The sequence below is a fragment of the Dendropsophus ebraccatus genome, chromosome 2, assembly GCF_027789765.1.
Source record: "Dendropsophus ebraccatus isolate aDenEbr1 chromosome 2, aDenEbr1.pat, whole genome shotgun sequence".
NCBI lineage: Eukaryota > Metazoa > Chordata > Amphibia > Anura > Hylidae > Dendropsophus > Dendropsophus ebraccatus.
Window position 1 is genome coordinate 128,827,097 of NC_091455.1, and position 144,179 is coordinate 128,971,275.

The 144,179-nt window shown below is 43.1% G+C and overlaps 2 protein-coding genes across 8 annotated transcripts in view; one reads left to right on the plus strand and one right to left on the minus strand.

The window, feature by feature from the left end:
• Nucleotides 1-6,503: 6,503 nt before the first annotated feature.
• On the plus strand, nt 6,504-90,380 carry NOD1 (nucleotide binding oligomerization domain containing 1). Of its 6 annotated transcripts, none has more exons than XM_069960281.1 (13): nt 6,504-6,590; nt 8,036-8,101; nt 64,604-64,811; nt 65,922-66,096; nt 68,838-70,626; nt 72,829-72,912; nt 76,274-76,357; nt 79,071-79,154; nt 82,151-82,234; nt 85,923-86,006; nt 86,490-86,573; nt 87,040-87,123; nt 89,835-90,380. In XM_069960281.1, exons 3-13 carry the CDS (start codon nt 64,641-64,643, stop codon nt 89,902-89,904), a joined length of 2,793 nt encoding a protein of 930 aa, XP_069816382.1. In that variant the 5' UTR covers nt 6,504-6,590; nt 8,036-8,101; nt 64,604-64,640; the 3' UTR covers nt 89,905-90,380. The 6 variants fall into 6 exon arrangements, with proteins under 6 accessions (XP_069816382.1, XP_069816381.1, XP_069816383.1 ...); XM_069960280.1 differs by having other exon boundaries at nt 8,036-8,077; XM_069960284.1 differs by having other exon boundaries at nt 6,535-6,590; nt 8,039-8,101.
• Nucleotides 90,381-106,199: 15,819 nt separating this feature from the next.
• Nucleotides 106,200-144,179, minus strand: part of ZNRF2 (zinc and ring finger 2) — a 116,956-nt gene continuing 78,976 nt past the window's right edge. Inside the window, exons 2-5 of one of the 2 annotated variants that reach the window (XM_069958313.1) lie at nt 143,783-143,878; nt 115,750-115,855; nt 114,014-114,094; nt 106,200-111,536 (exon numbers count right to left, since the gene is read on the minus strand). In XM_069958313.1, the coding sequence (XP_069814414.1) occupies nt 114,037-114,094; nt 115,750-115,855; nt 143,783-143,878 (260 nt within the window). In that variant the 3' untranslated portion in view covers nt 106,200-111,536; nt 114,014-114,036. Of the gene's footprint in view, nt 111,540-114,013; nt 114,095-115,749; nt 115,856-143,782; nt 143,879-144,179 lie in introns of both variants that reach the window. The other variant, XM_069958312.1, reaches the window with a different exon arrangement.

Consider the following 144,179-nt stretch of genomic DNA (forward strand, 5'->3'; position numbering starts at 1 on the left):
AAAGTAACACACGGTATATATATATATATATATATATATATATATATATATATAAATATATATATATATACACTACTGTTCAAAAGTTTGGGGTCACATTGAAATGTCCTTATTTTTTAAGGAAAAGCACTGTACTTTTCAATGAAGATAACTTTAAAGGGAACCTGTCACCCCCCGTGTCGGGGTGACAGGCTCCCGACCCCCGTTAGAGCCCCATATACTCACCTAATCCCGCCGGGTCCCGCTTCTGGAGGTGGTCGGGTGATGAAGATCTCAGCCGCTGCAGCCCGACGCGCGCGCTGAGAGATGAGTCCAACACCCATAGAGAATGAGAGGAGAGTCCAGCGCGCCGTCATTCTCTATGAGCGTTGGACTCATCTCTCAGCGCGCGCACCGGGCTGCAGCGGCTGAGATCTCCGTCACCCGACCACCTCCAGAAGCGGGACCCGGCGGGATTAGGTAAGTATAGGGGGCTCTAACGGGGGGTCGGGAGCCTGTCACTCCAGCACGGGGGGTGACAGGTTCCCTTTAAACTAGTCCTAACTTTAAACAAATACACTCTATACATTGATAATGTGGAAAATGACTATTCTAGCTGCAAATGTCTGGTTGTTGGTGCAATATCTACATAGGTGTATAGAGGCATTTCCAGCAACTATCACTCCAGTGTTCTAATGGTACAATGTGTTTGCTCATTGGCTCAGAAGGCTAATTGATGATTAGAAAACCCTTGTGCAATCATGTTCACACATCTGAAAACAGTCTAGCTCGTTACAGAAGCTACAAAACTGACCTTCCTGAGCATCACATTTGTGGGGTCAATTAAACGCTCAAAATGGCCAGAAAAAGTGAACTTTCATCTGAAACTCGACAGTCTATTCTTGTTCTTGGAAATGAAGGGTATTCCATGCAAGAAATTGCTAAGAAATTGAAGATTTCCTCCAACGGTGTGTACTACTCCCTTCAGAGGACAGCACAAACAGGCTCTAACCAGAGTAGAAAAAGAAATGGGAGGCCGCATTGCACAACTAACCAAGAAGATAAGCACATTAGAGTCTCTAGTTTGAGAAACAGACGCCTCACAGGTCCCCAACTGGCATCTTCATTAAATAGTACCCGCAAAACACCAGTGTCAACATCTACAGTGAAAAGGCGGCTGCGGGATTTTGGGCTTCAGGGCAAAGTGGCAAAGAAAAGGCCATATCTGAGACTGGCCAATAAAAGACAAAGATTAAGATGGGCAAAAGAACACAGACATTGGACAGAGGAAGACTGGAAAAAAGTGTTGTGGACGGATGAATCCAAGTTTGAGGTGTTTGGATCACAAAGAAGAACGTTTGTGAGATGCAGAACAAATGAAAAGATGCTGGAAGAATGCCTGACGCCATCTGTTAAGCATAGTGGAGGTAATGTGATGGTCTGGGGTTGCTTTGGTGCTGGTAAGGTGGGAGATTTGTACAGGGTAAAAGGGGTCTGGGGTTGCTTTGGTGCTGGTAAGGTGGGAGATTTGTACAGGGTAAAATGAGATGGTCATGTGTTTTTAGCAGCCAATGAGACCTCTACACTGCAGCAATGATGTTTCTGACACTTCAATGTGCTCTGCACAGATTGTCTGGCAGAAAGGCACTAGAACGCTAACTGAAACTCGAACACTGACTCGAACGAACAGCAAAGAGTTTGGTTCAGTTCGAGTTCAAGAAAATCGAGATGTTTGACTCGAACTTAACTTTTCTCGAACAGTTTGATCAACACTATTCTCTACCTGTAACATCACACAGCACAATGTATTCTTTACCTGTAACACCACATAGCATGCTGTATTCTCTACCTGTAACACCACACAGCACGCTGTATTCTCTACCTGTAACACCACACAGCACGCTGTATTCTCTACCTGTAACACCACACAGCACACTGTATTCTCTGCCTGTAACACCACACTATTCTCTACCTGTAACACCACACTGTATTCTCTACCTGTAACACCTACACACAACACTGTATTCTCTACCTGTAACACCACACACCACGCTGTATTTTCTACCTGTAACACCACACAGCACACTGTATTCTCTACCTGTAACACCACACAGCACACTGTATTCTCTACCTGTAACATCACACAGCACACTGTATTCTCTACCTGTAACATTACACAGCACACTGTATTCTCTACCTGTAACACCACACAGCACGCTGTATTCTCTTCCTGTAACACCACACAGCACACTGTATTCTCTACCTGTAACATCACACAGCACACTGTATTCTCTACCTGTAACATTACACAGCACACTGCTCCCTCTCCCTGCAGTTTTTAATGGAGAAATTTTGAAATAAGGAAGAGTTGTCATACCGGGGTAAGTGCCTATTTCTTTATTTTTCATAGATTGAGTTAGACTTGGATGTTTGACAATAGAGCACCCCCCAACAGTATGGCTCAGACGTGTCTATTAAAACAGTGATTGCATACATACGGGAGCAGTAGTGCCGAGTTCTCCTCTTTACTTGGTAATTTGTGACACTATATTCTCTACCTATAACACCACACAGCACACTGTATTCTCTACCTGTAACACCACACAGCACACTGTATTCTCTACCTGTCACACCACACAGCATGCTTTATTCTCTACCTGTAACACTACACAGCACGCTATATTCTCTACCTGTAACACCACACAGTACACTGTATTCTCTACCTGTCACACCACACAGCATGCTTTATTCTCTACCTGTAACACCACACAGCGTGATGTATTCTCTACCTGTCACACCACACAGCACGCTGTATTCTCTACCTGTCACACCACACAGCACGCTGTATTCTCTACCTGTCACACCAAACAGCACGCTTTATTCTCTACCTGTAACACCACACAGCACGCTGTATTCTCTACCTGTAACACCACACAGCACACTGTATTCTCTACCTGTAACACCACACAGCACGCTGTATTCTCTACCTATAACACCACACAGCGCGCTGTATTCTCTACCTGTAACACCACACAGCACACTGTACTCTCTACCTGTAACACCACACAGCACACTGTATTCTCTACATGTAACACCACACAGCACGCTGTATTCTCTACCTGTAACACCACACAGCACACTGTATTATCTACCTGTCACACCACACAGCACACTGTATTCTCTACCTGTAACACCACACAGCACACTGTATTCTCTACCTGTCACACACCACACAGCACGCTGTATTCTCTACCTGTAACATTACACAGCACGCTGTATTCTCTACCTGTAACACCACACAGCATGCTGTATTCTCTACCTGTAACACCACACAGCACTGTATTCTCTACCTGTAACACCACACAGCACACTGTATTCTCTACCTGTAACACCACACAGCACGCTGTATTCTCTACCTGTAACACCACACAGCACACTGTATTCTCTACCTGTAACACCACACAGCACACTGTATTCTCTACCTGTAACATTACACAGCACACTGCTCCCTCTCCCTGCTGTTTTTAATGGAGAAATTTTGAAATAAGGAAGAGTTGTCATACCGGGGTAAGTGCCTATTTCTTTATTTTTCATAGATTGAGTTGAACTTGGATGTTTGACAATAGAGCACCCCCAACAGTATGGCTCAGACGTGTCTATTAAAACAGTGATTGCATACATACGGGAGCAGTAGTGCCGAGTTCTCCTCTTTACTTAGTAATTTGTGACACTATATTCTCAACCTATAACACCACACAGCACGCTGTATTCTCTACCTGTCACACCACACAGTACACTGTATTCTCTACCTGTCACACCACACAGCATGCTTTATTCTCTACCTGTAACACTACACAGCGTGATGTATTCTCTACCTGTAACACCACACAGCACGCTGTATTCTCTACCTGTAACACCACACAGCATGCTGTATTCTCTACCTGTAACACAGCACACTGTATTCTCTACCTGTAACACCACACAGCACACAGTATTCTCTACCTGTAGCACCACACAGCACACTGTATTCTCTACCTGTAACACCACACAGCACACTGTATTCTCTACCTGTAACACCACACAGCACACTGTATTCTCTACCTGTAACATCACACAGCACACTGTATTCTCTCCCTGTAACATCACACAGCACACTGTATTCTCTACCTTTAACACCACACAGCACACTGTATTCTCTACCTGTAACACCACACAGCATGCTGTATTCTATACCTGTAACACCACACAGCACACTGTATTCTCTACCTGTAACAACACACAGTACACTGTATTCTCTACCTGTAACACCACACAGCACACTGTATTCTCTACCTGTAACACCACACAGTACACTGTATTCTCTACCTGTAACACCACACATTACAATGTATTCTCTACCTGTAACACCACACAGCACACTGTATTCTCTACCTGTAACACCACACAGCACACTGTATTCTCTACCTGTAACACCACACAGCACGTTGTATTCTCTACCTGTAACACCATACAGCACACTGTATTCTCTACCTGTAACACCATACAGCACACTGTATTCTCTACCTGTAACACCACACAGTGCGCTGTATTCTCTACCTGTAACACCACATAGCACGCTGTATTCTCTACCTATAACACCACACAGCACACTGTATTCTCTACCTGTAACACCACACAGTGCGCTGTATTCTCTACCTGTAACACCACATAGCATGCTGTATTCTCTACCTGTAACACAACACAGCACATTGTTACTACCTGTAACACCACACAGTATGCTGTATTCTCTACCTGTAACACCACACAGCACACTGTATTCTCTACCTGTAACACCACACTGTATTCTCTACCTGTAACACCACACAGCACACTGTATTCTCTACCTGTAACACCACACTGTATTCTCTACCTGTAACATCACACTGTATTCTCTACCTGTAACACCACACAGCACACTATATTCTCTATCTGTAACACCACACAGCACTCTGTATTCTCTACCTGTAACACCACATAGTACACTGTATTCTCTACCTATAACACCACATAGCACACTGTACTCTCTACCTGTGTCACCATTGGAATAAAGTCAAGCATGTTTTGAATTTAATTTGTGCCATTTTTTTCTTCACATACGTATTATGATCAAGCATCATCAAGTTTTTTTCTTTAAAGTTGAGCAACGCAATAAGGACTTTATCTGATTTTTTTCTTTTACTGGATATACTGCTTATGTCTAATTTTTTGTGCAAGAGTGATTAGCAGTGCCAGCTCTGATCCTCTGTGTTGTTTAGCATTATTTAATTACCTTACTGTATAAATTCCAAAATGTAGTAAACATGGGGGTAGCGATAGCAGTCGCACATGTTAGTTTACAGTACTGTCACTTGACGGGAGCAAGGGATTATCCATAATCTCTTGCAGCCATCCAATCACCTGCAAGCCCCACTGTGATGTCAGAACCTCTCCCTCCCCCCCCCCTATATAGGGTGAGCTACTTTCTGGAGATGGGCAGTTGGCTGTGTGTGTAGAGGAGTGATGGATCACAGCAGGCATTTATGCAACAAGAGGGAGAGAAATCGAAAGACATAGGGCTAATCAAGCCGACAGCCTTTCAGCGCTGCTCCGCTCCCTACCGCAAAGTGCTGAACCTGATCAATTACTGCAGCGGGAGGGAGGCGGCAGGGGCCGATACAGGATGGTAGATAAGGAGCACTCATATCACTAAGGAGGCACCTTGCTGGATGGGGCGGGAGAGAGGTGGCAGGGACCATCATAGAAGGGAGCTAAGGAGAGCTCACCGGGCTGGACGGGAGGGGGCTGGTGTGATCGGGCAGCCACCAGGGGGGGGGGGGGGGATTGTTTGTACTATATACTCTGGCTGTATCAAGGGGAGGGCCCATGATTAATTACCTATTTGTTATTATTTTTCAATATATCACTTTTATTTTTTTTTATTTTTTTAGAGAAATTGAATCTACTAAATTGGGGGAAACAGCACTATATGTGCATTTCCCATAATTAGCGTACATTGGGAATTTGAATAACTTTGCTTATGAAATAACATTTAAAAAAAAAGATTTTGGCCTTTAAGTATATGGTGTTATTAGGCATGAAAAACTGTAATCTATGTAGATCCTTTTAAATGGTGCAAGGTGGGGGTGGGGGGAAAGTTTCCTATGGGGCCAGCCATTTCTAGTTACACCTCTGGGCGGTTTTACTTTTTAGCTACAGACCATACTGTTTTGGTTGTTGGTTGTAGTGTTACATTATGGTGATATTGTTTATTGTATAGTGGTTTTCATTGCTTTATTTACTTACAGTGTGGCAGTATTATTTTCTCTATTCACTTCTGTATGATGGCTATTAGTTTACTCTTATTTAGATAAACTTCCCACGTTATTTAGCTGAATTTCCCCCGCTATTTCACCACATCCAGTCACAAGCTGCTGCGTTTCTCCCGATAACACGGAGTTCCCAGCAGACATGCGCAGTTGCAGTGGGAGGGTATAGTATGTTGGCACTGTGACAGCCGGTAGTTCTCGGAGAAGTAGAGTCGAGCAGTGAGTGGGCTGTATGATCGCGGTGACCGGGCGCAGTCCTGACTCACGGTAAGTGCCGCTGCTGATCCGTGAGCCTCAGGTTTGCTGTGTCCTACTTGTACAGCCTGTCAGCCTTGGACGGGTACAGTGCCGGGACATGTGACGCCAGGAAGGGCTGGTAGCAGTGTGTGGGGAAGTCTCCGTCCGTGACTCGCAGTGGTGCCAGCCTTCTCCTCAGAGCTGGCCACATGGAGCCCTGGTGCCAGGACGTGGCCTGTCGTGTTGCTACATTGCTAGATGTCTGGTCACTGTTGGTGACACAATCCAGCCCAGCTTGGCATACTGGTATTACTTTCAGCTAGAAATTGGATTAGATTGGGTCAGTCTGGTCAGTCACTGGAAATCTCCTGTTACTAAAGGATCCCAATAATAGTGTTTGTGTCATTGTCATGTTGTACTAGCACCCCTGCCCTTCTCTAGAAGCTGCTGCTGAGCGCTGCTCTCCCCCTCACTGCAGGACTACACTATACAAGGCGGCTTCTGGCAGATTTTTAGTCACACAGAATTCTGCAACAAACCTACCTTAAAGGGCTTTTTGCATGTTGTAAGTTTCTCGATAGAATGCGATACAGATGCAGTGGGATACGCATGCACACCGCCATTCTATTTATTATGGGGGTACAGCGTGCAACTGTTTCCATTGTTCTATAGAGAATGAATGCAGCGGGGGGTGCATGCGTGCTCTACTCAGAGGCGTAGCTAGCCTTTCCTGCACCTGGGGCAAACATTCAGATTTTTTTGTTGTTGTGACAGTGCCCATTTAACTTAACACAGCATGATCCCCTGCATAGCGAGACAGCAATTTATAGTCCCATATCTCCTATTATAGCCCAAACCACTGTGTAACCCAAGGGTGTAGTAGTTTAGGGGGGAATGAGAGAAGACTCTAGGTGAGAAGGGCAGAGGAGGAGGATGGACACACTGGAAATGTAGGGCACAGGTGAGAAGCATTTTCTGTATGTTTAGGGGGGAAGAATTCTTCTCTGTACTTCCCCTCACACAGTCCACCCTCTACATTATAATGTTCAGCATTCAGCTCCCAGATAGTAATCACTGTCACAGCTGCTGCAGCTCCTCTTCATTCTCATCCGTACTTCCCAGACTCCCATTTGCTTCTCAGGCTTCCATATTCCATAAAATACCCATTGAATCATCCTGAAGACTACCAATTCCTTCCATGCTTATTATTTTCTTTTCAGTCTCCTTCTGTCATTTCTGAGCCTCCTGCTTTGTGCAGAAGACTTAGAAAACTGTGTGTGAGCTGTTCTCTCTGTCTTCCCAACCTTTCGTCTCTCTTCAGAGATGGCTCATATAAACAAGTCCCTGGCCGTCTTTCTATGCACTTCCTAATTCCTAAATCGCTGATGGCTTCACTGTGATTAATTCTCCCCGTATTACAGGTTGCCAATACAGCTGGCGAGAAAGCTAATTACATATGTTTTCTGTGTCTTTAGTAGAAAGCTGCAGACTCAGAACTGGGATAAGGAGACTAAAAGGTAATGACAAGAATGGAAGAAATTGTAAGTCTCCAGGAGGGGAAATAATTCAACAATGTTTTACGTGAGTGGAATATGCCTTTAAGCTAGGGTTAAAGGGAACCTGTCATCAGAAACAGCCCCCTTTAAGCTGAAGTTAAAGGGATCCTGTCTACTTCGCTCTTTATGGCGGCTCTATTAATTCCTATGGCGTTGCCAGAAAGAGCAGAGTAAGCCGAAAAGTGCTTACTTGGCTCTTTACAGCCGCTCTATAGGAATGAAACAGCCCCTCACCCTCATTGTTACAAAAATACTCTTCATGTCTGCAGCCTTTTTATACTCACAAATGGTTGACCCAATCTCAGAGAATTTTTAGTCTCTTTTGAAATGTTGCAAGCATTTCAAAGTGAACCACAGACCGCTGCAATAAGGGAGTCTTTCCCGGTTTTATGCTGCCTGTAGTTTGTACAGCATGAAATTAATGACAGGCTTCATGCAACTTCTGCGACAGATGAATGAAGACATAGAGCTCTTTAAAATTAGTGTGTGTGTGTTCTGGGGGGTTTTATATTGAAATTCCAGCTCATAGGTACTTTTTGTAATATGCCAGGTAACAGTACTCTATTACTATAAAAAGACTGTTTTCTGATTCATGTAGCCCTGTACTTTGAAAAGGTTGTCTGGGCAAAATTAACTTGTCCCCTATTCACAGGATAGGGGCAAGTAAGATATCGCGGAGGGTCCGACCTTCGTACCCCACAAAAACAAACAAAACACAAGAGAAACAAAATATGCTATGTAGACAATATGGCTTCTTGTTATGAATACTGCCGTGGGTACGGTATGGGACCTGCGGTTCTATTCATTCCTGTGGATCCACGGGAAAGAGCCGAGTAAGTTAGTAAGTGGCTCTTTCCAGTGGCTCCATTAGAATGAATAGAACCATAGGTCACATGCTGTAACTGTGTCTGTATTCATAACAAAAAAGCCGGGGGCCCCATACAGAGATTGGCGAGGGAGTGGGGGATACTGAGGTCGGACCTCTTGTGGCCTGTTACTTGTCCCCTATCCTATGGATCAGGGACAAGTTAAAGGGGTAGTGCGGTGTTCAACATTTATTCACTAAATAACACACATTACAAAGTTATATAACTTTGTAATGCGTGTTATTTAAGTGAATGTCCCCCTTCCTCGTGTTACCCCCACCCCGGAAGTGTGATGCCGTATACTCACTGAATCACTGTTGACCCTGGCCGCCATCTTGTGTCAAACATGTCATCTTCAGGAGGCAGGCCGGACCACTCCAGCTCAGCCAATCGCGGCTGAGCAGCTGATGACGCCCTGGAGGGGGACGGCATGAAAGGGCTGGAGCGGTCCGTCCGGCCTCCTGAAGATGACATGTTCAACCCAAGATGGCGGCTGGGGTCAACAGTGATTCGGTGAGTATATGGCATCACACTTCCGGTGTGGGGGGAACACAGGAAAGGGCCATTCCCTTAACACACATTACAAAGTTGTATAACTTTGTAATGTGTGTTATTTAGTGACTAAATGCTGAACACCGTACTACTCCTTTATTTTTGCTTGGGCCACCTCTCTGTATTGGCACAGGTTGGTGTCTCCACACCAGCTCACACTCGCGTATTTATGACAAATTCAGCAAATCTTCACTTTAACCACTATTTCATTTGTACTGTGGACATTCCATATACATAATTGTATACAAAAAGAAAATGAAAAAGCTTCAGTTAATTGTTTTAAAACCACTCTTTTATTCCAAACCCAGTAAATTTACCCACTGGGCACAACTGAGGCAGAAAGATGATCAACTATATATTATTACAAACCACAGACCGCAATGCAGATAATGCCCCACATAGCAAAATAATGCAGACTCTAAACATGATGAACATTATTACCTTTTCCCTATGAAGAGCTAGAACCCCAGGTGTATTGCCAAATGCTGCAGCTTCCTCAGGGGACGTGATGTGTGGAAGCTGCAGAGAATCATGTGCAAATCCTTCTAGTCTGAAAATGGAAACTAGGCACTTCCTTCTTCCCTCCAATACCTCATATGTGATGAGTGGTGTTGTGAGTTTCTTGTTCTAGCCCTCTATACACAGAGTTTTACATTCTGGACTCTGTGACACTCCATGGCCTGCAGCTACAGTACAACAGTCATTTTTTATAATGATGAAGGTGGGTATTGCTTACATAACTAAAAAAAAAAGCTCCCACCCAAGCTTGTATTTTGTGGCCTGTTAGTCAGATACATTGGAGAGCAGTTGATTTTTTTTTACTGGGGCCATTATTGGCCAGTTATTGACCAGCAACCGATCTGCATTGGGCAACATGACCGGCGCTCAGACACGTTAAAACTTAAGAGCTGTTAGCCATCCAAGTCCAGATTATTAGAATCCTATTACTTATCCCAGTGCTTTGGGGTTTCTTACAAATGTTCCCTTCCTGTTGACCCTTCCATAAAATGTCAACAATATACCTGCATTTATTTGGTGTCCTGATCTCAACATTATGCACCTACATTTATTTGGTGACCTAAATAGTACGTAGGAATACTACATATCATTTTCTACACTACTTGATATTTTTGTTTTCTTTGTATGAACCTTTATATGCAAAGGCTGTAAGATGAGACTTACAGACAAGGCAAATATAATAGAAACAGGTCATTTTGAAAGCAGCCATATTTCTGTGGAATGCAGTTAGTCCAGCCTGAGCTTGTAAGGAGTACCTTGCATGGCAAACAGGCTTGTGCAATATGGTGATTTCTCGTCTTGTTATAGAAGTGTTTTCCAATGCATGTTGAATTTGTGGCCTTATCAGCATGTCATGAAAAAGTGCCAATAATACCAATATGAGACAAGTCTTCAACTGGATTTAAAGAGTCACTGTTGTGTTTTTTTTTTTTTTGCAGAAATCAATAGTCCAGGCGATTTTAGGAAACTTTGTAATTGGGTTTATTAGGCAAATATGCCATTATCTGCATTTAAAAAGCCTTTTCCCAGGTCCCCCGCCCCTTCCTCCTCTTTTCCATTCACTGCAAAATATCAGGATATTGTGACTTGCTGCATCAGACACAACCCTGTCTGTTCTATAGAGAGGGGAGGGGGAGGAGGGACATGAGTCGGCAGCAGAGAGCAGAGAACAAAGTATTACAGGCACAGAGCTGGGTGACCGCTGTATAGAGAGGTCAGTGCTGACTGTCAGAGGAGATAGCCGGGTCATGTAGTTGTAAATTAACTCTTTGTTGTCCTGTTTTGGTGTCTCATTTGCCCCTATCCATAGGAGAACAATGAAGACAGGGGGGAGAGCTTCAAACTGCTTTTTCATAATAAAAATTCATTTTTCCGCTAATAAACCCAATTACAACGTTTTGTAAAATCGCCTGTACTATTGATTTCTGCAAAAAAAATATTTAATGACAGTGACACTTTAACCCCTTAAGGACAGAGCCTGAAATGGCCTTAAGGACAGAGACAAATTTTATGAATATGACCAGTGTCACTTTATTCATGAAAAACTTCGGGATGCTTTTACCTATCCAGCCGATTCTGAGATTGTTTTCTCGTGACATATGGTACTTTACATTTGTGGTAAAATGGAGTCGATACTCATAACGAATCTTTATGAAAAACACCAAAATAATGTGAAAAATTGTGAAATAATGCATTTTTCCAACTTTGAAACCTTTCTGCTTATACAGAAAATGGTTATGCGACATAAATATATATTAAATAGCATTAGCAACATGTCTACTTTATTTTGGCGGCTTTTAATAAACTATATTTCATTTTTTTTGGACAATAGAAAGCTTAAAACATTAGCAGCAATTTTCCAAATTTTCAGTAAATTTCAAAATCAGATATTTTTAGGGACCTGTTCAGGTTTAAAGTGTATTTGAGGGGACTGTCTGTTAGAAAGCCCCACAAAGCACCCCATTTCAGAAACTGCACCCCCCAAACTCAGCAAAAGCACATCCAGAAAGTTTTTTAACCCTTTAGGAGAGTCACAGAAATAAAAGCGTGTGTAAGAAGTGTGTAAGAAATTTGAAAATTTTTATTTTCTGTGCAGAGATTTTATTGTAATCCAATATCTTTCATAATGATAAACCTATTACCAGAGAAATGCACCCCAATATTGATTGCCCCGTTTCTGCAGTTTATAGAAATACCCCATATGTGGCCCTATTGCGCTATTTGACACAACCACAAGCCTCAGATACAAAGGAGCGCCTAGTGAATTTCAACGCCTCTGTTATATTTTGTCATTTTTGACAGTACCACTTCAGCTAGGCAGAGGCTCTGGGGTGCCAAAACCTAAAAAAACACCCCTAAAGGGACACCATTTAGAAAACTACACCCCTCAAGGAATGTAACAAGGGGTGCGGTGAGCATCTGGACCCCACAGGTGCTTCACAGATTTTCAGAACAATGTGGTGTAAAAAAGGAAAAATTCTATTTGTTGTTCTAGCCTTCATTTTTCATTTTTACAAGGGGATAAAAGAAAAAAAAACCCACAAACGTGTAGCGCAGTTTCTCCCGAGTACAGAAATACCCCACATGTGGACATAAAGTGGCAAGCGGGCGCAAGACGAGCCTCCAAAGGGAAGGAGCGCGCCAATTGGCCTTTGCAAGCTGGATTTTACTGAAATGGATTTCAAGGGTCATGTCGCATTTACAGAGCCCTCGTGCTGCCAAAACACTGGAAACCCCCCACAAGTGACCCCATTCTTGAAACTACACCCCTCAAGGAATCTAACAAGGGGTGCAGTAAGCATATGGACCCCACTGGTGACGGGCACAAATGTGGAACAATGTGACGTGTAAGTGAAAATTTTCATTTTTTCACTTTCACGGCACAAATGTGCCCGTCATCAAGGGGTCCATATCCTCACTGCACCCCTTGTTAGATTCCTTGAGGGGTGTAGTTTCCAGAATGGGGTCACTTGTGGGGGGTTTCCAGTGTTTTGGCAGAACGAGGGCTCTGTAAATGCGACATGGCGTTCATCATCCACTCTGGCCAAATCCAACCTCCAAAATCCAAATGGCGCTCCTTCCCTTCGGAGGCTTGCCCTGCGCCCACATGGCGCTTTATGTCCACATGTGGGGTATTTACAGACTCGGGGGAAATTGCTCTACACATTATGTGTGTTTTTTTTCTCTTTTAACCTCTTGTAAAAATGATAAATTCAAGGTTAAACCAACATTATAGTGTAAAAAATTTAATATTTCATTTTCACGCCATATTGTTCCACATTTGTGCCCGTCACCAGTGGGGTTCATATGCTCACTACACCCCTTGTTACATTCCCTGAGGGGTGTAGTTTCTATAATGGGGTCACTTGTTGGGGGGTTCAACTGTCTTGGCAACACAGGGGCCTTTTAAATGCAACATGGCCCCTCGAAATCCATTCCAGCCAAATCCAGCCTCCAAAAGCCAAATGGCGCTCCTTCCTTTTGGAGGCTTACCCTGCACCCGCATGGCGCTTTATGTCCACATGTGGGGTATTTCCATACTCAGGGGAAATTGCTCTACACATTTAGTGTTTTTTTATCTTTTAACCCCTTGTGAAAATGAAAAAATCAAGACAAGATCAATAATTTAGTGTAAAAATTAAAAATTTTTTACACTATATGTTAGTCTAGCCTTGATTTTTTCCTTTTCCACAAGGGGTTAAAAAAGAAAGTGAACACAAAACGTGTACCCCACATGTGGACATAATGTGCCAAATGGGCACATGGCAAGCAACCAAAGGGAAAGAGCGCCATTTAGAGGCTGGAATGGAGGATGGAGGCCATATCGCAATTAAAAAGCTCCTGTGCTGCCAGGACAGTAGAAACCCCCCACAAGTGACCCCATTCTGGAAACTATACCCCATAAGGAATCCAACAAGGGGGTACAGTGAGCATATGGACCCCACTGGTGGCGGGCACATATGTGGAACATGTGCCGTGAAAATAAAAAATACAATTTTTTCATTTTCACGCCACAAATGTGCTCGTCACCAGGGGGCCATATCCCTGCTGCCCCCCTCGTTAGATTCCTTATGGGGTGTAGTTTCCAGAATGGGGTCACTACTGTGGGGGGTTTCTACTGTCCTGGCCGCACAGAGGCTTTGTAATTGCATCATGGTATCCTTTAATGGGAATGGCGGCCATATCTATTTAGCTGGGGAAAAGGGACAATTCTAATTTATTTGGGGTATTAGGCCAATTATTAGTTTATAAGGTTGAAAATGACAGGTGTCCATCAAATTTACTGGCCGGCCTATCACGGCGATCGTGGGGGTGGCATCGGCGCCATCTTTCTTGGGGACACTTATGGCGATTGGTGCTTTCTCGGACAGCACCAATCGCCATTGCCTTCCGGGTCACCGGGTCCTCGATGACCCGGAAAGCTGAATTTAGCTGCTATATGCTGATCTGTATTGATCAGCATATAGCAGCGATCGTCGGCACAGGAGGGGTTAATCACCCCCCGTGCCGACGAGCAGAGATGGCCTGCTATACATTATAGCAGGCCATCTTCCCCGACCGCTGTGTGTGAACACACAGCGATCGGGGAAACATCGGGCGTAAGTATACGCCCGTTTGCGTTAAAGCCCACCCTGCGGGGGCGTATTCTTACGCCCGATGTCGTTAAGGGGTTAAAGACTGTCAGGTGTTTGTTGCATTGTTATTCTCAGAGAATAATAAAAAGTATTTTCAGAAAAGACCTTCCATGTGTTTGTGATGATGCTTTATACTCCTCTTTGTATGTGATAATGTTATTTTGTATAATTATTATTCCTTTATTTATATAATGCCAGCTTAGCTTCTAATGCAAAAATCAGTCTTTGTCTCTATAAGGCCCTGTTCATACTACAGAATCGGCGTCAAGATTTTTTATGGAAACCCCCTGCGCAGACTCGGGGAAGAATCTGATTGCAAAATTATCATTTTGTTAACGCCTTCACGTCTACAATCTGTATATATACAATCCCACTGCCTATGCCCTGTGTAGTAGGAGTCATATATATGTTCAAGACTGTACGCAGTGACGCTTCAGTGTGAGCGGCCCACACATGAAGGTCTCGAGAGTCAGGGATAATGACAGGCAGCCGTGATCACACACCTGCCTGCCATTAACCCCTTTAAGGGAGCATTTAACGGAGTCAGTGACAAGAGAAGGACCTGTCAATGACTGATAGGGACCCCAACATTGTGAATGCAGAGACCTTAATCACTTTCCCTGACAAAGTATAGATGAAAAGACAATCAGCTCAGCGTGTGCATTGCAAATAAAATGGTTGTCGGTCTTTATTAGACAGAAGCAGGTGGTGAATAGCAATCCGGGCGTACCCCGGTGATGAAGTGCACACTGTTACACACTGTTGTGTGTGTTTTTTTAATGTACCTGTAATGGATTTTAAGAGGCATCTTTAATAAAGAAACAACAATTTTATTGGAGATTTGGATATCAAGTTATTTGTACTTTCCCTGACAGGCGGGGTATAATACTTACCTCCTTCCTGTCAGATTAGAGAAAAAGAGAACAAAGACAGCGCTCCATGTGCAGGACCAGTTGCAATGGGATGGACAGAATTCCAGTACCGGAGTAAAACCGGGTCCCCTCTCACCTGGCTAAGTTGTGCAAGATCGAGGCACAACTCTCCATGCGTATACTCAAGAAGGGAACCAGTGTGCAGCCTTCCTGCAAACCCACGCCAGGGCCGTAACAAGATGCAGACCTCCTCTCCAAATTCCAGCAGGATGAATAGGCGCAGCTACTCCCAACAGATGATGTAAAAAAAACTACTTTATTAAAATAATAAAAAAACATGTATAAAAGGCTCAGCATTACGCGTTTCTAGACCGGACTGGTCTCTTCATCAGATGCTTAGTTAATACAGTCGGAAGTAGCCATATTTAAATCCAACAAGAGGAAGTGACATCACAAGTAGGAGGATACAGAGTATATATAAACCCATAAGTATACACACATATATACAAAAATACACACATATACATACATACAGACATATACATATACATGGACCCAAAGCCAGAATTCATATACATAGCAAAAAAGGATGACAAATTATTTGATGCTATCAATGCACTCGTTTAACCCATTCGGTACCAGAGATGACAGGCAAAAAATCCAATAGGTCTCCCTGTTGATCAGGGAAAAATCCAACAGGGAGACCTATTGGATTTTTCCCCTGTCATCTCTGGTACCGAATGGGTTAAACGAGTGCATTGATAGCATCAAATAATTTGTCATCCTTTTTTGCTATGTATATGAATTCTGGCTTTGGGTCCATGTATATGTATATGTCTGTATGTATGTATATGTGTGTATTTTTGTATATATGTGTGTATACTTATGGGTTTATATATACTCTGTATCCTCCTACTTGTGATGTCACTTCCTCTTGTTGGATTTAAATATGGCTACTTCCGACTGTATTAACTAAGCATCTGATGAAGAGACCAGTCCGGTCTAGAAACGCGTAATGCTGAGCCTTTTATACATGTTTTTATTATTTTAATAAAGTAGTTTTTTTTACATCATCTGTTGGGAGTAGCTGCGCCTATTCATCCTGCTGGAATTTGGAGAGGAGGTCTGCATCTTGTTCCTGTCAGATTGGCAATCTTCTAATAGAATCTGCCTCAGGCAGACTCATTGGGAAGATCGCCAATAATACCGATCATTTCTATGAAATGGCATAGCATTGATTAGTACAGTGGTGCCTTGGATTACAAGCATAATTTGTTCCGGGACGATTCCAATCTTAAACCAAAGCAAATTTTTCCATAAAAAATCACTGATATGCAGACAATTGGTTCCACACCCCAAAAATAATGATTCTTTATTCTAAATAACATTACCTATGAAAAAACAATGCTGGACAGTATTCTACATATATCAAAAAAATACTTTATTGATTACAAACAACAGAAATTAATTCTTTTGTTTAAAAACATATGTTTAAAAAGGGAGCCGAAAAACCATACAATACATGCATCAGATGGTATACAGGGCAGAGAGAAAGATAAAGATAATAAATACTATATTTCACTTATATATTAAACCATTGATGGTATATCACTTGGCCCACAGAGGTAGAAGGAGAAAAGAAATGAATAGTAAATGCAAATAATCAAGAAACAGTAAAGTAAATCTACACAACTAAGACTGCAAGTGCAGTTTAAAGTGCAAAGTGCAATGTAAAGTACAAACTATACAAGTGTATAGTACAACCTCTGGGTATGTAGTATATATACCTGCCCTGTACCACCACTCACCCAACGCTGCGTTTCGCTATGCAAGCTTTATCAAGGGTAATGAGAGTCAGGTCACTTGTCTTTTTATGTATCCAAATACCAATCACATCACTTCTATACAGCTGGCCAACCCATCCCTATTCATTCCAACCTCCAATCCGAATGCTATCCCTATAGATTCACCCACCCCTTAACAGGTGTATTAAGCTCACCAACATGATTCGTATCAGCCAACTCGGCGCCATCACCGGAAAAAAACGGAAGCACCTGCGGTCACATGACCGCCCCTACGTCACCTGCCCAACACGTCCCACCGGAAATGACGGAGGGGATCCACGTCATCAGCTAACCAAATATCTAGGTTTAAGATGGCGATCCCGGTCACATGACCGGTGCCATGGTGACGTGAATGCGATCCCGGTCATGTGACCAAGATCACATCACATGCATTCAGAGTCCGGACTTCGCGCATGCGCAGTGAGGTACAGATATCTAGGTTTAAGATGGCGATCCCGGTCACATGACCGGTGCCATGATGACGTGAATGCGATCCCGGTCATGTGACCAAGATCACATCACATGCATTCAGAGTCCGGACTTCGCGCATGCGCAGTGAGGTACAAACGGGACTTAGACATGGAGCACATAATCACACAGACAAAACATGACAAAAGGGGAATAACCAGTGACAAATGAAAATATGTGAAGTAATAAATAGATATAGTGTGCCCAAAAATACAAGTGTAAGGTGCCACACGTGAAAAAAACACACACTAAACATAGAACAAAAACATGAACATGAATGACACATAATATATAGTATATAGTATACCCACCTATAAATTTACCCACTGATGGATCTATAAGTGAAAAAATCACTAGACATACATAAATCATAAATGAAGTGAAAAAGATGAAAAAATATATAATAAGAAAAATTAAAATAAATATAAAAATAAAAATAAATAAAAATATAAAAAAATAAATAAATAAAAAAATAAGAAAATAAATAAAATATACATATATGTGCTAGTGCTAAAAATTAGCATGTATATGTACACGTATGCATGCCCAAAATGAGAGCATGCACACATATACACACACACGTACCACCGGATATAATACCCACAACCCGGATCATATGTTTAACTCCATGACGGTGTCCCCCTAAATCGTATATTGGGTCAAAATCATAAATATGTGATGTAATACTAACAAAAGACTACACATTCATCCCATAGATACAAAAAATACTAAATACATACTATAACCTAAGTACTAATAAATAAATAATAAATAAAACATAATATATATATGATAAATTAATAAATGGTAATAGTGTGTTAGAAAATATATATTTTAATATACATATAAAACAAATACACCCATTGGATATCCCTAATGAGACCCCTATTATAAAAGTGTATAATCTACTATAAGATATAAGTGTGTCCAGGTGAAAAGAAAAAACAAAATTATCTATATAAAAGAATAATAAATAGCCAACCCCTAATTCATAAATATACCTAAAGTGCGTTAGTAGAAACAGTGAATCAGGGGGGGAGGGGGGGGGGGGAAAGGGCGCATCACCCATACATATAAAATGGTATATAGACAAAGATATAAATTAGTGTATAAAAAAATATATATATATCCCCATGGATGACACTAAACTAATTAGTGATACATGATCGTGAGCTATATAATCACTAATACATGATCATACTGTGCTATGGTGAAAAACAATGGATCAACCAATCCACTGTATAAACAATCCCCCACATAAATAAAAAAGAATATAAGGACCATTATACTCAAAAGGAATAAGCTACCTATAAAACAAGCCATGTGGACAAAGTAATATACCATCAACATAAAATGGCATTCAGATAAGCAGATACATAAAGTGCAAAGAAAATAGAATAGAACCATAGGGGTTCCCAAGGGATACAAATCTAGAAAGGATAACATAAGCGATTCGACCAAACACAGAAAAAACATAATAATAACATCCCGTCTCCTTGGGCAGATGACTCCAAGATATAGGCTGCTGTCAGGAACTTAATTAGTGTTAGGCCTAAAGGGTAAGGAAGAGGAAAAAGAAGAAGCATAAGAAAACAATAATAATAATAATAATACCACAGGAAAAGAGAGGGAACATGATAGGCCAACATACAACCAATTAAAAAAACATACAACCCACATTAAAAACAATTAAAAAGGAATGAATCTAAAAACAAGACAAACCTGAGAAAGCAAGTCTTTCTTATCCGGAGTACTATAGGAACGTTCAAAGATATATATATATATGTGTAAGGGTTTGTTCACAAGAATGGTGCAAAGCTATTATATTCGTTGAGGCCATACGGTGCCAGAGTGTTCAGTCTATAAATCCACCTGGTCTCTCTTTGAGCAAGTTGTTTTTTAATGTCCCCACCTCTTTCACTACGGTATAGGACATCAATCCCCCGAACTTTAAATAGGGAGTCATCACAATTGTGGACGGACTTGAAGTGGCGAGGAATGGTCTTCAGTTCTTCCATCTCTGTTGTATCCCTCGCTGCTCGAATATCCAGCACATGTTCGCGTACTCTTCTTCTCAATTGCCGCGAGGTCATTCCAATATAGATTAGATTGCAAGGACATGTAGCGAAGTATATCACAGTTTTGGTTTCACATGATATAGAATGACAGATCTTAAATTCTCTGGTTCCATCAGATGTAAAGAAGACCGTCGCCTTCTCCATGTTGGGGCAAGCTACACAACCTTTACATGGACCCGAACCCCATCTTGGACCCTTAGAGCCGAAAATCCCAGTCTCTTTTCTTGGGCTGTAGTGACTCCGAACTAGATGGTCTCGGAGATTACGAGATCTCCTGTATGTGACTGACACTGTGGGATCAAGAATATTCTTTAGTATTGGGTCCGTCATTAGGATAGGCCAATGTTTCTTCAATGCTTCAACCATCTCCCTACTATGTGAGCTGAATTCCGCTATAAATCTCACCTTTGCATCAGAGGGATCCGGTTTGCTCTTGGGTCTTAGTAGCTCCCGACGATCAGCATTTTTGGCTCGAATATAAGCTCTCTTAATACAGCGGTTACTGTACCCTCTTTCACGAAATCGCTGGGTCAGATCTACTGCCTGTCGTTCAAAGGCGGCATCGTTAGAGCATATCCGCCTTGCTCGTAGAAATTGACCAACTGGGATGTTTCTTACCAGATGATTTGGATGGGATGATTGTGCATGTAACACAGTATTCGCTGATGTCCTTTTCCTATATAGGTCCGTTTGTACAAATCCTGCCGTGTCCACCTGTAGGGAAACATCAAGAAAATCAATCACTTCTCGACTTATTTTGTGGGTCAGTTTGATATTGTATGGATTCTGGTTCAAACGTAGCATAAATGCTTCCAGGTTCACAATAGAACCATGCCAAATCATCACAATATCGTCAATATATCGACCCCACATCTGGACGTTTTCTATTCCTATCACTGGATCTGTTTGAAAAATTTCCCTCTCCCAGAGCCCCAGAAATAGGTTGGCATAAGAGGGGGCACATGCAGCCCCCATGGCCGTCCCCTGGAGCTGTAGGAAGAGGGACCCCTTAAATAGGAAGAAGTTATGAGTGAGAACAAAAGATAGAGCTCTCACCGTGAAGTCGCAGAGGTCAGGAGACATTGTACTCGATCGAAGAAAGAATTCCACTGACGGCCTAAAGGCAGTGGAATTCTTTCTTCGATCGAGTACAATGTCTCCTGACCTCTGCGACTTCACGGTGAGAGCTCTATCTTTTGTTCTCACTCATAACTTCTTCCTATTTAAGGGGTCCCTCTTCCTACAGCTCCAGGGGACGGCCATGGGGGCTGCATGTGCCCCCTCTTATGCCAACCTATTTCTGGGGCTCTGGGAGAGGGAAATTTTTCAAACAGATCCAGTGATAGGTATAGAAAACGTCCAGATGTGGGGTAGATATATTGACGATATTGTGATGATTTGGCATGGTTCTATTGTGAACCTGGAAGCATTTATGCTACGTTTGAACCAGAATCCATACAATATCAAACTGACCCACAAAATAAGTCGAGAAGTGATTGATTTTCTTGATGTTTCCCTACAGGTGGACACGGCAGGATTTGTACAAACGGACCTATATAGGAAAAGGACATCAGCGAATACTGTGTTACATGCACAATCATCCCATCCAAATCATCTGGTAAGAAACATCCCAGTTGGTCAATTTCTACGAGCAAGGCGGATATGCTCTAACGATGCCGCCTTTGAACGACAGGCAGTAGATCTGACCCAGCGATTTCGTGAAAGAGGGTACAGTAACCGCTGTATTAAGAGAGCTTATATTCGAGCCAAAAATGCTGATCGTCGGGAGCTACTAAGACCCAAGAGCAAACCGGATCCCTCTGATGCAAAGGTGAGATTTATAGCGGAATTCAGCTCACATAGTAGGGAGATGGTTGAAGCATTGAAGAAACATTGGCCTATCCTAATGACGGACCCAATACTAAAGAATATTCTTGATCCCACAGTGTCAGTCACATACAGGAGATCTCGTAATCTCCGAGACCATCTAGTTCGGAGTCACTACAGCCCAAGAAAAGAGACTGGGATTTTCGGCTCTAAGGGTCCAAGATGGGGTTCGGGTCCATGTAAAGGTTGTGTAGCTTGCCCCAACATGGAGAAGGCGACGGTCTTCTTTACATCTGATGGAACCAGAGAATTTAAGATCTGTCATTCTATATCATGTGAAACCAAAACTGTGATATACTTCGCTACATGTCCTTGCAATCTAATCTATATTGGAATGACCTCGCGGCAATTGAGAAGAAGAGTACGCGAACATGTGCTGGATATTCGAGCAGCGAGGGATACAACAGAGATGGAAGAACTGAAGACCATTCCTCGCCACTTCAAGTCCGTCCACAATTGTGATGACTCCCTATTTAAAGTTCGGGGGATTGATGTCCTATACCGTAGTGAAAGAGGTGGGGACATTAAAAAACAACTTGCTCAAAGAGAGACCAGGTGGATTTATAGACTGAACACTCTGGCACCGTATGGCCTCAACGAATATAATAGCTTTGCACCATTCTTGTGAACAAACCCTTACACATATATATATATATCTTTGAACGTTCCTATAGTACTCCGGATAAGAAAGACTTGCTTTCTCAGGTTTGTCTTGTTTTTAGATTCATTCCTTTTTAATTGTTTTTAATGTGGGTTGTATGTTTTTTTAATTGGTTGTATGTTGGCCTATCATGTTCCCTCTCTTTTCCTGTGGTATTATTATTATTATTATTGTTTTCTTATGCTTCTTCTTTTTCCTCTTCCTTACCCTTTAGGCCTAACACTAATTAAGTTCCTGACAGCAGCCTATATCTTGGAGTCATCTGCCCAAGGAGACGGGATGTTATTATTATGTTTTTTCTGTGTTTGGTCGAATCGCTTATGTTATCCTTTCTAGATTTGTATCCCTTGGGAACCCCTATGGTTCTATTCTATTTTCTTTGCACTTTATGTATCTGCTTATCTGAATGCCATTTTATGTTGATGGTATATTACTTTGTCCACATGGCTTGTTTTATAGGTAGCTTATTCCTTTTGAGTATAATGGTCCTTATATTCTTTTTTATTTATGTGGGGGATTGTTTATACAGTGGATTGGTTGATCCATTGTTTTTCACCATAGCACAGTATGATCATGTATTAGTGATTATATAGCTCACGATCATGTATCACTAATTAGTTTAGTGTCATCCATGGGGATATATATATATTTTTTTATACACTAATTTATATCTTTGTCTATATACCATTTTATATGTATGGGTGATGCGCCCTTTCCCCCCCCCCCCCTCCCCCCCTGATTCACTGTTTCTACTAACGCACTTTAGGTATATTTATGAATTAGGGGTTGGCTATTTATTATTCTTTTATATAGATAATTTTGTTTTTTCTTTTCACCTGGACACACTTATATCTTATAGTAGATTATACACTTTTATAATAGGGGTCTCATTAGGGATATCCAATGGGTGTATTTGTTTTATATGTATATTAAAATATATATTTTCTAACACACTATTACCATTTATTAATTTATCATATATATATTATGTTTTATTTATTATTTATTTATTACTACTTAGGTTATAGTATGTATTTAGTATTTTTTGTATCTATGGGATGAATGTGTAGTCTTTTGTTAGTATTACATCACATATTTATGATTTTGACCCAATATACGATTTAGGGGGACACCGTCATGGAGTTAAACATATGATCCGGGTTGTGGGTATTATATCCGGTGGTACGTGTGTGTGTATATGTGTGCATGCTCTCATTTTGGGCATGCATACGTGTACATATACATGCTAATTTTTAGCACTAGCACATATATGTATATTTTATTTATTTTCTTATTTTTTTATTTATTTATTTTTTTATATTTTTATTTATTTTTATTTTTATATTTATTTTAATTTTTCTTATTATATATTTTTTCATCTTTTTCACTTCATTTATGATTTATGTATGTCTAGTGATTTTTTCACTTATAGATCCATCAGTGGGTAAATTTATAGGTGGGTATACTATATACTATATATTATGTGTCATTCATGTTCATGTTTTTGTTCTATGTTTAGTGTGTGTTTTTTTCACGTGTGGCACCTTACACTTGTATTTTTGGGCACACTATATCTATTTATTACTTCACATATTTTCATTTGTCACTGGTTATTCCCCTTTTGTCATGTTTTGTCTGTGTGATTATGTGCTCCATGTCTAAGTCCCGTTTGTACCTCACTGCGCATGCGCGAAGTCCGGACTCTGAATGCATGTGATGTGATCTTGGTCACATGACCGGGATCGCATTCACGTCATCATGGCACCGGTCATGTGACCGGGATCGCCATCTTAAACCTAGATATCTGTACCTCACTGCGCATGCGCGAAGTCCGGACTCTGAATGCATTTGATGTGATCTTGGTCACATGACCGGGATCGCATTCACGTCACCATGGCACCGGTCATGTGACCGGGATCGCCATCTTAAACCTAGATATTTGGTTAGCTGATGACGTGGATCCCCTCCGTCATTTCCGGTGGGACGTGTTGGGCAGGTGACGTAGGGGCGGTCATGTGACCGCAGGTGCTTCCGTTTTTTTCCGGTGATGGCGCCGAGTTGGCTGATACGAATCATGTTGGTGAGCTTAATACACCTGTTAAGGGGTGGGTGAATCTATAGGGATAGCATTCGGATTGGAGGTTGGAATGAATAGGGATGGGTTGGCCAGCTGTATAGAAGTGATGTGATTGGTATTTGGATACATAAAAAGACAAGTGACCTGACTCTCATTACCCTTGATAAAGCTTGCATAGCGAAACGCAGCGTTGGGTGAGTGGTGGTACAGGGCAGGTATATATACTACATACCCAGAGGTTGTACTATACACTTGTATAGTTTGTACTTTACATTGCACTTTGCACTTTAAACTGCACTTGCAGTCTTAGTTGTGTAGATTTACTTTACTGTTTCTTGATTATTTGCATTTACTATTCATTTCTTTTCTCCTTCTACCTCTGTGGGCCAAGTGATATACCATCAATGGTTTAATATATAAGTGAAATATAGTATTTATTATCTTTATCTTTCTCTCTGCCCTGTATACCATCTGATGCATGTATTGTATGGTTTTTCGGCTCCCTTTTTAAACATATGTTTTTAAACAAAAGAATTAATTTCTGTTGTTTGTAATCAATAAAGTATTTTTTTGATATATGTAGAATACTGTCCAGCATTGTTTTTTCATAGGTAGTGTGTATTATTCCTGATGCTTATGGACATAGGACCATTGGTGGTTCAAATTTGTTGGTTAATTTATTCTAAATAACATGTAGAACATATGAAACAAACAATGAGAAACAGCTGAATATGTGATATTATAAGTTACTATACAGTATAGCAATCAGCATGTGGAGTACAATGTATAGCAGCGCTTCTCAAACTTTTTCTACTGGAGCCTCACCCAACTGACCAAGGCAATGCCTGGGCCTCACCAGACTGGCCAAGAGGGTGCCTGGGCCTCACTATCTGTGGTAAAAGTCCATTTAAAAGCTGAAATAATGCTAGGGCTTCCTTTCACTTGTCTCTCAAACTCTATATACTAATAAAGCAAGTACAAAATGTTGCTAAAATAGAGATTTTTGCTAACAGCAAAAGGACTGTGCAGATCATAGTTACTTTTTGAAAACGGGCTCCTCAGCTCGGCCTCACCAACAACTAGGGGGTGCCTCACTGGTGAGGCCCACGTCACAGTTTGAGGCTGCTGTCAGAGGTCTGTGTGGTCACATGACTGCAGTGGAGAAGGGGTGTGTGTTCACCAAAGACAATTTAGGAAGTAAGAATCACAGAGCTGTGCAGGAGGACAGAGACAAAAACGTTATATACAGCAGTTTGAATGGCTGAGTGTAAGTGCAGGCAGATTATAGTAGCAGTAGAGAGTATAGTAGAGAGGATAAGTGCTGACAGAGACTGCAGGGAGCATGAAGGAATGAGCAGGGCAGATGTGGGCACATACATGCAGCGCTCTCTGTCCGGGGAGAGAGGGGTTACAGCTATGGGGAGATTACCTCCACAGTCCTGTCCCCTGATGTAAGCCCCAGCCTGAAGTGGATCTGTTATGATTTGGAAGGTGAGGGAGACTTCCTGGATCAGAGTACAGAGCTGTAGACCTGGCTATGCAGACCATGCCCCTCCCCCACTCCCGCTCCCACCCAGTACAGGGAGCTCTTAAAACAAAGCAATGCTCTTAAAACCAAGTTACAATTTTGAAAAACTGATGGATAAGGCTGGGTTCACACTACATTTTTGCAATCAGTGTTTTTCATCCGTTTTCCAAAAGACAAATGGAAAAACAGATGCATTTGAATGCATCTGTTTTTCCATTGACTTTCATCATAAAAAAAAAGCATCAAAAAGTATCAGTTTTTTAAATGTACACAAAAATGTAGCTGATCTTATTTTTGTGTATGTTAAAAAAAGGATGCGTTTTGATCCTCTTTGTTTTTTTTTTAAATAAAAAGTCAATGTAAAAACGGATCAGAATGAATGCACACCCCTGCATCACTTTTCCATTTGTTTTTCCATCCATTTTTTTGCAAAAACGGATTGCCACTCAGCCAATGACCGCGGCATAACCCCTTTCTGCCATAAAAGCTAGACAGCTCCAAAACTGGGATCAGATAATCTATAGCTGCACCAAAGAATCACACAGCCTGAAGCACAGTAATAAATTTGCTTCATCTCTAGACTGTTTAGTTTCAATTAGGGCTGGACGATATGGCCAAAAAATTTTATCTCGATTTTATTATTTATTATTATTATTATTATTATTATGCTTAGTATGTTGGGTGTAGTAGTAGTGGTATAGTGGCTGAGGGGTGTAGTAACAGTAGAGGTATAGAAGATGAGGGGTGTAGTTGTAGATAAGGGGAGTAGCAATAGTGGGAGTAGTAGTATCAGGAGTGGGGGTAGTAGTAGCAATGGTAGTAGAAGTAGTATTAGGAGTAGTAGTAACAGGGGTGGGGGTAGTAGCAATAGTAGTGGGAGTAGTATTGGGAGTACTAGTATCAAGAGTGGGGGTAGTAGTAGCAATAATAGTGGGTGCAGTAGTATTCGGTACCTGGTAGGTGTAATCGCTTTGGGTCTCTCCTGCCCCACAGGCTGCTCAGTGCCTGGCTGCTGCTCTTGGTTCTGATGCGAGCGGGTGGGCGGTGGAAATCTTGTAAGGGGTGACGGTTGTGTTCTCGTGGGTGCGGGCAGGCATCTTGTGGGTACGGGCAGGCATCTTGTGGGTACAGGCAAGCATCTTGCGGGTACGGGTGTGTATGGGGGCGGGGAGCAGCTGCGATCTTCCGAGTGTGGACATGCGGTCGCGCTCTGACCTGCAGTATGAGCAGCTTGCCTGGAGCACCAATGCTCCCCCTGCAGGTCCAAGTGCACTTTTTCTTAATTGGAAAATCGATTCTCAAAATCCTCCCTGGCCAGATCGAAAAAAAAGCCCCCTCCCCGCCAAAGTACCCCTTAAATGAAAAAATACAATATAAAAACAGTCTGAAATATGTATAATTTTAAAAGCTAAAGCATTTCCTTTAAGATTTAGTAATAAAGCTCTGGCCTATTTAACCTCTTAAGGACCCATGACGTACCGGCACGTCATGGATCACTGTCACTTAAGGACCCATGACGTACCGGTACGTCCGCCCTTTAAACGGGCGCCGCGGCCGGCCGGGTCCCGATCGGGGGAGATAGCCTGCTATAATACATAGCAGGCCATTTCTCCCTGTCGGCATGGAGGGTTGTTAACCCCCCCCATGCCGACGATCGCCGCTATTGGCTGATAAGCCCATAGCGGCGATCGGAACCTTTCCGGGTCATCGGTGGCCCGATGACCCGGAAAAAAATGGCGGTCGGTGCTGTCCGAGGACGGCACCGACCGCCATTACTGTAAAAAGTAATGGTGGTCACGGTACCACCGTCCCGATCGCCGTGAACGGCCGGCCAGCCGGCCGGCCGTTCACGGCGATCAAAGTCCCCACAAGTAATAAATACCTGCTCCGGACCCCTCAGCTAGGTAGCTGAGGGGTCCAGAGCAGGTATTTGTACATTACTCACCTGTCCCGGGGTCCTGATCGGCGTCTTCCGGGTTCCCGGCGTCCTCTTCATCTTGTCGGGACTTTGGCTTCTTCCGTGAGTCCCGATCGGCTTGTTCCGGCTCCAGCGTCATCTTTTTTCGTATTTTTCCGGCTCCAGCGTCGTCTATTTTCGGATCTTGCGCTCTGCTGCCCCCTAGCGGCTGATAAGTGTAATACACGTATCAGCCACTACAGGGATGTTCAGAATGCAGTAAAAAAAAATTTTTTTTTCCCAATTTTTTTTTTTTCTATTTTCCGCACCCTATCGCCGCTGAGTGTTGATCAGCATCGCACGAAAGTGCGCTGCTAATCAGCAACTCCTCCTTTTTGGCGTAGGGTGTTTTTTTTCTATATTCTACTGCCACGGTCTGCTGATAAGTGCCGAACATAAGTGCGGCATTTATCAGCAACACCATTTTTGGCGTAGGTTTTTTTTGTATACTTACTGTAAAAAACACGTAAAAAAAACACTACATTACACCACACTACATTGAATAAAGTTTTACACTACACCACTACATACCCTATATACCAATCCCCATATAAAGATGGCCCCCAGGGTGTTTTCGGTATCGGACGCATACGTTATTATTGCCTCCGACACCGAAACAGCCAGTGAGGATGAATGGGGGGTCCTTTGTTCCTCCATTCACCCTCATCCTCCTCATCATCCAGTGACGTGTCTGGGGGTAGCGTAGCGTACGCTGCCCCCCAGACACGTCTTTTCTGCCAGTACCGTCCCAATAAGAGATCACGGTATGGTGTGAAATTCTACAAACTGTGTGAGCGTACCTCAGGGTACACTTACAGATTTAGGGTACGTGCACACTGCGGAATGGCGAAGGATAACCCTTCGTGCATTCCGCAGCTGGCACCCGCCGGCGGACTGATGCAGGGGCGCGTCTCCGCCCGTGTCATAGACTCTATCCTATGCATGGGCGGATTCCATCATCCGTCATTCCATCAACACGTTGGACGCAGAGCGGAATCCGCCCGTGCATAGAATGGAGTCTACGACACGGACGGAGACGTGCGCCTGCATCAGTCCGCCGGCGGGTGCCAACTGCGGAATGCACAAAGGGTTATCCTTCGCCATTCCGCAGTGTGCACGTACCCTTAGAGTGTATGATGGAAGGGACACCCAAATCCAGCCCCCAGATGCCCACTCCCCCCCCCCATCCTCGGAGTTAGTGGGGAGATCGTCCGGGAACTGATCTTCCCACTGCTGGATAAAGGTCACCACCTGTACGGGGATAACTTTTATACCAGCACCCCCTCTTCCGGTCCCTCGCTGCCCTGTAGCTTGCGGCACGATCCGAACATACCAGAAGTAGTAATAGAGCCCTAATATTTAGCAGCCATGGAGCAGACCCAGCGCTTCTGGATATGAAGGACCCCGTATCGCACCAGGACAACATTCTCCAGGTGATGTCCCCCACACTGGAGAAAGGGAGACCCCAGAAGAAGTGCAGAGTGTGGGGTAACAGGGGGATCAGGAAGGACACCATTTTCCAATGTGACACCTGTCCTGATCCCCCCGGCCTCTGCATACTGGATCGCTCCAAGGCGTACCACACGTCACTGGGGTTCTACATTATCTAAATTCTGTCCCTTATTCCTATTTCAGGGGTCACGTTGATCCGGGGATTATTCTGATCGCCATTATGAAGTCGGGAAGGAATTTTTCCCCTGTGATGAGGCTACTGTTGTCTGCCTCACGAGGGGTTTTTGCCTTCCTCTGGATCAACACAGGTTGAATTTGATGGACACCTGTCATTTTCAACCTTATAAACTAGTAATTGGCCTAATACCCCCAAATAAATTAGAATTGTCCCTTTTCCCCAGCTAAATAGGTATGGCCGCCATTCCCATTAGAGGATGCCATGATGCAATTACAAAGCCTCTGTGCGGCCAGGACAGTAGAAACCCCCCACAAGTGACCCCATTCTGGAAACTACACCCCATAAGGAATCTAAGAAGGGGGGCAGCGGGGATATGGCCCCCTGGTGACGGCCACATTTGGGACGTGAAAATGAAAAAAATTTTATTTTTTATTTTCACGGCACATGTTCTACACATGTGCCCATCACTAGTGGGGTCCATATGCTCACTGCACCCCTTGTTAGATTCCTTATGGGGTGTAGTTCCCAGAATTGGGTCACTTGTGGGGGGTTTCTACTGACCTGGCAGCACAGGAGCTTTGTAATTGCGACATGGCCTCCATCCCCCATTCCAGCCTCTAAATGGCGCTCTGTCCTTTTGGTGACTTGCCCTGTGCCCATATGGCATATTATGTCCACATGTGGGGTATTTTCGTACTCAGGGGAAACTACCCTACACGTTTTGTGTTCATTTTCTTTTTTAACCTCTTGTGGAAATGGAAAAAAATCAAGGCTAGACCAACATTTAGTGTAATTTTTTTTTAATTTTTACTCTAAATCATTGATCTTGTCTTGATTTTTTCATTTTCACAAGGGGTTAAAAGATAAAAAAAAACACAATGTGTAGAGCAATTTCCCCTGAGTACGGAAATACCCCACATGTGGACATAAAGCGCCATGCGGGTGCAGGGTAAGCCTCCAAAGGGAAGGTGCGCCATTTGGTTTTTGAAGGCTGGATTTGGATGGAATGGATTTCGAGGGGCCATGTTGCATTCAAAAGGCCCCTGTGTTGCCAAGACAGTTAAACCCCCCACAAGTGACCCTATTATGGAAACTACACCCCTCAGGGAATGTAACAAGGGGTGTAGTCAGCATATGGACCCCACTGGTGACGGGCACAAATGTGGAACAATGTGGCGTGAAAATGAAATATTAAATTTTTTACACTATAATGTTGGTCTAGCCTTGAATTTATCATTTTCACAAGGGGTTAAAAGAGAAAAAAAAACACAAAATGTGTAGAGCAATTTCCCCCGAGTCCGTAAATACCCCACATGTGGACATAAAGCGCCATGTGGGCGCAGGGCAAGCCTCTGAAGGGAAGGAGCGCCATTTGGATTTTAGAGGTTGGATTTGGCTAGAATGGATGATGAACGCCATGTCGCATTTACAGAGCCCTTGTGCTGCCAAAACACTGTAAACCCCCCACAAGTGACCCCATTCTGGAAACTGCACCCCTCAAGGAATCTAACAAGGGGTGCAGTGAGGATATGGACCCCTTGATGACGGGCACATTTGTGCCATGAAAGTGAAAAAATGAAAATTTTCACTTTCACGTCACATTTTTCCACATTTGTGCCCGTCACCAGTGGGGTCCATATGCTCACTGCACCCCTTGTTAGATTCCTTGAGGGGTGTAGTTTCCAGAATGGGGTCACTTGTTGGGGGTTTCCAGTGTCTTGGCAGCACGAGGGCTCTGTAAATGCGACATGGCCCTTGAAATCCATTCCAGTGAAATCCAGCTTCCAAAAGCCAATTGGCGCTCCTTCCCTTTGGAGGCTCGTCCTGCGCCCGCTTGGCACTTTATGTCCACATGTGGGGTATTTGTGTACTCGGGAGAAACTGCGCTACATGTTTTGTGTTTTTTTTTTCCTTTTATCCCTTTGTGAAAATGAAAAATTGAAGGCTAGAACAACATTTTAGTGTAAAAAATACTTTAGTCTTTTTTCAAGCCATATTGTTTGGAAAATCTGTGAAGCACCTGTGGGGTCCAGATGCTCACCGCACCCCTTGTTACATTCCTTGAGGGGTGTAGTTTTCTAAATGGTGTCCCTTTAGGGGTGCTTTTTAGGTTTTGGCACCCCAGAGCCTCTGCCAACCTGAAGTGGTACAGTCAAAAATGACCAAAAATAACGGAGCCATTGAAATTCACTAGGCGCTCCCTTATATCTGAGGCTTGTGGTTGCGTCAAATAGCGCAATAGGGCCACATATGGGGTATTTCTATAAACTGCAGAAACGGGGCAATCAATATTGGGGTGCATTTCTCTGGTAATAGGTTTATAATTATGAAAAATATTGGATTACAATAAAATCTCTGCACAGAAAATTAAAATTTTCAAATTTCTTACACACTTAGCTTTTATTTCTGTGACTCCCCTAAAGGGTTAAAAAACTTTCTGGATGTGCTTTTGCAGAGTTTAGGGGGTGCAGTTTCTGAAATGGGGTGCTTCGTGGGGCTTTCTAACACACAGTCCCCTCAAATACACTTTAAACCTGAACAGTTCCCTAAAAATATCTGATTTTGAAATTTTACAGAAAATTTGGAAATTTGCTGCTAATGTTTTAAGCTTCCTATTGTCTAAAAAAAATGAAATATAGTTTAATAAATGCCGCCAACATAAAGTAGACATGTTGCTAATGCTATTTAATATATAATTTATGTGGTATAACCACTTTATGTATAAGCAGAAAAGTTTTAAAGTTGGAAAAATGCATTTTTTCACAATTTTTCACGCTATTTTGGGTTTTTTCATAAAGATTCGTTATAAGTATCGACTCCAATTTACAAGAAATGTGAAGTACAATATGTCACGAGAAAACAATCTCAGAATCAGCCGGATAGGTAAAAGCATCCCGAAGTTATTAATGAATAAAGTGACACTGGTCATATTCATAAAATTTGCTCCGGTCCTTAAGGCCATTTCAGGCCCGGTCCTTAAGGGGTTAAGAAAGGGAGAATGAAGTTGCTAGCTGTAAAAGGACAAATAGACTCTCTGCATACTCCCTCTGGGTTCAGCAATGTACAATGGGAGAATGGAGTCTCTCTTTATAGCTCACCCTTCTTAAAGGAGAAGTCCCATGAAAGTACAAAAACTGCAGGAAAATAATAAACAATGGAATTCACCCCCCCCCCCCCCCCCCCGCCCTCATTCCTCAGATATGTTGCTTCCTGGTCCTGTTCATATCAGCCAGTGACTTGCAGCTTTGCTAGCTGCAACATCATTTGTTCTTAGGGAGGCAGCCACCTAGCAGCAGCTGACTGGTGCTGGCGGCGCCTCCCGAAGTCCATCGAAAATTGACCGCGGACGTGCTGCGTAGCGGCTGCGGTCAAGTGGGGTAAGCTCGCGCTAGCGTGGGCTTACCTCAGAATTTTTCCGGCGGCAATACAAGAGGACGGCTTCTCCATAGCGGCGTCTGCAAGTGGGAAAATACAGTATCTCCACAACGCATACGCCGCAAGAGAGCCTTATCGGACTCCTCCTCCACATCTTCAGGGCATTCCCCCTAACAAAAAGAGAGCTGGGAAGAGTATTAACCATCTCTCAGACAGCACAGAGTCAGACCCTGAGGAAAGGGCTGACTTCAATACAGTGAGTCCTTGTTAGAGGAAAGACAAAGTGCCACTAAACACTTTCCTCACTCACATGAATAAAGATGCTTCTGCTGTCCCCTCTGCTCATTTGAGCACTAGTTCACACAGTTCCCTTTATGAAGCTTTTGATTCACCTATGAATTCCTGTCAGACTACAGTGGACTGGGACTGTGACACAGTGACAAGGTCGGCCGCCTCATCTGAGAGGGGTCGATGCAGTCACCTACAAATGAATAGAGTGGGACTGTCCGGCAGGACTCACTAACAAATTGTTCTCACAGAAATGGGCCATTGCAAAATCCTCTGATGTTAAGAACTTTGCCCAGTTAGCACTCTCAATAAAGAAGACGATTAGTCCTTAGAAATCACATTGGAATTCCGAACATACAGGCTTTAATAGCTCCTGAGATTGACCCAGCCCTGCTGTCCATTACAGGAAACCTGGTATCGAATGATACCACAGACAACACAATGTAAAATATTCAATATAAAATCGCTGATGCAGTGGGTCCTCTTTTGCTAATGCTCTGGAAAGCGGAGCAAGAGGGCAGCGATCCCACTTATGATCCCAAGGTCTTACTTTCCTCAAAAAGCCACCAGCAGAGCGGCTCTCATGATTGGACAGACATTTAACTACGTTACTAACATACGTAGAGCCCGTTGGTTAAAGAGGACCTGTCACCCCCCCGTGCCGGGGTGACAGGCTCCCGACCCCCCACTAGAGCACCTTATACGTACCTAATCGCGCTGGGTCCCGCATCCTTGAGACGGTCGGGTGACAGATTTCAGCGCTGAAATCTCCGGCACCCGACGTCTCAAGAAGCGGGACCCGCTGCGATCAGATGTCTGACTTAGCCCCAAAGAGTCACGAATTTCCAAACCTAGAAACATCAAATCTGTTTGGACCAGACTTCATACAAGAAGTCAAGGGCAGATATCAAGCCCGCAAATCCTTCTCAGACCTTAAAAAACCAACACATTACTCCAAGAGACCCTTTCATTCGGAGGGACGGTCTTAAAAGTCCCAGGGAAAGGCCCGTGATTACAACCAGGGACAATCTCGAAAGTTCTACGCTAGCGAAGCAAACTACAACCACAGGGGAGGTTTTCAAAGAACATCCTCCACAAAGAGACCATCCTCAGGTGAGCACATTAACTTTAATCCCGTCCTGAGTGTATTTAAGCTCTTGGCAGGCTATAACTACAGACCGTTGGGTCGTAAATGTAGTAAAAAACGGTCTACAATTGCCATTAGTGAGGTTTCCCTTTCAAAAGAGAAGACTGCATTTTCGGTCAGACACCAGGCTGGACCAAGTAATGAAGGCAGCGTTACAGGCGGGGAAAATAGCAAAGACAGATTCAAGCCAGAAAGGCTGGATAAGTCACCTTTTTCCAGTCATAAAACCGGACGGGTCAGTAAGACCGGTCCTAAACGTCAAATCCCTTGTCCAGGCAGAAGCTGACATTGACAACTGCCTCACTCACAGTTTCGAATGATCAACCAGAAATTTGGCAAGAGGGAAATAGACTTTTTTGCATCCAAAACATCAGCAAAGTGCCCGAAATTTGAGGCCAGAGTATGGTCTCCAGGGGCATGGAGGATAGACTCCCTATCTTTCCCATGGTTAGACCTCCGGAATCTGTATGCATTCCCTCCTTCATTACTATCTCAGATACTGCTGAAAATAGTGGAGGAAGAGATTTCACAATTAGTTCTTGTATATCCGGTATGGCCCTCCAGACCATGGTATCCAAAACTCCACAACATGGTGGTACAAAAGAAGCTACCCTAAGGACTGACGTCAGACTGCTCACAAGGTCCGAAGGACCTTCTGACACAACTTCCTCAGCTAATGTTGATAGCGGCATCAGTAAGCTGTTCGCTTACCCACAGCTCTCAGAACAGGCAAACAATCTGATAAATTGGTCTCTCAGACCAAAAACGCAATCCAGATATAGGTCTATTATTTAGGAGTTCCAAAAATTGAGATCAGAAACTAGTGACAATATACAAACTCCACCGAGTTTGTGGTCAGCCTTGGAATACCTAACGTTAAAGTTTCAAACAGGTATTGCATCAAACACACTAAAAACAATAGGTTCAGCGTTAGCAGTAATAATACCAGACCTTACTACTAATAAGCTGTACATCAGACTCCTAAAAGGTGCGGTAGCGGCTAGATCTATATTTCCAAGATATGATTCTACTTGGGATGTTGACTGTTTGTTAAAGTATTTTGCCAGACTAACAGAGAAGTCGGTACGAATGACAGGCATCAAGTTGGCTTGTTTATTGGCCTTAGCACTAGCGGCCAGATCGATGAAACTCACCCTAATTCACATTCACGAACCATGGCTCTCGCCCACTCCTAAAGGGTTTCATATTACTCTTAAAGGACCAGTAAAAACTACTAATATAGACAGTAGTCCTATAAAAAAAGGTCTAATCAAAGATTCAGAAGACCAGTCACTATGTCTGGTCACTACAATGGAACAATATTTGGACTTGACAGCTCCAACATGGCAAAACATTATTAATCTGTTCTTAGCTTCAAGACCCCCAGTTAGAAAGGCAACCTCCAACACTATCAGAGGCTGGATTCTTCAGGCCATGAAAAGCACCGGGATCGACACCAAAAAATTCAAAGCACACTCCCTAAGAGGTGCAGCTGCCTCACGAGCGGCAGCACAAGGGGTTCCCCTAATTACAATCCTAAGATCGGCCAGATGGAAGTCCGAAAGGACCTTCATTAAACAGTACTGGCGCCCATCAGATTGTGACAGAATCAAATTTATGAGAGCAACCACCAGGTGTGTGCTGATCTACCCATCAGCTGGTGCTAGGTGGCTGCCTCCCGAAGAACAAAACACAGTTTGCAGGAATCTATGACCTGCAAACTGCATTTGTTCTAGAGAATAGGTCAGCCACCTAGACCTACACCCCCCCACCCCCCAGATTAATCCTGGTAGGTGCTCTCTGAATGATACTCTCTGAATGATACTTATTCATATTTCCTCATTTTAGGATTCACCAAGAATCAGAAACAGAATATACAACTAGGACAGCCCAAGACCAAGAAGTGAATGAACTGTAGGCTGGAAGACTTGTTTTCATTCCACAAAATGAACGAAAGCCTTATTTTAAATAGATAAATAATCTTTACCCTGTTTAAAATGAGAAGAAAAGAATAGAGAGATAATACATCTTGTCCTTCAAAACAAGTTACATTGTTTAATAAATTCATGAAGCATTTATGGTCTTGTTATTATAAGTAAATAAGAAAAATAATATATATAACTTAACCCCTTAGTGACCGCCGATACGGCTTTCTACGGCGGTCACTAATGGGCCTTATTCTGCTGCCATCAGCTTTTTACGGCGATGGCAGAGAATAAGGCTGCGGGGCCGGGACGGCCCCCACCCCATCCCCCCGGCTACCGGAGGTAGCTGAGGGGTTGGGGCAGTGTGTGAGGTCCGTCCCGGCCCCCCCCCTTACCGACGATCGCCGCTATTAACGTTATAGCGGCGACCGTCGGTAAATGAGAGTACCGGTGCCGCCGCCGCCTTTCATCTCCCCCCGCCGTGAATCTACGGCGGGGGGAGATGAAATAAGTGTATATCAGACCCCAGATCAGACCCCCCTAGTGCCCCGATAACTAACCCCCCTCCCCCGGCGGCCATCATTTCCAAGATGGCCGCCGCCATCGCTGTGAACCGACTAACGTCGGTTCACAGCGATTAAAAGGTTAAAATGAATGAAAGCCCCATGCTCTCCGCCACCGGAGGTAGCGGAGAGCATGGGGCAGTCATCGGGGACCCCCCTGTGGGGTCCCGGTACAAGCGATCAGCGGTATATACTATATACCGCTGATCGCTTGTGCCATGTGCTCCCGGCACTTTTTATCCCCTGTCACCATAAATGATTGGTGACAGGGGATAAAAAGTGATGTCCCCCCACCCCCCAAGTCGCCCCCCACCCCCCCCCCCTGTCACCCCCGTCCCCCAGTCACCCCCCCTTCCCCATATACTCACCGGATCGACGGAGCTCCTTCCTCCTCGACGTCCTGGCTGGTTATGAAGTGCGCATGCGCTCCACAACCAGCCAAGCTCTGAAAATTTAAAGTGACAGAGACCAATTTGGTCTCTGTCACTGAACTATGATTACTGAGATAGAAAATATCACAGTAATCATAGTAATACAGTGAAAATGAATATGTAAAGTACAAAAAGTGACAAACATACAAAAAAATAAAACACACACTTTTTATTATAGTAATAATTGCAGTTTACTCCCAAATTACCCCTAACCCCTCCCCAGATTACCCGTAACCACCGCACGTTGCCCGTAACCACCGCACGTTGTCCGTAACCACCGCACGTTGCCCGTAACCACCGCACGTTGTCCGTAACCACCGCACGTTGCCCGTAACCACCGCACGTTGCCCGTAACCACCGCACGTTGCCCGTAACCACCGCAAATTGCCAGTGACCCCCTCCAGATTGCCCGTAACCACCCCAAATTACATGTACCCACCCCAGATTACCTATAAGCACTTCAGTTTATCAGTAACAATCCCAGATTGTCTGTAACCCTTCCAGGTTGCACATAACCCCCCCAGGTTCCCCGTAATCATGCCAGATTACAGGTAACCCCCCCAGATTGCACGTAACCACTGCGCGTTGCCTCTGACCACGCCACGATGCCTCTGACCACGCCACGATGCCTCTGACCACGCCACAATGCCTCTGACCACCGCACGTCGCCTCTGACCACCGCACGTCGCCTCTGACCCCCGCACGTCGCCTCTGACCACCGCACGTCGCCTCTGACCACCGCACGTCGCCTCTGACCACCGCACCTTGCCTCTGACCACCGCACCTTGCCTCTGACCACCCCAAATTGCCAATGACCCCCTCCAGATTGCGGTGCCCATGTCAGATTACAGGTACCCACCCCAGATTGCCTATAAGAACTTCAGTTTATCCGTAACCACCCCACATTGCCCGTAACCACCCCACGTTGCCCGTAACCACCCCAGATTGTCAGTAAGCACTGCAGGTTGCGCGTAACCACCCCACGTTGCCCGTATCCACCTCAGATTGTCTGTAAGCACTGCAGGTTGCCCGTAACCAGCCAACGTTGCCTGTAACCACCCCAGATTGTCTGTAAGCATTGCAGGTTGCCCGTAACCACCCCACGTTGCCCGTATCCACCCCAGATTGTCTGTAAGCACTGCAGGTTGCCCGTAACCACCCCACGTTTCCCGTAACCATCCCAGATTGTCTGTAAGCACAGCAGGTTGCCCGTTACCAGCCCACGTTGCCTGTAACCAGCCCACGTTGCCTGTAACCAGCCCACGTTGCCTGTAACCACCCCACGTTGCCTGTAACCACAGCAGGTTGCCCGTGACCACCACACGTTGCCCATAACCACCACACGTTGCCCGTAACCACCCCGCGTTGCCTGTAACCACCCCACGTTGCCTGTAACCACAGCAGGTTGCCCGTGACCACCCCATGTTGTCCGTAACCACCCCAGATTACCTGTAACCACCTCAGGTTGCCCATAACCACCCCTGGTTGCCCGTAACCACCCCACATTACCTGTAATCTCATTTTTTTTATCTTATTTTAGTAACTGCGCTATTCTAATAACCATTACTAGCTGCGCTTTTGCTCCTGTAAATCGGCGCTCCTTCCCTTCTGAGCCCTGCTGTGTGCCCATACAGTGGTTTATGCCCACATATGGGGTACCGTTGTACTCAGGAGAACCTGCGTTACAGATTTTGGGGTACGTTTTCTCTCCTGTTCCTCGTCAAATTGAGAAATTTCAAACTAAACCATTACAGGTACCCACCCCAGATTGCCTATAAGAACTTCAGTTTATCCGTAACCACCCCACATTGCCCGTAACCACCCCACGTTGCCCGTAACCACCCCAGATTGTCAGTAAGCACTGCAGGTTGCGCGTAACCACCCCACGTTGCCCGTATCCACCTCAGATTGTCTGTAAGCACTGCAGGTTGCCCGTAACCAGCCAACGTTGCCTGTAACCACCCCAGATTGTCTGTAAGCATTGCAGGTTGCCCGTAACCACCCCACGTTGCCCGTATCCACCCCAGATTGTCTGTAAGCACTGCAGGTTGCCCGTAACCACCCCACGTTTCCCGTAACCATCCCAGATTGTCTGTAAGCACAGCAGGTTGCCCGTTACCAGCCCACGTTGCCTGTAACCAGCCCACGTTGCCTGTAACCAGCCCACGTTGCCTGTAACCACCCCACGTTGCCTGTAACCACAGCAGGTTGCCCGTGACCACCACACGTTGCCCATAACCACCACACGTTGCCCGTAACCACCCCGCGTTGCCTGTAACCACCCCACGTTGCCTGAAACCACAGCAGGTTGCCCGTGACCACCCCATGTTGTCCGTAACCACCCCAGATTACCTGTAACCACCTCAGGTTGCCCATAACCACCCCTGGTTGCCCGTAACCACCCCACATTACCTGTAATCTCATTTTTTTTATCTTATTTTAGTAACTGCGCTATTCTAATAACCATTACTAGCTGCGCTTTTGCTCCTGTAAATCGGCGCTCCTTCCCTTCTGAGCCCTGCTGTGTGCCCATACAGTGGTTTATGCCCACATATGGGGTACCGTTGTACTCAGGAGAACCTGCGTTACAGATTTTGGGGTACGTTTTCTCTCCTGTTCCTCGTCAAATTGAGAAATTTCAAACTAAACCAACATATTATTGGAAAAATTCGAGTTTTTCATTTTTACTGGCCAATTTTGAATACTTTCCTCTAATACCTGTGGGGTAAAAATGGTCACCACACCCCAAGATGAATTCTTTGAGGGGTGCTCTTTCCAAGATGTGGTGACTTTTGGGGGGAATCTATTCTGCTGACACTACAGGGGCTCAGCAAACGCACCTGGCGCTCAGAAACTTCTTCAGAAAAATCTGCACTGAAAATGCTAATTGGCGCTCCTTCCCTTCTGAGCCCGGCTGTGTGCCCATGCAGTGGTTTATGCCCACATATGGGGTACCGTTCTACTCAGGAGAACCTGCTTTACATATATTGGGGTGACATTTCTCTCCTGTTCCTCGTGAAATTGAGAAATTTCAAACTAAAGGAACATATTATTGGAAAAATTCGAGTTTTTCATTTTTACTGTCTACTTTTGAATACTTTCCTCAAATACCTGTGGGGTCAAAATGCTCACCACACCCCAAAATAAATTCTATGAGGGGTGCACTTTCCAAAATGGAGTGACTTATGGCGAGATCTTACTCCGCTAGCACTACAGGGGCGCTGCAAACGCACCTGGCGCTCAGAAACTTCTTCAGCAAAATCTGCATTGAAAAAGCTAATTGGCGCTCCTTCCCTTTTGAGCCCTCCTGTGTGCCCATGCAGTGGTTTACGCCCACATATGGGGTACCATTGTACTCAGGAGAACCTGCTTTACAAATTTTGTGGTACTTTTTTCCTCTTGTTCCTCGTGAAATTGAGAAATTTCAAACTAAAAGAACATAATATTGGAAAAATTTGAGTTTTTCATTTTTACTGTCTACTTTTGAATACTTTCCTGTAATACCTGTGGGGTCAAAATGGTCACCACACACCAAGATGAATACTTTGAGGGGTGCACTTTCCAAAATGGAGTGACTTTTGGGGGGGTTCTCTTCTACGGACACTACAGGGGCTCTGCAAACGCACCTGGCGCTCGGAAACTTCTGCAGCAAAATCTGCATTGAAAAAGCTAATTGGCACTCCTTCCCTTCTGAGCCCTCCTGTGTGCCCATGCAGTGGTTTATGCCCACATATGGGGTACCATTGTACTCAGGAGAACCTGCGTTACAAATTTTGGGGTACTTTTTTCCTCTTGTTCCTCGTGAAATTGAGAAATTTCAAACTAAACGAACATATTATTGGAAGAATTCAAGTTTTTCATTTTTACTGTCTTCTTTTGAATACTTTCCTGTAATACCTGTGGGGTCAAAATGGTCACCACACACCAAGATGAATTCTTTGAGGGGTGTACTTTCCAAAATGGGGTGACTTATGGGGGGTTTTCTCTCTGCTGACACTACAGGGGCTCTGCAAACGCACCTGGCGCTCAGAAACTTCTTCAGCAAAATTTGCATTGGAAAAGCTAATTGGCGCTCCCTTCCTTCTGAGTCCTGCTGTGTGCCCATACAGTGGTTTACGCCCACATATGGGGTACCGTTGTACTCAAGAGAACCTGCGTTACAAATTTTGGGGTGCTTTTTGTCTCATATTCCTTTTGAAAATGAGAAACTTTAATCTAAACGTATATATTATTGGAAAATTTAAATTTTCAATTTTTTTACTGCCTAATTGTGAATACTTTCCTCCAGCCCCTGTAGGGTTAAAATGCTCATTATACCCCTAGATTAATTCTTTAAGGTGTGTAGTTTCCAAAATGGGGTCACTTATGGGGTTTTTCAGGATACCAGACTTCTAAATCCATTTAAAAAAAGAACTGGTCCCTAAAAAAATCAGTGTCACGAAAATGTGATAATTTGCTGATAAATTTCTAAGCCCCATAACACCCTAAAAAAGTAAAATATGTTTACCAAATTATGCCAGAATAAAGAAGACATATTGTTTATGTGACTTAGTAACTAATTTATGTGCTACGACTTTCTTTTTTTAGAAGCAGAGAATTTCAAAGTTCATAAAATGCAAATTTTTTAAATTTTTCATGATATTTTGATGTTTTTCACAAAAAAACACACAAAGTAGTGACCAAATTTTGCCACTAACATAAAGTGCCATATGTCACGAAAAAACAATCTCAGAATCGCTAGCATACGTTAAAGCATCACTGAGCTATAAGAGCATAAAGTGAGACAGGTCAGATTTTGAAAAATTAGCCTGGTCATTAAGGCCCAAACTAGCTGCAGCACGAAGGGGATAACAACAATGAGTTCTAGAGTGATTAGGTGAGGTCACCAAGCCTTCCGGGAAAAATTCAGAGTTGATGTGAACAGGACCTGGAAGCGGCACATTGGAGGCACAATGGGGGGGTGCACTTTATTATCTTTAAACAACATATCCCCAGGCCAATCTTAAAAAAGGCCCCTGCCCAAAGTACCCCTTAAACAAAGCTTAGTGAGAATTTTTAACAGATTACAGTACAAACCACATACTGTACAGTGAATATTACCAGAACCCACACACCACCCGTAACCAAAGAACACACCCCTGCTACTTTTTTACATTTGTGTATGGAACACGGACGTGGAAGGCTGCGTGGCTCTGTCACCACAGTGCAGCGTATATCTATACAGTTGCCCCGCTCCCAGCATCATATCAGAGAGGCTTCCGTGCAGGAGGGGAGACTCTAATACAGGCCTTCTATGTCTGTGTTCCTTGCAAAACACGGAACGTGGGAATAAGGCCTAAGGGTGCCTTCACACAAAACGACTCGCAGCGGAAATCTCGCTGCGAGTTTTGCAGCGGGATTCGCTATGAGCTAAGGTCCTGGCAGGTCCCTGTGCATACACTCTCGCAGTGGTCTAAAAGACCGCTGTGAGTATGTAATTCACCCGCCCCCTTAACCCCTTAATCGGCTCCCTCTGTCAGTATACATTACATGTCGCCTTGCTGCACGGGGTCCCGTCTTCCTGCTCTCCTGCCCAGCCAATCAGTGGCTGCGGCTGGGCAACAGCCAATCAGTGGCTGCGGCTGGGTAATGTATAAAGACAGTGCAGGAGCCGATTAAGGGGTTAAGGGGGTGGCTGCTTTCAGACAGCTGCGAGTATGTATGCACAGGGGCCTGCCAGGACCTTAGCTCGTAGCGGATCTCAAAACTCGCAGCGAGATTTCTGCTGCGAGTCGTTATGTGTGAAGGCACCCTTAAAGTGGCCATAGAAGTTTCACTTTATTTGTATTTTCAGCTTTCCTTTATTATTGTGATTAGAGACAAGCACTACTAGCATGGTCTTGAGTAGTGCTCACCTCTGATTGTTTTGTTTTTTTCTGTCTTATTTGGCACACAGCAGTGTGATTGGAATTGATAGTAGAAACTCCATATAAAATGAATTGCATCATATTCTTTAAAATTAGTTTTTCAGTAGCATCAAGTATTGTGAAATCTGTATACTGTCTGTATTATTTAGGCAGCCATCCAGCCACATTACTTTGAATTGTTCAGTTGGGTAATAGGGTCTTCCTGGTAATTTCTACATGCACTGTTTTGATAGAATGGGAAGTTGCATGAGCTCAGTTTACACAAAGTTCAACTTTCTGCCTTTCTATTTAGTAATGCTCTGGTATGGCACTATTAGACATTGGGGCTTTAAAGGGAACTTACTTTTTTTATTTTTTTTTATTAAACAGGGACCAGTTCCCTGTTTACAGAAACCTATGATGTACAGTGTTGGACTGTGGTATCTGGGGCCCACCAGAGGAAATGATCCTTGGGGCCCACCAATATAGAACCAGTGAGACATGACAAATCCCCTGTGAATAACATTTTCAGTTGAACTAAAACTCTTAGAAAACCCTGCATTTATAAAGCTCTCAGGGTATGGTGGGAGTTGTAGTCTCTGAGTGCAAAAGGACGCTGGTTGACCTCAGGGAGATCAACCAAAACACTGCAGAGACACCATCACGTGTCTCAACGTCAGTATATTCTATAACATTGCCCCCTGGGTCAAATATGCAAAAGAACACTGCAGAGACACCATCACATGTCTCGACGTCAGTGAACTAGCCAGACCTTCCCTCCGGGAAGGAACAACCAAGCCAAAGGCGTTCTCCAGTTAAGGAAACCACCTCAGCAAGGTATCCATCCACAGACAGCTGTTTCGGGGGTTTTGTCCCTCATCAGTGTGGAGTAGTCTCTGAGTGGACAGCCCTTTAATAAATCACTGTGTGCAGAGTCTCCTGGTGGCTGCAATCTGTGGGTGACAACCATCAGCCCTGAAGGTCCAGCAATACATCTGTCGACAGCAGCAGTTATCAGAGGATTGTACTACTGTACTACAACTCCTAGCATATCCTGAGGCCTGCAGCTGTTGTAGTTGGGATCTAAAACACTGGATGCTTTGTGGCATATAAGAATACATAGATCTGTGGGGGCTCAGCAGCAGGGGGGCAGGGAAGAAGCTGGGGGGTTCAGAGGGAGAAGCTAGGGGTTCAGGGGAGCAGCTTGGGGAGAGGCTGGGGGTGCAGGGGGAGAGGCTGGAAGCTGGGGGATTCAGAGGGAGAAGCTGGGGGGTTCAGAGGAAGGAGCTGGGGGGTGCAGGGGGAGAGGCTGTGGGGTGCAGGGGGAGAGGCTGTGGTGGGCAGGGGGAGCAGCAGGGGGCAGGAAAGAAGCTGGGGGGTTCAGGGGAGCAGCAGGGGGGTGCAGTGGGAGAGGCTGTGGGGTGCGTAAGGAGCAGCTGTGGGGTGTGGGGGGAGCGGCTGTGGGGTGCAGGGGGGGGAAGATGGAGCGGCCGGGGAGAACCGCAGGGCAGGGGGAGCAGCCGAGGGGCAGGTCGTTTATGGGGTTAACTGCCCGGGGGGGAGCGCGGCTCCCCTCCGGGCAGTGGCAGCAGGAGGATGCTGTGTGACACAGCCTCCTCCTGCTGCCCGATCTCACCCAGGGACAGAGGGGGGAGGCAGGGAAAGCATGACGTCCAGGGACGTCATGATGCATTCTGCCACTGCTTTTCATGACGTCCCTGGACGTCATATTGGGGGAAGGGGTTAAAGAGTCACTGTCGTATTTTATTTTATTTTTTGCAGAAATCAATAGTCCAGGCGATTTTAAGAAACTTTGTAATTGGGTTTATTAGCCAAATATGCCATTATCTGCATTTAAAAAGCCTTTTCCCAGATCCCCCCTTCCTCCTTTTTTTCTATTCACTGCAAAAAATTAGGAAATTGTGACTTGTTGCATCAGACGTACCCAGTCTGTTCTAGGGAGAGGGGAGGAGGGAGGAGGGAGTTAGCCACAGCAAAAAGCAGATAACACAGGATTACAGGCACAAGCTGGGTGAACGCTCTATTCAGAGGTCAGAGAGGTCAGTGCTGACTGTCAGAGGAGATAAAGGGTGAGGTATTTGTAGATTAACTCTTTGTTGTCCTGTTTTGGTCTTTTATTTAGCTCTCTCCATAGGAGAAGAATGAAGACAGGGCGGAGAGCTTCAAACTGCTTTTTCATGATAAAAATGCATTTTTCGGCTAATAAACCCAATTACAAAGTTTCTTAAAATTGCCTGGACTATTGATTTCTGCAAAAAAAAAATAAATTAATGACAGTGACACTTTGACCTCTTAGGGACATATGACGTACCCGTACGTCATATGTCCCCAGGAGGTGTTCAGAGCGGGGGCGCGGGCGACCCCGCTCTGAACCGCCGCAATCCCGGGTGCCGCGTTTAGCCTGGGACCGCGGCTATTAGCGGGCATGGTCCGATCGCCGTGCCCGCTAATCAGGTAATCGGAGGCAGCGGTCAAAGTTGACAGCTGCCTCCGATTACCGGATGCAGCCCATCCCTGGTGTCTAGTGGGGGAGATCACTTCTCCGGGACGTTGTCCCGAAGGAGCAATCTCCGTGTGTGGTGCCGGCCGGGGTCTGCTCCAAGATGGCGCCGACCCAGGCTCGGCACTTATTTGTTTTCGGCTGCAGCAGCCGAAAGCAAACGAGTGCCGATCTCATTGATCTTTGCTGTATAAGTATACAGCAAAGATCTCAATGAGAGATCAAAGTGTACATACTAGAAGTCCCCCAGGGGGGCTTCTAGTATATGTGTAAAAAAAAAAAAAAAAAAAGTATTTTTATTAGTAAAAAGCCCCCTCCCCTAATAAAAGTTTGAATCACCCCCCTTTTCCCATGTTTTAAATAAAAGTTAATAAATAAACATAAACGTAATCGTCCGAACTATTAATTAATCACATTCCTGATCTCGCACGGTAAACGGTGTCAGCACAAAAAAATTCCAAAGTGCAAAATTGCGCATCAAATCCAGAAAAATTTTATAAAAAGCGATCAAAAAGTCGTATATGCGCAATCAAGGTACCGATAGAAAGTAAACATCATGGCGCAAAAAATTACACCTCACACAGCCCCATAGACCCTAAAGGATAAAAGCGCTATAAGCCTGGGAATGGAGCGATTTTAAGGAACATATATTTGTTAACAATGGTTTGAATTTTTTACAGGCCATCAGATAAAAGAAAAGTTATACATGTTATATATCGTTTTAATCGTAACAACTTGAGGAACATGCACAACAAGTCAGTTTTACCCCAGGGCGAATGGCGTAAAAACAAATACCCACCAAATAAAAGAAATGCATTTTTTTTTTCAATTTCACAACACTTTGAATTTTTTTCTGGTTTCGCAGTATACTTTATGCAAAGATTCAGCCTGTCATTGCAAAGTACAATTAGTGACACAAAAAATAAGGGCTCATGTAGGTTTCTAGTTGGAAAAATGTGCTATGGCCTTTTAAACACAAGGAGGAAAAAATAAAAACGCAAAAATGAAAATTGGCCCCGTCCTTAAAGGGTTAAATAAATTTTTTAATAAACTATTAATTATTTCTAAAATTGGAGTTGTGACTCGGATGTCTCCTTTTGGTTTTTTTTCGGGGGGGGGGGGGGGGGGGGAGATGTATGTTTTGTACATCCTAGAGCATTTAGAATTTTTTGATACTCTTTGGAGGGTACACAGCAAAAGTTTTTTCGGTTTAGCAGGACCTTAAACCCAGCCTAATCTGCCTGTCATCAGGCAATCCTATAGTGAAGTCCCAATGGTGGAAAAGTAAAAAAAACAACACTAAATCTATAGCCCCCAATGCAATAATAAATGAAGGGGGGGAATTACAAAAAACACATATTTAGTATTTCCGCATACATAATGATGCTGGTAATAAAATTATCACATAACTAAACCTGCACAGTAACCGCAGAAAAAACAAATTAGAAAGATTTTGAACAAATTCGTTTTTTTTTTTTTCATGAAATGTGGGCATTTTTCAAAAGAAAATTGTACAGCTACCACTAGTGATGTCACGATACCAGAATTTTGAGTTCGATACCAATACTCGATTTTCTTAGTTCGATACTTGATAACAGTTCGATACCTCAAAAAAAATACAACCCCCCCCTTTTAAGATCAGCACCCTCCTCTCCTGACATCCTCTGTGCTACTGTGACCTCCCCTATAGATCAGCCCCCTCCTCTTCTGACATCCTCTGTGCTGCTGTGACCTCTCCTATAGATCACCCCCCTCCTCTCCTGACATCCTCTGTGCTGCTGTGACCTCCCCTATCGATCAGCACACTCCTCTCCTGACATCCTCTGTGCTGCTGTGACCTCCCCTATCGATCAGCACACTCCTCTCCTGACATCCTCTGTGCTGCTGTGACCTCTCCAATAGATCAGCCCCCTCCTCTCCTGACACGCAGTGACAGTACTTTCCCGGCAGGCCATGCAGCCACTGTCTAAACTTTAGTACCTTTCAGACGATCTCCTGTTTTTCCTCTCAGAGTGGCTGCACAATGTGTACAGCGCCCAGCACACTGACAGCTCCCTGCCCCGCAATGTCAAACGACACTACAGTGGTTAACCCGTTGCTGACCCTTTCGGGAGCAGTGCGCATAGCTCCTTACTTGCAGTCCAGGCAGTGTCCCTCCCCCGACAGACCTGTCTCCCCAGATTATCTCTCGGGTCATCTATGGGTCACCTCTGCTTCCTGTGTGCGCTCCTCTCCTGTGTGCCCTCCTCTCCTTCTTTCAGTAATACCAGTGCCCGCGCTGCTCCCCCGCTCTCCAGACATCCGCTCAGCCTCTCAGGATCCCTCTCTCCAGAGCAACAAATACAGACCTGCAGACTCTGGGAGCAAAGTGTGCAGAGGTGACACCAGGGGGCGACACAGAGAACATGGCCGGCGCTCAGATAGCCGCCGGCCATGTTCTCTGCGCTATACTTTATGTTAAGCTGCTCTATTAAGCAGCTTAGCATAAAGTATCGATACCAGGAAATCCTGGTATCAAACTGTTTTTTTGCCTGAAATATCGATAGTAGTATCGATATTTCGGTGCATCGTGCATCCCTAGCTACCACTAACCTAAAGTACAATATGTCATGAGAAAACAATCTTAGAATTGGTAGGATAAGTTATAGCATCACGGAAGTATAACCACATAAAGTGAGACTGGTCAGATTTCATAAATGGGCTCTGGTCCTCAAGGCAGTATCTGGACTGGTCCTAAAAGGGTTCAAAGTTTCATCAGTCCTTTTGGTTTACAGAAATACTCTATTATCGTGATGCTAGTGGGACATGTGGTGGTGGGGGGAATAATTAAAACATGGCTGCTTTCTCTACCACTCATGTCTGTTCCCATTGACTTTCGTTTTTGCACTTTTGCTTTTTCCCCTTTATGTTTAAAAGGCCATAGCACTTGCTTTTTTTTTACTGAGAGACCCATATGAGCACTTATTTTTTGGCGAAACCAATTGTACTTTGCAATGACAGGCATTATTTTTCCATAAAATATGCTGCAAAACCGGAAAAAAATCATTTGCGCAGTCAAATTGAAAAAAAAAAACGGAATTTGTTTGGATTTCGGGGAGTTTTGCATTTACGCCGTTCGCCCTGGGGTAAAACTGACTTGTTATGCATGTTCCTCAAGTCATTACAATTACAACGATATGTAACATGAATAACTTTTATTTTATCTGATGGCTTTTAAAAGATTTGAACCATTGTTAACAAATATATGTTCCTTAAAATCGCTCTATTCCCAGGCTTATAGCGCTTTTATCCTTTGGTCTATGGGGCTGTGTGAGGTGTCATTTTTTGCTCCATGATCTTTACTTTGAATCGGTACCTTGATTGCGCATATGCGACTTTTTGATCACTTTTTATTACATTTTTTCGGGATTTGATGCAACCAAAAATGCACAATTTTGCACTTTGTAATTTTTTGGCGCTTACGCCGTTTACCGTGCGAGATCAGGAATGTGATCATTTAATAGTTCGGGCGATTACGTGCGCGGCGATACTAAATATGTTTTATTTATTTGTTTATTTATTAATTTATATTTATAAAATGGGAAAAGGGGGGGAGTTGGACTTTTATTATAGGAGGGGATTTTTTATTAATAAACACTTTTTTTTTTTTTTTTTTTTTTTACTGTAACTAGAAGTCTCCCTGGGGGACTTGTGTATATACACAGCATTGATCTCTTATATCTCTTACATCTCTTACTGTGTATACAGTGGGGAAAAAAAGTATTTAGTCAGTCACCAGTAGTGCAAGTTCCAACACTTAAAAAGATGAGAGAGGCCTGTAATTGACACCATATGTAGACCTCAACTATGGGAGACAAAATGACAAAACAAATCCAGAAAATCACATTGTCTGATTTTGTAAGAATTTATTTGCAAATAATGGTGGAAAATAAGTATTTGGTCAATAACAAAATTTCATCTCAATACTTTGTTATATATCCTTTGTTGGCAATGACAGAGGTCAAACGTTTTCTGTAAGTTTCCACAAGGTTGGCACACACTGTTGTTGGTATGTTGGCCCATTCCTCCATGCAGATCTCCTCTAGAGCAGTGATGTTTTGGGGCTGTCGCTTGGCAACACGGACTTTCAACTGCCTCCAAAGGTTTTCTATAGGGTTGAGATCTGTAGACTGGCTAGGCCACTCCAGGACCTTGAAATGCTTCTTACGAAGCCACTCCTTCGTTGCCCTGGCGGTGCTTTGGATCTTTGTCATGTTGAAAGACCCAGCCACGTTTCGTCTTCAATGCCCTTGCTGATGGAAGGAGGTTTGCACTCAAAATCTCACGATACATGGCCTCATTCATTCTTTCATGTACCCGGATCAGTCGTCCTGGCCCCTTTGCAGAGAAACAGCCCCTAAGTATGATGTTTCCACCCCCATGCTTTACAGTAGGTATGGTGTTTGATGCAACTCAATGTTCTTTTTCCTCCAAACACGACAAGTTGTGTTTCTACCAAACAGTTCCACTTTGGTTCCATCAGACCATAGGACATTCTCCCAAAACTCTTCTGGATCATCCAAATGCTCTCTAGCAAACTTCAGACGGGCCCGGATATGTACTGGCTTAAGCAGTGGGACACGTCTGGCACTGCAGGAGTCCCTGGCGGCGTAGTGTGTTACTGATGGTAGGCTTTGTTACATTGGTCCCATCTCTCTGCAGTTCATTCACTAGGTCCCCCCGCGTGGTTCTGGGATTTTTGCTCACCGTTCTTGTGATCATTTTGACCCCACGGGGTGAGATTTTGCATGGAGCCCCAGATCGAGGGAGATTATCAGTGGTCTTGTATGTCTTCCATTTTCTAATTATTGCTCCCACAGTTGATTTCTTCACTCCAAGCTGGTTGCCTATTGCAGATTCAGTCTTCCCTGCCTGGTGCAGGACTACAATTTTGTTTCTGGTGTCCTTTGACAGCTCTTTGGTCTTCACCATAGTGGAGTTTGGAGTCTGACTGTTTGAGGGTGTGCACAGGTGTCTTTTTATACTGATAACAAGTTTAAACAGGTGCCATTACTACAGGTAATGAGTGAAGGAAAGAGGAGACTCTTGAAGTTACAGGTCTGTGAGAGCTAGAAATCTTGATTGTTTGTAGGTGACCAAATACTTATTTTCCACCATAATTTGCAAATAAATTCTTACAAAATCAGACAATGTGATTTTCAGGATTTGTTTTCTCATTTTGTCTCTCATAGTTGAGGTCTACCTATGATGTAAATTACAGACGCCTCTCATCTTTTTAAGTGGGAGAAGTTGCACTATTGGTGACTGAATAAATACTTTTTTTCCCCACTGTATACACAGCAAAGATCCATCAGATCTGTGATCCATTGCACTGGACTGCTGCAGGCCAATGCAATGTATTGCCGAGCCGGGATCAGCGTCATTGCGACGCTGAGGCCCGGGCCGGCCAGAAGAACGGATCTCCCCTCCGCGATCGCATGACAGCTGCATTGAAGTGCTCAATTAGCCGGCACGTCAACGGGACCCGTGCCGGCTAATAGAGGCACTGCCCGGCCTCAGATTACACCCGGGAGCAGCGCCGTTCAGAGCGGGGTCCCGGCGGGACCCCTCTCTGAACACCCCCCGCGGCACCATGATGTACTAGGTACGTCATGGGTCGCTAAGGGGTTAATAGACATAAAAAAGTGGTGCTGTCTCTCCAAGCAAGGACCTGTTTATAGTCTGTGTCCGGCTTTGGCTTAAAAAATTTGTCAGATAAATCTGTCTGTGTAAACGCACCATTAGGATGGGTTCACACTACGGAATCCGCGCAGATAAATTCCGTCAGATTCCGTTGCTAGTACGTGCTCATGGCTGCACGCCTTTCAGCCTGCTCCATAGGCACCATTCTGTTGGTGGGCCAATTCCGCTACCCCCTGAAAGAATTGACATGTCAATTCTTTTGGCAGAATGCGGAATCCGCCCATGCATGGAATGGTGTCTATGGTGCGGGCGGAGAGGCGTGCGGCCGCGAGCGGGTACTAGCGACGGAATCTGCTGGAATTTATCCACGCGGATCCAGTAGTGTGAACCCACTCTCAGAGTGAAAAAAGGAAAGGAGTACCTTGCGAAAGTATGGGAAACCAAGGACATCTGTGAGCTCAGATAACTTTCACAGAGCTCTCAGACCTTAATTAGCCTGTTAGGGTTAAGGCTACGTTCATATTTGCATTTAAAGTGTCACTGTCGTGAAATTTTTTTTTGCAGAAATCAATAGTCCAGGCGATTTTAAGAAACTTTGTAATTGGGTTTATTATCCGAAAAATGCATTTTTATCATGAAAAAGCAGTTTGAAGCTCTCCCCCCTGTCTTCATTGTTCTCCTATGGAGAGAGCTAAAGAGAAGACCAAAACAGGACAACAAAGAGTTAATCTACAAATCCCTCACCGGTTATCTGTTCTGACCATCACTAGTGACCTGTCTGAGCTCGGATTACAGCTGTCACCCAGCTCTGTGCCTGTAATCCTCTGTTATCTGCTTTCTGCTGCCGGCTAACTCCCTCCTTCCTCCTCCCCCCTCCCCTCTCCCTAGAACAGACAGGGGACGTCTCCTGCAACAAGTCACAATTTTCAGATTTTTCAGAGTGGATGAAAAAGAGGAAGGAGGGGGGGACCTGGGAAAAGGCTTTTTACATGCAGATAATGGCAGATTTGGCTAATAAACCCAATTACAAAGTTTCTTAAAATCGCCTGGACTATTGATTTCTGCAAAAAAAAAAAATACGACAGTGACTCTTTAACCATCCGGCACCATCAATGAGGACAGATCTAAGAAACCAAAGAAAATAAATAAACTGATATGAAAACTGATGCTGACCGATCTAAAGTGATGGACAAAAGTCAGCTGTTTAAAGCCAAAATACAAATGGATCATGGCGGTGCGGCACGGCGGGCTACGGGGTAGGCGGTGTGGCACCTTGGGGCACGTGGATGGCGGCGTTGCAGGGTACGGGGCTGGTGGCGCGGCGAGATGCCAGACGAGCTCCCCTCCTGACCACACACAGTCTCTTAAAGCGACTCTGTACCCACAATCTGACCCCCCCCAAACCACTTGTACCTTCGGATAGCTGCTTTTAATCCAAGATCTGTCCTGGGGTCCGTTCGGCAGGTGATGCAGTTATTGTTTTAAAAATGACTTTTAATCCGGCAGCGCTGTGTCTAACGGCCGGGTCTTACATTAGTATATGCATTAGGCTGGCACCACCTCTCTGTCCTTCCTCCCCACCCTCCTCATGATTAGGAATACTCCAGGCAGATTGCTTCCTATTCCCCACCTGTGTGTATAATGAACATGGGCTGGATTGTTAATACACCTGTGCAAAGCTCAAACAGCAGTAAATGTTCCTGGATCATTCCTAATGATGAGGAGGGTGGGGAGGAAGGACGGAGAGGGTGTGCCAGCCTAATACATATACAAATGTAAGCCCCGGCCGTTAGACACAGCTCTGTAGGATTAAAAATTCTATTTAGGACAATAACTGCATCCCCTGCCGAACGGACCCCAGGACAGATCTTGGATTAAAAGCAGCTATCTGAAGGTACAAGTGGTTTGGGGGAGGGGTCAGATTGTGGGTGCAGAGTCGCTTTAAGGAGGAGGAGGCCTGGGACAACTGAGTTTGGGTGACTGGAGCAGAGGTGATAGCATTGCTGCAGTTACTGGAGCTGTATAGCCTTCTTGCCCCCAGTCACCCCCCAGCCTGTCACAGTCAACCTGTCTGCCCCAGTCACCCCCTGCCTCCCCTCATCTATACCTTTACTACTACACCCCTCATCTGTACCTGTACTACTACTACACCCTTCATCTCTACCTGTACTACTACTACTCCCCTCATCTATACTTTTACTACTGCACCCTTCATCTCTATTTGTACTACTAAACCCCTTAAATATACCTGTACCACTACTACACCCCTCATCAGTACCTGTACTACTACTACTACCCCTCATCTATACCTGTGCTACTACAACCTTTATCCACTAAACCTATACTACTACACTCCTTATCCACTAAACTTCCACTACTACACCCCTTATCCACTATACTGTACCTCCACTATACCACCACTACTACACCCCTTATCTACTATACCTCTACTACTACACCCCTTATCCACTATACTGTACCTCCACTATACCACCACTACTACACCCCTTATCCACTATACCTCTACTACTACACCCCTTATCCACTATACTGTAGCTCCACTATACCACCACTACTACACCCCTTATCCACTATACCTCTACTACTACACCCCTTATCCACTAAACCTTTAGTACTACTACACCCCTTATCCACTATACCTCTACTACTACACCCCTTATGCACTAAACCTTTAGTACTACTACACCCTAACTATATGGAGGCACAAAGAAAATCTCCTATACTACATGTGGGCACAGGGGGAGCACTGTTACACTGGAAAGAAATACAGTACAAACAGTATTCAAATAGTATCTGATGCTGAAAGGAGAAAAATGTTCTGTTCATTTGGCAAAAAAAGGAAAAAAAAAAAAATCGAGATTTAAATTTAGAATCGTCCCCAAAAAACTTTTAAATCGAAATTTTATTTTTTGGCCATATTGCCCATCCCTAGCGTCACTGCATCAGATATTTATTACGCTTATCCACCCCTATACTGCAGTTAGACAGAGAAATCCCTGAGTAACGTCAGCGGATCCCTTTTATCGGCACTCAGTATCTCAACATTCCTCATCCTAAACTGCCCGCTCTCTCCATGCACTTGCTACTAGTCCCTGCCAGCGTGCTCTAGATTGTGGCCCAATCCCTGCATAGCTGCCACCTTTCTGCTATGCCTATGTGGCTGGCCCTTCAGGGCCAGCCACATGCAGGTGAGTATCCACCAAGCATCCTGAGTGTTGTCAGTACCTAAGTGAACCTGCACTATCCTGTCTTTAACCCCTTAACGACATCGGGCGTAAACTTACGCCCTGGCGCCATGGTACTTAGCGCATCAGGGCGTAAATTTACGCCCGATGTTTCCCCGATCGCTGCGTGTTCACACACAGCGGTCGGGGAAGATGGCCTGCTATAAATCATAGCAGGCCATCATAGCTTCTCGGCACGGGGGGTGGTTAACACCCCCCGTGCTTACGATCGCTGCTATAGGCTGATCAATTCAGATCAGCCAATAGCGGCGATCGGAACCTTTCCGGGTCATCGGTGACCCGATGACCCGGAAAAAAATGGCGGTCGGTGCTGTCCGAGGACGGCACCGACCGCCATTACTGTAAAAAGTAATGTTGATCGCCGTGCCACCGGCCCGATCGCCGTGAACGGCCGGCCGGCCGTTCACGGCGATCGGGCCGGTGGCACGGCGATCAGAGTCCCACAAAATAGTAAATACCTGCCCTGGACCCCTCAGCTAGGTAGCCGAGGGGTCCAGAGCAGGTATTTGTACATTACTCACCTGTCCCGGGCTCCTGATCAGCGTCTTCCGGGTTCGCGGCGTCCTCCGTCATTCCGTTCGGTCTAAGGGTCTTTCCGGCGGTCCTCGTCGTCTTCTTTCGGCTATTTTCGGCTCCAGCCTCGTCATTTTCCGGATTTTGCGCTCTGCTGCCCCCTAGCGGCTGATATGTGTAATACACTTATCAGCAGCTACAGGGATATTCAGAATATAAAAAAAAATTATTTTTTTTTCCCAAATTTTTTTTTTTCTATTTTCCGCACCCTATCGCCGCTGAGTGTTGATCAGCATCGCACGAAAGTGCGCTGCTAATCAGCAACTCCTCCTTTTTGGCGTAGGGTGTTTTTTTTCTATATTCTACTGCCACGGTCTGCTTATAAGTGCCGCACATTGCGGCATTTATCAGCAACTCCTTTGTTGGCGTAGATTTTTTTTTTATACTTACTGTAAAAAAACACGTAAAAAACACTACATTACACCACACTACATTGAATAAAGTTTGACACTACACCACTACATACCCCATATACTAGTCCCCGTATAAAGATGGCCCCCAGGGTGTTTTCGGCGTCAGAGGGATACGTTATTATTGCCTCCGACACCAAAACAGCCAGTAAGGATGAATGGGGGGGATCCTTCTTTCCTCCATTCATCCTCATCATCCAGTGACGTGTCTGGGGGTAGCGTAGCGTACGCTGCCCCCCAGACACGTCTTTTCCGCCAGTACCGTCCCAATAAGAGATGACGGCATGGTGTGAAATTCTACACACTCTGTGACAGTACCTCAGGGTACACTTACAGATTTCGGGTACGTGCAAACTGTGGAATGGCGAAGGATAACCCTTTGTGCATTCCGCAGCTGGCACCCACCGGCGGACTGATGCGGGCGCATGTCTCCACCCGTGTCATAGACTCCATTCTATGCACGGGCGGAATCCGTCGTCCATCCAAAGAATGAACACGTTGGACGGAGAGCGGAATCCGCCCGTGCATAGAATGGAGTCTATGACACGTGTGGAGACGTGCGCCTGCATCAGTCCGCCGGTGGGTGCCAGCTGTGGAATGCACGAAGGGTTATCTGTCGCGATTCCGCAGTGTGCACGTACCCTTAGAGTGTATGTAGGAAGGGACACCCGAATCCAGCCCCCAGATGCCCCCTTCCCCTCCATCCTTGGAGTTAGTGGGGAGATCGTCCGGGAACTGATCTTCCCACTGCTGGATAAAGGTTACCACCTGTACGGGGATAACTTTTATACCAGCACCCCCCTCTTCCAGTCCCTCGCTGCCCTGTAGCTTGCGGCACGATCCGAAAATATCAGAAGTAGTAATAGCGCCCTAATATTTAGCAGCCATGGAGCGGACCCAGCGCTTCTGGATATGAAGGACCCCGTATCGCACCAGGACAACATTTTCCAGGTGACGTCCCCCACACTGGAGAACAGGAGACCCCAGAAGAAGTGCAGAGTGTGGGGTAACAGGGGGATCAGGAAGGACGCCATTTTCCCGTGTGACACCTGTCCTGATCCCCCCGGCCTCTGCATACTGGATCGCTCCAAGGTGCACCACACGTCACTGGGGTTCTACATTATCTAAATTCTGTCCCTTATTCCTATTTCAGGGGTCACGTTGATCCGGGGATTATTCTGATCGCCATTATGGAGTCAGGAAGGAATTTTTCCCCTGTGATGAGGCTACTGTCATCTGCCTCACGAGGGTTTTTTGCCTTCCTCTGGATCAACACAGGTTGAGTTTGATGGACACCTGTCATTTCCAACCTTATAAACTAATAATTGGCCTAATACCCCCAAATAAATTAGAATTGTCCCTTTTCCCCAGCTAAATAGGTATGGCCGCCATTCCCATTAGAGGAAGCCATGATGCAATTACAAAGCCTCTGTGCGGCCAGGACAGTAGAAACCCCCCACAAGTGACCCCATTCTGGAAACTACACCCCATAAGGAATCTAAGAAGGGGGGCAGCGGGGATATGGCCCCCTGGTGACGGCCACATTTGGGACGTGAAAATGAAAAAAATTGTATTTTTTATTTTCTCGGCACATGTTCTACGTAAGTGCCCGTCACCAGTGGGGTCCATATGCTTACTGCACCCCTTGTTAGATTCCTTATGGGGTGTAGTTTCCAGAATAGGGTCACTTGTCGGGGGTTTCTACTGTCCTGGCAGCACAGGAGCTTTGTAATTGCGACATGGCCTCCATCCTCCATTCCAGCCTCTAAATGGCGCTCTGTCCCTTTGGTGACTTGCCCTGTGCCCATATGGCACATTATGCCCACATGTGGGGTATTTTCGTACTCAGGGGACACTACCCTACACGTTTTGTGTTCATTTTCTTTTTTAACCCCTTGTGGAAATGGAAAAAAATCAAGGCTAGACCAACATTTAGTGTAATTTTTGTAAAATTTTTACTCTAAATTATTAATCTTGTCATGTTTTTTCATTTTCACAAGGGGTTAAAAGATAAAAAAAAACATTTAATGTGTAGAGCAATTTCCCCTGAGTACGGAAATACCCCACATGTGGACATAAAGCGCCATGCGGGTGCAGGGTAAGCCTCCGAAGGGAAGGAGCGCCATTTGGTTTTTGAAGGCTGGATTTGGATGGAATGGATTTCGAGGGGCCATGTTGCATTCAAAAGGCCCCTGTGTTGCCAAGACAGTTGAAACCCCCCACAAGTGACCCCATTATGGAAACTGCACCCCTCAAGGAATGTAACAAGGGGTGTAGTGAGCATATGGACCCCACTGGTGACGGACACAAATGTGGAATAATGTGGCGTGAAAATGAAATATTACATTTTTTACACTATAATGTTGGTTTAGCCTTGAATATATCATTTTCACAAGGGGTTAAAAGAGGAGAAAAAAAACAAAATGTGTAGCGCAATTTCCCCCGAGTCCGTAAATACCCCACATGTGGACATAAAGCGCCATGTGGGCGCAGGGCAAGCCTCCGAAGGGAAGGAGCGCCATTTCGTTTTTGAAGGCTGGATTTGGATGGAATGGATTTTGAGGGGCCATGTTGCATTCAAAAGGCCTCTGTGTTGCCAAGACAGTTGAAACCCCCCACAAGTGACCCCATTATGGAAACTACACCCCTCAAGGAATGTAACAAGGGGTGTAGTGAGCATATGGACCCCACTGGTGACGGGCACAAATGTGGAACAATGTGGCGTGAAAATGAAATATTACATTTTTTACACTATAATGTTGGTTTAGCCTTGAATTTATCATTTTCACAAGGGGTTAAAAGAGAAAAAAACACACAATATATGTAGAGCAATTTCCCCCGAGTCCGTAAATACCCCACATGTAGACATAAAGCGTCATGTGGGCGCAGGGCAAGCCTCCGAAGGGAAGGAGCGCCATTTGGATTTTGGAGGTTGGATTTGGCTAGAATGGATGATGAACGCCATGTCGCATTTACAGAGCCCTCGTGCTGCCAGGACAGTGGAAACCCCCCACAAGTGACCCCATTCTGGAAACTGCACCCCTCAAGGAATCTAACAAGGGGTGCAGTGAGGATATGAACCCCTTGATGACGGGCACATTTGTGCCATGAAAGTGAAAAAATGAAATTTTTCCCTTTCACGTCACATTGTTCCACATTTGTGCCCGTCACCAGTGGGGTCCATATGCTCACTGCACCCCTTGTTAGATTCCTTGAGGGGTGTAGTTTCCAGAATGGAATCACTTGTGGGGGGTTTCCAGTGTCTTGGCAGCACGAGGGCTCTGTAAATGCGACATGGCCCTTGAAATCCTTTTCAGTGAAATTCAGCTTCCAAAAGCCAATTGGCGCTCCTTCCCTTTGGAGGCTCGTCCTGCGCCCCCTTGGCACTTTATCGCCACATGTGGGGTATTTCTGTACTCGGGAGAAACTGCGCTACACATTTTTTGTCTTTTTTTGCCTCTTATCCCTTTAAGAAAATGAAAAATTGAAGGCTAGAACAACGTTTTAGTGTAAAAAATAAATTTTTCTTTTTTCACGCCATATTGTTCGGAAAATCTGTGAAGCACCTGTGGGGTCCAGATGCTCACCGCACCCCTTGTTACATTCCTTGAGGGGTGTAGTTTTCTAAATGGTGTCCCTTTAGGGGTGTTTTTTAGGTTTTGACACCCCAGAGCCTCTGCCAACCTGAAGTGGTACAGTCAAAAATGACCAAATATAACGGAGGCGTTGAAATTCACTAGGCGCTCCCTTATATCTGAGGCTTGTGGTTGCGTCAAATAGCGCAATAGGGTCACATATGGGGTATTTCTATAAACTGCAGAAACGGGGCAATAATTATTGGGGTGCATTTCTCTGGTAATAGGTTTATAATTATGAAAAATATTGGATTACAATAAAATCTCTGCACAGAAAATTAAAATTTTCAAATTCCTTACACACTTCGCTTTTATTTCTGTGACTCCCCTAAAGGGTTAAAACACTTTCTGGATGTGCTTTTGCAGAGTTTGGGGGGTGCAGTTTCTGAAATGGGGTGCTTTGTGGGGCTTTCTAACATACAGGCCCCTCAAATACACTTTAAACCTGAACAGGTCCCTAAAAATATCTGATTTTGAAATTTTACTGAAAATTTGGAAATTTGCTGCTAATGTTTTAAGCTTCCTATCGTCTAAAAAAAATGAAAGATAGTTTAATAAATGCCGCCAACATAAAGTAGACATGTTGCTAATGCTATTTAATATATAATTTATGTGGTATAACCACTTTCTGTATACGCAAAAAAGTTTCAAAGTTGGAAAAATGCATTTTTTCACATTTTTCACATTATTTGGTTTTTTTTCATAAAGATTTGTTATGAGTATCGACTCCAATTTACCAGAAATGTAAAGTACAATATGTCACGAGAAAACAATCTCAGAATCAGCCGGATAGGTAAAAGCATCCCGAAGGTATTAATGACTAAAGTGACACTGGTCATATTCATAAAATTTGTCTCTGTCATTAAGGCCATTTCAGGCTCTGTCCTTAAGGGGTTAAAGCAGCCTGGTTTCTAACATCATTTCACACCATGTCCATCACTTAGGCTCCGTTTACACACACAGATTATCTGACAGATTTTTGCAGCCAAAGCCAGGAATGGACTATAAACAGGGAACAGGTCATAAAGGAAAGACTGAGATTTTTTTTTTTTTTTCAAATCCATTTCTGGTTTTGGCTGCAAAAATCTGTCAGATATCTGTCAGATAATCTGTGTGTGTAAATGGACCCATATGCTGGGTTTACCCCCACCCCCGGTGCTCCGATCGCTTCCCCCGCCGCTCCAATCGCCCCCGCCTCCCCGTCCACGAGCATACCTTACCTACTCCGCATAGCAGGTGTTCAAAATCCCCGGCTACCCTTTTCAGTGCATTGATTGGCTGAAGAGGGGAGCCGGGAATTTAAAACGGCTCCTTTTCAGCCAATCAGTGCTCCTCTTCAGCACTGATTGGCTGAAGAGGAGCCGTTTGAAATTCCCGGCTCCCCTCTTCAGCCAATCAATGCACGGCAGCACTGATTGGCTGAAGAGGAGCTGTTTGAAATTCCCGGCTCCCCTCTTCAGCCAATCAATGCACGGCAGCACTGATTGGCTGAAGAGGAGCTGTTTGAAATTCCCGGCTCCCCTCTTCAGCCAATCAATGCACTGAAGAGGGGAGCCGGGGATTTCGAACACCTGCTACGTAGAGCAGGTAAGGTATGCTCGTGGCCGGGGCGGCGGGGGCGATCGGAGCGGCGGCGGGGGTGGCGATCGGAGCGGCGGCGGGGGTGGCGATCGGAGCGGCGGTGGTGGCGATCGAGCCGGCGCAGGGGGCTGCGGATAAATGGGGGGCCGGGCTGCGGGCGGGAGGCCGGGCTGCGGGCGGCCGGACTTTCGCGACGACTGTTTATACGGAACGATCAGCGAAGTTTTTGCGAACGACGATTTAAGAACAAGATAAAAGATCAAAATGAATGATATCTCGCTCGTCGTTCGATCGTTCGCTGCGTTTACACGTACGATTATCGTTCGAATTCGCACGATAATCGTTTCGTGTAAACCCAGCAACAGAGTGTGTGATTATCTTCACTCTGCAACTTGGTTCTTAACAGAATTTCAGATTAAGTAGAAGTGTGTACCTCACTTACAATTGATTGATTAATTGATTGATTTGTTACATTTTCTCTTATGGTGCGTTTACACAGACAGATTTATCTGACAGATTTTTTAAGCCAAAGCCAGGAACAGACTATAAACAAGGAACGGGTCATAAAGAAAAGACTGTGATTTCTCTTTTTTTCAAATCCATTCCTGGCTTTGGCTTCCAAAATCTGTCACATAAATCTGCCTGTGTAAACGCACCATCAGTCATCTATGCTTTACTTGCCCTTAGGATTTGTAGTTGGCAAACACTGGTTAATGTTTAACAGGTTGTAAATAAAAAGATCACAAATGGAAAGAAAATGACAAAAGACAAAATGTAGACATTCAGAAACAAATATTGGTTTTGGAGCCAATGTCTTTAATTTAAAACTACTGTACTTGTAGACGGTATAACAAAGTATGACCTCGCACCACTCTCCACAACTCTATGTGCACATCCGATCCTTATGGTAGACAGGATCCTGCACAGCATCTAATAGTGGTATGCCATCCATGTTTGGTGGTGCTTTACATACACCTGATAACATGTTAACCCCTTAAGGACAGGGCAATTTTCGCTTTTGTGCTTTCGTTTTTCCTCCTTGTATTTAAAAGGCCATAACACTTGCATCTTTTCACCTCCAGAACCACATGAGCCCTTATTTTTGCAACACTAATTGTACATATCATCTACAAATTTGTGTTGTGAAATTGAAAAAACAAACACTTTTTTTAACATTTGGGGGGGTTCCATTTTTACGCCGCTTGCCTTATGGTAAAACTGACATGTTGTCTATGTTCCTCAAGTCAGTACAATTACAATGATATGCAACTTGTGGAACTTTAATTTTATCTGATGGCTTTTAAAAAAATTAAACCTTTTTTTTTTTAACCCCTTAGTGACCCATGACGTACCTAGTACGTCATGGTGCCGCGGGGGGTGTTCAGAGCGGGGTCCCGCCGGGACCCCGCTCTGAACGTCGCTGATCCCGGCTGACATGTGCAGCCGGGCAGTGCCTCTATTAGCCGGCGCCGGTCCCGGCTAATAGAGAGATCAGTGCTGTCTATATACAAGTCCCCCAGGGGGACTTCTAGTTAATGTAAAAAAAAGTGTAAAAAAGTGTTTTTATTAATAAAAAATCCCCTCCCCTAATAAAAGTCCAAATCACCCCCCTTTTCCCATTTTACAAATATAAATTAATAAATAAACAAATAAATAAATATATTTCATATCGCCGCGCACGTAATCGCCCGAACTATTAATTAATCTCATTCCTGATCTTGCACGGTAAACGGCGTCAGCGCAAAATAATTCTAAAGTGCAAAATTGCGCATTTTTAGTCGCATCAAATCCAGAAAAAATGTAATAAAAAGTGATCAAAAAGTCGTATATGCGCAATCAAGGTACAGATAGAAAGAACACATCATGGCGCAAAAAATTACACCTCACACAGCCCCATAGACCAAAGGATAAAAGTGCTATAAGCCTGGGAATGGAGCGATTTTAAGGAACATATATTTGTTAACGATGGTTTGAATTTTTTAAAAGCCATCAGATAATATAAAAGTTATACATGTTACATATCATTGTAATCGTAACAACTTGAGGAACATGCATAACAAGTCAGTTTTACCATAGGGCGAACGGCGTAAATGCAAAACTCCCCGAAATCAAAACAAATTCTTTTTTTTTTTTCAATTTGACAGCGCAAATGATTTTTTTCCGGTTTCGCAGCATATTTTATGGAAAAATAATGCCTGTTATTGCAAAGTACAATCGGTTTCTCAAAAAATAAGTGCTCATATAAGTCTCTAGGTGAAAAAATGCAAGCGCTATGGACTTTTAAACATAAAATGGAAAAAGCAAAAGAGCAAAAACGAAAATTGTCTTTGACCTTAAGGGGTTAAACTAAATGTTCTTAAAATTGCTCTATTCCCATCCTTATAATGTTTTTATTCTTTGGTCTATGAGACTGTGTGAGGTGTTATTTTTTGAAACCCTGATCTGTACTTGTATTGGCACCTTTGTTGTGTATGTGTGGTTTGTTGATCACTTTTTATTACAATTTTTCTAGATTTAATGTGACTAAAAATCAGCAATTTTTGCACTATGGCTTTTTTGGTGCTTACGTTGTTTACCGTGCAAGATAAGGAACGTGATAATTTAATAGTCCGGGCGACTTCGCACAAGGCAATACCAAATATGTTTATTATATTATTTCTTTTTATTTATAAAATGTGGGTGATTTAAACTTTTAATATGGGATGGGGATTTTTATTATTAAAAAGACCTTTTTTTTTAACTACATTACCTTTAAGCTCCACTAGGGGGCGATATTGTACAGCTAACTGATTTCCCAGTTACTAGTACATTAAATCCATTATTCTGCTGCTCGATTGTAAGAAGCCCATAGTAATTGAGCAGCAAGCCGGGATCAGCGTCAGAAGAGTTCTGAGTCCTGGCCTGATAGGTAATGGTGATCAGGCTTCCCCAACTGCACTAGGGGAAGCCTGATCACTGCACCACCAGTGATGCTTTTTAGTGATGCTTTTCAGCTTTCCATCCAAACAGATATGGGAAATGGACTAGCACACACAGACGCTTCTTGGCTGTGAAGAAGCATCTATCACCTGCTAGTCTGCCTTCCATATCTGTTTGGATGTAATAAATCTTTTCTATGAGCAGGGTTGGTGAGTGATAATCTTTCTGTGTAAATGGACTCTTACATTCTGTCATTTACTCTATTCTTGTAGTTTTTTTTCTTCTTGATTTTATGTTACGTTCTGTATGTTAACCCTATATCATTTGTACAGCGCTTTATAAATAAATAATAATAATTAGCATCCTTTATTTATCTATGCAAGAGTAAAATGGGAGGCACTTGGATCATAACCATTCTATGCTTCCTATATCAGTTATGGTATTTCAGCTTCCAGTCCATTAGTCCAAACAGAAAGTTGACAGGGGAATACATTAAGTGTCAGAGGCTCGCTTGTAAAAATGCTTTGGGGTGGTGGTTCCATTGGTCTTATCCCCACTGGCTAAATATTGATGTAATTTTTTAGGAATACCCCGGAAATGAATATGATGTTCTTGTTACCTTCCTGTTAGTGTATTTTTATTTGTATGCTTCTTTAGATTTAATGCTTTCCTTCTCTTGCCAATATATTTATTGATTTGTACTCCTATTTTAGTTCATGGAATATGTGAGAACCAAGTCTTACCAGGACAATGGAACTACAGCAGCATCGGTCTTATGTTCATTTAGTTGTAACAAGTCGAGAAACATTGGTCAGTCTGATAAGAAACATCAATTGCTTACTTGAGAATTTGGTCAACCATAGATATTTTTCCCCTGAAGATTCAGAAATTGTTCTGCAGTTTCCTACAAGGGCAGACCAGGCAAGTCTTCATACTTATGTAAAAATTGTTATATATCCTGGGTTTCCTCTTTACAGGCTCCTTTTAGCCTTTTTCCCTTCTTTCTTTTATCTCTTTCTTTACTGCCCTCCGGCATTTTCTATATATTTTCAAAGGTTTAAAAAAAAAAATTAAAATGAAAAAACAAAAACAGAGCTAGGTTGGCTACCAGTGTCTTCAGCCAGACTCTAGTCTACTCTTTAATTTAATATTCTGCTTATTTAGAGACCCTTTGTACTCTCTTATGGGAATATTGACCCTTAGCTATGTACCTTCCTTTGGTTTAATAGAAAGAATAAAAAAAATATTCTAGAGAAACGAGATCAGGATCAGCAAACTTTATAATACTTTGTTTGGATGACATTATCGATATGTAAGGATTTCACATAAGGACCCTATTACACACACATATATCTGACAGAGCATTGAAGCCAAAGCCAGGAACAGACTATAAACAGAGAACAGGTCATAAAGGAAAGACTCATTTTATCAAATGAATTTCTGCCTTTGGTCAGATAATTTGTGTAATAGGGCCTTTAGTTAGACATTTAGATGTTTTAAGATATAACAGTGGGGATGCGTTACAGTCATCAGTCTCTCCTTCTAAGAGATTGTTGCTTTGTTATCACCTTTTGGCTAAATTGAGTTTGTAATTATTTCGAATTAATAAATTGTATATTTTAATGGATTAACATGCAAAAATAGGGCTTGTTTGTTTTTTTGTAAAAACTTATTAAAAATTTTTGAAAGTTAAAAAAATAAAATAAAATGGGAAAATAATAGACATTGTAATATACATATCAATGCTCAAGCTTTCCTGTGTCACCAGCCTACTATATCCTCTCCAGTGATTGTGCTCCTTGGTCATGTAACCCATCATCACTGAGGATACACAACTAAATATTGTTAATCAACTAGTACAGTCTGCAGCATCCGTCACTAGGATATGCTGCAGACTGTATCTGTTTCCGATCGACAAAGAAAAGACTAAAGATTTGAAGTAGTCCTATGTATAAGCTAGTCCTATAGATGTAATAGATGTAAATTACATAACATGTAATATTGTTAAGTGTCATATCTGCACTGTTACAGATTCGGCAGATTCTTGATCTGGTACAAAGTAAAGGTGAAGACGTTGCTGAGTGTTTCCTATATGTCCTTCACAAAGTGCCTGAAGCCTACTTCGATCTGAACTCTTGGTTAACTGAAATAGATTTTCAACCCTCAGAACAAATTAGAAGTTTGCATATTACAAACAATGACCCTGGTATGAATTCCCTCTTCCTATATAATCAAACAAGTTGTGTAAGGGTACTATTACACGGAACGATAATCGGCCGAATGGGCCCGATTCGGCCGATTATCCCTCCATGTAATAAATACAACGATCAGCCGATGACAACGATCATCGGCTGATCGTTGATATAGGTTTGGACCTATTTTCGTCGGGCGATTACTGTGCACCGCTACGTGTAATTGCGGTGCGCGGTCGGCGACTGACAATATACATTACCTATCCATGTCCCAGGGCTGCTGCTGCAGTCTTCTTCTCCCCGGGTCCTGCACGCTCTAGCTTCAGAGTGGCCTGTCAGCTGACAGGCCGCCCGGTCAATCACAGGCCGCGGCGGTCCCGGCCTGTGATTGGCCGGGAGGCCTGTCAGCTGACAGGCCACTCTGAAGTTAGAGCGCATGGGACTCGTGGAGAAGACCGCAGCAGCAGCCCTGGAACATGGATAGGTAATGTATGTAGTTTAAACAAGGGCTGCAAGGACATCGGTAACAATGTCCCTGCAGCCCTTGTTTAACAATTATCGGGCCATGTAATAGGTCCAGTAAACGGGTGACGATCTTGCAGATTACAGGTATTATTGGACCCCCATCGTGTAATACCACCCTAAGGGTCCATTTTCACAGAAAGATTATCTGACAGATTATCTGCCAAAGATTTGAAGCCAAAGCCAGAAACAGACTATAAACAGAGATCAGGTCATAAAGGAAAGCCTGGGATTTCTGCTCTTTTTAAATGCATTCCTGGCTTTGGCTTCAAATCTTTGGCAGATAATCTGTCATACAATCTTTCTGTGTAAATGGACCCTAAGATGTAATAGTCACACTGACTCTGATGGGGAGTGGTAGCTGTTCACCAAAAGCTTGAAAATATAATATTCTTGGTTAGCCAATAAAGGCAACACTTTTATCATTCTTTGTTCTATTTAACATTACATTGATCATCTAGCGATGTTTTTCATGTTACTGTTATCCCGTCACTGGATAGTAATATCATCACTATAAAATCAAGTCAGTATATGCCATTTAAATTTGCATTTACATTAATGATAAGTCTCTGTGATTTATTAGAAAAATAATGTTTTAGTATTAGATTGCTCCTCCAAAAGACTTGTGTTCTTGTACAATAATTGGGTCTAAACTATGACATGTCACCTGAAATATACAGCATGTATCTTACTAAAGTGGCCTTTTTGTGCATGGATTACAATGGCCATGAACTGTATAGAAGTGGGCTCCTAAAAGTATTTTCTCCTGACAATAGGATATATATACAGTGTATGTGTGTCATTGCTGACAGCATAAAGAGGGAAGAAGGGGTTTTCTTTGTTAAGTAACAGCCTTTTATAATCAGCTTCCTGCTGGACACCTGTATAATAAATAATTATACTCCCATAGGGTACAAACCCACTTGACGTATTTGCTGCGTGAATCAGTCTTAAAAATAAGCAGGCAAAACGCAGGTTGACAATTGTTCTGCGTTAAAATACGCAATTGCGTATTTTTGAAGTGTGAAGCTACATCCGTTTTTCGCACAGGTTGTTAACAACTGATGCTTTGCTAACAACAAGCTTCATGCTTCAAAAATACGCAATTGCATATTTTAACGCAGAACAATTGTATAAAGCCAACCTGTGTTTTGCCTGCTTATTTTTAAGACTGATTCACGCAGCAAATACGTCAAGTGGGTTTGTACCCTTATGGTTGTATTCTTGTAGCTTTGCTCATAAGACTTTCATTGGAGTGTACTAACTACTAGTGTACTATGATTAAACTCCACCCCCAAAACCATCTCTCTTATTTGCCTACATGCTGTATAACACTGGGTTAGCAGTGATGGGATTTTAAATAATCTTCTAAAACAGTGTTTTACATAGTAGCGTTGTGACTAGGCTGCAGCTAGAATACCTACAGTCAGAAATCGTTTAGTTGTTGAACTCTGGTAAAGTTATATACTGTATATAGCAATACTGAGTATCTAAAAACCTAGGTAGAGGATCTATACAGCATATGCACTCTATATTACAGTGTTTTGGAGAGGTGTTTTTAACATCACTATATTTTATTTCTTACATTCCAAGTCATATCATTATACTTCTAAGAGAAAGGGAATTTAGGTCAACCTTTGATTCAATGGTAGGTTACAGTATGTTATACCTTTCTGAGAATTTTTGTTAAAAATAGTTTTTTAACTTTTTAGATAAACGCATGGAGGGGGGTGAATAATAATAATAAACCATACAATATCACTTACTTACACAACACTACACTTACCGAGCTGCTTCCGAGTTCAGGAATGTGTGAGCACATTGTTAGACGCTGACTGCAAGATGGACTTGTGATGTCACAGTCCTGAACTCGGGAGCATGGACCTAGCCGACAGAATACTGGTATCAGCGCAGGAGCCAGGAAGATAAATGTATAGTGTTTTGTTTTACTTCTGAATTTAAAAACATCTTTTTTTTTTTTTTTTTTTTAAATGTCCTGCCCAGACAACCCCTTTAAAATTATTTAAACCTACTATGTGAAAAAACAGTGTAGAACAATAAAGCTATTTCCAATTTTATATGAGGGACAATTCCAACAGCAACCTGTCCCAACATGTTTCATTACTGAGTGTTTCATGAGAGGCTAAAATGAATTATTTCATACCTGTGACCATGGTATTGTCCATTGTGAGCATCAGTACTTGTGACTGCTATTTTTTCTCTTATCTTTCAGTTACTTTATATATCAAGAAGCTAAAACAAGAGTTAAGTAGTGATTCCAAATTTATAACGTCTTATTCTGAGAAAGAGGAATTGATCCTCCAGGAAACTTACGTTAATGGGGTTATGGAACTGATTAATGACAGAAATGAAACTATGGGGCGAATCAGCAATCTGGATTCCTTGTTTGATGACAGTGGCGTGATCAATGAAGGTGGAGGAACCACGTTTATCTATGGTGATGCAGGCATGGGAAAGACACTTATGGTCCAAAAAATGCAAAATATGTGGGCGAGAGAAGAATCGTACTCAGATATTAAATTTTTTTTTAGGTTTCGCTGTCGGACATTTATCCTTTTTGGTGCTAACACTGAGTTCTCTCTAAAGGATTTACTCTTCAGGTACAACTGCCATCCAGACCATGACCCAGAAGAGGTGTTTCGATACATATTGACATTTCCAGAAACTGTAATGTTCACTTTCGATGGCTTTGATGAAATGCATTCCAGTTTTGATTTAAACAACATTCCAGAAGTTTCTTTACCTACAGACACTGCACATCCTGCAGCATTGTTCATGCATCTACTGAGTGGAAAATTGTTAAAAGGATCACGGATAGTTTTAACGGCCAGAACAGGTTGTCAGGTTTCGGGGAAATTTGTCCGGAAAAGGATTATGCTACGTGGTTTTGGGGCAGATAACCTAATGGAATATACTAAATTATTCTTCAAGGAACCCAGTATTCAGATGCGTGTATTAAACCACTTAAAAGCCAACCATAATTTCAGCAGTTTATGTTCCATCCCTTTGTTTTGTTGGATAATATTTAAATCTTATGAACATTTCCACTCTATGAGTGAGAGTCATGAGTTTTCCAGCAGCTCTGTTACACTTACTGATATATTTTTACTCCTAATTGAAGTATACTTGAACTTGTCTAATAGAGGGAGCCCCAGAAGTCAGGCTGAAACTTACAAGAAGGGCAAGGATACCTTGCTTTTGATAGGTAAGCTTGCTTACAATGGGATGGACGATTCGGTCTTTGTTTTTAGCCATGATGCTATCATATCACAAAACATACCAGAGCAAAATCTCAAGTTGGGTTTCTTCAGACCTGTGAAGAATTACAAAGGATTTGATGAAAATGACTCTTTTGAATTTTTTCATGTGACACTTCAGTCATTTTTTACCGCTTTATTTCTTGTGATCGATAGTGGAACCGGCACTGCGGAGCTGCTTAAGTATTTCATTCATTGCACACACTCCCCCCAAGTGGAGCATCAACCCAATCTTATGTCATGTGTCTGTGCAAAGAAGCACAAGCTGGGGGATCCATTTGCAAATAATGATCACTTACAGTTTATTAACCTTTTTCTCTGTGGGCTGCTTTCAAAGCCAAAGCAAGGTCTCCTCAGACACCTAGTGCCATCTTCAGTTTTAAGATTAAAGAGAAAAGCTCTGAAGCAACAGCTTTTCAGAAGTGTTAAATTTCATTTAAAAAACCTACCCCGGTCAAAGTTTAATGGCTACAACAGTGTCCACGCATTGACTCACTTCATTTGGATGGCACGATGTATATGTGAGACTCAGAGTGAAAAGGTGGGCAAACTTGTGGCCAAAGGAATTTGTGCAGATTACATTAAGCTAAGCTTCTGTGGGGCTTCTTCTTCTGATTGTGGTGCCATCTCCTTTCTTCTGAATCAGTACCAGAAACAAATTGCTTTGGATTTGGACAATAACAATATAAATGATTATGGAGTGAAAGAGCTCACACCATGCTTCAGAAAACTCACTGTGGTTAGGTAGGAATCTTTACATTTTTATTGATTGCAATAAGGAAAAAAATTAAGTTAAAAGCGTATTCTGCTCAAATTAAACTTTCAATATGCTGCTTTCCTCAGGGAGAACATAATAAACAGCCTATTCTTACCTCTTTACACTTCCCTGGTATCGTCCTATGTTTGGGTCCCAAACTGAATGATCCCGCTTCCACTTCTGAGATGGACTTATCTTAGGGGTAACAGCCCGCTCAGCCAATCACTGGCTGTGGCACTGTCCGGTCTCAGGCAATGATTGGATGAGCAGGCTGTCAGTCCCAAAACAATTATGTCTTGGAAGTTGAGACGGGATCGTTCTGCCAGTACTTCAAGATGATGTGGGAGGACATGAAGGGAGCGTGAAAAGGTAAAAATAGAATGCTATGCTCGCCCCAAGTGCAGCAGTATATTGAAAGTTTAAATTGAGCGGAATACCTATAACTGCCTATAACTGCTGTATTTTGAATCACACTTGTGGATGGCCAGACTTTTGTGTTGACCCCTACAAACTGGAATTTGTTCACATCACATTTGTGAAACAGGTTCTGCATATATAGGGGAGTACGTATAATCATGCATACATTATGTACTTACTGATTTCCGTAGCCAGAAGTGTGCCAAAAGACTGCCCATTTTGATTGGTATTCAAATGCCATGCACACACGACACACACAGCCACGCAGCTGTGTCAGTACACTAGTGCGAACTTTCAAACAGTATCAGAGTTTCTGACATAATCATGATGCTGGAAGCTCCCAAGGTCCAGTCCGCAGAACAATGTCCCTGTATGGACGGAACTCTACAGACGTGTGCATTAGCCCTTATTTTAGAACTGCTTCATGTTTCAAACATTTAAATAAATGTTGCAAAGGTGGAAAAAGCCTAAAGCTTTATTAAATAGTGTAGAGTAATGAATACAATAGTTTTTTGATCTTTTTTTACTATGGTAAGACTTATGCATTGGTTTAGACATATTGTTCAGTGGCTCACTTAAAGAAGCAGTTCACTTTTTATTTTTTTCGCCCCCCCAGGTAGCCGCTGTCATGTATACTTACAGAAGATGATCGGTGTCCCGTTCCCGTCGGTCAGTTCCGTCCCGCGGTGCCGTTCACATCGGGCGCGCGCTCACTTCCGCCGGCTGCTGCGAGTCCTCTTCTCTGCCCAGTGATTATATGCCGGAAGTCACTCGCTTCCATGCATTCTCTATGGAAGCGCGTGACTTCCGGCGTTCAAATGACAAGGGAGAGAAGAGGAGTCACAGCGCCGGCGGAAGTGAGCGCGCGCCCGATGTGAACGGCACCGCGGGACGGAACTGACCGACGGGAACGGGACACCGATCATCTTCTGTAAGTATACTTGACAGCGGCTACCCGGGGGGGAGAAAAAAATAAAAAGTGAACTGCTTCTTTAAAGCGATACTCTATTCACCATCCCACTCCCCTAAACCGCTGGTACTGTCTGTTTGACAGTAAGTTCTTCCTGGTCGTGTCAATGTGGCAAGGCTTTGAGTTTCTGTGCCCTAGGCCTTCAACGCCTCTCCTTTCTTCCACCCCACCCTCCTCCTCATTAGGAACACCCCTGGAGTTCTCCTATTCATCACTTTAAACAAGCAGTGAATAAAAGAAATCCTGCAAGGGGCATTCCTAATGATGAGGAGGGTGAAGAGGAAGAAAGAGGCATCGCAGGCCTAGGGCACAGACACTTTAGGCCACGCCACATTGACTCAGCTGCTGCAAATTAAAAGATAAGTTGTTACCCTAACCAATGCACCTGGCGCATTTAAATCACTTTAAAGTATTCACATTGAGCTCAAAAGTAATGTGAACAGAGCCCAAGGCTGGCCATACACATGCTATAGCTATGGACAAACCTTTGAATTTTCCATAAATATGAATGCTTCGACATGTATGCCTATTTCAGTAAGCCCTTGACATATACACTTTATACGCTTTCTTGTTAAGAAGGGTTGGTCAAAAAGTCCACATACACTTTTCAGCAGGATCTGCCTGTGTTGTAATGATTGGGTTTGGCTGCCTTTTATCTTTAGCTTTTGGACGGCTTTAGATTTAGACGTACGACAAAATTGGGTATTTTGGATAACACAATCATTAACCGTCAAACATTACTCCCCTGCCAAATCACAATATTAATATTTTGAATGATGTCTTTATTTTCCTTGGATTGCAGGTTAAGTGTGAATCAGATCTCAGATGATGGTGCCAAGGTTTTGGCAGAAGAGTTAACCAAGCATAAGGTCATCACATATCTTGGGCAAGTGTTATTACAAAGCTGTACTTCAGTATGTAGGTTTAATTAAAGCTATGGAAGATAGCTACACTCATTCTCTATAGCGACACCAAATGTTTTTAATATCAATGCTTGGAAATGTGCCAGCCTGTAGAGAATGAATAGGAAGGAGGCAGCACAGATACTTCAGTCATAGCGGGTATGATTGCCTCCCCATTCTTGGGATGGTTAGGGGATAATAAGCTGAGATGGGAATACCCTTTTGGGTTAACAGTCACTTCTTGGGTTAAGGCTGGTTTTACATTGCAATATTTGGCTCAGTACTTGTAAGCCAAAACCAGGAGTTGGGGTAAAACAGGAAAAGGGTACAGAGCTCTCCATTAAAGGGGTTATCCAGTGCTACAAAAACATGGCCACTTTCTTTCAGAGACAACACTACTCTTGTCTCCAGTTCAGGTGCGGTTTGCAATTAAGCTCCATTCACTTCAATGGATCTGAGCAGCAAAACCCTGCCCAAGCTGGAGACAAGAGTCGGGCTGTCTCTGGAAGAAAGTGACCATGTTTTTTTAGTGCTGGACAACCCCTTTAAGTTTTTCTTCTTTGTAGGCCCACTTCTGGAATACTGTGTTGTTTTAATGTGTTGGAAACAGAAAAATTGGGTAAGAGTAAGGATTTGAAATGAAAAAGTCTCATTGATGTGCATGAGGAGTGGAGGGTGTCTCATCTATAATCTCATCCAGCGCAGTTTTTGAAAAAAAAAAAAGTAAGGGATGATAGAAAGGTGTCAGAATACATTGTGAATTGTATCCTGCATCTCAGATATCACTAAGATGCCCTGGGAACAAGGCAAACTAGTAGAGATGGCTTTGGCTGGGAAATATTTAGGTCCTTGAATTCATGTTCGTCTTACTTGGACACATACAAAGTACCTAAACATTGCTGCAGACCAAGTACTTCCAAGACCAAGAACAAGTTCTAGTGCTAAGGTTATTCCCTAATGGCAGTGTGCTCTTTCAGCAGGATGTTCCCTGCCACACACAAAAATAGTTCAAGAATAGTTAAGCATCCTTGAAGGGTCTGTCTTATTGGCTACAGGACTGGTGCCAAAACCTTCGTGCCACGTAACATAGTCCTGTGGAGTCCAAGCCTTTTTTTTATTAATCTTTATTTATATAACAATTAAAACAGTAACAACAGTACTGGTTAGTACATAACCGACAACCATAATAATTCATTTATATTTATACCCTCCCCTTCCCTCCATGTCCTACCTCACCCAGGTTACATTCACTTACTACTCTGGAAAAGAACACTTCTTCCCCCAAGGCTCCTGCTCTCAAGCTTTTTCTATACCATCCTTTTCGTTCAGAATCTCCAAATCCCCCTGCTTTACTTACTCTATACCAGCGCTTCTCAAAGTGTGAGGCGCGGGTCACAGGTTGGTGAGGCGCAGGACTGTAGCCAAACAGCAGGCTGTGAGCAGTGACTGATGCCCACCCAGCTCTGTCAGAGTCCGCATCACTGTTCCTCCGTGCATATTCATGTAAGCACACTCTCAGGCCGGTGGCTGCACTTCCTGACCGGCCTGAGTGTGCACACATGAATATGCAGGGAGGAACGGAGGCTTGTCAGCTGGGAGCTTCCCTGAGCAGAGGGGAGGGAGGATTTGTTAAGGTAGCCTGAACCTCGGCCAGCAGTAAAGGTTAAAGGGGTTATCCAGCGCTTCAAAAACATGGCCACTTTCCCCCTACTGTTGTCTCCAGTTTGGGTGGGGTTTTGAAACTCAGTTCCATTGAAGTAAATGGAGCTTAATTGCAAACCGCACCTGAACTGGAGACAACAGTAAGGGGAAAAGTGGCCATGTTTTTGTAGCGCTGGATAACCCCTTTAATCTTCCTGGTGGCAGAGGTTCAGGCTGTCTGTTCCACCTTAAATAAGCTCTCAACAAATCCCCCCTCCCCTCAGCTCTGACAAGCCTCAAGCTTCTCAGGTGAGAGCAGGGGATGTGTGCAGACACACACACCTCACACATCCCTGCCCTCTGCCCACATCCCTGCCCTCTGCTCCCTGTGCCCACATCCCTGCCCTCTGCCCACATCTCTGCTCCCTGTGCCCACATCTCTGTTCCCTGCCCCCACATCTCTGCCCTCTGCTCCCTGCCCCCACATCTCTGCCCTCTGCTCCCTGCCCCCACATCTCTGCCCTCTGTGCCCACATCCCTGCCCTCTGCCCACATCTCTGCTCCCTGTGCCCACATCTCTGCCCTCTGCTCTCATATCTCTGCCCTCTGCTCCCTGCCCCCACATCTCTGCCCTCTGCTCTCATATCTCTGCCCTCTGCTCCCTGCCCCCACATCTCTGCTCCCTGCCCCCACATCTCTGCCCTCTGCTCCCTGCCCCCACATCTCTGCCCTCTGCTCCCTGCCCCCACATCTCTGCCCTCTGTGCCCACATCCCTGCCCTCTGCCCACATCTCTGCTCCCTGTGCCCACATCTCTGCCCTCTGCTCTCATATCTCTGCCCTCTGCTCCCTGCCCCCACATCTCTGCCCTCTGCTCTCATATCTCTGCCCTCTGCTCCCTGCCCCCACATCTCTGTTCCCTGCCCCCACATCTCTGCCCTCTGCTCCCTGCCCCCACATCTCTGCCCTCTGCTCTCTGCCCCCACATCTTTGCCCTCTGCTCTCATATCTTTGCCCTCTGCTCAATGCCCCCACATCTCTGCCCTCTGCTCCATGCCCCCACATCTCTGCCCTCTGTTCCCATATCTTGGCCCTCTGCTCCCTGTGCCCACAACTCTGCCCTCTGTTCCCATATCTCTGCTTCCTGTGCCCACATCCCTGCCCTTACATCCCTGCCCCTGATAATCTTTTAACTCTATTTCACTTCTGGCTTCGGCATCCACCAATGGTGAGGCCCGAACAACACTGTGGTTTGGATGGTGAGGCCTGAACTGAAAAAGTTTGAGAAGCACTGCTCTATACCCAAACTCCTAGGAGTTAGAACTATAGTGGTAGAGAAAAAAAAAACAGAAGGGAAAAAAAAGTAACTAAACATACAAAGAAAAAAAACATAGATATCTCTGTATGTACACAGTATAAAAAAATAAGTAAATCCTAAATCACTAATGAAAATGTACAATAGTTTCATTAGTGATTTATGATTTAATTATTTTTTATATTGTGTATATACAGAGATATCTACTGAATATTTTTTTCTTTGTATGTTCAGTCCAAGCCTTTATGGCTTTTTTTTTAGACATGAAGGGGGACATATATCATACTATTATTATTATGGCTGATCTATCTATCTATCTATCTATCTATCTATCTGTCTGTCTGTCTATTTTATGTAGCAAAAAATATAATTTTTTTAATGCATTTTTAGTTTGTACAAAAATCTAATAACAGATTTTGGAGCCCGATATGTGGCACGGATCATTCTAGAATGCCCATCATTAAAGCATTTGAAGTAAGTATGCAAGCTATTTCTATTTATATGTGAGTGTGAGTGAGTGTGTGTGAGTGTGTATACTCTGCAATGTTTAAAGGGGCTATCCATATGTTAAAAAATAAATGGCCTATTAACATTAGATCATTGGGGCCCAACTCTCAGCACTCCACATTTGGTGGAGGCCACAATGCTCAGGCAAAGATTTGGTCCACATTGCACAATGCTATACTCTAAAGGGGTTACCCAGCGTTAGAAAAATATGGTCACTTTCTTCCGGATACAGCTCAACTCTTGCAAAATCAGCACCCAAACTGGAGACAAGAGTTGAGTTGTCTATAGAAGGAAGTGGCCATGTTTTTCTAATGCTGGATAACTCCTTTAACCCCTTAAGGACCGGGGCAATTTTGATTTTTGCGTTTTAGTTTTTTCCTCCTTGTGCATAAAAGGCCATAGCAGTTGCATTTTTTCACCTAGAAACCCACATGAGCCCTTATTTTTTGCGTCACTAATTGTACTTTGCAATGACAGGCTGAATTTTTGCATAAAGTACACTGCAAAAGCAGGAAAAAATTCAATGTGTGGTGAAATTGAAAAAAAACCCCACATTTTGTGTTTTTAGTGGATATGTGTTTTTACGCCATTCGCCCTGGGGTAAAACTTGTTATATATGTTCCACAAGTCGTTACGATATATAACATGTATAACTTATATTGTATCTGATGGCCTGTAAAAAATTCAAACCATTGTTTACAAATATATGTTCCTTAAAATCGCTCCATTCCCAGGCTTATAGCGTTTTTATCCTTTGGTCTATGGGGCTGTATGAGGTGTCATTTTTTGCGCCATGATGTGTTCTTTCTATCGGTACCTTGATTGCGCATATACGACTTTTTGATCGCTTTTTATTAACATTTTTCTGGATTTGATGCGACCAAAAATGCGCAATTTTGCACTTTGGGATTTTTTTGCGCTTACGCCGTTTACCGTGCAAGATCAGGAATGTGATTAATTAATAGTTTGGGTGATTACGCACGCGGCGATAGCAAACATATTTGTTTATTTATTTATTTACTTTTATTAATAACCTGGGAAAAGGGGGGTAATTCAGACTTATTAGGGGAGGGGGCTTTTTACTATTAACAACACTTTTTTTTTTTTTTACTTTTACACTTATACTAGAAGCCCCCCTGGGGGACTTCTAGTATAAGTGCATTGATCTCTCATAGAGATCTCTGCAGCATAGATATGCTGCAGAGATCCATGAGATAGGCACTCGTTTACTTCCGGCTGCTGCAGCCGGAAGTAAACGAGTGCCGAACCGGGGGCGGCGCCATTTTGGACCGGTCCCCGGCCGGCTTCAGAAACGGAGATCGCTCCTCCGGGACGTTGTCGATCTCCCCACTAGACACCAGGGATGACGCTGCAAACGGTAATCGGATGCAGCTGTCAACTTTGACAGCTGCATACGATTACTGTATTAGCGGGCACGGCGATCGGACCGTGCCCGCTAATACCTGCAGTCCCTGGCTACAAGCGGCACCCGGGACCGCCGCGGTTCAGAGCGCGGCCCCACTCTGAACGTCCTTACCGACCGCAGGGCGTAAATATACGCCCGCGGTTGTTAAGGGGTTAAGTAGCAACTGTGCTTGTATTCTATTTTTGTCCCATTAAATCTAATGGCACTCCCCCCTTTATTTAAACAGCTGATTGGCAGGACTGCTGAAAGTTGGACCCTTAGGCTAGGTTCACACTGCGTTTTTGCAATCTTTTTTTTTTTTTTTTTTTCAATCCGTTTTTTGTTTTTTTTGCAACAAAAAAAAAAAAAAACAGATGAAAGGAATGGATGCATTTGTGTGCATCTGTTTTTCAATGACTTCCATTGTAAAAAAAACGGATCACAAAAGTAGTGTCAGCTACGTTTTTGTGTCCGTCAAAAAAAGGATCTGTTTTGATCCTTTTTTTTTTACAATGGAAGTTAATGGAAAAACGGATCAAAACAAATGCACACAAATGAAAAAAACGGATTGCAAAAACGCAGTGTGAACCTAGCCTTACCGGTCTAATTTTAGAGAGAGGCCATGAATTTTAAAAATCTATTTCCCGCTTTTAAGTACACTACGCAGTGAATAGGGCCAGCAATTGGCTCTGTTTACTATAGTTTTGGTAACCAATAACTGCAGCTCAGCACTTATTCCAGTAAATGGCAGCTTAGCTGCAGTAACCAAGCCTGGCTACTACACAGTGAAAGCAGACAAACTGCTTCTGCCCCCATTCACTGATCAGCCAGGGTCCCGGGTGTGGACACCCTGCTGTTTCGTAACTAATGAGCTGTGGATACATAATCAGTAAATTTTGCCCAGAAAACACTGTTATATAAGTAGTAATTGAGTCCTCAGGACTACTGCCCCATTTGTTCTTCACATACTTCATAGAGAGTGCCAAATGGTGCCATGCTACAGCATGGCTGGGGTATATTTTACTGGGGCCATATTAAAAGCACAATGTTCCTCTGCATAATTTCCCCTATTAGGCCATGTCAGCAGGATAGGATGCCCTAACCTCCTGATAGATTCCCTGTAAATATCTTGGCTGTACATCCTGTGTGGGGTTTTTTTTTCATTCTTTTTGTAAGCCCTGAGCATATATATTTTTTATGCTTTATCCTGTAACAAATATAGATTAAATCTAAAAGAATTGCCATAATCATCATTGTTGTTTGCTGTTTGTACAGGCTGGGATTAAATCAGTTCACTGCTGTTGGTGGAAAACATATTGCACAAGCTTTACAAAAGAGCACCAGCATTTGTGATGTGGGGTAAGTAAAACCTTAAAATAATTAACATCCACATTATTACATGCTCTGTCTTGTTGATTCTTAAAATTATATTCCTATCTTGACATGCTGGATATGACTTATAGATGTGGCTACTCTTAAGATAACTCTCATAAGGTTTAATGTAGATTTCTGTTGGTAAAACAGCCTGTTTGGAAGGTTTTGGCTTCCCGATCAGTATTGGAAGCAGGGTTGTAGTGCCCCTGTTTCAAGACCTATCAGACATTTATGGGGTCTATATGTTGCAGTGAAATGATAGAATCAGGGATTTGATCAAATCCAGGGAAATGATTAAATGACCGTGCCGTTCCATCATTTCCCTAGGAAATTGATCAAATCACTGACCCCTTTCAGGGAAATGATGGAATGAACTCTATCATTTCCCCCTGCGACATAGAATTCACTTACCATATCACATTTTTGCTCCCTGTTTCGCTAGTTTCTCCTGCTATACGCCTCCTGCTCCTCCGGCCTCTCCACTCTCCATCTGCCCCCGCCGCTATATGCCTGCCGGGAGGTGTGCCGCTCTGCTCCCCCATCCGCCCCACCGTCATATGCCTGTCTGGGAGCTGTGCCGCTCTGCTCCCCCATCCGCCCCACCGTCATATGCCTGCCGGGGAGGTGTGCTGCTCTGCTCCCTGTCCGCCTCCGGTCCCGTCCGCCCCACTCTGCGACATGCTTCCTGCTCCCCTGGCCACCGTCTGCCCCAACACTGTATGCCTGCCGGGAGGTGTGCTGCTCTGCCCCCCCCGTCCGCCCCACCGCCATATGCCTGCTGGGGAGGTGTGCCGCTCTGCAACCCCGTCTGCCTCCACCACCAAACATAGAGCCGGGCGACTCCTCGTTCGTTCATTACATCATTTCCCCAAAAGGGGTCAGGAATTTGATTAAATCCCTAGGAAAATAATGCAACGGCATGTTTATTTCATCAAATCCCTGGATTCTATAATTTCACTGCAACATATATAACATTTTGATTTGTGAATCATTTGGGCCCTGAGCTGATGGTTCCTTGCCAATAACATATTCTCATAGTGCATGCTGTTTAAAGTTATTACAAGTTTTCCAAACCAATTATTTTACCTTTTTCAATTGTTTTCAACCTGTATTTCTCCCTGTGCATGTGCAAAAACTGCACTGCAGCACTGATGAAGGGTAGGGGGACATTTGTGTAGACTGGCATGTGCATGTCTTAAGTTAGGCCCCACCCCCCTTTCCCCGTCCAGTTTTTCTAAGAGGCGCATGCCTGTTAGCAAACCAGGCCGGCTCTGTGCTCAGCGCAACAAATCTACTCCTTCTTCCAGCAGGGGTAGATTTGTATCATGATTTATATCGTGATAAATCAGGTGCGAGAGGAGGCCACGTCTCCTTCTCGCCTTGCTGCCCCCGCTCACCCAATGCGGCAGGTATTTGCCAGGGAGAAAGAGCGAATATTAGAAACATGGAGAACAAAAGAAAGGGAACAACAGGTGTTCAAATTACTATTATCAAGTTCAATAATGTGTAAATGCTATCAAGTTAGGAAGGATATACTAGTCTGATAGACTGAAGGGAATAGTAAAAATAACAGCCAAGGGCTCAAGTGTCCCACATATTTAGATTTAAAATAAACAGAATTAGAGGACTTTAAAGGGAAACACAAAAAGATGATTGTATCCAGGGAACCCATATAGATTGGAAACGAGAGTATTTTTGTTTACCTAGTACAATCACTTTCTCATATATATAAGTTATATTAATTGCTGCTATCACTTCCTGTTTTCAAGGTATGGAACTTGATTTCCTATATCTTGTTAACACAATTTTAAATACTATGAACATCTTACATACTAAAATACGCCTAGAGGGATGCCAATTTAATTCCAATATCCCCCAAGGATCTCTATCAGATACCAGAACTTGCTGTACATCCACCTTTTCCCTTAACCTATAGTGCAGCTGCTTCAGAAGCACCTTTTGCCTTTTCTTTCTGCTGGTAATATTAGCCAACATGAAACCAGTTGGAAAAGCCTTTCTGTTCAGGCAGATAGTACATAGGAATAAATGTATCTTACAGGAGTAGTTTACCAAAAAGGTGTTTCTTTCAAATCAGCTGGTGCCAGTGATTTGTAATTTACTTCTATCTCTAGTCTTCCAGTACTTATCAGCTGCTGTGTGTCCTGCAGAAAGTGGTATTAGTTCTAAACTGGAGAGCAGGAGAGGTTTTCTATGGGAATTTGCTACTGCTCTGGACAGTTCCTGACATGGACAGAGGTGTCAGCAGAGATCACTGTGTTAGGGCGGGTTCACACTACGGAATTCTCGCGGACAATGTCCGCGGAATTCCGTCAGCTGTCCGCCCGCACGGGCACGCGCTTTTCCGCCAGCTCCATAGACACCATTCTATGGGCCGGCGTATTCCGCGATCCGCTAAAAGAAGTGACATGACACTTCTTTCAGCGTATAGCGGAATACGCCGGCCCATAGAATGGTGTCTATGGGGCCGGCGGAAAGGCGACCAGATGTGCGGGCGGACAGCTGACGGAATTCCACGGACATTGTCCGCGAGAATTCCGTAGTGTGAACCCGCCCTTAGACTGGAAAGAATACACCACTTCTTGCAGGACATACAGCATCTGATACGTACTGGAGGGCTTGAGATTTTTTTAATAGAAGTAAATTACAAATCTCTAGCACTTTCTGGCATCAGTTAATTTGAAAGAATTATTGGGGGTGAACCATCCCTTTAAGTGAAACATCTTGTGTATGTAGATTTCTCATGACAACTTTCCAAGGATGCTTTGTTTCCTATGGTAGTGCTACATAGCATTGGGTGGGGTGTAGATAGTAATTAAACATGCAGTATGTGGTTTTAATTGTACTATGAAGTTAAATTTTTTAGATAGGAACAGTTTAACAGTGAGGGAAAAGAGTCAAATAATAATACTCATTGATGATGTGCAATTTTACAAGAAAGCATTGAATGTATCTATTTGCAGAATGTGGGGGAATTGCATTGGTGATGAAGGGGCACAGGCATTTGCAGAAGCTATAAGAAATCATCCCCGCCTGAATCATCTAAGGTTTGTTTTAAGGTTGGCTTCTCAGAATTGTCATGTCTTGTTAACATTTGCAGATATTAAGTTAGAATATCCTCTATTAGATTTCGTAATAAAAAAATAAATAAGACACAGGACAACATAGAGCAGCATGCAGCACGATTTTGTCTGGTAACGGAAACCCAGCAGACTTCATTCAAATCAATGGGGTCTGTCAGGTGCCATCAGTGTTCATCATGTAAAGGATTTATGTTTGCTTGTCAGCACATGTGTCTGTGTCATCTTCGCTATAGGCAGCTGCATTGACTGCATGGCCTGCATTCTGCTAGCAGACTCTCATGACTTTACCTTTTTCTATTATTATTGCAGTTGTTACTGTACTTGCATTTTATTTATATATCAGTTTAGGTTCTCATATATCTGACCAAGGTTAACTTATAGGATTTTTTTTTTTTTAAGAAGTAGTTGCAGCTTACTACTCTCTCTCATTGCCCGAGGTTAACTAAGCTATGACTGCCCGGGTCATAGAGTACATGTCAAATGAATTAAATAGAAAGGAGCTTAGTCCTGAAGGTAATGTAAAATATTGCTAGGTTTAATGATAAGGTAATCAAGAGAATGAGAGTTACTGATATGTCATATATGAAAGTCTTTATAAATATGTATACAGTATATGCTACAGGGCCCTTTTGGTTTATAATATAATGGTATTAATGATGTAACTATACATCTAATAGCCACTGAGGAAGAGACCAAAGTACCTCGAAACCTGACGAGATTAATCTAGACTATGCTACTACCATTGAGTGCAATCAAGCCATCATTATCCCTGATATTGCAGCCACGGCATTAATGTTCTGCCACAGTACAGGCTGAGAATGGGGCCATGTTCGGATGTTTGCCTCCAGAGCAGTAACGAGAACAAGGCTTCCTGACACTCAGAGACTAGAGATGAGCGAACCTCGAGTATGCTCGAGTCCATCCGAACCCAAACTTTCGGCATTTGATTAGCTGTGGCTGCTGAACTTGGATAAAGCCCTAAGTCTATGTGGAAAACATGGATATAGTCATTGGCTGTATCCATGTTTTCCAGACAATCTTAGAGCTTTATCCAACTTCAGCAGCCCCAGCTAATCAAATGCCGAACGATCGGGTTCGGATGGACTCGAGCATGCTCGAGGTTCGCTCATCTCTATCAGAGACCCATCGCAGAGTGGATGTGCGGCCAGACCAGGAGGCTGCTGCACGGGAGAGGAGCACTCGAATCCCCAGGATGCGGGAGTGGTGACAGGTGTTGGTGGACATCAGAACACTTGCCTTTCACTTATGATTGTGCAGGATTTAACCCCCTAGAGAATGAGCATCGGGAGGCACTGTACTGATTATACACTTAGCACTTTATGCACGACACAGTGCTTTATAGAAGCATATCTACGCATAACACAATGCCCAGTAACCCAAGGACAATGGACATTTGTGGTCATTGGTGGCTCCTACAAAGTGTTTAATAACTCAGTACTGAGAAACACAGATCAGTTAACTAATGGAGTGCAAGGACTATTGCACAGCATACAGATCTAGGTGCATATACACACTACAAACTATTGCAACAATATATTCATTTTTTATCTTCTATTTTATTATTGTTGTTTCCTATTGAAGGGTTATATGTGTTGTGATTTACCATTATATTGTGAACCACAAGGGCTATGTGGCAAATATACATACTGTATTTATTGACACCTTTATATGTGACATATCAGTAACTCTCATTCTCTTCTCTCATTTTGATTTTGTCCATTGACTACCTTATCAATAAACCTAGCAATATTTTACATTACCTTGAGGACTAAGCACCTTTTTATCTGATTGATTTGACAAGGTTAACCTATGATTTACTATCTACTTTTTATTTCCAGGAGATCTGCCATTGAATATATGGTATTAAGACATTTTTAGATAAATGCATAGATGTTTTTGCATCAGCATCCATTGCTCTGGATCTGTCATGGTTTCAAATTATTGTCCATTGCATAACATTGTGTTATATGAATATATGACTCCTGTAACTTTGCTATCATTGGGGCCATACCAACGCCCCACAGCAAAACTTGTCAATATGCTTTCTGAGTGTTCACATTTATGACAAGCCATTCAAACATACCATGTGTAGATGAGGGTCTGGCATCTGGGTGGGGCATGTCTTTCTGATTAGAATCAACATGGTATGTGTTGACTATTTTCAGAAAATTACTGCAGTTTTAGAGAACCCCTGTAACTAAACCTAAACAAGTGGCCTCATCATTACTCTAAAGCTTCCATTACCTATTATTGTAGATTGCATGTGTAGCTTCTCTGAAGGAAACCAGGATGATCTTTTATTAATGAGACAAATCTGATGTTTATGTCATCATGGCCATTTGGAATAAATAGGATGTCCCACAAATGTTGATCGAGGGACTGATTGCAAGGAACACCATTGCATCTCTCATTGGATATAATGGAGAATGCCTTTGTGAGTTTAGGTCACACTTATCTGTAAATGGGAGACTCAGGGCTAAGTAGGGGTCTTGCTCAGAGAACGTGATTGTCTGATTTATCATTATTATTTGACTAATTTTCCCTTTGCTGTCCACAGCAAATTGGCTACTTACTTCCTTGAAAATACACCTGTTCTGTTTCAGCAATACCACACGACTTGTTACATCCATGTCCCATATGCCTGGCTGGGGGTCTCACTGTCTAGTCAAGGGGCGAGGTTAACAACAGGGTCTCACTGGAACAAGAAGCCAATGACTTCACAGGTTGACATGTTTTGTGCTGTTGAAGAATAGGCACATTTTCTGGGCAGTAAGTACATTATTTGCGTGCCCTTTAAGGGTCCTATTCCACGGGCCGAGCAGGGCCCGATCAACGATGTAAACGAGCACCGATCTGCTAGATCGGGGCTCATTTACTGGACCTATTCCACGGCCCGACAATCGTTAGCGAGGGCTGCAGGGACATCAATACCGATGTCCTTGCAGCCTACATTACCTAGCAGGGCTTCTCCTCCGCTCCGTCTTCCTCCCCGGATCCCGCGGCGCAGCATCAACTCTGGAGCCGCGGCGGTCCCGGACAGTGTTAGGCTGAGCGGTCTGACAGCACTGAAGCTGATGCTGCGCTGCGGGGCCCAGTCAGTAAGACTGAGCGGAGGAAAAGCCCTGCTAGGCAATGCTGCTTCTCAAATAGTCGGTCGCGTGATGCGCGGTGGGTGACCGATGATTTTAGGTTTGGACCTAAATAAACGATCAGCCGATAATACGATCATCAGCTAATCGTTTTCTCTATTCCACCGAGCGATAATCGATTATAGCTCCATGGAATGGGCCCCTAAGTCTCTTAATGATCTGTTTAAGCGCTTTATATAAACTAGCTAGAGAAACATAGCAGAATAGCGTAATCAAAACACTGCACGCTGGATTAGTAACTAAACAGGCATTAATCTTCTTCACTATGTTGGAGTGCCGCCTATTTCATCTTGTGTATTATACTTGGAGTGGAGCCTTAAACCCGGCTGCCCTGGGGTCATGCACCTATTTGTCTATAAGCCATCACAGTGCTGTTTAAGTGACTATTTTGTATTCTTATAAATTGTATATCTAATTCCTAGTATTATATGGTTATCAAACTAACACATCACATAATTTACTTCTTGTATCTGTCTCTGTAGTCTGGCCTGCAATAATATAAGCTCGGTTGGAGGTGTATACATTGCTGACGCTTTACAGCACAACAAATCTATCACAATATTATGGTAAATAACACTGTACACAAAGTTTTGAGTATAGTTACAATAACTACCGCTAATGCTGTTTTTTCTTTTCAAATTTAAAACTCCCCTCCTTATATGAAATGTGTATGTGGGATGGAAGGGTTTATGTGCAAAGGCTGATTTTACTTCCCAGCCCTGGTTAACACTGTGTGAAATGAATCTAGATAGATAAAACACCTGACAAGTTAATGACAGGGGCTCATAGTTTGATAAATTTGGCCTTTAGACTTAATGCCAACTTAAGGTCAGATTAAAACAAAACCTCTGCCTGTTGGCACATTTTCTTGCAGTTTAAGCCATGCCCTGATTGTACAGTAATGAATGGCTAAACATATGCGCCAAGATGGGCCAGATTTGCACATGATGTATGCCAAAGTTAAATGAAATGCACAGTGGTAAATCTGCCTGCTCTTGTTTTGTTTCTGCATGTGATTTTGGTTGATATGTTCTATGCTCTTCATATAGGTTGACAGAAAACAAAATTACAGATGAGGCAGCCAATCACTTTGCTGAAATGCTGAAAGTGAACCAAACTCTTAGACACCTGTGGTGAGATGATATATAGTAATGGCTGAAGTGACCTATTTCCACAACTTCTACTATTCCCACTCTATTACAAGGCCTACATTTCATAGAAATACTTTCCTATATTGATCTCCACCCCATGTCTTCCTGAACCATCATGATCTGCTTACATCCACACTCTTTACATGGGGATCAAATAAAAATACCTTTCAACATTGTTCTAAAATTTTCATCATGTCCGTTGGAAACATTTAGTTTAAAGTGCTGTTGGATTACTGTATTATTGCAACCTTTGGAACCGCAGTATGACAGGATACATATCTGTATTATGTAACTTACATGTTTCCAAACAACTTTTTTGGATTTATTATGACGGCCAACAATTATTGTTATGACAGCATTACCATCCCATACAGATAAGTTTGTAGAAATTGGTTTACTTAAATAAATGTTTTCCCTATGCTGTCTTTCCCATTTCTGCTCACTACAGGCTAGTTAAAAACAATATCACAAATGATGGAGCCAACATACTGGCAGAAGCCCTGGATCATAACACTGATTTGGAGGAGCTTTGGTAAGTATTAAGTGCTGCAAAAAACATTTTTGTTCATAAGGTTTTAAGTACAAAAAAAATAAACACTTTTTTTAGGCCACTAGTACCACTGAAGAAAAAAAAATTATTAGGCTTATTGAGAAGGCATGGTCTTCCACAGCCAAGCTAATTTATAGGTCTTACCCTTGATTTAAATTGCCCCTCTGGCTCAGACAACATTACATCTACATTGGTGTCTGGTTAATATGTACTTTCATAGCTTACAGAATGCTTATAAAGCGAATGAACCAGCAGGGCTGTGGAGTTGGAGCTAGTTTTGGCTGGAGTTGGAAAAAAATCCTTCAAAATTTCATAGGAAGTTTATAAATGTTCCTCATTATTATATTTTCTCACATACATTTAGTTTCTTCCATTTATCAGTGATAAAGTACTGGCCCCTATTAGATAAGGGTGGTTGGGGAGATGTTGTTGGTCACTATTTGGCCGTTTGTTTCTGAGCTGGAAGAGTCCATTGTGTGGGGGGAGATCTGTGCTGTTCCCTTCCTGGATGCTGGATGACTGTACATGAGCAGCAGTGTAACGTTAAGATTTCCTGTGTAATATAGAGAAGAAAAAGCCATAAGTAGTGTAACAGTAATCTTTCCTCAATCTTTTCTCTCTGGAATAAGATTGTGTGGCTGCAGCAGGCTGTGTGTGTATGCTATGGCTGCAGCAGGCTGTGTGTGTGTGCTTTTCAGAGAGAGGGTTAGAAATAAAAGGGGTAGGGCTAAGCAATATGGCCCAAAAAAAATCTCTATTAAAAAATTTAAAGATTTTTTTTTTTTTTTTTGCTAAATGAACAGAATTTTTTTCTCCTTCCAGCATCAGATACTATTTTAATGATGTTTGAGGCAACAACTGTATTGCTTCCCAGTATAGCAGTGCTCCCCCTGTGCCCCCATGTAGTAGACAAGCCCCCTCTGCACTCTATATAAGTAGTTTTGCCAAATATGTGCCCCATATAGTAAAGGAGATCCTCTTTGTGTCTCCATCTCACAAAGAACAGTGGACAACTGGAGTAGGCACTGGGCGGGATGCGTAATTAGAACTGAGTTAGGATTTGGGTGACTGGGGCAGGCTGGGGCACACTGTGGGCGACTGGGGCAGACTGTGAGTGACTGGGGCAGGTTATGGCACACTGTGGGTGACTTGGGCAGGCTGGGGCACACTGTGGGTGACTGGGGCACACTGTGAGTGACTGGGGCAGGAGGGCACATACCCAGTATACCTTTCTCCTCCTCTCACCCCAGGCACCCTCCCAGCCGCACACGGAGGTCCCTGATCTCTGGAGGAGTAGACCGCAGGGACAGCACAGTTCGGGTGACTGGGGCAGAGATGGTAGCGTCGCTGCGGTTACTGGAGCTGTACGGTGCAGTGCAGACCCCTGATCCTGCTGTACAGCTCCAGCACCCGCAGCGATGCTACCATCTCTGTCCCAGTCACTCGAACTCATCTAGCATTGTTATCAGTTTTTATTCTTGCATGATGAATATTTACTTAGAAACAGAGAAGATTATCAGCAAAGACGACCAACTAGTCTAGTTTGAAGTTGTCCAAGACATGGTGGCTGGAGACACACAAAAGAGGAAAATTTGCCTTGTATCTTTGCCTCTTTGAAGTCACCCCAGTATCATGTAGGACATTAGAAAGAAGCTGCTGAGTTTGATAAATAACTCCCCTGCGGTCTGATTGGCATTTATGAAGGAGCTGGAGTCTGACTCTCATGAAATTCCAGAGTTGGAGCTGAGACTTGTCTACTCCACAGCCCTGTGTACCAGAACATATGTGGTACAAATTTTTCATACTCACTGTGCAGCGCCATTCATCTGAGGATCCGTCCCATCCTGTAGGTATGGCTGGTTTTCATTATATGCAGATGAACGTGTTTGGTGCATTGCACTGGGGCCGAGCGCATCCACTGCATCAAATTCTCGCATTGATGACGTGCCTCACATGAATAGAATGAGGAGTGTCATCAATGGGAGGTGAATCTGTGCACTGTTCTAGGCCTGCAGGCCACCAATCATGCTTATCTTCATGTAATACAAACCATCCATAACTACAGAACTAGACAGCGGATCTCCTGATGAACAACACCACTGGAATCAGTGTGACCGTGCCAATTGGTGAGTTTGAAAAGCTTCTACCAGCATATGTCTTGTACATTCATTTTAAGTAGAAATTTACAGTACAAACGAAGCAAATGACTTCATTAGCTCGGCAATCTGTTTATTAGTCTTGTGCCTTTGAAGTCTGTGCTGCTCTGCCCCTGGTGGCTGGAAAAGCTGTGTCTAGTCCTGGCAGAAGTTTCCCAGGACTGGATCCAGCTTTTCCATACACCCGGGGTGGAGCTGCACGGAGCAGTATGGACTTTAAAAGCAGCAGGCTGATAAGCAGCTTGCCGAGCTAACAAAGCCACTCGCTTTGTGTGTACTGTAAATTTCTCTAATCTCTAATTTTAAGGATTATTGGAATATTCACACATTCCAGAAATACTTTTGGATTTTGCCTGCATATTCTATAGTTAAAGCCACTGCAAAATACATTATCAAAGTGATGAGATTTAACACATTTTTTAGTTGTTACTGAAATGTGATTTTGTTAGCAGATATTTCAATATGTGCCATATTTGTTTGTAATATGTGCTTTTTCATCTATAACTAGTATCACTAGTACCTTTTCTTTTTTTTCAGTTTACATAACAACCCCCTTACCCTTTATGAAAACGAACCTTTTCAGATAAACTCAAGGATAAAAACTTAAATCTGATTCCTAAGGAAGATCCTGAAGACTGATAAGACCAGACACATTTGGGCACTCACTCCAGTTACTCTTTACTGGCCATGGCAATATTGTATGCAGCACCTTGTTATATGCTATCAACTCACAATGTTAAACACACTATAAGCTGAAAGGCGTTAAGATTTGATAAGAAAATCCTTCTTTGTAAAGAATATTGGCCTACATTTACATGACAAATTAAAACAAATCTTATGCATAGTGCATCAAAAGAGTGAAAGGTAGAGATGAGCGAATTTACAGTAATAAATCGAATCACTTTGTTATCTCGGAAATCTGCTCATCAGCCTGCTGTTTTTAAACTCCCTGCTGCTCCTGGTGCTGGGAAAAGCTGGATCCAGTCCTGGGAAACTGGGAGATGTTTTTCTAGACTGGATCCAGCTTTTTGCAGCACACAGGGAGGAGCGCCAGGGAGTTAAAGTGACTCTGTACCCACAATCTGACCCCCCCCAAACCACTTGTACCTTCGGATAGCTGCTTTTAATCCAAGATCTGTCCTGGGGTCCATTCGGCAGGTGATGCAGTTATTGTCCTAAAAAACAACTTTTAAACTTGCAGCCCTGTGCCCAACGGACGTGGCTTAGAATATCTGTGCCCTAACTTTGCACCACCCCTCCGTCCTTCCTCCCCACCCTCTTTATCATTAGGAATGCCACTGGAACATTTTCTCCATGCTGTGACACTGCACAGGTGTCTTAACAATCCAGCCCATGTGCCGGGCTGACACAGGTGGGGAATAGGAGACAATCTGCCTGGGGCATTCCTAATGATGAAGAGGATGGGGAGGAGGGAAAGAGGGTGTGCCTGCCTAATGCATAGACAATCTAGGCCACGCCCGTTGGGCACGGGGCTGCAAGTTTTATAAGTTGTTTTTTATGACAATAACTGCATAACCTGCCAAACTGACCCCAGAATAGATCTTGGATTAAAAGCAGCTATCCGAAGGTACAAGCGGTTTGGGGGGGGGGGGGGGGGTCAGATTGTGGGTACATGGTAGCTTTAAAAGGCAGCAGGCTGATCGGCCGGGGATTATTGCAGGGATAATGAAATGGTTTGCTTTGTTGTTACTGTAAATTCGCTAATCTCTAGGAAAAGGCATTGTTAAAAAAGGAAGTGGGGCTTAGCGGGAACAGAGTGAACATAGAAAGGGATGTGCCATGTGGCAAAATTATGGTGTGCAGTTTTTACCTAAAGTAACTAATAGTTGGTGTGATAGTCAAGATATGCACCAGTTTAATCAAAACAGCCTGAGCCACTGTGATACATCGGTAGCATTTGTAAATGGTCTAGTCTGTGTTTGCACCATCCAAAGCTGGGCATATGCCTTCAATAACTCTCGGACAATCAATGTTCTGGTGGCGACTTCTCTCTCTGAGAACAAAGGGGTCAGGAAGTGATTTTCAATCACACCCGACCCCTATGTCGGTAGAGTGTCAGGAGAGCCCCATACACTTTATACTGATGGCCAAACTTACATCTCAAGTATAAAATGTAGGAAGATCTTAAGAATTTGACAATATTTGTAAATCCTCCCAGTGTATCCACTACATAGATAAAGTACAAATATATGTTTTAAGAAAGATAATAGTTTGCTAGGAAATAGAAGGGGTCATGTGGAATTTTAAAAAATTCCAAACTTCCAAAAAAAGTGCCAGACCTATCCAAAGATTGCTCCCGATTAACGTGTCTATACTACACTTCTGTCATCTTCCTGGTTGTTTTTGCCACATGGACTTTACACGGCATTGGCTGTTCCTTTGAGCCATTTAGGTGCTACAGTTATTTATTTAAGTTGCCTAAAGGCGGTGTGCAACTTTCTAGTAAAATTTGTGAAAATAATCCACCAGATTGTGGCACATACATCTGTCGCACAATATACCACTTTAGCATAACAAAAGCTAGAGAAGCAGCAGATTGGCAATATTAGACAGATGGTGCCAAAATGAGTAAAGTCCATTTATCACAATTGTATATACAGTACCACTGAATGGAAGTCAACTTACTGCTAGACTACCATAGTAAAGTTGGACCAGTGTGTGATAGTGCAGCTTTACCAATTTACCTCAATGGAGCAGGGCGCAGCCATGTTTTTCTTATTCTGGACAACCCATTAAATATGCTTAATGTATAAATATCAATAGAACAGTGGTAGTGTCTATGGCAACCAACTAGATTTAAAAAAATAAGGTTATAGAAGAGAAGCAAGCCTAGTCAATCATAGTTTTTCTACATGATTCTACTATGGCTTTGTGTGATTGTTGGGTTGACTAATTTACATGCAGAAGCTACAGCATCAATTATTTAATAGATCTGCCGTAGAGATGAGCGAATTTACATAACAAAGCGAGGCACTTAAAGGACAACTCCCGCAATTTTTTTAATTCTTAACTTTGCAATGTGTGTTAGTCACCTGCCTGGAGCCGTTCCGCTTCTTTTCCTCCTCCACCCCCCCCCCCAGAGAAGTAAAACAAAACAAACAAAAAAAAAACTATACTTGCGCATTTGTTGTTGACCCCATTATCTTTCCCGCCGCTATTTTGTGACACAAGCGGGGGGCAGGCCTGGTCTTCCTCTGCTTCCCTGTCATCCTTTAGAATCAATGGGAGCAAAAAGGCTACCAGCAGCTGTTTCATTGGCTGAAATGCATCACATGGCTTCCATCTTGCTCAGCTCTGATTGGCTGAGCAAGCTGGAAGCAATGTGATGCGATCCAGACAATGAAAAGGCTCCTTGCCATGGGAACCCAGAACTAAAGAAGATCCGATTTTTGAAGGGCGATCGACTGGTGAGTATAGGGCTCTATGTCTGTTTATGTTTTTTTTTTTCTCCTGACGCGGGAGTTGTCCTTTAAGTTTGCTCGGCCGTCGGCTTATATGCCAGCTGCCTTTTTATCTCTGTGCCGCTCCCTGCCACTCTACCCCAGGTGCCTGGAAAAAACTGGATCCAGTCCTGGAAAACTTCTCCCAGTTTCCTATGACTGGATCCAACTTTTCCAGGCCCCCGGGATGGAGCGGCACAGAGATCAGAGACAGACAGCGTATAAGCCAAGTGCCCAGCAAACAAAGCGCTTCATTGTAAATTTGCTAATCTCTAATCTGCAGTCCTTGAGGCCCTCTGTTGGTACTACATAGAATACTAATACCTGAACATGTGCCCTAGATACTGTCTGCCAACAAAGAATATTTAAAGCAAATGTACCATTGCATATGTATAGAACGGCGCTGGCACAGGGAAGCCGCTTTTGTGTTTCTTTTTTTTTGTACCGAGGCCCGGTTCCCGTGTACGTCGCAGTTCTATTCCCCCGCCCCTCTATAAAGCGGCTCCATTTTTTCTAGTGGAGCTGCATCATAGAGGGGCGGGGGTTTCCTCCCAATGGGGGTGGGCCGGCCTCCTTCGGTGCTTCACCCCCGTCCCGTGCCCGGGGGATAGAATGGCGCTGTACAGGGGAACTGGCCCAAGCTTCAAAAAAAGGACTATACATGTGCAGGATTTAAAGGGAACGTACCTAATGGTACATTCGCTTTAAAGTGTGCTTCTTTGCACCATCCACAAGCTTAGATGATGCACATTAAACTGACACTGTCACCCCCTTTTTGGATCATGATTTCTCTACACAAGTGTAAAGGGTAAATTTTGCAGTTTTCATACCTTATTTTATATCATACGTCATGGTGCTTGTTCCAGTAAAAAGTGATCTTTTATCATCTGCGGATTGTGCTATCTGGGTGGGGCTTCACGGCCGAAGCGCCACTTAGCCCCGCCCACAACAACACCATTGGCCATGCCCCCATGGCATAATTGCAGCATAGGCCCACCCCCTTAGAGGCCATTGGTATGGGCTGACCTAGAGGGGGTGGGGCCTAGACCTTTACGCTGGCAGTTTCAATAGTCGTCAAGGGGCGGGGCCTATGCGCACGATGATGGGGCAGGGCCAACAGTGTTGTTGCGGGCGGGGCTAAGTGGCGCTTCGGCCGTGAAGCCCCTGTATAGAACTTGTCTGTGTCTTCTTTCAGCTCTAAAATTGCATTATTTTATCAGTTGACAGGTTCAGTGCCAAGGTGGGGCTTCATGGCAGTTGGGCTCTCTCTCCCAAGAGAGAAATCGCCCAAATGCTGTGAAGCCAAACCTAGGCGATACTGTTGACAAATTAAATGAAGTGATTTTAGGGTAGCTTTACACGTATCGTATCGTAGTGGACTGTCTGCTGATCCACAGCAGATTTTACAGTGCAGATTTGATGTTGTATACATTCATCTAGTCAAATCTGCTGCAGATCCGCAGCAGAAAATCCACTGCGAAACGGTACGTGTGAAGCTACCCTCAGGGTGCGTTCACACATACAGGATCTGCAGCAGATTTGATGGCGCAGATTTGAAGTTGCAGATTCAATGCACAGTAACTCTGGGCCATGAAATCTGCTGCGGATCTGCTGGAAATTTCATATTTGCGCCATCAAATCTGCTGCAGATCCTGTATATGTGAACACACCCGTAAGCTGAAAATACACAGACAAATTCTATACAGGTATATATTGAATGTGCAGCATCTAAGCTTGTGGATGGTGCGGAGAACAACACAGAGTAAGGGGGGGGGGCGCGTGTGTGTGTGACATTATCACTTTACTTAAAAGTTTTTCATCTTTGCCCCCATGTTGCACACTGTTTACTAGGCTTCCATCAAAGGGCTTGTTCAAACATACACAATTTATATGATCCCATATTGCAGTAATTTACAAGTGACAAAATGCAACATTGTAGCAATCAAAAAAAATTAAAATAAAAAACCTACCCACACAATGTAAATAAAAAAGGCATGAGGTGAAAGGTGCATTGGTTTCTTCCAAACAAAACCTTAACATATCATTATTGTTTTGGCTTTTAATTTCCCCCACTGACATCAGTCTTCTATACGATTAGTTCTAAGATCCGGGGAAGTCTGGCTGTTTTGAAAATTGGTCAGGGAGGAATTTGATAAGTATGAACTTACCCATGCCCGTGGTGAGTGGCAGGTCCAGCCTCAGGACCGCCTTTGGACAGTCAAGTGACTGGGGCGGGATGCCCAGTCCATTATCCGAAACACAACATCCGTTATTACAACATAGGAGAAAATTTCTGCCGGCAGCGGTCCCGAGGCTGGTCCGAGACTCACGGCAGGCATGGGGAGGGGTGCTTACTCTGCCAGCTGCCAGAGTTTCTCCTTAAAGTGACTGTACCACCAGGCCCAGGAAGAAGCACTCAAAGCGGGACGACCCACCCTTAGTGGGAGGAAACCCTAGCCCCTCTATGATAGGGTTCCATTGATTCTAATGGAGTCACGTTATGGAGGGGGTGGGGTGAGTCGGCCCGCCTCCAGTGCTTCAGACTAGGCCTGGTGGAACAGTCACTTTAAAGTAATCCAGAACTGCTTATGTCAACAGCAAAAAAAAAAAAAAAAGTGTTAATGTATCCAAATGTAATTCGACAGCTGTTTCTTGCTGCCCAAACTACAGCCAGCATGAGACGGACAGGGTGTAGCAGTAGAGCAAACTGATTCACACACATACAGGGAGCAATGTATCACTCACTAGGATGACCAGTTACCTTGTGGCTCTGAGTTTCACAATCATAGTTTGCTGTACTACCATACCTGTCTATGTTTCATGTTACCCGTGGGTCATGCTAATGAAACAGCTGCCAGATTCACCAATTTTTCTAACCAAAATACATTTATACATACAGAAACGTTTAAGGATATTTTAACGTGATACTATTTTTACTTTTTGGACATGTATAATTTAGAGAATTTCTATATCTTATAAACATGCATAGCACATGACAAGTTTTACATTTTTTTTTAATATAAAATGTTAGTATTTGTATTATTTTAATGCACAGAAATAAATTTTACATTTTTTTGAGTGCTGTTGGTACTATATGACTTGTTTTTTTCCCAAACAATTTTGTGCAACAGTCAGGGCAGCTATCCATAGGGCAGCTTGAATTTCTTGCCTCAGGTGGTGCTCTGCTAGAATTGAAGGGGCAGCAATTCAGCCTCCTGCCAATAGTCCTGCATACACTTCTGTATGCAGGAGAGTGCTGAGTCACATGTGCCCCATGGTCCTTAGGCCTAGTGTGGCGCAACATTGGCCTGACTTTAGAGGGGAAGACAGAGTTGTAAGTACTGTGTGTACTGTATCTGTATACGTGTGTGCCTGTCAGCAGTGTTTCAGGTGATTCATATGTTTGTTTTTCAAAAAAGTTCTGCAGTAGCTATGCTGAGCTCTGACCTTTAGTTATACAATCCACTACCTAGCTTTTACTTTAAATTCACTTAACTCTAAACATCATTAATTCAGTCATTGCACCTTAGCATGAGCGACACAGGACTAATTAAACCTTCATGGACGACAACACTCCTTTAATGGAGTAGCCTGTACTTTCTTCAGACCTAAATACCATAGAAAACCTATAGGATCAGCTGAGTCACCATGTAGATACTCAAAACTGTACTCCAAACCCTCAATGACCTGAGGGTCGCCTTTTAACCCCTTAACGGCCATGGGCATACATGTACATGTACACCCCCGCAGGCTGGGCCTTAACGCAAATGGGCGTGCATGTATGCCCTGCCAGGGTGTGCATTGTGAAGTGAGCTCAGGAGCTGAGCTTGCTTCATAGTGGGTAAGGACCAGCTGCTATCAGCAACCAAGCCCTCACCGTCAGTGGTGGGCCGCTGTGAATGCAGCGTTTAAGTGTACGTGACAGGAGCAGCTCCTGCCAATAGTGTGAACACTCTAATATATGTATGTAATAGTCCCCTGGGGGGACTTAAAAAGTGTAAAGAAAAATAAATGTTTTTGAAAATGCCCCTCCCCCAATAAAAGTTTAAATCACCTCCCCTTCCCATTTTAGTAAAGTAAAACACATAAAAATAAGGAAATAAACGTATTATATACCTTAGCGTGCATAATCATCCGATCTAATAAAATAAAACAATATTATTCCTGCACAGTAGCCGACCTGAACAAAAAGCGGTAAAAAAAACCCCCGCAAGGATCGTAGATTTATTACATTTTATATAGAAATTTTTTTATAAAAAGTGATCAATACATCCGATTTACACAAATATGGTACTAATAATAACTAGAGATCATGGTGAAAAAATGACGCCCCATACAGCATGTAGGTGAAAAAATAAAAGCGCTAGTCACAATAGGGCCATTTTAAATATACCTATTTGCAAAAAAAGTTTTATTGTTAATAATAAAACATTAGAAAAACTATGTAAACATGCATATCCCTTTACTCAGACTGACCGATAGGATAAAGATAGTCAGTTTTACCGTAAGGTGCATTACGTAAACACGGACCACCCCCAATTTGCGTAATTGCAAGCATTATTTGTCCTAAATTTACCCCATACATAATATTTGGGGGTTCCGTGATTAGTTTTATGGTAGGTTGAAAGGGGCCAATACAAAGTACACCTGTTCCTGGAAAAAGAAGACCTCACATGGCTGAGTAGCTGTCAGAGCCATTTTGGGCTCTGTTCTTAAGGGGTTAAGAAAAGTGAGATGCCATGCTTCAGCAGACAATAAGTCAACTTGTGAACAGCAATGTCAATATGAAGCTGCTCTTGATGCTCAGAGAACACACAAAAAATTAGAGACATTTTTGGTTGGGACATACACACCACTGTTGTTGGATTTTGTTTTGATAAATTAGGATGAGGAAATCACCATGCTTCTCATTTTTCATAAACTGCACAATGAAAATTTGGAAACAAAAAACATAATAAAAACTATGGGAGGGATTTATCAAAAATATAAGCCTTTTTTGGAGTGGAAAAGTCGCAAAATTTTAAGCAACCACTGTAGCTGCGCAAAATTTTACAACTTTTCCAGCACATAAACCAATCATGCCTACTTCAGCTTAGGCTGAAAGAAGGCATGATTTATCATGTGCGACTAACTAAAATAGTCGCACATGGCTCGCAGATTGACTCTACACTAGAGTTGGTGTATTTCACCACCTAATGTGGAGCCGGTATGCTCCGTGGGTCGGGTGCAGTGTACCCAGTCCACGGAGTGTAAGGGGTTAAGTAGTGATGCAGCAGCATCACTACTAACCCTCTGGGACTGTACAGTAAGGAGGGGGTGCGTAGTGCACCCCTCCTTACAGTACAGGAGCAGGGAATCCTTTCATTAAGCCATCTGCTTCTGAAAGGGATATTTAAAATCCCCGATATAGGAGTTACAGTTTGGCTCCCAGGAACTTAATCCCCTAGAAACCAGACTGTAACACCCATGCCCATGGTGGAGGTCACCCATCTTTCCCAGATTAACCCTTACAGCTGCGGGAAAGCTGTATGCCCATGCTGGAGGTCACCCAGCTTTCCCAGGTTAACCCTTACAGCTGGGGGACCTTCAGCATGGGAGTTACAGTCTGGCTCCCAGGGACTTGACCCCCTGAGAGTCAGACCGTTGTGGCACTGCACCTGCACAAGCAAGGAAGGGGGGTTAAAGTGACTCTGTACCCACAATCTGACCCCCCCCCCCCCCCCAATCCACTTGTACCTCTGTCCTGGGGTCCGTTCGGCAGGTGATGTAGTTATTGTCCTAAAAAACAACTTTTAAACTTGCAGCCCCGTGCCCAACGGCCGGAGCTTAGAATATCTGTGCCTTAACCTTGCACCACCCCTCCGTCTCTCCTCCCCACCCTCTTCATCATTAGAAAAGCTACTGGAACATTTTCTCCTGTCTGAACATTTCACAGGTGCCTTAACGATCCAGCCCATGTTTAGTATTTACACAGCTCACAGGTGAGGAATAGACAATCTGCCTGGAGCATTCCTAATGATGAGGAGGGCGGGGAGGAGGGACAGGGAGGTTGTGCCAGCCTAATGCATAGAGATTTTAAGCCCCGGCCGTTGGACACGGGCTGCAAGTTTAAAGTGAAACTGTCACCCCCTATTTGCATTTTGACTGCTCTCCACAGGTGTAAAGGATAAATGTTACAGCTTTCATTACTTATTTTATATCACACCTCATGGTGCTTGTTCTGGTAAAAAGTAGTTTTTATCACCTGTGGATTGGTATATGTGGGCGGGGCCACACAGCCTATGTGCCACATCGCTCCGCCCCTAGTGCCACTTAGCCCCGTCCCATCTATGACATCATCTCTGCATAGCTTTAGGCTGGGCCTTCCAATGGCTGCTGAGGAGGCGGGGAGGCCGGGCGGCGGACTCCGCTTTAAGTTCCGCCTCTCCCACCCACTCAATGATATTCTCAAGCTCAGTCCGCCATCCACCCAAAGAATAGATAAGAGCATAAGAATATCATTGAGTCAATGGAACAGGCAGAACTTCATTTGACAAGTGCGGCCTCCTCTTGAAATTTTTGTGCACATTCCGTAGTGGGGGCATACCCTTACTCCACAGCCACTGTTGGTCTTAAGAACCAAGGCCTATTTTTGAAATCGAACCGGTTTTGTTTTATGAGCTAATAACTTTGTGAAACCAAAGTGATTTTTTTTTTCGTGACAAAATGTACTTAAGTTTGGTAGTAAAATTTTGGTTAAATAAAAAAAATTAAGTGTGTAGGGCCCCCTCTATAACACAACTAGCCACCTTAAACAAAAAATACAAACAGCAGAAACAGCCTGGTACTACAAGAATGGGAAAGGCCATTCAATAGGGCTCATGAACACAACTCACCCAGCATGGTCGTATCCAAAATTACCTGAGCTTCTGGCGGCTGGAGCAACAGCACACAGATCAGGTACAGGTTCCTAATGACTGATATGCTTTAACCCCTTAAAGGGGTAGTGCGGCGGTAAAGAATTATTCACAGAATAACACACATTACAAAGTTATACAACTTTGTAATGTATGTCATGTCTGTGAATGGCCCCCTTCCCCGTGTCCCACCACCCCCGTCTCCGATCTTCAGTCATTGACATCTTCTTCGGACGGACGGCAAACAGCTCCGACTGTCCCGAATGCCGGCCGCCCTCTGCAGCGTCATCCGATGCTCAGCCGCGATTGGCTGAGCATAACTGAGCTAATACACTGATCAGCAGCTTTGAGTTGCATGTACATTTTTTTATTCTCTTTTTTTGCACCCGATTGCCGATGAGTACTGAGTGCGCAGCTGATCAGAAACTCCTCCTTTTTGGCGTAGGTTTTTTTTTTTTTACCCCCTATAGCCTACCACCACTGTGTGCTGATAAATACTGCGCATAAGTGCGGCATTTATCAGCAACTCCTTTTTTGGCATAGGTTTTTTTTTCTCACTGTTAAAAAAAAAACATGTAAAAACCACTACATTACACTACACTACTTGAAATAAAGTTTTACACTACAGCACTACACTTTAATACACATTTACATACCCCATATAAGGACGAGTTCACACTACGGATTCAGCACCAAAATTCCACAGGCAACCTCTGCCCGCGGAATCCGCTCTGAACCCGCGCTGAATCCCGTCCTATACCTTTTAATGGGAGAGGCACAAGCTCTCTGCTCTCCGTCCATTCTCATGTCAATTCTTTTAGCGGAGAGGCTCGGAGAGATCCGGAGAAATCCAGCCCCGATTCCACGGGCGGAGGTTTCTTGCGCATTTCAGTGCTGGATCCGTAGTGCAAACTCACCCTAAATGGCCCAAAGGGTGTTTTCGGCGGAGGAGGCATACGCTCTCATTGTTTCCGACACCGAAGGAGCCAGTGAGGATGAATGGGGGGATCCTTCTTTCTTCCATTCATCATCCAGTGATGATGAATATCCACATAAGCATCCACAGAGGATGCCTCAGGCTGCCCCTCAGACACGTCATCCCATCCCAACCCCTACCCCCAGACATGTGACCCCATCCCCCCCAAAATTATGAGCCTTAGGTCCTGGCTTTATAGCACAAGCAGGAAATGAAATTGACCCCTCAGGCTTCACAGAAATTTTTTTAAGCTCTAGTTATATGATGACCGTATAAATTTGAAAACGCGCAAACAAACGCGTACCAATTTCTAGCCCAGAACCCCTCCTCTTCTTTTGCTAGGCCCATGGCGTGGACCCCTGTTGATGCAGCGGAAATGAACTTCCCACTAAGGGCACATGCACACTACAGAATAGCAGCCTCTTTGATTTTTTCGGATCGTGCCACAAACTACAGTAGCTTGGGCAACGAGGGACCGGAACAGGGGGATGCTGGTATAAAAGTTATCTACGTACAGGTGGTAACCTTTATCCACCAGATCTTCCCACTAAGGGCACATGTACATTACGAAATAGCGGCGGAGATCCAACACATATTCCGTTGCACCCACCCGCTCACTGGCACGTGCCTCTCTGTCTTTGTCATAGGCTTTATTCTATGCACAGGCCAATTCTGCTATCCGCCCAAAGAACGAACCGATTCATTCTTGGGTGGAGAGTGTAATGCATCTGTGCATAGAAAAGAGTCTATGGCACAGGAAGAGAGGCGTGTGCCAGTGAGCGGGGATGTGCAATGGAATACATGGCGGATCTCCACCGCTATTCCGTAGTGTGCACGTGCCCTTAGTGGGAAGATCTAGCGGATAAAGGTTACCACCTGTACGGGGATAACTTTTATACCAGCATCCACCTGTTCCGGACCCTCGCTTGTGGCACGATCCGAAAAAAATCAAAGAGGCCTCACAAGTCATCCGGGAAGACAACCGATGCCAAAGGGGGAGAGCAGGGGCTTTTCCAGTGAAAATATGTTGGTCAAGTATAAGGACAAACTATGTCCTTATTTTGACCACAATTCAAAGGAATAGCACCAGCCCTGTCCCTTGCCATGTTGTATTTACAAAGCCCGTGCTGCTAAGACAGTAAAAAAAAAAAAACAACAAGTGACCCCATTCTGGAAAGTACACCCCTTCAGGAATCTAATAAGGGGTCCAGCGGGGATATGGCCCCCTGGTGATGGGCACATTTGTGCCATTAAAATGAAAAAAATTGTACTTTTCATTTTCACAGCACATGTTCTCCATATGTGCCAGTCACCAGTGCGGTCTATATGCTCTCTACCCCCCTTTGTTAGATTACTTGAGGGGTGTAGTTTCCAGAATGGGGTCACTTGTGTGGGGCTTCCACTGTCCTGGCAGCCATCCTCCATTCCAGCCTCTAAATGGCACTCTGTACCTTTGGTGGCTTGCCCTGTGCCCATATGGCACATTATGTCCACATGTAGAGTACTTTCACATTTACAAAGCCCCTGTGTTTCCAAGACAGTGGAACCCCCCACAAGTGATTTTGGAAACTACACCCCTCAAGGAATCTAACAAGGGGTTCAGCAAGCATATAGACCCCTTGATGAAATTTTTCACTTTCACGTCACCAGTGGGGTCCACATACTCACTGCACCCCTAGTTAGACTCCTTGAGGGGTGTAGTTTCAAGAATGGGGTCACTTGTGGGGGGTTTCCACTGTCTTAGCAACACAGGGACTTTGTAAATGCGACATGGCCCTTGAAATCTATTCAAGCCAAATCCAGCCTCCAAAAGCCAAATGGCGCTCCTTTCTTTTGGAGGCTTGTCTTGCAGCCGGATGGCGCTTTATGTCCACATGTGGGATATTTCCGTACTCGGGACAAACTGCTCTACATGTTTTTTTGTCTATTAAACCCTTGTGAAAATGAAAAATTCACGGCTAGCTAGGCCAATGTTTAAGTGTACAAAATGTAATTTTTACACATCATTGATCTAGCCTTCACTAGAATTGAGCGAGTCCATCCGAACCCGAACGATCGGTATTTGATTAGCAGGGGCTGCTGAAGTTGGATAAAGCTCTAAGGTTGTCTGGAAAACATGGATACAGCCAATGACTATATCCATGATTTCCACATAGCCTTAGGGCTTTATCCAACTTCAGCAGCCACCGCTAATGAAATGCCGAAAGTTCAGGTTCGGATGGACTCGAGCATGCTCGAGGTTCGCTCATCTCTAGTCTTTACATTTTTCATTTGCGCAAGGGGTTAAAAAAAAAAAAAAAAAAAAAAAAAAGAGACAAAACAAAATGTGTACAGCAATTTCCCCTGAGTATGGAAATACTCCACATGTAGACTTAAAGGAGAAGTCCGGCGAAATTTTTTTTATATGTTATTACTGATGGAAAGTTATACAATTTTCTAATGTACATTAATTATGGGAAATGCTCCTATACTGCTATTTCCCTTAATTTAGTGTACCAGGAAGTGTTAGAATTCTCTCAGAAGCAGTGACGTCACGACGAAAGGTGTAATTCCTATGGAGTGTCCAGCAGGGGGCGCACTATATATAGAAGTCAATGAGTACCATTGACTTCTATATATAGTGCGCCCCTGCTGGACACTCCATTGGAATTACAATGGATGTGTATGTAATGTAATATACAGTGTTTTTGATTGAATACATTTATGAAATACTTTGGGGAGCAAGTGTCCTTGCTCCCCAAAGTATTCCATAAATGTAAGCAATCAGTACATCACAGTAAGCCCGCCGCCACTGAACGCCCGCCGCTGCTACCGAACGCCCGCCGCTGTGGACTACTCTCAACTACTACTCTCCCCACCTGCTCATAGCATGTGCAGGTGATGGGAGAGTAGTAGCCGGGTTATATGGCTGAGATCGCCGCCGCGATGCCGCGCAGGGGGAGCCGCTCATCACTGCAGCTATCATCCCCCTCCGCTCCCCCCTCCTGCTGCTTCCTTACTCTATGTGATAGCTGACTTCCTGCCGGGCCGCCGCTCTCCGTTCACACGTGTCGGCGGCCGGGCAGGAAGTCAGCTATCACATAGAGTAAGGAAGCAGCAGGAGGGGGGAGCGGAGGGGGATGATAGCTGCAGTGATGAGCGGCTCCCCCTGCGCGGCATCGCGGCGGCGATCTCAGCCATATAACCCGGCTACTACTCTCCCATCACCTGCACATGCTATGAGCAGGTGGGGAGAGTAGTAGTTGAGAGTAGTCCACAGCGGCGCACGTTCGGTAGCGGCGGCAGTGGCGGCCGTTCGGTAGCGGCGGGCTTACTGTGATGTACTGATTGCTTACATTTATGGGATACTTTGGGGAGCAAGGACACTTGCTCCCCAAAGGATTTCATAAATGTATTCAATCAAAAACACTGTATATTACATTACATACACATCCATTGTAATTCCAATGGAGTGTCCAGCAGGGGCGCACTATATATAGAAGTCAATGGTACTCATTGACTTCTATATATAGTGCGCCCCCTGCTGGACACTCCATAGGAATTACACCTTTCGTCGTGACGTCACTGCTTCTGAGAGAATTCTAACACTTCCTGGTACACTAAATTAAGGGAAATAGCAGTATAGGAGCATTTCCCATAATTAATGTACATTAGAAAATTGTATAACTTTCCATCAGTAATAACATATAAAAAAATATTCCACTAAAGGGAAGGAGTGCCATTTGGCTTTTGGAGGCAGGATTTGGCTGGAAAGGATTTCGAGGGCCATGTTGCAATTAAAATGCCCCTGTTTTGCCAAAACAGTATAAACCACAAGTGGCCCCATTATGCAAACTACACCCCTTAAGGAATGTAACAAGGGAATTAGTGAGCATATGGACCTCACTAGTGACTGGCAAAAATGTGGAACAATGTGGCGTGAAAAGAAATATACACTATAATGTTGGTCTAGCCTTGAATTTTTCATCATCACAAGGGGTTAAAAAGAGAAAAAACACTAAATGTGTAGAGCAATTTCCCCTGAGTAAGTAATTACCCCACATGTGGACATAAAGTGCCATGTAGGCGCAGGGCAAGCCTCCAAAAGGGAAGGAGCGCCATTTGGATTTTGAAGGCTGGATTTGGTTAGAATGGATAGTGAATGCCATGTCGCATTTACAGAACCCTCGTGCTGACAAGACAGTGAACCCCCCCCCCCCCCACAAGTGACCCCATTCTGGAAACTAAAACCCCTCAAGGAATCTAACAAGGGGTGCAGTGCAGATATGGACCCCTTGATGATGGCCATGAGGCGGTACTGCGGTGTGGGTAGAGTCAGCGGCGCACGTCACGGGCAGGGGGAGGAGATGAAGAGGAATAGCACACGCCTGGCCCGCCTCCTGGGCTTCACCCTGTCTCAGTTGAATATCCGTTCGGAGGGGAAATTAACGAGGCAGGGCAGGGAAAAGAGAAATGCTCCACACTAGCATATTCTACATGTCAGCGCCGACAGATTGGTATGTATATCACAATATATGAGGTCTGATGGTACATCCTCTTTAAGGAGTATGTTCAAATGTAGTGTACACAAGTTTCTCTACGAAAAAATCTGTACCCAATGCTGTGGATCTAATGCACTGAATTTAAAGCTCCAGATTGCATCCTGTACTCTTGCACTGCTTTCTTAAAATGTCAATTTCACACAATTAGTACATGGTACACTCATCAAACTGTCTTAACTGCACAATCATGGTAAGATTTGATCAAACTTAACATTTGTATGAAGACCTATTATCCAAGCATGACCTCATGAGGTCCTCAAACTCTTGGCACTTAAAACTCTCCCACCTACACATACAATTCTTTTAACGGCCCACTAAACACTGCATTTGTGTAGAAAACCCATAGAGAAGAAGAGACTATCAATAGCCTGCAGACTGTCCATAACTTGTGGAGCTGCCCATTGGTTGATATATTTTGAAGGGCTCAGTACAATACACAATAAGGCTAAGTTCACACTACGTAAAAGTACGTCAGTTATTGCCATCGGCGACAACGGCCGTACTTTTCACGTTGTGGAACACTGCTTCTGCTTCTATGGGAACCCGGACGGAGAGTGTACACATCATATACGCTCCGGCCCGGGATCCCGTGCGGTGCCGCAAATAACTGACATATCAGTTTTCTGAGGCCGCAATTCAATGAATTGTGGCCATAGGAAACCATGTCAGTTCACACAACTGAAGTACCGTCCGGGGTCACGGAACGGCCGGTCTCATCCGCACTGTGAACATACATACATATACATATATATATATATATATACACACACACACAGTGGTACCTTGTTTTAAGAGTAACTTGGTTTAAGAGTTTCATGAGCATCAGCTTCCTCTGTCCACTGTCTACACAATATATATATGCAGTATAGGCAAAGGCAGAAAAGTGTTGATCAGCAGCTGGGGGGTGGAGAGAGTGTTGTGGCACAAAGCCCATTCTCTTGCATATCAGAAGAACAGTTAAACAGAATGATGTAAGTAAAACACCTTTCTGTTCAGCACTTCAGTCACTAGATTTACATTAAGACTCATTAACATTAAAAAAAATATATGGATTTTAATAATAAGCAATAGCAATAAGTACAATAGCAACCCCTTAAACATCATACTACCACTACTGGGTTTAGCTGTTGGTACACCATCATTTCCTGTCCTTACTCTGAAACTCTAGATTTTTTTGTGTGAAATTTTTACTTTTCTATACTTTTTCTATACTGTATAGTCATGTGTGCAGAGTTCTTTTCACCCTCAACAATCTGATGTATCGTTGTACGATAGCACAAAGTCCCATATGGTACTGTATTTCACACTCCTGAGGGACCCTATGTGCCATCATACAGCCTGTTTCTTGTTGATAAAACCTAATACACATCTACAACTGCCCAAGGGATAATTTTGTAACCATGGATAATATCTCAATACCAGTGAACACTGCTGAAGTATGGATTACAAGTCAACACACTGTCAGCAGTTTTTTTTTTTTTTAGTAACCATATTTGGACAATTAGTAAGTTTATTTTTGATCTGATGTGTTTTTTTGTGTGTGAATAAAATATCTCTTATTTAGTTGGTGAATGTACACATAAAGAAGAACTGTGACAATTCAGTGACAGTCTGGCCAAGCTATCAAACCAGGAGCTTCAATTTCTGAAATATAAAGCATTACTAACATTGAGCGACACTGAAAAACCTCTTTGATTGAGACTGCTTAAGAAGATCCAGCACAGGATTTCCTTTACTTTGAAAGTAGCATGAAAAATAATCTCATACAATAATAACAAGGTTACAACACGTTAATTACAGCATATTTTATGTACCATAATGGCCAATAATTACCCGTAAATTAAAATTAATTTACCACTTTAAAAAACTGAACTTTTATTCTAAAAAAAATTGCATAGCTGCAATATTATGGTGTACTGAATTTATATAGAACTTTTAACACATATGACACAAGTGCATTAACCCTTTCATCCCTGAGTTTAACTGCATACCTGCACTTCATAAGTAATAAAAAGAAAGCGCTGTACTTTGCCAAGAACGTCTTAGCCATACAGTAGCATACAAACCATAGTATGTTAAGAGATTAGATGATCACAGTATAAATTATCCTTTTCACTTCACATAGTTGGCATTTTACAATTAGACGGTACCTCTTAAAATGTAAAGCAGCTAGATTTAATCTTATTTAAACAAGAAGTAAATTACAGTGTTTCTGTTGGGTTCTATGGTGCGTTCAGTTAGGGCAGTCTCAATGATGGCCAAGTTTGAAACAGTTTTCTTCCACTAGAGACTTCAGTTTGTTTTCTGACATGTAAATGATTGTATGCTATAGGCCCTCCTTTACATTTTTGTGGCATTTTTTGGCTTGGGGAAAAAAAAGCCCCAAAAATGCAGCTTAATGTTTTTTATGTTCACACACCATCAAAATGATGGCTGTTTTTATTGGATGGACATCATTAACCCTTGATGACCAGGCCAATTTTCATTTTTGCACTTTCATCGCGTTTAAAAGGCCATAACGCTTTTTCACCTACATACCCACATGAGCGCAGACCACATAATTTTTTCATACAATATGCTGCCAAACCGGATAAAATGTATTTTATCTTAGAACTTATTTTATTTGACTCCTTTTTAAAATATTAGAACCTTTTTAAAATACAAAATGTATTTAAAATTACTATATAACCATTATTATAACACTTTTATTTTTTGGTCTATGGGGCTGCGTGAGGTACCTTGCTTGCACATATGCTTACACACTTTTTGATCAATTTTTATTAAAATTTTTCTAGATGTAAGGTGACCGAAAATCAGCAATTTTGTACCTTTGGCGTTTATGATGCAAGATCAGGAATGTTATAGTTTAATAGTTTGGGCAATGCCGCATGCGGCGATACCAAATAAGTTTGTTTATTTATGAAATGGGAAAGGGGGGGGGGGTGATTTAAATGATTATTGGATGGGATTTTTTATTTATGAAAAACATTTTGTTTATTTTTAACTGTAACTTGAAGTCCCCCTGGGGCACTATGATAACTGCACTGATCTCTCAGAGAACAATGCAGTACATATGTCTAGATGAGATCAGTGCTTGATTACTATGGGCTGCTGAGCCCATAGTAATCGAGTGCAGAGTTGGAATCAACGTAATAGTGGCAGAAGCAGGGATCACCCTTCTGTAATCATATCTCAGGGTGGACGATTCTGCCACTAGACCCCCAGGTGATGACTTTATCAAGCTTGCAAATAGCCGCAGTGACCCCCCTCTTGGAATGCCTCTGACGGTGCCATGACATAAGCCTATATCATGGTTTATAAAGACGTTAAATAGACGTTATTTTAAAACAACCGCCGGTGTTTTTTTTTTTTTTTTTTAAACAGACATTATTTGGTCATTTTGACGGTGTGTGAACGTAGCCTTATCATGCCTTTTGTGACATTTACCCCCCCAAGTATGATGTTCACACTCCATCTCATGTTGGCCATTTGTAAAATAATGGGTGCCATTGTAAAATAAAGGTCAATATTTGGTTTCAAATTGATGGTCTTTTTAAAAGGCATTAATCACAAAAAAAAAAAGACGGTGTGGGAACATAACACAAAAGTGTGTATTAATACATGCCTTTTTTAGTTTTTCAAGTTGTGATTTTTTTTCTTTATTTTTTTATGGTTTTATTATGTGAAAAAATGTGATTCAAAGAAGCACTCCAGCATAAGGCTGGTGAGGCTCAAGGGCTGTTCTATCCTTCCCCACCCCACCCAGTTCCAGTTCACACAGTGATTGCTGTGTGGACCAGTCTCATATTAGACTTACACTGGGGCTCGCAGATGGACAAGAAATCACTTTCTTAATGTCAATCATCTAGTCACACTGGGACAGGAAGTCGTTCCGTATAGGAGGAACAACATCCCCAGTAAGTGTGTGGCGGAGCAGCCATTTACCTTCAACAGCCTTATGTTAGGAGGGTAAAAAACATTTATCGTTAGAGTGTTTCTTTAAGGATTTCTATTAAAGAATGAGAGAAAAACAAAAATAAACACATTTAAACATGCATTTTTTTTTTCTTTGAAAAATCCTATGGATGTCTATGGCAGGGAAAATGCAACAAACCAGGTGAAAAAAATATAGCTATGCTACAGTGAGGTGCATTAAAAAAAATACCACTGATCTAAAAATGGATCCTAAAGTTAGAAAAACCATAAAATTATTGTAGGTATAACGTTTTCTATTCCTCTGGCAACAAAGTATTTTCAGACACATGAAAACACACAGTGTGTTCTTTATGGTGTTTTTTTTTTTTTCTAGAAAAACGCCATGTGTGAAATCACCAGTACAATGATCTAAGCATCAGTAGAAACTACACAGAAAGACTGTACTTTTCTCCTGCTGGCCCTCTAATTCAATAAGACCAAATTGTTTGACTGCACAAAAATTTTTTGCACACCCTCACATTTCTGTAGGTTGTTTCTTTAACAAATATGGCTTCTTCCCCAGAACAGGCTATAATACAAACATATGTTCTAAAACATTGACTAGTGACTTAAAAATAGAAAAATCAATGTGGCAGTATGTAACCCTAAACCTGAGTCAAGGACATATTATGGCAGCTGTAGCACTAATCTTCTGTATCTACAACTGTACATTGACTACTATACACATATACAATGGACAGTTTCCATAAACTGGCTGAGCTCCTGCACAACTAATGTGATTACTTCAGTTTAAAACATGCAAGTCGGCTGTATTGATACATAACACGTCATATCTGAATGTTATGGCTTCAGAATGTTGTGTCCTTATATTGATATAAAGGATTCAAGTGCAGTGTATTATTCCACTTCAGGAGTGTTTGCAACTAAACATGTAAGAAAACCTAAAAGTATTCTCTTGTATATAAAAAAAACATCAATATGGTTGCTATATTCTAGGAAGGTGTCTTTTGCATTCTTGACCTCTTTGCTATGGTCAACTGAAAAGGGTCCTGAGTGGTGGATTCCCCTCCATAACATCCATGCACCTTATTAGGGGGCGTACGAACAGGAGTTTCATTTAAAGGCAGCCAGTAAGGTAACACACTTCTTCCTGCTTATTAAGGTGCCCATACACTTTATACGAAAGTCTGCTGAATCTGTCACTGGGGCCTCCCAACTGATGATGATGGTGGAGTTGAGGGTTTGGTGTGGTGAATTTTTGCAGCCTCAACCTTTTGTTTTTGAAGGGATAAGCCAGTGCTAGAGATATCTAGCAATGACTAACCCCTCCCCATCGAGAACACACAAACACTTAGCCATGAACTTGGAGGCCAGGAGAGATAACTGTCGGCTAAACAATGGTTTAGTCATTTATTGAATGTGCATGGGCACCTTTAGGGAATATAATTTTCAATCACGTGCTGGTGTCTGGTTGCCTTGTTCATCTGATCTCTACATAGGTTTTCACAATCACTATAGCAATAGGTTATTTAGTCAAAATTATGTTAGACCTCGACTCGTGTATTATGCTAAAAGCATTTTACCAACCGATGTAAACATACCAACTGCTTTATGTTTAATGGCACTTGGATGGCTTATGTTCCCTGCCTGATTTCAAAATGTTTTACAAACAAACAAAAAAAATACTACTTAGATGCAGGTTGTGGCTCGGAGATGAAAGGGTTAATTGGTAAGAAGATATGCTTAAGTATGGTAATCACCTTCTGGAGGCATACAGCGAAAGTCCGCATATGTAGACACAGAATAGACACACAAATGGTGGATATGGGAAGTCCTATAGTACTAGAGCGAAAAAAAAGAAAAATAAAACACTTGTACAATTTTACATTTTGTCTTGTCAAAGTACAAAAATGGGTCTGTACCGTAAAACCATAAAATGTTTTGATTTTGGCATCTAAAAAGAAAAAAAAAATATTAAAGAATATTTGAGGTTCTTATCCCGGCCCAGTCCAAGTAGTAGTCCTGTAGTTGAAGCTCTTTCAGAGGAAAAAGAAAATAAAAATCAGCTTACTGGCTCCCGGCTGTGTAGGTCAGTAAAAAGAAAAAAAAAAATGAACGCAGGGACAAGAGTTAACTTTGGCCTACATTTCATATTGTTCATTTTAGGAATGGTGGGGCACAAGTGTGTTTTCTTCTTCCTAAACAGTATGTGCAGCATTTTAAAAAATCCCTGTGTGCATCCTTACATAGTGAACGTTTGGCACACTGATCTCTGAGGAAATCTATTGTCTCTTATCTTTACTGAAGCTAGATTCCCAATAACATAAGGTCTAAGGCAGGGAGGCCTATAATGCCCCTTCTCAGGATAGTCACAGCAGATGGAAGCCTGTTCCTTAGGTAATTCTTCACTTGCAGGCAGGGAAATAAAGCTACTGGAAAGAAAGACAATAAACTTGGTTAGCATAAACACAGTGAATTTATGTCCACTAAATAATTCTGTTTAAATAGGAAAATGAAGAAGGAGATGGGAATTACTGCAGTACCACATATGACCAGGATGTGAGGCCTTGGCTATGAGTGCTCTTTAGCTTTAGCTAATAAGGTGATTTGCATTTAACAAAATTCTGTTTATCACAATTTAGTATAATGTATTCCACTCACAAAGCACCTACCAATTAGATCACAATTTTTATAATTTTTTCTCCTTATAAAAAATTCATTGTTGAGCCAGATAATTAACCACTAGAGATGAGTGAACCTCGAGCATGCTCGAGTCCATCCGGACCCGAACTTTCGGCATTTGATTAGCGGTGGCTGCTGAAGTTGGATAAAGCCCTAAGGCTATGTGGAAAACATGGATATAGTCATTGGCTGTATCCATGTTTTCCAGACAACCTTAGAGCTTTATCCAAGCTAATCGAATACCGAACGTTCGGGTTCGGATGGACTCGAGCATGCTCGAGGTTCGCTCATCTCTATTACCCATGTATGTTAAGGGACGTTTACACAGGCAGATTATCATCCAGGGGAGTTGTTAGAAATGCTCCTATATGATAAATAGATTAATTTGGGGCAGGAAAAGGGTGAGGATCAGGATTGAGAATTTTTGTCTCCCCCATGAAAAACGAGGTCTTGCCCTTCCAGATATGAAACTATATTTTTTGGCAGTACAACTTAATACTATACGGGAAGCGGATAAAGGGGATTGGCACTCATATTTATTGGCAGGTTCTGAAGGAAGGTATGAGAACATTTGGAAGCTCTTAGAATCAGGCCAACTAAAAAATAAAAAGTGGAGATTGTTGCCATTGGTATATTTACTGTCTCGGATCTGGGAGGAAGTTAAAGAAGTTTTGAAGATAAAAAGAAGGTGAGTTTTTCGCCAATTTGGTATAATATAAATTTGGACGAGTTTAATAAGTTAAAAATTTTAGTGGAACATAGTAAAGCGGGTATAAACCAAATAAGTGATTTATTTGTGAATGGAGAGATAAAAACTTGGCAAGTGTTGGAGGAAAAAACGGTATCAGACAATGGTTGGTTAGAATACTGTAGCCTGTACCATGCATATATTACAACTACAAATAAAGAGATATTTATGGTACAGGAGACCCCAGCTACAGTAAAATTGTTATTAACAGAGGAAAAAAGAAAGGGTTTATCAAGAATATATAGAAGTCTGAGAGAGATGAAATATGAAGGTATGCAGGTAAAGAGTCGTAGAAAATGGGAGGAAGAGTTGGGGAAATTTCAGACGATCAATGGATGTTAAAAAATATTAAAAAGGTGTCACAAAATAATAAATCATAGAATAATACAATTTAATTTGGTTAATAGAATTTATTATACCCCTGTCTTTTTGCATAAGATAAGGAAGAGAAAGTCGCCTAATTGTATGTGGTAGAGATGTGATAGAGAGACAGCGGGATGGCTGCATATGCTATGGTCTTGCCCTGAACTGCAGAGTTACTGGGAGAGTGTAGTAAGGGAAATCCATTCCTCCTTAAATATCAGTATCCCTCCAGACCCAAAAATTATAATTTTAGGGGAGGATTCTAGTCTTATATGCAATAGGAAAATAAAGGCTCGATTGAGTAAATGGCTTTTTATTGCAAGACTGCAAATTGTAAAAAAGTGGATGTCTGAGAAGGCCCCAAATATTAATGAGTGGAAGAAGCTATGTGAACTTTATAAAAGCTATGAATAGGGAAAGGTACATAATTATTTAAGGAGTGTGTGTCCCCCCCCCCCCCCCCCCAGCTCTGTCCAGGGGGGAGGAGGGGGGTATCATTGGAAAAATGGAAACATTGTAAATTGTTTTGTGATTTGTTATATGAATTTTGTAGATGAAATAAAAAGGAAAAAAAAAAAAAAGAAATTCTCCTATGGCCGATAATCGACCCATGTAAAAGTGACGCTGATCAGCTGAGGACCAGGCAAACGCCTGATCATCAGCTGATCGTGACTTTTGAGCAGGCTTTACACTATCACCACAAAGTATGGGAGTCCTTGCAGTTCCTACTGGCAAAGAAAAAAAGGTCCTGCAAGTTAGGTTGGGCGGCTGATCTGACAAAGGGAAGTGGAGTTGGGGACACAATATATACTACTGTAGGGGAAAGGTATACCCAGCCAAGTAACATGCAAAGCCTGATTTCCCAGTTACTGGCCGTACAGCATGATGTTGTTTTTTTTAAAAAACTCGGGAGTTGGGTCCTGAATCTAACTTAAGAGTTCTTCAGGTCCGATCGAAAGATGTCTTTTCCAGGGATAGTAAAGCCTTTGATTCATAATACTGAATGTATCACACTGCCTATTTTATCCAATGGCTAAAACAGAACTATAAAGTGCTAGACATGTATTTAGTTACAGCTAAACAGAGTCTGATCATAAAATGCAAGTTATTTACCTATCATACAGGATAACCTCTGTCTAGTCGGAAGGGTGCTCAGGACAAGATCGATTTACTTCAAACCATTCATCTATGCACCTGTCAAAGAAAATAAATAAAAAAGAAAGCTTAAAAGACGACTCAAGATAACATATAACCGTTTTACTCGAGAAAATGTCCCCAGTGAGATTATGTTTAGGATTACTATGTTCTCTCATTTGCTGTTTAATTATAATAAAAGTATCCTACTTAAAGGGAAACTATCAGCAGGTTAGATGACTCTAACCTGCTGATACTTATTGGAGATCCTTATTGTGCATGGGGCGCTGAGGTTTAAGGCAAGTTTCTTCATCATCATGTTCGTGTATTATGTAGTTATATCCAGAGGCTAATTGGACAATTTGGAGCCCCTATCCGCCTCCGGCCGGCCTGCCCCTCCTAGCAAATATCAGCAGAGCGGACAGGCCGTGGGTGGGTTGGATAGGTGCTCTGGAGGCGGCGGTCCCACCCCCAGTACTCCAAAGCACCCAATTAGTTTGTAGACATAACTACTAAATACACAGAAACAGCGCATAGGATGAAAGTAAATGTCCCGTGCACAAAAGGGAGATATCGGCAGGTTGGTTTTTATATTTAAAAAGGTTATTCCCATCTGAAAGATTTTTTGTATATACCCAGAATATAACAAATGTCTGATGCCAGTCTCATGACCCATACCAATTTTGAGAATGAAGACATCTGGCCCTATTGAACCTGCTTGCAGTGGCACTGGTCAGGATACAGAAAACAGCTGAGATGTTTAATTTACTGGAACTGTGTACACAGCACAGTATGGCAGCCTATACTTGATCTGTAACTTGGAGTAATGGAAAAATCATATCTTGCAGTGCTATATTGTTTATGCAAAACTCATTAATCTGTACAGGAGTTATGTAAACTATATAAAATAAACTGCTCAGCTGTTTTCAGCATTTATGACCACTGAAAACAGACCAGATGATCTTGGGACCTGAATCTATTGCACATTTAAATTCTGGAAATTGAAAGAGGTTGTCTCACAACAGACATTGGTGGCATACTACTAGTGTCTCACAACAGACATTGGTGGCATACTACTATTTATCTGACAAAGTTGTGAAGCCAAAGCCAGGAACAGACTATAAACAGAGAACAGGTCATAAAGGAAAGACTGAGATTTCTCCTCTTTTTAAATCCATTCTTGGCTTTGGCTTCAAAAATCTGTCAGATAAATCTCTGTGTAATGGGGAAACCCCTTCTACTCGCTCATCACCACTGCTAATAAATGAGAATCCTGAACTGTAGACACCATCTATCAACTCAAAATCTCTTCTGCTATGTTCCTATAGGGCATGGAGCGCTGAGGGTGAAGGTAATTTTTTTTACCTTGATCCTCAGTGCTGTTTTTGTGATGTTGGTAGTTTATTTCATCTGCCAATGAGGCATTTGATGCCCAGATATCCTACCCCTCCTCATGAATATTGGGACTGATGAAAATTCATTAAAAGGGGTGGGATGGCTGGGCACAAGTGCCTCATCAGCATACAAAATAAACTACTAATATCCTGTTTCCCTTTAAAGGAGAAGTCAAGCAAAAATGGTTATTATTGTATTGCCCAAAAGTTATACAAATCCCCAATATACACTTATTACAGGAAACGTTTTGGAGAAATAAGGAAGAAACCACCAGAACCCACCAGAACAGAGACACACAGCTGCCAAAAACATATACTTGCCCCTTGTGGTATATACATAAACAGGGTAATCTTGCAATTGTGTCCCCTTGTTGTAGGTCTTCCAGACATATAGTACATTCCCCAGCATCTTTGCCAAGAACATCCTCTGAAAAACACGTAAAAAACATTGATGTCATATAAATTCCATATGATGCAAAACATTCTATACAAGCCGCACAGTATTCTGCAGACTAGACTTCGTTGCATTAGCATTCATTATAATGCCAGGGGCTCTAAAACGGTTTAAATATTCGCACTAGTGTACTGACAGTAGAAGAGAAGAGATAACTAACAGCCAAATGAATCCAACCGTCCATGATTGAATGTGTATGGCCAGTTTTAATTTGTATGAAGTAGAATTTAGCTCTTAATACAAATCTTAATACAGATTAGCGCACATGTTGTTGAATTCGGCATACAATTTGCTCAAAAGTCATAAAAACAATGCAATTTCAAACAATAAATAATTTAGTCAGCTGTGCATCAAAATAAAGGCGAAAAAAGTCTCCATGAGTTCAATTATTTATAAACAAGTGGAAACAATATTTAGTGAATCGTAAAAAGGGGAACTCAGTTTTCAAAAAACACATTTCACACTTTTGTTTATTCCTTCCATTATATTTATAAGTCCTTGCCAGCTAATAATTCTGTATGTAAACAGTACAATAGGGACCATACATGCTAAACGATCAATGCTTCCACTAGAGGTCACCAGACACAAGCTTATAGATTTAGGCTTAGACATGAATTCAGTTGTAAAATGCATGGCTACACGGCTTTGGATCCAGCTTTCCTAATTGCAGAGGGGATCTTATCCGCTCTAAATATAGAGATCCAGCACAAAAACTTACAAGGGCCTTAGACAAATGCCTTTCGAAGGGTGCAAATGCCTTTTCACAGTATTGTAACATGTGCATACCTCACGTGGATGACTTTCAACTGGATTAGACAAAAGGTTGGGCATCTTTACATAAAAGTAGTCCAGTTTGAGGGTGGTCCTGGAAGCAAATCCGCAAAACTTTTTTTAAGCACCTGGCTGGCACAACACTTTCCAAGGTTTACAACTGCTGGACGCTGTAGTACCTTTGGTCTGTTTGGAGAAATTGCCTAACAAATTTTGGGGTGCTTGTGTTTCGTGGAAACCAGCGGTTAAAAAAAAAAAAAAAAAAAAAGTTTCCTCAAACAGCTGCAGGGTCTAAATGTTTTCACACCCCCTAAATAACGTGTCTGAGGGGTTTAGTTTCCATAGTGGGGTCACTTCTGGAGAGGGGGAGGTCCTCTGTATTCATACAATGGGGGCACTGCAAATGCACATGGCTCCCTAAAATGATTTATGCAAAATTTGCACCAAAAATAGTGCCCTTCCCTTCAGGTATGGTCACACATGGGGTAATACCATACTCAGGAGAAACGGTGTTAAAAATTTGGCAGTATTTATAGCCCTTCGTTCTTGAGTGTGAAAGCCAAAGTTGAATCCTATTAGAAAAAGTGTAAATTTAAATTTTCATGTCCCAATGCTAAAAACTTTGTTCTAACACCTATGGGGTCCAAGGGGGGAATTTATCAAAATCGTTCTGAATGGAAAATTTATATTTTGCCTTTAGAACACACTTTTTCCTGCGACAAATTTATATACATGGCACATACACCATCATAAATTTGCAGAACACGAGTTCTTGACATTTGTGCGATTTTAAGGTGTAGTTTGCGTCATTTGTAAGTGTGGTCTGGACTGGAGCAGCTCTGCACAATCTTGTGCTTTTTTTTTTTGTTACATTTGTTAAATTATTCATGGGAAAACATCTGTACCAACAGACCTATTCTAAAAACAGGCATGAATGGTGTAAATGCCGCAATTGCACAAAAAATTGCGACTGTTTTTACATCAAAATATATACATAAACAATGACAAATCCCCACTCTACCCCAATGCTTACTATACCTCTAGATTAATTATTTGAAAGATGCAGATTCTAAAATGGTGTTACTTGGGGGGTTGGCAGTGTACCAGTTACAAGGTGGGCACTGCAAATGCGCATGATGCCCAAAAATGGTTCCAGCTAAATTTGTGTTAAATATACAAAATGGTCCTCCTTTATGTCTGAGCCCTGCCATATACCCAAATAGCAGCTTATAAATCACATATAGGGTACTAAAATACTTTAGATGCTTATTCTCATGTTGTTTGTAAAAAAAAAAAAAAAAGGAGAGGCTACCTAATATTGGAAAAATTATTTTATTAATTATTTTTCATTTTGACAACCTAATTCTAACAAATTCTGGTGCAAGGCAAATGTAGTGCCAGTGTTGAATAAGGGCTCTAGGACTTCCCCAGGTAACTACAGACCTGTAAGCTTAATGTACAACGTTCGAGAAACTATTTGATGTTCTTGAAAGGGATTATATTCAGGAATATGTAGGAGGTAATAGTATTATAAGTGATAACCAGTATGGCTTTACATGAAGATGTCAAACCAATCCAATATGTTCATAAAGACATGAGTAAAATCATGGATGGGGGGGGTGGGGTGGCTGTGGATGTAGTGTATCTGGATTTTGCAAAAGCATTTGGCACTGTCCCTCATGGGCATTTGATGGGTTAATTAACCTATATGGGTACAGAAAGTTTAGTTTGTAACTGGATTGAAAACTGGCTTATTGATAGAACCCAGAGAGTGGTGGTCAATTATTCCTACTCTGAGTTGTCCCGTTATAAGTGGTATACCCCAAGGTTATTTTTGGGCCCGTTTAGTTTAACTTGTCTATCAATGGTATAGAGAAGGGATGTCAAACTCTGTCCCACTGTGCCATCATTTTTGGCCTGCCAAGGTAATCTATAGATTTCCTAGAGCTGGCTTGCTGACAGGCCACAGCAACAGATTATAATATGGGTGTTCTTCTGTATGAGCACTACTTGGGGGGGGGGGGGGCTACTGTATGGGACACTAATTTGGGGGAATGGCTACTGTGTTAAACACTACTGTGGAGGGGGCTAGCTATTGTGTGGGTACTGTGGGGGGGGGGTCTGACTAATATATGGTACACTATAGTGGGGGGCTGGCTACTGTATGGTACACTACTGTGGGGGTCTTGCTACTGTATGGGACACTATTATAGGGGCTGGCTATTGTATGGGGCACTGGCTATTGTATGGGACAGTGCTGTGGGGGGAGGGGCTGCTGTATGGGACACTACTGTGGGGACTTACCATATCATTTTCTTAGTGCAAAGCGCTGGGTGATGTACACTGCTCTGACTGGGTCAGGAACGCCGCTATGAAGGGACCATAAATGCTGCTTTCACGCTTCAATAGATATCAAGGTTGGTGCACAACTTTGTCCAAGTTTTTAATTTTGGCCCACTGTGAATTTGACAGCTCGGGTACAGAGGATTAACAGCAATGTTTCTATCTTTGCAGGTGGCAACAAGCTTTGTACTACAGCAGTGTCTATGGAAGATGTGCAGATGTTACAGGCTGACTTAGACACACAATGGGGGAGATTTTTCAAACTGGTGTAAAGTAGAATTGTCTTTGTTGCCCCTAGCAACCAATCAGATTCCACTTTTCATTCCTCAAAGATTCTTTGAAAAATGGAATCTGATTAGTTGCTAGGGGCAACTAAGACAATTCTACTTTACACCAGTTTGATTAATCTCCCTGTAAGTGTTTGGGCACTTAGCAAATGAGGTTCAATGTGGATAAATGTAAAGTTATGCACCTGGGTTCTAATAACCAACATGCATCATATATCCTAGGGGGAGTTACACTGGTAGAGTCGCTGATGGAGGACTTTGGTTTGCAATGTCAGTCAGCTGCTTCTAAGGCCAGCAGGATATTGTCATGTATGACAGGCATGAACTCTTGGGACAGGGATATAATATCACCGCTTTATAAAGCTTTGGTGCAGCCTCATCTGGAGTATGCAGTCCAGTTTTAAAACCTGCTTCTTAGAAAGGATGTTCTAGAGCTGGAAAAGGTACAAAGACAGGCAACTAAACTAATAAGGGGAATGGAGCATCTTCGCTATGAGGAAAGATTAAAGGCATTAGATTTGTTCAGTCTTCAGAAGAGACATTTAAAAGCGGCACTATGAGCATGTTCGGGCCAATGAACCTGCTGATATCACCCAGCTGCTGTTTAACTTAGGACCGCACTGCTGTTATTCTTATTTCTCAGTCTTCCGGTATAGTGGCGCTTTGTGATCATTTCAGATATGCTAATCCCCGGGTTAAGAGCATTCTAGGCATTGCACGTCTGCCCAAAGCACCCCCTTGGCCCACCTATTAAGCATATTATATATGCATAGTAATGCCACTTGTTACCACGCATGTGCAGGAAGCAGTCCGTAATAAGCAGCATTACTAAGCATATATAAATATGCTTAGAGGGCGGGCCAAGAGGGTGCTCCAGGCGTTGATCGTCAGATTAGCATATCTGAAATTATCAAAACGGCTCAAACTTGCTGATAGTGCCACTTTAAGGGGAGATATGATTAATTTATTTAAATAAATAACCCCTACAAGAAATATAGGGAAAAGATGTTCCAAGTAAAACCCCCTTAAAAGACAAGTGGGCACTAGAGAAAAAAAAAGGTTCAATCTCCAGTTGCTATGAGAACAGTGAATCTGTGAATCAGTGTACCCCGGGATCTGGTCACAGCAAAAACAGCAGAGACTGGCTTAGACTGGTTCTTAGACCAAACATAAATGAGTATGTATTGAACGTAGAATGGATCCATCCTTCCATTCATATATTCTCTCCTTGGTTGAACTTGATGGACAAGTCTTTTTTTTTTCTTTTTTTTTTTAACACACCTATGGAACCACATCTATAGAACTATAGTTTTTAGATGTTTTTCATTTTCTTGGCACCTCAACTTTTGCAAACCCATCATGGTGCCTTAAAAAAAAAAAAAAAAAAAAAAAAAAAAAAAAGGCAGGTCCAAAATCCACAGGGAGGTTACATAGTTAACCCCTTCAAGACCAAGCCTATTTGCACCTAAAAGACCAGGCTAATTTTTCAAAATCTGACCTGTCTCACTTTATGCGCTTATAGCTCAGTGATGCTTTGACGTATGCTAGCGATTCTGAGATTGTTTTTTAGTCACATATGGCACTTTATATTAGTGGCAAAATTTGGTCACTACTTTGTGTGTTTTTTGTGGAAAACATCAAAATATCATGAAAAATTGAAAAAATTTGCATTTTATGAACTTTGAAATTCTCTGCTTCTAAAAAAAGAAAGTTGTATTACATAAATTAGTTACTAAGTCACATTACCAATATGTCCTCTCTATTTTGGCTTCATTTCATAAACATATTTTACTTTTTTAGGGTGTTACGGGGGTTAGAAATGTATCAGCAAATTACCACATTTTCATGAAAGTTTCCAAAACTGATTTTTTTAGGGACCAGTTCTTATTTTAAGTTGATTTAGGAGGTTTGTATACTGGAAACCCCCATAAGTGACCCCATTTTGGAAACTAGACACCTTAAAGAATTAATCTAGAGGTATAATGAGCATTTTAACCCTACAGGGGCTGGAGGAAAGTATTCACCATTAGGCCGTAAAAAAATGAAAAATTAAAATTTTCCAATAATATATACATTTAGATTAAAGTTTCTCATTTTCAAAAGGAACATGAGAAAAAGCACCCCAAAATTTGTAACACATGTTCTCTTGAGTACTACGGTACCCCATATGTGGGCGTAAACCACTGCATGGGCACACAGCGGGGCTCAGAAGGGAAGGAGCGCCAATTAGCTTTTCCATTGCAGATTTTGCTGAAGAAGTTTCCGACCGCCAGGTGCATTTGCAGAGCCCCTGTAGTGTCAGCAGAGAGAAAAAACCCCATAAGTCACCCCATTTTGGAAAGTACACCCCTCAAAGAATTCATCTTGGGGTAGGATGAGCAATTTGACCCCACAGGTGTTAGAGGAAAGTATTCAAAATTAGACAGTAAAAATGAAAAACTCAAATTTTTTCCAATAATATGTTCCTTTAGTTTGAAATTTTTCAATTTCACGAGGAACAAGAGAAAAAAAGTGCCCCAAAATTTGTAACGCAGGTTCTCATGAGTACAACGGTACCTCATATGTGAGCATAAACCTCTGCAAGGGCACACAGCGGAGCTCAGAAGGGAAGGAGCGCCAATTAGCTTTTTCAATGCAGATTTTGCTGAAGAAGTTTCTGAGCGCCAGGTGTGTTTGCAGAGCCCCTGTAGTGCCAGCGGAGTAAAATCTCGCCATAAGTCACCCCATTTTGGAAAGTGCACCCCTCAAAGAATTCATCTTGGTGTGTGGTGAGCATTTTGACCCCACAGGTATTAGAGGAAAGTATTAAAAAGTAGACAGTAAAAATGAAAAACTCAAATTTTTCCAATATTATGTTCTTTTAGTTTGAAATTTCTCAATTTTATGAGGAACAGGAGAGAAAATTCACCCCAAAATCTGTAACGCAGGGTCTCCTAAGTAGAACGGTACCCCATATGTGGGCATAAACCACTGTATGGGCACACAGCCGGGCTCAGAAGGGAAGGAGCGCCAATTAGCATTTTCTCTGCAGATTTTTCTGAAGAAGTTTCTGAGCACCAGGTGCGTTTGCAGAGCCCCTGTAATGTCTACAGAATAGAATCCCCCCAAAAGTCACCCCATTTCGGAAAGTACACCCCTCAAAGAATTCATCTTGGGGTAGGATGAGCATTTTGGCCACACAGGTATTAGAGGAAAGTATTCAAAATTGGCCAGTAAAAATGAAAAACTTGAATTTTTCCAATAATATGTTGGTTTAGTTTGAAATTTCTAAATTTCACAAGGAACAGGAGAAAAAATGTACCCCAAAATCTGTAACGCAGGTTCTCCTGAGTACAACGGTACCCCATATGTGGGCATAAACCACTGTATGGGCACACAGCAGGGCTCAGAAGGGAAGGAGCACCAATTTGCTGGAGCAAAACTGCAGCTAGTAACAGTTATTAGAATAGCGCAGTTACTAAAATACAATAAAAAAAATGTGGTTACGGGCAGTCTGGGGTGGTTACGGGCAGTCTGGGGTGGTTGCGGGCAGTCTGGAGGGGGTCACTGGCAATTTGGGGTGGTCAGAGGCGACGTGCGGTGGTCAGAGGCGACGTGCGGTGGTCAGAGGCGACGTGCGGTGGTCAGAGGCGACGTGCGGTGGTCAGAGGCGACGTGCGGTGGTCAGAGGCGACGTGCGGTGGTCAGAGGCGACGTGCGGTGGTTGCGTGCAATCTGGGGGGTTACATGTAATCTGGCATGATTACGGGTAATCTGGGGGTGGTTATGCCCAACCTGCGGTGGTTACGGGCAACCTGGAGGGGTTACAGACAATCTAGAATGGTTACGGATAGAGTGAAGTGCTTATAGCTAATCTGGGGTGGTTACATGTAATTTGGGGTGGTTACAGGCAATCTGGGGTGATTACGGACAATCTGGAGGGGGTCACTGGCAACGTGCGGTGGTTACGGGCAACGTGCGGTGGTTACGGGTAATCTGGGGGGTTACGTGCAATCTGACGTGATTACGGACAACCTGGGGTGGTTATGGGCAACGTGCGGTGGTTACGGGTAATCTGGGGGGGGGGGTTAGGGGTAATTTGGGAGTAAACTGCAATTATTACTATAATAAGTGTGTGTTTTATTTTTTTGTATGTTTGTCACTTTTTGTACTTTATACATTCATTTTCACTGTATTACTATGATTGATATGATATTTTCTATCACAGTAATCATAGTTCAGTGACAGAGACCAAATTGGTCTCTGTCACTTTAAATTTTCAGAGCTTGGCTGGTTGTGGAGCGCATGCGCACTTCATAACCAGCCAGGACACGGAAGAGGAAGGAGCTCCAGGAGCAGGTGAGTATATGGGGAAGGGGGGGGGGGGGTGACGGGCGACTTGGGGGGTGGGGGGGACATCACTTTTTATCCCCTGTCACCAATCATTCATGGTGACAGGGGATAAAAATTGCCGGCGGCACGTGGCACAAGCGATCAGCGGTATATAGTATATACCGCTGATCGCTTGTACCGGGACCCCACAGGGGGGGTCCTGATGACTGCCCCATGCTCTCCGCTACCCCCGGTGGCGGAGAGCATGGGGCTTTCATTCATTTTTCTTTTTTGATCACTGTGAACAGACAGTCTGTTCACAGTGATCGCGGCGGCCATCTTGGATCCGATGGCCGCCGCGGGAGGGGGGGGGGGGGGGGTTAGTGACTGGGGCACTAGGGGCTGATCTGGGGTCTGATTTTTACTTATTCCATCTCCCCCCACCGTGGACTCACGGTGGGGGGAGATGAAATACAGCGGCGGCACCGGCCCATTAGTGACCGCCGTTTCGGCGGTCACTAAGGGGTTGATGGGGGTCAGCTGCGGAATCGCAGCTGATCCTCATTATCTCTGGTGCTGTACACAGATGAGAGCGGGATCGCTGTCCCTGCAGCGATCCCGTTCTCATCACAAAGCCCCCTCAAGTCAGGAACGTATATGTACATTCCTACTGCACGGGGCATGTGCAATAGGAACGTATATATACAGATGGCTGACGTGAAGGGGTTAATACGGTTGAAAAAAGACAGATGTCCATCAAGTTCAACCAAGGAGTGGATTGATACAGGGAAGGGGGAGGGATGATAGGTTCTATACATGCATTTAAGTCAGGGGTCTCAAACTCAATTTACCCGGGGGCAGCTGGAGGTAGAGTCTGGGTCGCATCAGGTTTTCCACAAGCTCTTACAAAAACATTCCAATGTCATCAAATGTTTTTATTTTTTCATCTGTTAAAACCCCTAGCCCCCCCCCACAGAACTATCACTCCCAGCCCTCCCACCCACCCACAGAACTATCACTCCCAGCCCCCCCCCCCACAGAACTATCACTCCCAGCCACACAGAACTATCACTCCCAGCCCTCGCACCCACACACAGAACTATCACTCCCAGCCCTCCCCCACATACAGAACTATCACTCCCAGCCCCCCCCCCCACAGAGAACTATCACCCCAGCCCTCCCCCCACAGTGAACTATGATACCCAGCCCTCCCACACACATCACTATCACCCCCAGCTCTCCCCCACACACCACTCTCACCCCCAGCTCTCCCCCACACACCACTCTCACCCCCAGCTCTCCCCCACACACCACTATCACCCCCAGCCCTCCCCCACACACCACTATCACCCCCAGCCCTCCCCCACACACCACTATCACCCCCCGCCGAGAGTATTCTTACCTGAAGGCCGGCGGGGCATGACTTCACCCAGGCCGTACGTCCCCTTACTGATTGGCTGGACGTGGGGTCCGGGGGATGTCATGCTCCGGCGCCACGCAGGAGTGGAGCTGAGCGCTGCGGGAGGAGGGGGGCCGGGGCGCTCCGGCAGAGAGCTGCACTGCACTGCACATGTATCTACAAATAGAAGATAGATGTGCTATGTTTCTGCCGGAGCGCCCTCTCCCCTGCCCTCCTCCCGGGCTCCGGCAGAAACATGGCACATCTATACTTCTATTTGTAGTTACATGTGCAGCTCTCTGCCGGAGCGCCCCGGGGCCGCACTTACAGTAAACTTACCATTGAGGTGGGGGCCGCAAACTAGTGTCCCGAGGGCCGCAGTTGGCCCGCGAGTTTGAGACCCATGATTTAAGTTATTTTGGTCTAAGAACTTGTCTAAGCCTGTTTTGAAGCCCTCTACTGTTTTTTGCTGTGACCAGATTCCATACCTCCCAACCGTCCCGGATTCCGCGGGACAGTCCAGTTTTCGGGGTTCTGTCCCGCGGTCCCGGAACGGCCCCCCGTGTCCCGCATTATATGTGGCCCCACCAAAAAAACAATAAGCCAGTAACTCACCTTTCCGCCGGTCCCAACAGCTCCTCTCCCGGCAGAGCACGCACTCCCGTCATCCTCCGGGGCGGGCAGCGGAATACACAGACACTGACTGTGCCGGAAGTGACCTGCAGCCTCTATCATGAATTACTTCCGGCACAGTCAGTGTCTGTATACCCCGCTGCCCGCCCCGGAGGATGACGGGAGTGCGCGCTCTGCCGGGAGAGGAGCTGCTGGGGCCGGCGGACAGGTGAGATACTGGTTTATTGTTTTTCTGGTTGGGCCACACAAATGGGGGATTGGCTACTATGTGGGGCGCTATATGGGGGATTGGCTACTATGTGGGCACTATATGGGGGGCATTGGCTACTATGTGGGGCACTATATGGGGGGCATTGGCTACTATGTGGGGCATATATGGGGGGATTGGCTACTATGTGGGGCATATATGGGGGGATTGGCTACTATGTGGGGCATATATGGGGGGATTGGCTACTATGTGGGGCACTATATGGGGATTGGCTACTATGTGGGGCACTATATGGGGGCATTGACTACTATGTGGGGCACTATATGGGGATTGGCTACTATGTGGGGCACTATATGGGGGGATTGGCTACTATGTGGGGCACTATATGGGGATTGGCTACTATGTGGGGCACTATATGGGGGCATTGGCTACTATGTGGGGCATATATGGGGGGATTGGCTACTATGTGGGGCACTATATGGGGATTGGCTACTATGTGGGGCACTATATGGGGGCATTGACTACTATGTGGGGCACTATATGGGGATTGGCTACTATGTGGGACACTATATGGGGACTGGCTACTATGTGGGACACTATATGGGGATTGGCTACTATGTGGGGCACTATGTGGGGCACTATATGGGGGCATAGGCTACTATGTGGGGCACTAGATACTATGTGGGGGATTGGATACTATGTGGGGCACTATATGGGGGCATTGGATACTATGTGGGGAACTATATGGGGGATTGGATACTATGTGGGGCACTATATGGGGGATTGGATACTATATAGGGCATTTTTGGGGGGATTGGATACTGTATAGGGCACTATTCAGTCAGCAGCATGTGATGACTGTAGGGGAGTGGCTAGGGAGGGTTGCTTTGGGGGCGTGGCTATGGAAGGTCTCTATGGGGGCGTGGCTATGGGGACCGTGGCGCACATGTCCCTCTTTGCTCTTTGCAAAAGTTGGGAGGTATGAGATTCTGGCATAGACTGTTCCACAGATTCACTGTTCTCATGGTAAAGAAGGCTTGCCACCTCCGGAGATTGAACTTTTTTTTTCTCCAGGCGGAGGCAATGCCCCCTTGTCCTTTGAGGGGGATTTACCTGGAAAATCTTTTTCCCATATTTATTGTAGGGGCCATTTATATATTTAAATAAATTAATCATATCTCCTCTTAAACATCTCTTCTCCAGACTAAACAAATATAATTCTTTTAATCTCTCCTCGTAACTAAGATGCTCTATTCCCCTTATTAGTTTAGTTGCCTGTCTTTGTACCCTCTCTAGCTCTAGGACATCCTTTTTATGAATCGGGTTCCAAAACTCCAGATGAGGCCGCACCAAAGCTTTATAAAAGCGGTAATATTAAATCCCTGCCGAGAGAGTCCATGCCTTAGAAGCAGATGACTGACATTTTGTGCTGTTCTGTAGTCTATTTACAAGTACACCCAGATCCTTCTCCATCAGTGACTCTCCCAAAGTAACTCCCCCCAGGACATATGATGCATGTGGGTTATTAGTACCCAGGTGCATAACCTTACATTTATCCACATTGAACCTCATTTACTAAGTGGACGCCCAAACACTCAGTGTGTCTAAGTCATCCTGTAACATCTGCACATCCTCCATAGACTGTCCTGTACTACAAAGCTTGGTGTCATCTGCAAAGATAGAAACATTGCTGTTAATTCCATTCTCAATATCATTAATAAACACATTAAGCAGAAGGGGGCCCAGTACTGACCCTTGGGGTACACCACTTATTACCAGGGACCATTCGGAGTAGGAATCATCCACCACCACTCTGGGTACGATTACTAAGCCAGTTCTCAATCCAGTTACACATTCAATTTTCCAAACCGATAAGACTTTAACTTACCCATCAGACGCCCATAAAGAATTGTGTCAAACGCTTTAGCAAAATCCAGGTAAACGATATCCACAGCCGCGTCGCCGTCCTGGCTTCTACTTACCTCTTCATAGAAACATATTAGGTTGGTTTGACAGCTTCTGTCCTTAGTAAAACCATGCTGGTTATCACTTATAATACTATTAGCCACTACATATTCCTGGATGTAGTCCCTTATAAGCCCCTCAAATAGTTTCCCCACAATGGACGTTAAGCTTACGGGTCTATAGTTACCTGGGGAAGTTTGAGAGCCCTTTTTGAAGATTGGCACTACATTTGCCTTATGCCAGTCCCTTGGCACAATACTAGTAAGCAAAGAATTACTGAATGTGTCATACAGGGTAGAGAAATTACAGAGCCGAGTTCCCTAAGAACTCAGGGGTGTAATCCATCAGGCCCTGGAGCTTTGGTTACATTGAGTTTATTTAATTTTTCATGGACCATATCTATAGTAAACCAGTTCAGTACATTACATGTGTTAGCAGCACTGGCCCCACCCACCACAGCTCCATCCTCCTCTTTTGGATATACAGAGCCTTTATTTCAGAGGCCTGTGCATGAGGAAAGGAGTGCACCAGGGCCACACATGAGATATTTCTTAAACACTGCAGATTCTGGGTAATAAATATTCAATTGAATGTTTTTATTAATACCTGCTGTGTTTACAGAAAAAATGGACAAACTGAAAACAAGTAAAACTTTTACCTTAACTTTGCTTTAATTTCAGGGAATCAGCTAAATGGTTTAAAAGTTTTTTTTATCCTATTGTAAATTCTTTGAAGGGTGATGTTGTAATAGGTGTTTTTTGTGTTTTGTTTTTTTTTTTTCTTTTCATAAAAGTCTCTCAAACCAAGACAGAAATGTCAGTTCACACAATGGAAAGTGTGGCTCTGGCCGCACTTTCCATTGTGTGCTATGGTGAATTGGGATGCGGGCGCACACAGATGCCTGCTGTCTCCTGCTGTCAATCTTTAAGACACAGGACCACTGAGGAAGTTCTCCTGCAGAACAAAACACATTGGGCATCTTCTCCTCCACTAACCCTGGTGAATACTAGCCATGTCGCCTTCTTTTTTATTTTTTGTTGACTCCGTTGGCTTGCCTTGTGGATCGGTTGCACTGGCACTATATTTGTTATTGATGCACCTTAAGCTTGGCCATGTAGTTTAACTTTTTTGTTTATGGTTATGTATTTACAGATATATGCACATTCCTTCTATCTGCCTTCAATGCTATTTCTGACTCTTAATCTTTCTTTCTTTCCTTTTTGCACACCCACGTCACTATTTCCCAAGAATCCCAAATTAGGCACCAGTTACTGGCCTATCTAACACAGATGCCAAGCTCCTTGCCCAAGGACTGGCCTCTCCTTCTTAGGTGCCTGGTAATAACTAGTGGGATACATTCCCTTCAGATGGGCTCAAGATAATACCATACTCACACCTCCCGCATCCCACATATGCTGCAGTCTTTATGTATGTAGCCAACATAAACGTTTAGCGTCATTATGAACGTTCATGTCAGCGAATTACATCATAGGTAAAATGTGTTATGCCAAGAGCATAGAGCATTGTGTCAGACCTTGGGAATCTCAAAAAACCAGTCTGCATTTACAGCAACCTGAACAACCGGTGTCTTCTAACCATGGACCTTGTCTGAAAGGCAATCACTACAAATGTGATATTCCCCCATAACCCTACTGCTGGAATGAGCACAGGCTTAAGATTGTTATGCAGTCAGAAAATCCAGATGTTGAAGATCTGACTATGTAGGCTACAAGTGTTAATACTATTTTTTAGTTTTAAAACATCCTCAATTCCGCAGCGTTATACATATGATAAGGGGTTAACATACCAAGTGCAAATAACGTAAAGGGTAAATGACAAACAAAATAATTGACAGACTGCAAGGGCTTACAGGCTACAAAAAATGCATGCTTGATGGTAGGCTGACGCTTGCATAGTTTTCCTGAACTTAAAATGACAAAACAGCAACACATACATGGAGCTGGTGTAAGTTTGCTAGTTTTGTGTGGTAACTCCGGTTACAATCTAAGCAAAAAAAGAAATCAGAATACACAGCCAAAATAGAAGGGCTGGGTGCACAGTCACTATATAGAAGGTCAACTAACCAAAAGGAAATGCAAAGTATGTAGCACAATGGACAGACACACCAAAAACAATAAATCAAATATATTCACTTCAGCAATAGAAAAGTATATAGCAAAATCCATGATACAAGTAATTAAACATATGTTCCCACCCCTGAAAACATTTAAAAATCCCCAAGGTCTAGAGCTGTAATAAGTAGTTACAGCTGACTCCCCATACTATAAAATACATAAGACTTACCCTGGAACAATAATAAATACCCAATATCTGGGTGATATGTAAACAATAACTATACTGTAAAGCACCAAAGAGTCTGTGCAAACATTGTAATATAAAGTGAGCAAACCACTATACATAGGAAAAAATAAATATATAGTCATAGGACAAAATCAAAAAACACACAAACAGTACCAAAGAGAGTGTACAGGTATACAGTGTCAGCAGTGACAAAAACTCCAGAAAATAACCCCATACGCACAGCAATGACATATTTGAGACAACCAGAACAATCCATTGAAGTCTATAGGACAAAACACCACATTTTGACCCCCCACAAAAAAGGCACACCCTCAGCATGCAACGTTTTGACAAAATAAAAAATTCTAATTCAAAAAATTACAATTCCAATAAATTACTGAACTTATGTATAATTAACTTTTTTCTGTAACAAGGCAGGTATTATCATAAATAATACAAGTGCGCTGTTTGACAGAAGGTCCTTTTAGAAATACAGATTTGTCAGCTGTAGGGGCCGCAAACTAGCGCCAATCAGCGAGGCTGGCACTGATTTGCTGTGCCTTTACAAAGCACAAGAAATCAAGGGGCCTGGGCTGCACCAACCATCCTTGAATTATTTGTGCAGCGGTGGTGCGACTGCAGTGGTGTCCTGGCCCAGTTTCCAACTTGCTGAGAAGGCTATCAACCAGCCCAACGGGTCTCTGAGCTGCCGGCTGGCAAATTTTTAAGTCAATGGACTTCTCCTTTAAATGTGCTTTTAAAGCGACTCTGTACTTACAATATGACCCCCCAATCCGCTTGTACCTTCAGATAGCTGCTTTTAATCCAAGATCTGTCCTGGGGTCCATTCGGCAGGTGATGCAGTTATTGTCCTAATAAACAACGGCCCAATGGCCGTGGCCTAGATAGTGTATGCATGGCACACCCTCTCTGTCCCTCCTCCCCACTCTCCTCATAAGGAATGCTCCAGGCAGATTGTCTACTATTCATCAGCTGTGTCCGCACGGCTCATGGGCTGGATCGTTAAGGCACTGTGCAATGTTCAGACAGGAGAAAATGTTCTAGGGGCATTCCTAATGATGAAGAGAGTGGGAAGGAGGGACAGAGAGGGCATGCCAGCCTAATGCATACACAATCTAGGCCACGGCCGTTGGGCAAAGGGCTGTTAGTTTAAAAGTAGTTTTTTAGGACAATAACTGCATCACCTGCTAACGGACCCCAGGACAGATCTTAGAGCAAAAGCAGCTATCTGAAGGTACAAGCGGTTTGGGGGGGTACAGATTGTGGGTACAGAGTTGCTTTAGCCCCTTCCCCCAATATGACGTCCAGGGACGTCATGAAAAGCAGTGGCAGAATGCATCATGATGTCCCTGGACGTCATGCCTTCTCTGCCTCCCCCCTCTGTCCCTATCTGAGATCGGGAAGCAGGAGGAGGCTGTGTCACACAGCCTCCTCCTGCTGCCACTGCCCGGAGGGGTGCCGTGCTCCCCCATGACAGTTAACCCCATAGGCGCCGCGGTCGTTGTGACCGCAGCGTCTATGGGGAGATCTGCTGTCTCCCTCGCCGATCGGGAGGCAGGAGGAGGCTGCGGCACATTGCCTCCTCCTGCCGCCACTACTGATGTCCTCCCCAGGCCCCCCATGCAGCTCCCTCAGCTTCCCCCGTCCTCCCCGTGCCTCCAGCCTGCCGCCCGGAGCTTGCAGCGCCACCCCCTCCCGCCCGGCCGGAGCTTGCAGCCACAACCCCTGCCCGGAGCCTCCAGTCCCCCCGCCGCCCGGAGCTTCCAGTCCTCCCCCCGCCCGGAGTTTCCAGTCCTCCCCCCGCCGGGAGCCTCCAGTAACCCCCGCCGGGAGCTGCCAGCTAGCCGACCCCAGGAGCCGCGCCCCCGGTTTACCATAGTAACCCAGACGCTAACCGGTGCGTCTGGGTTACTACGGCTAGTGACAATCAGGACCCTGCACAGTGCAGGGACCTGATCGTTAGAATGAGCTGTCAGTGTGTAACACTGACAGCCCATTCACTATATAATGCAGTACAGCACAGATCAGGTGCTGTACTGCATTATATATATACCTGTAACACTGACAGCCCATTCACTATATAATGCAGTACAGCACAGATCAGGTGCTGTACTGCATTATATATAAACCTGTAAAAGTGAAAGTAAAAAAACAAACAAACAAACACACACACAAACAAATACATAATTAAGTAATTAAATAAATAAATACATAAATATATACATAAATAAATGAGTTAATTAAATAAATATATAATATATATAATATATAAATAACCGGTTATATTAATTATCCCGCCCGATTAACGCCATAAAATAAAAACTAACCAAAATGACAATTTTTTATTAATCCCGCCCCCTAAAAAATATAGAAAAAAAGCTATCAATACGATACATGTACCCAAAAGGTACCACTAAAAATGTCAGATTATGCCACAAAAGAAAACTCTCTCAGATAACTCCATTGGCAAAAAAATGTAAATATTACTGCCCTTACAATACGCAAGACACAAACTGTTTTTATAGTATAATTCCATAAATTATAACAAAAGTTATATAAAATGGATATCACTGTAACTGTACCGACCTGATGAATAACGATAATATGTCATATGTAACGTATAGTAAATGGCGTACAAAAAAATGGTGAAAAACAGCTGTTAAACTGTGTTTTTTATTTGTACCACCTCATAAAAAATTTCATAAAAAATGATCAGGGTGTCACATGTCCCTCAGAATGGTACTGATGGGAACGTCAACTTGTCTTACACAAATATTTTGGCACCGCAAGGCCTCTGTGACATGGTATAATGGCTAAAAAAAACGTGAAATAAAAAAAAGGCCCCAAAATTCACCAGGTCTCTGTCATGTCTGAGGCCTGTGGTTGAGTCAGGTGACGCACTGCAGCCACAAATGGGGGAATTCTAGAAACATTGGAATAAGGGGAATAAATAGTGAGTGGTATTTCTCAGTTAGTACTTGCTGTGTAAGAGGAAAAAATGAATTAAAATGGAATATCTGCCAAAAATATTTACATTTTAAATTTTGCCTCCAACTTGCTTAAATTTCTGTAAAACACCTAAAGGGTTAATAAACTTATGAAATGTTACTTTGCATACTTTGAGGGGTGTAGTTTTTACAGTGGAGGGATTTATGGGGGTAACATACGGGCCCCACAAATCCACCTCAGAACTGAACTGGTCCCCAAAAAAATCAGAATTTGAAATCTTCCTGAAAATTTGAAAAATCGCTGCAAAATTTCGGAGCCCTCTAACATCCTAAAAAGTAAAAGGACATTCACCAAATGACGTCACCATAAAGCAAACATGTTGTAGATGTTACAGTAATAATTAGTTCATGTGACATGACTATCTTTCTTAGGAAAAGAGAATTTTGAATATAAAGAAATGTACATTTTTCTAATTTTTGTGCAAATGTTGTGTTTTTTACAAAAAAATACTGAGTGTCAACTAAAGTATACTACAAACATAAAGAGGAATATGTCACGAAAAAACAATCTCAGAATAACCGCGATAGTTAAAAGCATCACTACATAAAGAGAGACAGGTCAGATTTAAAAAATAGTCCTTGGTCATTAAGGCCAAAACAGGGTGCGGAGGCAAGGGGTTAAAAAGGTCATCAGAACTATTAAGAGATCAAGAATGGACTAAAAAGAGGTATATCCATGACACAGAAAAACGGAATACATTTGAAGCAGGTTATTCTCGACAGAATATACCACAGACAAAAAACATTGTACTTGTTGTATCTTTAAAGGGGTTGGCCACTTTTTAGTAAAATTGTTCAGTGTATAGTATTAGCAAGTGTACTTACTGTATATACTGACAGCAGCTCCCTGAGTACCTTATAGAGCAAAAATCTGATTCCCCTCCTCCAGGCTGTGTCGCTCTGCTCTGTGGTGAGTCTGTCTAAAAGATGGCTGACATGGAGGAGCACGTGACCATGCCCCACTCCCAGTGATCACCACTAAGGCTGTATTTGCCACCTTATGGACAGACTCACCACAGAAAAGGCCAGTACAGCCTGGAGGAGAGAAGTCTGATTTTAGCTGTATGAGGTACTCAGGGACCTGCTGTCAATATATACAGTGAGTACACTTACTAATACTATACACTGAACAATATTACTACAAAGTGGCCAACCCCTTTAACGTCTACTCCAGACAACTTCTATGCAATGTAACTCAGCCAATGTGTCTCCAAAGTCTTCTATACCATCTAACTGAACAATGAGGTGATTGGAACAGGGAAATTGATAAGATATGCCGTAACATTCTGATTAGCGAGAGATGCCTAGTGAAATCCACAGCTAAGAAAGTATCCTGGCTTTCAGTGCAATGCAATTTAACTTATCAATTCTATGCATGAACAACTTCTTGCTATGAACTGAGCTACTGAATTGTTCAGAATAATTTTCTCTTACAGGGAAACCCTGATGGCTTTAATGTACAGATTGATGAAATGAAGACACTTCAGAAAAAATCACTACATAAAAATACACTTGAAAAAGATCTAGAACGCTTTGAATTGTAACCATTTGTTTGGTTCATTTCATATGGCCATAATGTGGTTACATTTTAATGTGTGTATTATGGTTGAAACACCCTAGGCGTCTGTAAATCCTGTTGGTGTACCCTATCCCGAACTCCCATGAATCATCATAGGTAAAGCCACTACCTGCTGGAAAACTCTGATTCTGTCACAAATGCTTAAGGGCCCTATTAAACGGTGCAATAATCCGCCGAATCAATATTATTTGTCCGATTATCGTTCTGTGTAAGGGTATGTCCACACTACGGAATCCTGGCGGATCACCCGCCGCTAACCAATGTGCGCATCTCCGCTGGTCCCATAGGATTAGCTTGTTCATTCTTTGGTCCCATAGGCTTCATTCTATGGTTTGGCAGATTCTGCCGTCTGCCCAGAGGTGGCGAGCTGCGGAATCCGTGACGGGTGATCCACTGGGATTCCATAGAGGGAACATACCCTAATAGAGAGAACAATGAGCCGATGAAACTATAATCGGCTGATCGTTTCTTTAGGTCTTGACCTAAAATTCTCAGGCGTCGCCAAGTGTAATAACTATGCAGGGCCGACAGCTGATGACTGTTCTCTAAAATATATTCTGCAGTGATGCCCCCCCCCCTTTTTCCAATAAACCCACATATATCATTGCATGAAAAAAAGGAGTTCAGTACCACTTTCACACTAGCAGAGCTGTCCATTTTGGCATCTTACATGGTTTTTCATGTTGTGTGAAAATGCAAGAAAGTTCTTACAAGTAATATACCAGGTGGTACAAGACTCCAAACTTCAGCTCCTGCAGGAAGGCCTCAGAACAACCAGTGACTGCAAAAAGACAGTGTGAGAAAGGGCTGCAGAACACAAGGTCCAGCAGGTAGCAAAATCACTTTCAGCCCTTTCGGCAGCTCATCAGAGATCCCTTCACCCTGGAGCTGAAGCACTATATAGCAGGAGAGATGCCTAGTCATCTACAGCCAATACCACCATCATCCACTCATATGTTCTTTCATATCTGGCCCGCTGCACGTGAGACGATAATTGGCAGGCAGGATTCCTCACTGATAATTGGCCCATGTAAAAGGGGCAATCAACAATCAAAAAAGCACCACTTAGGTAAGATGATATGATATGACACTACAATCCACCAATGGTTTCTGCTCAAGTCAAAGTAGTTTTTGCATTACAGCAGTATATTTTTGACCCAGCAGTATATTGTTGACATTTATTTTGCTATGGGGCTACAGAGCATTTTGACATTTATGGGTCCACTACCTCTTGCCCTCATGTAGTTAGGTGTTAGAGCAGTGATAACAATTAGAAAAATGAGGCTGCTGTTCACAGGTCAAGACATAAAAAAAATGGGAGACCAGAGGATAGCATAAAATATCCTCAGATGTGCAGCCAGCGTACCACAGCTTTCTGATGCTGATCTATAAACTGAAAAATTGAAAGAAATGGTATACTGATTTACGCCAGTGATGGCCTGTCATTCTGGAATGCTTTCCTCATTTCTACAGCTGGTACAGTAACACAGATCCAGCTCAATTGTCCATGATTGCAGCGTATCTATAACTTCACTAGGTTATTCTGCTCTATTAAACATTTCGCATGAATTGCACAGTGCCAGAGAATCCACAAGTAATTTTAGTCCAAACTATCGTATAATCATTACTGTTACTGGTATCTGCAGCGATACCAATTTCCCCATCAGTAAATCAAGAACAATGTTTAACTAAGTGGTAAATAAATAAATGTCTCCAAGGTCCGATACAACCCAAGTACATTATAAAACAACTGGGCACAATTCAGACCCAGTTTGCACCATGTACTAAAATGTACATCTACATTTAATAAGATCTAGATGTCTTGATATGTCCACAGCTGATAAAGCCTACACTTCTGAATGATCCTTCAAGTTGAGGCTGCCATGCCGGTGGATTTGTGGAGTTCTCCTTTTTTGGATAAATAAAACTAAATAATCATATAATAAAAACTCATGCAACTTTTCCAATCATTTTACTACTGGAATATCAACATGCAATGGTGGTGGTATGCCCTTAACTATGTTAACTGCTTTTATATGGCACTTTTAGGGTGCTTTCACACAGCACAGGACCACTGTGAATCTTTCTGCTAATCCATGGCAAAATCTGCACCTAAAGATTTTTAAAATACTGTTGATATTGATTTTTTTCTTTTTTAGTCTAATATGTCCACAATGGCAAATTATTCAAATCCTGTATGAAAGTACGTTAACCCCTTGCCTCTAAAGCCTGTTTTGGCCTTAAAGGGGTAGTCCACCCCAAAAAAATTTCTTTCAAATCAACTGGTACCATAAAGTGCCAGAGATTTGTAATTCACTATTATTAAAAAATCTCAAGTTTTCCAGTACTTATCAGCTGCTGTGTGTCCAGCAGGAAGTGGTGTTTTCTTTCCTGTCTGACACAGTGCTCTCTGTTGCCTCCTTTGACCATGTCAGGAACTGTCCAAAACAGGAGCAAATCCTTATAGAAAACCTCTCCTGCTCTCCAGACTCGAAATAATACAACTTCCTGTTGGGCATACAGCAGCTGATAAGTAGTGGAAGGCTTGAGATTTTTTAATAGAAGTAAATTACAAATCTCTGGCACTTCATGGCAGCAGTTGATTTGAAAGAAAAAATTTTTGGGTGAACTACCCCTTTAATGACCAGGCTCATTTTTCAAAATTTGACCTGTCTCACTTTATGCGCTTATAGCTCAGTGATGCTTTAACGTATGCTAGCGATTCTGAGATTGTTTTTTTGTCACATATGACACTTTATATTAGTAGCAAAATTTGGTCACTACTTTGTGTGTTTTTTGTGAAAAACATCAAAATATCATGAAAAATTAGAAAATTTTGCATTTTATGAACTTCTGAAATTCTCTGCTTCTAAAAAAGGAAGTCATAGCACATAAATTACTTGCTAAATCACATTACCAATATGTCCTCTTTTTTCGGGCATAATTTGGGAAACATATTTTACTTTTTTAGGGTGTTATGGGTCTTAGAAATTTATTAGCAAATTATCACATTTTGTGAAAATTTCCAAAACTGATTTTTTTTTAGGGACCAGTTCTTTTTTTTAAATGGATTTAGAAGGCTTGTATACTGGAAACCCCCATAAGTGACCCCATTTTGGAAACTAGACACCTTAAAGAATTAATCTAGGGGTATAATGAGCATTTTAACCCTACAGGGGCTGGAGGAAAGTATTCACAATTAGGCCGTAAAAAAATCGAAAATTTAAATTTTCAAATAATATATACGTTTAGATTAAAGTTTCTCATTTTCAAAAGGAACATGAGAAAAAAAGCATGCCAAAATTTGTAACGCAGGTTCTCCTGAATAAAACGGTACCCCATATGTGGGTGTAAACCACTGTATGGGCACACAGCAGGGCTCAGAAGGGAAGGAGCGCCAATTAGCTTTTTTAATGCAGATTTTGCTGAAGAAGTTTCTGAGCGCCAGGTGCGTTTGCAGCGCCCCTGTAGTGTCCGCAGAAGAGAAACCCCCCAAAAGTCACCCCATTTTGGAAAGTACACCCCTCAAAGAATTCATCTTGGGGTGTGGTGACCATTTTGACCCCACAGGTATTAGAGGAAAGTATTTAAAAATAGAGAGTAAAAAAGAAAAACTCGAATTTTTCCAATAATATGTTTGTTTAGTTTGAAATTTCTCAATATCACGAGGAACAGGAGAAAAAATGTACCCAAAAATTTATAACGCAGGTTCTCGTGAGTAGAACAGTACCCCATATGTGGGCATAAACCACTCTATGGGCACACAGCAGGGATCAGAAGGAAGTGAGCGCCAATTAGCTTTTTCAGTGCAGATTTTGCTGAAGAAGTTTCTGAGCACCAGGTGCGTTTGCAGAGCCCCTGTAGTGTCAGCAGAATAGAACCCCCCCAAAAGTCACCCCATTTAGGAAAGTGCACCCCTCAAAGAATTCATCTTCGGGTGTGGTGAGCATTTTGACCCCACAGGTATTAGAGGAAAGTATTCAAAAGTAGACAGTAAAAATTAAAAACTCAAATTTTTCCAATAATATGTTCCTTTAGTTGGAAATTTCTAAATTTCACGAGGAACAGGAGAGAAAATGTACCCCAAAATCTTTAACGCAGGTTCTCCTGAGTAGAACGGTACCCCATAAGTGGGCATAAACCCCTGTATGGGCACACAGAGGGGCTCAGAAGGAAGGGAGCGCCAATTTGCTGGAGCAAAACAGCAGCTAGAAACAGTTATTAGAATAGCGCAGTTACTAAAATACAATAAAAAAATTAGATTACAGGTAATGTGGGGTGGTTACGGGTAATCTGGAGGTGGTTACGGGTAATCTGCGGTGGTTACAGACAATCTGGGGTGGTTACAGGTAACCTGCTGTGGTTACGGCCAACGTGGGGTGGTTACGGACAATCTGGGTTGGTTACGGATAAACTAAAGTGCTTATATGTAATTTGGGTTGGTTACGGCAATCTGGAGGGGGTCTTTGGCAATTTGGGGTGGTTAGAGGCAGTGTGTGGTGGTCAGTGGCAACGTGCGGCGGTCAGTGGCAACGTGCGGTGGTTACGTGTAATCTGGCGTGATTACGGGCAACCTGGGGCGGTTAGGGGCAGCGTGCAGTGGTTACGGGTAATCTGGTGTGATTACAGGCAACCTGGGGCGGTTAGGGGCAACGTGCGGTGGTTACGGGCAACGTGCGGTGGTTACGGGCAATGTGCGGTGGTTACGTGCTGCAGCCTCCTGCCGCCGCCCGATCGGCGTCAAACATCACATCTCCCCCATAGACGCTGCGGTCGCATCGACCGCGGCGTTTATGGGGTTAACTGCCCGGGGGGAGCGCGGCTCCCCTCCGGGCAGAGGCAGCGGGAGGATGTGGTGTGATACTGCCTCCTCCCGCTGCCCGATCTCACTTACAGACAGCGGGGGGAGGCAGGAACAACATGACGTTTGGGGAACGTTATGTTGCATTAACTACCTACTTTACATGACGTTCCCCAAACGTCATTTTGCGGCAAGGGGTTAAAGGAGTGGTCCAGGCAAAAAAAACAGGGCAGGCAGGGTGTGGTTGGAACATATTAATCAATTACCCAGTCCCAGTGCCCCTGCTGATGCTCGCGGTACCCCTCTGCTCTCCTTTAAGTGACCATCAGAAAAATACAGCCGGAGTACCCCTTTAAATGTCTGTCCAAAAACAATCAGAATTACTCTCAAAGTACCTGTGTAGCTATGTGTGATGGATGCAAACCATCTCTTTTGTACATCTCCTTTTTGGACCACTGGCAAGAGCTATAACTAACAAACCCAAAACCTTCAGCCTTACACCACTGCCTTAACCCCTTAACGACGGGGCCCATTTTCGTTTTTGCGTTTTCGTTTTTTCCTCCTTGTGTTTAATAGGCCATAGCACTTTCATTTTTCCACCTAGAAACCCACATGAGCCCTTATTTTTTGCGTCACTAATTGTACTTTGCAATGACAGGCTGAATTTTTGCATTTGGTACACTACGAAACCAGAAAAAATTTCAAAGTGTGGTGAAATTGAAAAAAAAAATTTCTTTTATTTGGGGGAACTGTGTTTTTACACTATTCGCCCTGGGGTAAAACTGACTTATTATGCATGTTCCTCAAGTCGTTAAGATTAAAACGATATGTAACATGTATAACTTATATTGTATCTGATGGCCTATAAAAAATTCAAACCATTAACAAATATACGTTCTTTAAAATCGCTCCATTCCCAGGCTTATAACGCTTTTATGGGGCTGTGTCAGGTGTAATTTTTTGCGCCATGATGTGTTCTTTCTATCGGTACCTTGATTGCGCATATATGACTTTTTGATCGCTTTTTATTAAATTTTTTTCTGGATTTGATGCAACCAAAAATGCGCAATTTTGCACTTTGGAATTTTTTTGTGCTGACGCCGTTTATCGTGCGAGATCAGGAATGTGATTAATTAATAGTTCGGGCGATTACGCACACGGTGATACCAAAAACGTTTATTTATTATTTATTTGTTTACTTTTATTTAAAACCTGGGAAAAGGGGGGTGATTCAGACGTTTATTAGGGGAGGGGGCTTTTTACTATAAAGACTTTTTTTTTTTTTACACATATACTAGAAGCCCCCCTGGGGGACTTCTAGTATATATACTTTGATCTCTCATTGAGATCTTTGCTGTATAGATATACAGCAAAGATCAATGAGATCGGCACTCGTTTGCTTCCGGCTGCTGCAGCCGGAAACAAACGAGTGCCGAGCCGGGGACGGCGCCATTTTGGACGAGTCCCCGGCCGGCATCAGACAGGGAGATCGCTCCCACTAGACACCAGGGAACGGTTGCCTCCGGTAATCGGAGGCAGCTGTCAACTTTGACAGCTGCCTCAGATTAGCTAATTAGTGGGCACGGCGATCAGACCGTGCCCGCTAATAGCGGTGGTCCCGGGCTACACGCGGCACCCGGGACCGCGGCGATTCAAATGAGGACATATGACGTACGGGTACGTCATATGTCCTTAAGAGGTTTAAGAGTCACTGTCGTATTATTATTATTATTTTTTTTTTTTTTTTTTTTTTTGCAGAAATCAATAGTCCAGGCGATTTTAAAAAAGAAAAAAAGAAACTTTGTAATTGGGTTTATTAGCCAAATATGCCATTATCTGCATTTAAAAAGCTTTTTCCCAGGGTTCCCCCTCCTTCCTCTTTTTTATTCACTGCAAAAAAAAGGAAATTGTGACTTGTTGCATCAGACGTACCCAGTTTGTTCTATAGAGAGGGGAGGGGGGAGGAGGAAGGAGGGAGTTAGCTGACAGCAGAAAGCAGATAACAGAGGATTACAGGCAGGGAGCTGGGTGACAGCTGTAATCAGAGCTCAGAGAGGTCAGTGGTGACTGTCAGAGGAGATAACGGGTGAGGTATTTGTAGATTAACTCTTTGTTGTCCTGTTTTGGTCTTTTATTTAGCTCTCTCCATAGGAGGACAATGAAGACGAGGAAGGGCTTCAAACTGCTTTTTCAGGATAAAAATTGCATTTTTCGGTTAATAAACCCAATTACAAAGTTTCTTAAAATTGCCTTGACTATTGATTTCTGCAAAAAAACATTTTCACGACAGTGACACTAACTATGCAATAAACTCTGAGATACGACATGCCTTGTTGTTCTGATTACAGACCGGAAAAACCTCTGAAAATGTCACTGAATCTGCTATCTTGCCCAGCTCCAGGCTTAAATGTTGGAATTCCTTTTTAACCAAATCCACATCTCTTTGGGACACATCATTGGTTCCAAGATGAACCACCAGATCAACTTTCTATCTATACTAGCAGCCTTCACAATGTTCACAATCAGTCTCCTATCCCTGCTGACAGTAGCACCTGACAGTCTCGCCTCTCTAAACACATCCTCCTCCTGTCCTACAACAACACCTTTAATAATTCTTCTAACCAACAAGAAGATGCCTTCTCTCCTTACTACCCTTTACTTTTGCCCTTAGTGGCCCATCCAAAACATCCCCATTGGGAATCACCTCAGCAGCCATGTTTCCAACAGCAACAGCATCTCTATCTATATCAGCAAGAACACAAACTATTTTGCACAGGGCCAAACGTCCTATGCTTCTGCTCCACAGCTCGCAATCTACCTGAACCAACTCCTGCACAGCAACTCCTGGCTGGGATAGTCTCATCACATCAGATTGAAGTGTACAGACTAAGGACTGCAGCCTAGAAATTTCACAAGGTAAACCAGACATCTGCATGCAAACTGGACAGCACCCCAAGTCCCAAAGGGTTCTACAGAAAACTGCAGCCAAACAAGAATTACCCTGCACCTAACCAGACATCTTTTAAGAACAAGTGAAAACAAGTACTGAACATAACAAAAGAAACTCCTGCAGTTTTTTAACTACTCGCTTTTGCCCCGTTGTAGTTATGCCACAATGCTTCTACCAGTAGTCAACTCTCCAAAATAAAATTCAGAGTTTATAGCATCCTTAAATACAGGTAAATTTTAATTAGGTTAATGTAGGAGGCTGACTCTTTTCTTATGCTAATCTAATTGAATCAACAACTGGTCTGGAATGTCTACCCACACCCTGCCAGGACTACCCGCACCCTGCCATTTTTAAAAATGCAAAGAATTCGCAATTTGTATAAGAAAACTTAATTTTTTTAAAAAAATATGAAATTAATTATAAAAAAAAAACAACAACTATTTTTCATTTTTATCAAAACAATCAAACAGATAAAAAAACTGTTATTGGTCTCTAAGCAAGAAATATACCTATAGACCACCAGTTCCAACACATTAAGTCTTGAAGATTCAACTACATCTGATTGCAGATCAATCCTCTGTTGGCAGGTACTGGCTGACAGCATGATTAAGCGGGAGGCTTTGCAGCAGAGATTATTAATGAAGCAGAGGGAGAAGGCGGCAGTGGTGAGATGTGCCAGAGTGCAGCGCAAACACTGAACCAAAACTCCTCGTTGACTCTTTATTACAGTAGGAGACCTGAGATTGTGCATAATCCACTCCATAGGCAAATTACCAAAAGGTACCACGGTCACTAGGGGACTGCAAACTACAGCACACTGTCAGCACCTCAGGTAGGGCCGGGTGCAAACATATTCCCTTTAAATAGATAAGCAGACTTTACGGTTTGAAGAATTTGATCATATAGTTCTCTCCCAGACAATGTTTAAAAGGGTTTTCTGATTTAAATAAACTTATTCACAGAATAGGGGACAAGTATGAGATTGCGGGGTCTGACCTACGTGCCCCCCAGGGATCTCTAGATAGGTGTCCAGGCTCCTTTGTTCTGAATGAAGCCGCAGGGGTTGTCACATGTACCACAGCTCCATTCATTCTTTATGAAGCCACTGGAAAGAGACGAGTGCTGTAATAGTCTCTCTCCTGGGGACACGGAGGTTGGACCTTTCGCAATATCATACATGTCAAGTAAGTTTATATCGGCAAACCCTTTTAATCAACAGGAAGCATATTTGGACCAGAGGTGGTACCATTATTTGGTGACATAGTCTTCTGAACCTATATTAATGTTGAGCTTCATTTAAAAGGACAAACTAGAAGTACTTACCGTTATAGGTTATTCTTGGTTTTGTTAAGCACATCACAAGGTGCAAATCCATTTCATCTGTGGGAATGAATTTTGAGCAGACTGGGCACTTAAATCCTATAATAGAAAAAAAAAGTGTATTTATGAGGAAAAAATATATACGCATATTCTAAAACTAATGCGGCATATATATATATATATATATATATATATATATATATATATATATATATATATATTTATTTATTACAAGAGAGGATTTCCTGATAAATGTAATTTAGGAGAATGCCATGCAAATATTACTCTTAGTTAATGCATTGTTGTACATTATATAAGGAGGCCACTGAGTTACTACTGCTGGCGAGGAAAAAAAGGCAGTTAAAGAAATAACAAGACTCATTTTCACACGAGAGTTCAG

Excerpts from the sequence above, each read along its gene's own strand:
- NOD1 (XM_069960281.1), top strand. The coding sequence starts at position 64,641 with ATGGAACTACAGCAGCATCGGTCTTATGTTCATTTAGTTGTAACAAGT. Across the intron at positions 66,097-68,837 it reads TATTACAAACAATGACCCTG|TTACTTTATATATCAAGAAG; the intron begins GTATGAATTCCC and ends CTTATCTTTCAG. Across the intron at positions 76,358-79,070 it reads CCATCATTAAAGCATTTGAA|GCTGGGATTAAATCAGTTCA; the intron begins GTAAGTATGCAA and ends CTGTTTGTACAG.